We start from the raw sequence: 144,179 nt of genomic DNA, 5'->3' as shown, positions 1-144,179 counted from the left end.
CTATTGGGAAGTATGGCTTTGTTGGAGTAGGTATGGCCTTGTTGGAGGAAGTGCATCATTGTAGAAGTGTGCTTTGAGGTCTTATATATGCTCAAGCCATGCCTAGTATCTCCGTTCACTTCCTGTTATCTTCATATCAAGATGTAAAACTCTCAGCTCCTTCTCTGGCACCATGTCTGCCTTTATACTACCATGGCCCACCATGATGATAATAGACTAAACCATGATGATACCATCTAAATTGTAAGCCACCTAATTAAATGTTTTCCTTTATAAGAGTTGCCACAGTCTAGAAACACAAAGACAGAAGTTGGTACCAGGGACTTGGGGTATTGCTGTGATAGGCCTATCCATGTTTTTGTGTTGCAGAATATTTGCTTAACTATGAAAAGATGTATTGCATTTATTTAATTATGTAAAGACGTGTTGCTGTTTTACCTTACCTGCCTAAGGCACCTGATTAGTCTAATTAAAAACTGAATGGCCAATAGTGAGGGAGAAAGTATAGGCAGGACTTCCAGGTAGGCAGAGTAAGTAGGAGGAGGAATTTAGGCTTGGGGGAAGAAAGAAAAGAGATGCCAGGGAAGCAAGGGACCAGTCAGCCAGGGGCCAGTCAGCAGGGATCAGCCAGCCTATAGATTAATAGAAATGGGTTAATTAAAATTTTTTTAAAAAGCTAGCTAGAAACAAGCCTAATTTAAGGCTGAGCATTCATAATTAAAATAAGTCTCCACGTCATGACAAGGCTGGCAGTCCAAGGAAGTCTGCTACATTTGGCAGCCACCGTGGGATGCCAAGTGGTGTTCTATCCTCAGCATAATGACTGCATGCACCTTAATCTATTGCTATCTCAGCCAGAAGTTGCAACTCTGCAGTTACCAGCTTGCTTCTAGCAGCAGCCTGGCCACTCAGGCTACAGCCTGGTGAGAATTCTGCTCCTCCATGCACTGGCCCTGCCACTGCCCCTGAAGGTAGGTACTAATTATGAATAAGACTCAAGATTCCAAGACTGAATCTCATGAAAACCTGCAAGCTCAGAGAGGTCAAGTAGCAACTAGCTAAACTTCTCTACTTGCTAGCGCTCACATTCATGGAAGATCTCTGCTTTTGCTTCGCCAAACCAGAAAAACTTGTGCCATTCCAAACCCTACCCTACTACTTCCTGTGTCTCTGTATCTCTCCTGGATTTCCTCTGATATTTTATGATTACTTTCATCAACTACTTGCTAATGCAGCCTCCTGACCTGAGGTTAATTTTATTTAACTAATGCAAATGCAAATTCAGGGTTCAAGAGTGATCAAATGTACCCCATCATTTTTGTTTAAAGGAATATGTACCTTGGGACTGTGAATTAGAAAAGCAATTGAATGCTTAAAGTGCTATTGAATGGGCCATACCAGTAGGAGCATGGAAGACAGTGGTGCTGAGTGTGATTTGAACTGTGGATACCTGGAATAAGAGGTTTCAGAGGAGAAGAATATTAGTATGTGACCTAGATACCAGTCTTGTGATATTTTGGTGAAGAATGTGGCTTCATTTGTCCTTGTCCAAAAAGTCTGCCTGAGGCTAAAGTGAAGAGTTTTGGATTAAGTCCATTGGCAGAGGAAATTTCAAAACAGCCTAGTATAGATTTTGTCACATGGTTGTTAGTATTAACTCTAATGAATATTTATAATGAAAAGGAGCAAGCTGAGAAAGGAAAAATGCAAAATGTACAATTTGTGCAGAAAAAAATAGGACTAGGAAGTGGAATGGAACTTAGTCCTGTGTTCAAGGAGACAAACAGATTAAGAAATGTAATAAAGGGACCAGTAACCTCAGGAAAAGATCCCACTCAGCTAAGTGAACTTGTGAAAAAGAATTAAAGAAAAGCTTAGGCAGTCAGGTAGTGGTTCATATCTTTAATCCCAACACTCCAGAGGCAGAGTCTGATGGGTCTCTGAGTTTGAGGCCAGACTGGTCTACAGATCCAATTTCAGGACAGTCAATTTCAGGACACTATGTATGCAAATACTCAACAAGAAATGAGTTATAGAAGATGCTTCTTGTTGCTCATTATTTAGGGCAAGGTCCAATGAGGGCAAGAAAACATGAAAGAACCAGAAGGTCCATGGTGTCAGGAGCATGAGGCAGATTCTTGCTTAAAACTCAGAGGACCAGGAAACAAAGACCATATAAGAAGTGGGGGCAGTCTACAACCCTCAATCCACTTTCTACAGCTAGTCCCTTTCTCCCAAAGGTTCCACAACCCCACAAAACAGTTCCACAAGCTAGAAACTAGGTTTTTAACTGCATGTCTTGTGGGGCATCTTACAGACAAACCATAGCAACTATGCTATGATGATGCTGCCTGATGATTTCCTCAGAACATAGTACCATATACCAATGTCACACCTACATATACCTATGTCACACCTACTACTTTGTAGATCCATTGGGACAGTCCTGCTTCAAGCTCCAGGGTTGTGGATCAGCTTACCTGGCTATGTTCCACATATCTCTCATTCCTAGGGTACTAGCATCCTGCCAAGGACAAAAGATCAAAAGCCCAATGAAATAAAATCATTCAGGTCTCCAACTGAATTCCACCTATTAATATCATCCTTTCATGAAGCAGTCACAGGATCAAACTAGGCAGAGAGGAGTGAATATTTGTCTAATAACCAAACTATTATGCTTCCCCCCAAGGAAGTGTTAGACTAGAAGTTATTCTGTAAGTCCCACTTGCCCAAAGACCAGATAACTTCCTGTATTTGGGGACTATAGTTCTTGAAAAATAACACCTTGGGGTTGGGGATTTAGCTCAGTGGTAGAGTGCTTGCCTAGCAAGCACAAGGCCCTGGGTTTGATCCTCAGCTCCACATACCAAAAAAAAAAAAAAAAAAAAAAAAAGAAGAAGAAAAAGAAAAGAAAAGAAAGAAAGAAAAATAACACCTGACCAAGGACCAGGTAACTTCCTGGGATTCTGGAAGTTGTAGTTCTTGAAAAATAACAACAAAGCCTCATGGGAAGGTACAAAGAACTATGTTTTTTGTTCATATAAGCCCCACAGCTGAAAAGCTTCCAGATGGAGTCCTGGCCAAATTTCCATCTTGGTCAGTGTTTAAACTTTTAATAAAGGCTTGCTGTTTTGTTTTTTGTTTGTTTGTTTTTGTTTTTGTCTTTTGGCAGATTTCTAGATTACCAGAAGTCCCACCCCTGGCAAATAAATGGGTCTTCCCTGTCTGGCTGTTATGTGCACATCTATTGTCTGTTTTCTCTGCACTTGCCCTTTATTTAGACTGGGCGCTTCTGTTTTTGTGATAAAATTCACACTAATTTCAACAACAGATTCCATTGGATGGATCAGATTTTCACAAACCATGTAACACTCCAATTATAACAGATTGTTCCTCCCTCCAGATTTTTGTTTCAGCCTGGTACCAGCCCTGCCTGCGACTGGGGACCTGCAGCCACCACACATAGTTGAGACCTAGATAAATATAGCTCTCACCCTTCATGAAACAAGCAAGCTTCTTTTAGCAGTAGACAGAAACTATTACAGAAAGTCACAACTGGTCACAATTCAGAGAACATCTGGTGGTAATGTTATACATCTATTGGCAGACACCAGGTTTATGTCGAGACTCTGCCTAATATTTGACCACCTGCTATGCAAACCTAAGGTGTGGAAAGTAAACAAGATAATGTGTGCTTTAGGCTAAGAAAACGTTCCTGATGGAAGCATGATTTGAGGTTAGTGGCATGATTCACACTTTGAGGTGTTACATGACAGACAGACACACTAAGACTGGGTGTCAGTAAAGCTTTTCAAGTAGAAAAGCTTTTTGTGGAAAAATATACAAAATACAAAATTCATCACTTTAAGGAGCTAGCAGTGTGATTCAGTGATATAGTGCTTGCCCGTCATGCACAAGAGCCCAGGTTTGATTCCCCTGCCCCAGAACTATAGGAAAAACCATTTCAGCCGTTTTCATGTAATCCTGTGGCATTAAGTACACACACACACACACACACACACACACACACACACACACACACACCACAGCTGTGCAACCATCACCACCATCTCTTCCAGAGCATGCTATCATGCTAGTCTGAAATTCTGTGCCTATTAAATAAAAATCCACACACTGACTACACTGGTCCCCTGTACCCATGCTTCTGTTTTATGTTTCTGGGTTCAACTACTTCAGGTACTTCCCATACATGGAGTAATACAATACTCTCTCTTTGGTGTATTTCACCTACTATAATGTCTTCCAAGTTTATGTATCTTGTGGAATGTCTTTTTAAAAGCTGTGCCCTGGTACAGGTATACATTACATTCTGTCATCCATCCATCCATCTTTTTTGTTTGTTTGTTTGTTTGTTTGTTTGTTTGTTTGTTTTTCAAGACAGGGTTTCTCTGTGTAGTTTTGGAGCTTGTCCTGGATCTCACTCTGTAGACCAGGCTGGCCTCAAACCAACAAAGATCTGCCAAGTGCTGGGATTAAATGTGTGCACCCCCACCGCACGCCCATCTTCTTATGAATGCTTGGGTTGCCTCTACATTCTGACTGTTATAATTAGTGCTGATGCAAGTACTGGGTACATTTATGCCTGTATTTTCACTGGCAAGTGTGAGCCCAGGCATCCATCCTCAACTGTTTGATGTACAGCTTTTGATTCCTTTGAGCAGTTAGCACCTGAATTTTGGGATCACAGCCATTTGAATTTATGAAGGATGTTTCACTGGAAGGGAAGACTATCCTTCTGGAGAAGGGAGGAAACTATGACAGGATAGAAGGATATCTAGTTCCATAGATAACTCTTTTGTCTTTTTAAATAACTCAAGACAGGTGCCAGTGAGATGGCTCAGCAGGTAAGGGAGCTTTCAATGAGACTGACAACCTGATTTTAATCCCCAGGAGGGCCTGCACTTTAGAAGGGCAAACCTAACACCTGAAATTGCTCTCTGTCCTCCAGACATGTGCCATGGAACACATGGACCCATGTATCTATATGCACAAAATAAATAATGTTTTAACAAATTGGAAATAACTGAAAACATACTTTAGGGAGTTCTTCTGTCTGTCTGTCTCTCTCTCCTTCCCTCCCTCCCTCTTTCTCTCCCTTTCTCCCCACCTCCCTAGTACATAAAGCAATGGTTCTCAATTTATGGGTTACAACCCCTTTGGGGGGAATCAAACAACCCTTTTATGGGGGTTGCATATCAGATATCCTGCATATAAGATATTTAAATTTACTATTCATAACAGTAGCAAAATTACTGTTATGAAGTAGCAACAAAATAATTTTATGGTTGAGGTCACCACAACATGAGAAACTATATTAAAGAGTCACAGCATCAGGAAGGTTGAGAACCAATGACACAGAGAAAGATGTCCTCTGGTTTTGTACTAACTTTCTGTATCAAGGAATAGGAATTTCTGACTTGGAAATCCTTTGCCATTTGCCATTGACATTACTGGCGGACATGAGGTTTATATTAAGACTCTACCTGACTAATATTTGAACACCTGCTATGCAAACCTTAGGTATGAAAAGCAAACTGGATTAGACACACTGAATTTGTGAAGTGTCCTATGTATAGAAGTGGCTTGTGTGTTGATGTGTTGAGAGAAGTGCTTGCCTGGTATTCAGGAAGCCCTGGGTTTGATACCCAGCACTACATAATCTCCCCCTTCCTCCTCCTCCTCCTCCTCCTCCTCCTCCTCCTCTTCTCCTCCTTCCCCTTCTCCTCCTTCCCCTTCTTCTTCTTCTTCTTCTTCTTCTTCTTCTTCTTCTTCTTCTTCTTCTTCTTCTTCTTCTTCTTCTTCTTCTTCTTTTCTCTCTCTCTCTCTCTCTCTCTCTCTCACACACACACACACACACACACACACACACACACACACACACAAACAGATTAAGAGACAGACCTTGATCTGAGGGTATAATAGGGAATATGTGCTTTACTGACATCATTGAAACTATCTCAAAACCAACCCAGTGTGAAACGCGAGGTTGTTACGTTTCTGTGCACCTCTGGGAATGTGTAGTTAGAGTTTTCCTGCCTGGCCCAGTCAGGACAAATCTCTCTTACCCGCCAGTCCTACAGTCGCTCAGACCCAACCAAGAAAGCACACAGAAACTTACATTGTTTACAAACTGTATGGCTGTGGCAGGCTTCTTGTTATCTACTTTTTCTATCTTAAATTAACCCATTTCTGTTAGTCTATACTTTGCCACATGGCTTGTGGCTTACCAGTGTCTTTACATGTCGCTTCTCATGGCAGCAGCTGGAGGTGTCTCTCTCCAGTCTTCTACTTCCCAGAATTCTCTACTCTCTTGTCCCGCCTATACTTCCTGCCTGGCCACTGGCCAATCAGAACTTTATTTACACAGAGCGATATCCACAGCACTTCCCCTTTTCTTTTTTTTTTAAAGGAAGGTTTTAACTTTTACATAGTACAATTACATATAACAAAACAATTATCAAGCAAGAATTATAGTTACAATATTAAAGAAGATATCCTATCTATCTTATATTTGTGAGTCTAAGGTTTTATATCTAACTTATCTTGTATCATAACTGAGGAAATTATAACTATCTAGTCTTCAACCACATCAAAGACCTCAGAAGGATATAATATTACCTGAGAACCAGGAGAAGGATGCAAGCAACTTTCGGGAGTCTTGCAGGGTAGGCAGAGACAGCTGGCAGCCTGGACAGTCACCTAATGTTCCTTTGTAAAGTTGGGGCATTTGTCTTCAGCCCACAGGGCTAGAGTCTCTTGGTCACTTTTCTCAGTGTCCTGTAGAATGTCTGGCAGTTTCCTCTGCGAAGCAGGAACCTGAAGGACCATTTTGTCAAGCAAAGTTCAGTGGTCACCTTTCTATGGGTCCTGCACATACAGTCAATCAAGCAGTTCAGGCAAGAACAGTTTCTTGCCAAAATGTCTATTTTTGACAAGGTGAAGATAAGATATGAAGTGTCTTCAATGCCCATCGTTGTCTCTGAAGTAAATCGGTGTTGCCAGGAGCAGACATGTCTCACTGTCCAGAAAGTCTAAATTTTAAAAATATTTTAAATGCCATATTCTGAAGGTCTTTGAAGTATTTGAAGATTACCTATCTATCTGAAATATCTCTATGTATACCTAGAAGACTTAACTAACATGGCTATGAGTATGATTATCACAGATGATTAATTATTAATCTATTTTTAATTATCCATTACAATTTTAAATGAGCTATACAAACACAATACCTTAAACACGAGTAGAAATATATACATAGTATAACAAAATTAACTTTAAGTTTGTATCAATAGACTAAAATCTATACCAATGTAAAACATTTTAAACAAGTTGTTGCTCTTTAGAAGTAAGTTCCTTAATCTACCCTTTCATCCTATTATATCTATATCCTATCCCCTTTTCTTCTTTAGAAAGAGATCTCATTTATAATCAACCCAATTAAAATAAAATATTGGTTTTTCTCTGTCCCACACCAGAGGGCTCTTCTGATTTGGGACACAAGAAGCTCTTAACCTTTTCTTTTAGCAATATGTCTGGGTTTAGAGAAGGAGTGAGCCAATTCCATCTCCAAAGCCAGCTTGATAATTTTGGGAATGTGGGCGTAGTTTTTCTTACTACTTCCTGCTGAAGGGGGGCGCTGTATCTTATGGGACACAAAGAAAATTTTAGGATTATGAAGTAGTCCATTAGGGTGAACCTCTGAGCCAGTTGCCTTGAAACCATTCTGGATGTCGGATCATCTGGGCCATGGTGTCATTGGAGACCTTTCAGGTGGTCTTGGCTGATCAAACCTGATGTATCTTAATCTGGAACAAATCCATAGCCTCTGGCTTTCTGTGGAAACAAAAGCAGAGACTCCTTTCCAAAGCAACATATCCTTATATCCAAATTTTGAAGTCAAGGTACCTTTAAAATTTACATATGTGTTTAACTCAACAGCTTTTATGATCAAATCTTTTTCTGTAGTTAAAAGTCCCAAAGACAAGACAAACCAGATTCTCTGTGTAATATCCATCTTTGTAAGACTGAAACGCTGCTGTGGCTGCTAACTCCGCCCACCTCTGCTTCCCAACATGGCGGCGGTACAGTTTACCGCCAGCTCTGGGTCTGGAGCCATGTGTACCATCAGCTATCAGAAGCAGTTCTATCAAAGCAGTGCATAGCCCAGAAACTTTTTTTTTTCTTTTAAACTAGCAAAGGCTAAATCCACCACGCAGCAGAGTAAAGTGCTGCTTGTAGACTCCTCATTCCCGCCACAGTACAGGTCAGACGCACACGCCAGGAACCCGCCAGAGTAGCTCAAACCGGCAGGCTGCCGCTAACTTGAGAGAGACAATTAGGAAGCTGTTTTTAGCTCCGTCTTAGAATCTTTTTTCTCAGGTTTTAGGTGGAAACTCTTGCCAATACGTTGGGCGCCATTTGTAGTTAGAGTTTTCCTGCCTGGCCCAGTCAGGACAAATCTCTCTTACCCGCCAGTCCTACAGTCGCTCAGACCCAACCAAGAAAGCACACAGAAACTTACATTGTTTACAAACTGTATGGCTGTGGCAGGCTTCTTGTTATCTACTTTTTCTATCTTAAATTAACCCATTTCTGTTAGTCTATACTTTGCCACATGGCTTGTGGCTTACCAATGTCTTTACATGTCGCTTCTCATGGCAGCAGCTGGAGGTGTCTCTCTCCAGTCTTCTACTTCCCAGAATTCTCTACTCTCTTGTCCCGCCTATACTTCCTGCCTGGCCACTGGCCAATCAGAACTTTATTTACACAGAGCGATATCCACAGCAGGAATGAGTGTGGCATCCATGTTCCTTTGATTTTGCAGGTAGTCTGGTGGGTGACAAATATTTGTAACTTTGCTGACATCAGTCTTGACTACACAAGGGGAAACCCACAGCTGGTTTAATCAGGCCTCAAAGTAAGGATTAAATACTTGGTCACTACCAGACAGATTAAAAGAATCAAATTTGATTTTTAAATTGGAAGATGTTAATTTCATTTCTACAAAGCTGACATTAAAAGTCTATTCACTATATCACCTCCCCCCCCAATTTATATGCATGTGCATGTGTGCCACATGTGTATGGGTCCCTGAGGAGGCCAGAAGAGGATATCAGATCCCATGAAGCTGTAGTTATAGGGAGCTGTAAGCCATCTGACATGGGTACTAGGAACAAAACTCAGGTCCACTGGAAGAGAAGCAAGTTCTCTTCACTGCTGAGCTAACTCTCCAGCCCCTGAAATTTTTATTTTAAAGACTGTTACTTTACACACCATTGCTCATTTCTTTGTACTATCACGATATAATGATTGTGGATGTTGCTTAACAACAGGGTTTCATTGGAGACACACATCAATAGACATTCTGCTATGTGACTATCAGATGGTGCTCACACAATCTAATACAGTTGCCATGTCACAGGGTGACTGTTCAGCAAGGCACATGCTGCGTTCCTGACTGAAATGGTAGTACACAGCTCCTAGCTCTCCATCTCGATTGGAGAAGACAACTTCTCAAACTGTTGCTTCTTCTTGAACGAAGTTGAATTAGAGCAGAAGTGAATGTGCAGAGAAGGAGAGAAAGCAGGAGTCATGAGACTCAGAGCATGTGACTACTACTTTGCAGGACTCTGCCTCAAGTGAAAGGCCCTCACCACATGAAGTACCCAGGTGCTGGCCAGTCCATTGCTCACACTGCTGCCCAGGTAGATGGTGAGGGACTGGTTCACTCCAGAAGCCTGCAGACCCACACCTCTGAAATCTTCTGACCGGGCTCTGGCTGTATTACCTTCAGCCATCCCAGGAAAGTTGACCTGGCTCCACAGGGAACCTCCTGCTCCCTGCCCTGCCCAAAGTCACAGCAATGTCTCACTGACTGGGTCTCACCCATTAAAAAACTGCTGTGAGGGTTCTGTTTATTTGTTTGTTTTCCTCTTCAGGATAAGACTGCAAGAGATGCTTAGCATCCCAAGGCGACTGGGTTCCAGAAGGTGAGGAACTTAGTTGGGAAACTGTACCTTCCAAATGGGAAACAGGAAAGAGAAGACCCAGTGCTGAAAAACATATCCTATGACCTTAGATGTTAGTCCTGGCTTGGCAGCTGGCTTAAATCCTTTTTTCCTCCAGAATCATCCATAGGGCTAGAGGGATAGCTCAGCCATTATAAAGTGAGATTCACAACCAAAAACAGAATCATCCATTAGTAGTTCTGGTAATCACACCAGCCCCTCCTAGAGGATACAGTATCTAATAACTCGTGAACATGGAGATGGCTTTTGAACTATGGCTCTGGCTCTCTATGAACTGCTTCAGCATCTGATAAGTATTTCAGGAGCTTGCTGGTTCTTAGAATACTCTCCTTTCTGTTGAGAGTAAATTTTGCAGCTCGTAGGTGGCTCTTAGATGCCTTGGGCAGGAGAAGTCCAAAAACACGGAGCTGGTGGCCCTTCCTAGCACCAATGCAGTGACCTGAGAACACTGGCATAGGGCAGCTCCACATTTCCCCCAGCATTACTTCTTTGATGCTTCCTTTAGATTTCTGTCAGGGCTTTGCAGCCTCCTAAGTCAAGCATAGAGTTGCTTATGATCTAGAAAAAATACAAAAGATGTGAGAGAAAAGAAGAACGGGTCAAAATGTTGGCAGTTGATGAAGCAGAGTTGACACATGATTCTATTTTGAGTAGGTTATACTTTTTCCATGATAAAAGTCTTTTTTAAAAAAATCCCCAAAGACACAGAATCTTCTTTGAAATCAAATGTGTTTGGAGTCTTTGTTCTCCAGTGCCTTGGGTAAGCCTCCATCACCTAGTAACTGTCACTTGCAAGGGAAATCCCCTTCCTCTGTGATCACTGACATCCCTGCTCTGTCCTACTGACAACTTGAACACCAACACTATTCTAAATCTTGGCTTTAGAAGCTTCTTTCTACCTCACATTCTCAGACTCCTTGGGCGATCACATATACAGTAACAAACATCATTCAGGACACAGAAAATTCCAACTCTTGCCTTGCCAGGGACTGTAAGAGGCTTCCCACAGTGGGCAGAGCCTGATTTCCCAGACCCCCTAGTACACATGCACCCTCTTTCTTTCTCTATCTCCCCCTCTCTCCCTCCTCTCCTCCTTAATTTTCAGATAGTGGAACCCAAACTGTCCTTAAAGTGACCTCAAACAAACTTCTGACCCTCCTGTTTCTACTTCCTGAGTGAAGAAATTACAGGCATGCGCTACCATATCGATTTACATAGTGCTAGTTATCAAAACCAGGGCTTTTGGCACATCAGGCAAGTACTCTATGGACTAGTCTACATCCCTAAGCCTAGATTCTCCCATTCCATTAGGTGAATTATGATGTGCAAAGCACTTTTCATATACCAAGTGAAGCTCCTTGGGCACAATCCACACTGAAGAGACTCTGAGCAGATCTGCTGCTAAGCACCAGCAACTGTCTCTCATTTATGACTGTGGCTCCTATGTGACCTCTTGTTCCTGCTGACACCACTTCTCTGTCTTGATGAGCTGTACTCTGTGAGCAAAATAAGCCTTTCCTTCCTTAAGCTGCTTTTTTACAAGTATTTTGGCACAACACTGAGGAAAATAACTAGACAGCATCACTACAGGTTTTACCAGAGAGGTGTGTTAACTCTTTCCTTTCTTTTTTCTTTTTTTTTTTGGGGGGGGGGTTGTAGCCTTGGCTTTCTTGGAACTCTTTGTAGACCAGGCTAGCCTTGAACTGAGAGATCTACCTGCCTCTGTCTTCCAAGTGCTGGAACTATAAAGGTGTACACCACCATGCCAGTGTTTTGTTTTGTTTTGGTTTGGTTTTTCCTTTTTTTTCTTTTTTTCTTTTTTGTGAAGAACATTTTTATTTTGTTTTATTAAATAGCATTCACTTTTTGAGGGAAGCCGTGAACAAATAGCTATTCATTCCAAACAGGGCACCAACAACAGACCAAAGGAATGATTCCACTCAAGCCTAGCTTGAGCCAATGAGCTTAACTGGGGTTACTTACAGGGTGAGGGATTATCTACTGTAACAGAAACTATCCACCTGTGGTTCTATTGGTTTATGATTCCTCAGGCAGGGTCTTTTAAGACCTCCTTGTCCTCCACAAAGGGAGGTTAGTTGGTCCAATGTTTGGTGTCTACTGAGGCCATCGCTGTCCCAAATCTGGCATCAAATTTATAAAAACAAGCTGGAAGCAATGGTCTAACTCTGTATAATCAATATACTTAATTGAGAAAATGAAGAGAACAATGAACATAAAGTATAAGATTATAGAAACAATCTAAAATACAGATGAGACTCTGGTGTAGGTAATCACAGATGCTCTGCCATCAAGACTGCATCTAAGTAAGCATCTACGCCATGCTTAGAGAACAGCATTTCACACACACAGCACAGAGTTTCAGCTTTTAAACAAAAATATCCACTTAGACTTGAATAGCTCAGTTTTCCTTTGGCCCAGGAAGGGACAGAAAGTGAGTTTAGGGAGAGGGAAGGGAAGGTGTCAGAATAATATGCAGTTCCTTGTCATCTCTAACTACTTACATATAGGCCAATGGGGGGGGGGGCACTTTGTTCTAGGGCCAACCTAACAGCCCTCCACAGGTGCCATCTCCTGTTCCCGAATGGGGCTGCATTAGAGGAAGGAGCCTTTGTAGATGAGGTCTCTGGAACATTTGGGGTGAATTCCTGAATACCCCCATGGGAAGCGCTGCAGGCCCCAATACCTAATGATTATTAGCTGGGAACAAGAAAACACCTGCACCATGTGAGAAGGCTGTGCCTTCAACAAATGTCCTCCGCCTCCTAACGAACTCTTTCGCTGGAGTTTGGAGAGAGAAGGCACAGCCCTTGAATTACTCTAGTGTCTAGTGAGGGAGACAGGAAAATGTATGAAAACCCTATCCCTGGAGTGCCAAGTTAGCTGATAACCAGGAACACCGGACGAATTGGAAAGCTTCCCGGATGAGATTACGGGGAGATTACCGGGAGCTGACGCTTCAGCATGTGTAGGAGTTCGCCAGGCTGGAAGCCCGCACAGATTAAATGATCCAGGCGTACGGACGAGGGAGGAAAGCAAACAGAAGCTGGGAAAAACTGCCCTGTTTCAACTTGAGCCGAGTGTAATCAACAAGCACAGGAAGTGGGAGGGGCGGATGAGGGACAGGGGCAGGTCACTGGGCGTCATTCAGCTACACTCATTTGAACCTCAGCCTGAGGACACTGGGGCTTGAGGCAAGGCACTGTACTATACTTTAGAAAATAATGGTCTAACCTGGGTCGGCTCACTAGTGGCATATTTCGTTCGTTTTTGTTTATTTAATAAACTACCTCCTTTTCTTTTTTATTTTTATTATTGTTGTTGTTGTTTTGTTTTGTTTTTCGAGACAGGGTTTCTCTGTGTAACTACCTCCTTTTCTATTGGAAATAAAGAGGTAAAAGAAAAAGAAAGAAGAGGAAGAAGATGGAAGAAAAGGAGAGGGAGACAGATAGGGAGGAGGATGGGAACAGGGAGGAGTGAAAGGAAGGAGGGAGAATGGGAAATGAGGGAGAAAGGAATCCCCCACAGTAACCAGTGGCATGAGAAAGGGAAAACTCCGCAGTAATGAGGTGAGAGACACCGAGGCTCAGGTTAGAAACCCAAGAAAGGCATGTTAGATGCCAGGTAAACAGGAGAGGATCTTGCAGAGTTTGAGATGTATTCCAGGGAGGCAGTGCAGTGGAGCAGGAGCATGGGAGAGATTTGCTGCAGATAGGGAACCATGAGTGTATTTATGGCCCTGAAGTCTTGGAAGAGGTTGAACTCAGTCCCTGAGGATGGGAGACAGTAGACAGGCGAGTAAATGACATTGAACAGTCCTGTCAAATCCCAGATTTTGTCTTCAAACTTCTAGAAGTGGGCCCTTAATACCATGAAGAAGGACCAAGGAGGCTGGATTAAAAGCCAGGTGCAGCTGTAATCTATGCTTGTAAGGGCACTAAGACTTTCCGAAGAGACCCCCAGTGAACTCTAGAGGACCCCCACATAATTAACAGGTGTTGTCTTTCCTAAATGTGACTTGCCTGTGAAAGAGCCAGTGTGAGAAGAGCTCAGAGGGTAGTTTTCTTTTTCATGCTTTATTCCACATCCCTGCAGCTCACCGGCTTCCCTTGGTAGGGCAGAACTCTCTGGGTGCCTAATTAAGGACAGCTCAGTGTTGGAGCAGACACTGTGAACATCTCTAGGAACCAGTCAAATAAAGGTGATAATCATCAAAAGCGTTCTTTTGTCACTGTGTGAGGCTTTCAGGGTTTTGTTTTGGTTTTGGCACATCATCAATCAAATGGCATTTACACAACGAAACCTCCATTCCTGTTTCCTTATTTAGTTTAAAGTTTTTTTTTTCTCATTGCTTATCATAAAAAGAAAGAACATAAAATGAGAATTGATGCTGAACCCTAGCAAGAAAACTTCACCCGTGGACATACAAGTAGGTGGAATATTATTAACCTTTAATGTTCCACTGATCTCATGCAAAGATGCATTTCTATAGTAAGAATTAAAATAAATGTCTTTATGGCATTTTGTATGCTGAGAATAACTGCAATGAATCCAAAAGAAAATTGTTATTTATTGTGTGTTTGTGTGCCCACAAGTGCAAGCATATGAACACCACAGTGCACACACAGAGGTGAGAGTATAAACTGTGGGAGTTAGTTCTCTCCTTCCACCTTTATGTGAGTTCTGAGGATAGAATTCAGATCATCAGGCTTGCAAGGTGTTTTTACCTGCTGAGCCCACTTATTGCTGCCATCTCCCCTCCTAAAACAAAACAAAATTTAATACTTAGTGAATTGTTGTTACAGGAAATGTAGATGCCAAGTATTTCAAGGATTTACTTGTGAGCCCACACCCTCAGGGTATCAGACCAAACCTGAGGTGACTCAGCTGGGGGAAGAGGGCAAAAGAAGTTCTGAGAAGCCAGCTGCCTTTTGGCAGAGAAGCAGCACTGACCCGGAAGTGAATCAGTTATCTGAAAGCAGACAGTCTGTATGCAGCAGGTTGTTCCAACTTCCCTGCTCCACTCCCAAGCTGCCTCAGGACAGAGAGACACAACAGCAGTGAGTCAGCCACCCCCACAAGACAGGACCTGTGGATTCTGTCCCCGACACTGACTGCCACTCTCTCCTTATATCTCCACATCACTGAGGACAGGACTACTACCCCAGACAGACCGCCCTCTTCTTCCCAGCTCTTCACTAGCCTGACTGTTGAGAGTGCAGGTTTCTGCCTTTTTCCAGTTCCTCTTCCTGCCCCTATCTCTCCTGTCCTTAGCCTTGTAACTTCCTTCTCTTTTGATCACATTCATTCTCCATGGGCAACAGTAGATGAGCCCTTACTCAATTGCAGTTTGCCCCTGAGGGACACCCTAATATAAAACACTAGGCCAATTCTAGAGCCAGGACTATCGATGGGATCTCTATGGTAACCAACCTACCCTCTGCTGGGATGTTACTGGGCAGCCTTGTCATATTCAGGACTGCTGGTCTTTGAAAATGTGAAGCTGGGCATTGTCCAGCCACATCTACTCCCAAGCACTTTCTGGTTTTTGTTGTTGTTGTTGTTGTTGTTGTTTTGTTTTGTTTTGTTTTTAATTTTACTATTTTGGTCTCTTGAAACAGCCCAGCCTAGCCTTGAACTGGCTATGTAACTGAGAACGTCCTTGAACTCCTGATCCTCCTGCTTCCTGGGGTGATGACAGAACCAATGCAAGAGCAGTTTTGACCCTTTAAATGTTTTATTCCATTGTAAATCAGTGTTCGCCCACCTGGTTTTGCATCTGCCAAGTGAGCACTTTGCTGTGTCACCCCTGCCACTGTTGCACAAAGATCCATGTCCCAGAAACCATGTATCTTCTTATGGGCTTTTTTGAGACAAGGTCTCCCATACCTAGGCTGGCCTCCAACTGGCTGTGTAGCTGAGAATGGCCTTGAACTGATCCTCCCATCACCTCCACTTCCTGAGTTGTGGAATTACAGGAATGTACCACCTATTTTATGAGGTCCTGGGGATCAGGCCTGGAGCTTTGAGAACTTTCCTACCAACTGGGCTACATTCTCAGCCAGCATGGATTTGTTTTGTTTTCTTGTATTTTGCAATTTTTTTTCTATAATATTGCAAGGAATGTGAGCCTTTTTTCTGGGAGCACCAGGTAGTCCCCCAAACCAGACTTCTTCAGTATGTGCAGCGTTTCTGTCTGACCCCAACTAGAAAGCATGGAAAGGAAGACACCTCCAAACCTCTGCGGGCCTTCCAGCTGCCTGGTGCACTCTGTGCCTGGGAGGGCGCCTTAGGCACTACAGACTGCCTGGCTCCAGGTCTGCTTTTAGCACCATTACCAAGGCTGGGTCACGGCTGGCAAATGTCCCAGCAATTATGGTCATTAGCAAGATGATGTGATCTTACAGGTAAGGCAGGTTCCGGCTGCTTCAAAATATAGAAATGTCAGTCAAACAGTTTACAGAGGCTTCCCCCAGGCTCTGTGATGAGTGTCAAACAAGATGACACATGCCTCTGACAGGCCAGGTGGCTTTTCTTCGTCCCTCCTCCCACTCCACACCCTTGCTTCCTTACTCTTTACAACTCAGTTCTTGGACTGCCTGGCAATCTTGGAAAATCTCCACCTACTCAGTAAGAAGATGTCATTAGAACAAAATAAGGAAAACAAATACCACTCAAACAGGCTGCCAGGTGAGTTAATGCAGCGTAGCAGGAGGCTACAAGAAGTTCTACCACGGTGACCATTTGTCTTTGAGAGCATCCGGCCACAATGCTCCCCTCCCCTGTACTCCTTTCCTTTGATCATGGGTCTCTGACTCCAGTCTGCAAGTTTTTCTCCACCCTATGCTCCAGAACAAGGGTCAGGCAGGAACCTCAGTAACATGGCTGCCTGACTCTTGGTCCATAGGTTACAGAGACCAGGTTCCCTTGGTCTGGTTCTCTGACTCGATGGGCTGCCTGGATTTCTGGATAGAGTTAGTCTAACCTTCCCATTTCCTGTGTGCTTCACTGGTACAGAATTCCTGCTGTTTCTTATAGGCTCTCCTTGGCAAAAGATGATGCCCAGAACTTATCTCTGCTTTTAGTCTTCATTATGACTGAAGTCAAGAAAGAAATTGGGCAGGGACACTTTGTTCAGCCTGGGTGAAGAGAGGAGGGGACTGGACCTACCTCAAATGAATCTACCAGGTTGAGCTGAATCCCCAGGGGAGTCCTTACCCTGGAGGAGATGGGAATGGGGGATGGGTTAGGGGGAGGGGGCAGGAGGAGGGAGGACAGGGGAATCCGTAGCTGATGTGTAAAATTAAATCAAATTATAAAATTTTTAAAAATGAGAAAAAAGTTATAGAAAGAAAGAAAGAGAGAGAGAAAGAAAGAAAAGAGAGAAAGAGAGAGAGAAAGAGATTGGGAACCAGTGAGACGGCCCAGTGGATAAAGGTGTTTGGTGACCGAACACAGGTGCAAAGAGTCTGATGACTTCAGTTCAATCCTGGGAACATATCTGGTGGAAAGAGAGAATCAACATCAGCAAGGTGTACTCTGGCCTCCACATGCATAGTATGGTTCTCTCTGTCTCTCTCTGTCTCTGTCTCTCTCTCAAAACAAAATTGGGTCAATTACACTCTAGGTAACACCACCATCCAGCTGCATGCCGAGATTCCATATTCTATCATATTTTATGTCTGACCACATTCTTTGCCAATACCTTCCATCTCTGCTCTGGAAGTCAGGATATTGTTGTCACATGAGTAGACAGTAGATTAATCAGAAACATTGAGAAAGCCATGGTATCATGTGTATGAAGATGTGTGAAGTCTGTCCCTGCTATTACACTCATCCCAGAGGGCCATCACTCATCTGGAGCTACCCATGGACACACACTTGGAAACAACCTCTCAGGTTTCACAGCCAGGTGTCCAGTGAACCTGTCTAATTGCAGCCTCTCTGTGCTTTTGACCTGCTCCACTTAGTTGGAGTTAATTGCTCCCTACTCAATCATGTCACAAGAAAACCAGAGGTGGTTGTTACTGTAGCACAAAAGCTAGGCCTTCCTAATTTGATGCACTAATGCATTTTGTATAACACTGAGCAAAAAAATGACTCCTAAGTGGAACAAAATGAAACCCAGTCGAGTATAATCACTATGTAATGAAAAGAATATGATTCAAGGCCGGGCAGAGGTAGTGCACGCCTTTAGTCCCAGCACTCAGGAGGCAGAGCCAGGAGGATCTCTGTGAGTTTGAGGCCTGCCTGGTCTACAGATCGAGATCCAGGACAGGCACCAAAGCTACACAGAGAGACTTTGTCTCAAAAAAAAAAAAAAAAGAAAAGAATATGATTCAAAACTATTGAAATTTTAAACATTGACCATTTGAAAGTTAAGGATCTTCCATTTAAGAGAAATCCTCTTAAAACATATGGGTTACGGTGGCCTTTGGGGTCTTGTTCAAACCTCAGCAAAGGTGAGAGCCATTAAAAGTTCCACCGAGCTGTGTCAACTCTTTGTCTTACTAATACTTCCTATAGCTCATTGGCTCTCATTTAGAGCCCTTGAGGTTTAGGCCCAGTTAAAGCACTTTTTAACCTTAGATCTTTGAAGAGGACTTTTTAACGATATGCAGTAAGTTTCATCTCATCTCTGTTATCGTCAGCAGTATGTCTGCAAATGCTTAAACATTCCTGCTCTGAGATGAAGAAGCAGCCAGCTCCCCATCTTGACACACTGAAGGATGAATGAGCTCAGAAGGTACATGTTTTTCTCACAGCTTCAAGGCTAACAGAGTCCAGGGTACAGATCACTGGTATCTGCTTAACCTGCACGAGGTCCTGAGGTGGAGCCTTGGCCCCCTCACAAAAAGATAAAAAGAGTTTTGCTTCCTCCAGTGATCTTTTGAAATGTGTTCACTAGCCCCCACATTTTCAGTCTGCATAAAGAAAGGCTGGGGACTTAGCTCACTTGTTGAAGTGCTTACCTAAGAACTAAGTCCTGAGTTGGATTTCCAACTTCATAAAAACTGGCTCATTCTTGGCTGCCTATCGACTTGGAGGCCAACCTGGGCTACATGAGACCCAGTTTCAAAAACAAAAACTCTATAAAGAGCAGCCAGCAACTTACCATATTGAAATGGAAGTACAAGATCTATCTGGCATCCTCTGGCTCCTCCCAGCTCTCGTTCTCAGGCAGTGAGTAATTGGCTGAAAAGCCCCAAGGAGGTTTCCCAGAACTGGACAAAACAAAGGTCAGGATGTCTTTAAAGGGCTGAACGACGTGGAGCTGGAGGCAGGAGACACAGAGGTGCTATGTCCAGGATGGAGGGAATGCCCTAGCTGACATAGAAATATTCCTATCCAGAATTCTTCATTTCTGGAGAACAAACATACAGATTTCCAATTTTTATCTCACAAGAGCCTTGGAGTTCATAAAAGAGGAATGTGTTCACTCTACCAAAAAAAAAAAAAGTCAGCCCACTTCATAGACTAAATGAAAACAAAAGAACTGGGCTTCAGAAAAATTTAAATACTCACAGGAAACTGTCAAAAAACAAAACTAGATGAGACATGGATTGTGAGAAAAGAAAATTATAGCACATAAGACAAAGGATTTGTTGCTGAAATATATAATGGACTTTTAAAAATTCAGTAATGATATAAACCCAACTTTAACGAATGGGCAAAAAATGTAAATGTCATTTTAAATCTCATCATCAAATAAGTCAATTAACAAAGCTTTCCATCATGAACATGCAAGGAAACATGAATTAAGAACACCCCAGAGACTACCTCTCTGTGCCCTCCACAGTGGCAGAAGTTAAACCACTGACACTACCAAATGCAAAGAAGACAGAGAAACTGGAACTCTCACCTGTTCTGGCAGGAAGTGGAATGGCATGATGACTTAGAAGAATCCAGGGGTTCTCACAAGTACAAATATAAATGTAAAGGTCCCCACATAGTTCACAATCCTAGAATCAGCACTGTATTCAAGGTAAACACAGATAACCTCTCTAAGGAGGTGTACCCAAATTTCATAGCAGGTTCATTTACAATAACTCAAAGCTGAAAAGAACCCAAATGCCTGGTCAGAGGAGAATGGATAAACGCCCCAACATCCACAAGTGGAACCCTAATCTGTAGTGAAAGGAAGGAATTGTTAAGATAGTAAATAGCACAGGAAACTATAAAACATTACACCACGAAAAAGAGGCCAGACACAAAAACAGTCCCTACTAACCTGTTTATGTGAAATTCTTAAAAAGGCAAAGCCAGTCTTGAAAGGGGAGAAGAAAGGAATCAGTGGCTTCCAGGGCTGGAGTCTGGAGAGTGCTATACCAGGTGGGAGGGGTGTGCTCAGGGGGTAGGAATATTCTTTATCTTCAATGTGCTGGCTTGTGGTTACAGAGGGGTTTTCAACTGCAAAAACTCATTGAACTGAAAACAACCAAAAACTCCACATCAGATGGTGCATTTAAAATGGGCATAAACTTTACCCCAATAAAATTATTTTTAAAAACAACCAGCCCCCTTTGTTTTGCAATAGAAAAAATTAGTTATTTACTCTTTGAGGATGGGACAATTTGGTACCAAGAAAGGAACAGTGTGTTTGTGTAGCATGGGAAAAGCCCCCCAAAACAAGAAGAGGCTTTGAGGAGACTTAGCCATTTCATTTAAAAATAGACTTCATTCTTCAGAGTAGTTGTGGTTTCACTGAGCAGCTATTTCCAGTTTAATCTCTGTAGCCCACAAACATGCACCACCACTACCCCCCGCACTATCAGCACCCAACACCAAGTGCTCCACTTGTGAAAACTGATGAATCAGCACAGAAATGTCACTATCACCTGAAGTCCACAATCCACACCAAGTTCCCTGCTGGTATTGGACACTTTATAGGACTGGACAAACGTACAGTGACATGTACCTAGAACATTATGACATCACTCAGAGTAGTCACTGCTCTGAAATCCCTCTGTGCTTCACTCTCTCATCCTTCTCTATCCACCCCCTTACAACCTGGTCCCCAGCAGCCCACTGCTGCCTGCTTTCCCTTCTCAAGGTGTCCTACCGTTGAAATTGTACAGCCTGCACAGCACGAACACTGGATTCTTTCATTTAGCCATAGTTAAGGTGCCTCATCTTTTCATCAACTGGCAGATCCTTTGTTTAATTGCTGAAGTGTCAACTTGCCTAGATGTACTATAGTTACATCGTTGATGCATTTACTATTGCATTTACCTGCTCACTTTCTGTATTGCTTATTCTTGTTGCTGTGACAAAATACCTCAAAAAGCATTTTATAGAAGGGTTTATTTTGACTGTCTAGAGGTGACAAAGGTTTATTTGACTCTCCCACAAGAGGTGGGAAGACCTGATGGCAGGTGTATGAGGCAGCTGGTTGCGTTATGTCTGCAGTCTGGGAAAGCAGAGATGTAAATGCAGCTCTCCTGGTGTTTTCTCCCCTTAATTCAGTCTGGGGACTGAACCCATAAAACGTTGCTGCCCATATTCAGAGTGAGTGTTCCTCCCTTAATTAAAGCTTCCTGGAAACACATTTATGGAAATTCTCAAGGGTATGTCTCCTAGATGATTGTAAGTCCGACCAAGCAGACAATGACAGTAAACCATCACTTCTATTAAAAGTTATCTTGGTTGTTTCAAAGTTTTGGCAATATGAATAAAGCTGCAAATATTACTGTGCAGGTTTTTGTGGATTGTTTTTATATTGTTTGGGGCTTGTGTTTCCTTTTTCACAGTGATGGGTATCAAAGCCATATCCTCACAAATGATAGGCAAACACTCTACACCAGCCCAAATGTGAAGAGCTTTGTGTTGACATTTTCCATCAACTATCTAGGAATATAAGGAACCCTGTGATTGAATTCAACAGTGTTAGCCATTAGATCTATCTACTCAGAGTTTACAGAAATTCTCCAATTACAGTTCTGATTTTCTTACTCTTGTATCAACTCCTCTGAGAAGTACCCAATCTTTATGACAGTAAATGAAAGAGGCCAGGAAAGGAGGAAGTTGAAGATCTAGGTTCTAGATTAGTTGGGCTGTATTTACATAACTTTGAGAGGGTAGTTACTTCAAGTCCAGTAAAGCTTCAAGATGTCTAAGTATCAGAATATAGAAATCAAAAAACATGACTAGTAAGTACAAGGGGTGAGACCCGGTGTTTAATCTATAACATTTCCCAAAGTGCACACACGCACACACATTGTACTCAACTGTATTCAACCAAAGGGCTTGGAATCAGAGACAGCAGCCATTGGGTCAACAACGGTGAGAGAGATGTTCAAGCACGACTCTCCATTTTCCAGTTCTTCTCTCCTTTTTCCTTTCTTCTGGACCATTAGGAACAGTAACCACCTATAAGATCCAGTTAGCTCCCAGCAGCTGGAATTCTGCCTGTGTCAGAAAAGAGAGAATATGGCTCTAGCACCAGAATAGTGGTGTATCCTGATCCCAGTAGAGGACAGCAAGCCAACTTCAACACCATTTGAGTTATCAGGAAGAACCCAGCTACAGACTGGAGGTATTAGTCAGATTTCTCAGCTGTAGACCACAGGATCCACCCCAGCTAGTGTAAACAGAAAGGTATCAATTAAGGGTTAAAGAGGGTTCACAGAACCCCTGGAGGCACAAAGGAAACAAACACTGGAAGGAGCCTCCCCAAGGACTCTCAAAACCACAACAGAGAGCTATGCATTCAAGTCTTCCTGCTTCAGTGTGGTCAGGAAGCTTCAGAAGCAGGAAACAGCTACCCTGTCACCTCCAGGAAGACATCTCCCAAGTCAAGAAGCCACCAGCAACTTCCCCCTCCCCTCTCTCTACCAAATTCACTATGACATGAAAAATAAAATACACACACACACACACACACACACACACACACACACACACACAGATTTGTGGAAAGTAATTCACGTCTTCTCTAGTCACACAGGAATCTGGAAAATACCATTTGTAACTATCACCTCTTAGAACAGAAGGTTAAACATAGCAATTTTTTTTACTGGACCCCAGAAGACCAGAGAACATGGTTATGTAGTTTGAGACAAGCTCTCATTACATAGGTCTGGCTGGCCTGGAACTCATAGAGCTCTGCCTGCTTCTGCCTTCCGAGTGCTGGAGTTAAAGGTGTACACCACCATACCTAGCCTGTTTATTTATTTTTGTATGTTTGTTTTGATTTTTGAACATTGTGAATTGCTGAAATATTTTTTGTCTCCAAAACTCTATGGCTATCACAATAGCTTACAGGACCACAGCTGAGGGGCTTCGTAAGTATGTCTGCTTTTCTGTATTCCTCAGAAAAGTGTGGCTGGGCAGTGGTGGTGCACCTTTAACCCCAGCACTCGGGAGACCCAGGCAGGCCAATCTCTGTGAGTTCAAGGCCAGCCTGGTCTACAGAGCCAGTTCCAGGACAAGCTCCAAAGCTACACAGAGAAACTCTGACTTGGAAAACCAAAAAAAAAAAAAAAAAAAAAAAAAAGAAAGAAAAAAAGAAAAAGAAAAGAAAAGTGTGTTATTTCTTTTCTTCCATCTTTGTTCTAAGCATGCTTTCTTTGGTTTTGGGGGCTAACTGGTTCTCTGAAGCTCCCCTCCCTACCATATGATGCTTGTCTACCATGTGGCTCGCTGAATCTCCACGAGGCTTAACTCAGCATGGTTTTCACTTTTTCTTTGGCTTGTCTTCCTTAATGTATTTTATTAATTCTCTGAGACTTTCATACAGTATATTTTGATCATTTTCACCTTTAACTCCTCCCTCAACTCTTCTCATGAGGAGTTGTAGGCCATTTCCCCACCTCACCACTGAGAGACTAGACAGCAGACTCCCTAGGAGGCAGACAGATGGGAAGTGCCCCCCCCCCCTGGCTAGGTAATAAAGATGTCAATTTCCCAAGCTTCCCAGCTTCTTCCTCACCCTCCTGACTTGAGACAAAAGCCTACTAGTTTAACACAAAGGCTTTGTAGGCTTTAGTCTCCCACCAGCTGGCCCTCTGCTGATGGACTGGCTTAACAAGTTCAAGGCTGCTCAGGACAGGTCACGGGACATTCTTGGCTACACAACCAATCTAGCTTTCTTCACAATGACCAACCCTAAGTTAGGGGAGGAAAATTCTTCAGAGGATTTAAAACCCCTGGCCCTCAAGAAAAGACTAGGTTCTGAGGCTTTCTGAGGCCCACCAACCCACTCCCACCTTTGCAGAGGGTCTTTTTCCCTGAGTATCCACTGCATGCCGTGCTTCCTCACCAACAATAAACATCTTTCTTTAACTGTTAATTCTGTCTATGGTGTTTGAGATTTCTCTGTGGCCACCTGTTTTCCTCCATATTTTTTCCTGCCTTTTAACTCTTTAACTGGTGGGGAAAATGAACCCAATCAGGACCCCCTAGACTGTATCATCACACCTTCCAACTTCTTCTTTTTATGACTCACCAAGTTCAGTTTGTGCTGCCCATATATTCATGAGTGTGGGGCTACCCACTGGAGGACAAGTGGGCTATCACCATCTCCCTGTTTCCCCTTCCAAGATGGTCCCTGAGCCTTGGTGGGGAAGTGGGAGTTGGTATAAGATGTCCTATTTGCAGCTGAGCATAGGAATGATCTTGATTAAAACAAAAAACCCACAAAACTCCATGGCACTGCCTCCCATGGTCCAGCTTCTTAGAGGCTCAAGGCTCTTTGTAGGGATACTGAAAGGTCTCTGTGCCTAGTGCCCTATGGGCATGCACTCATGGCTTCTTGTGATACACAGATAAAGCTTGCCTGGAGATCAGAGCGTGGAGCTGGACACTAGAGGACAGGCAGTGATGGCACTCACCTTTAATCCCAGCACTTGGGATCTCATGCCTTTAATCCCAGCATTTGGGAAGAGGAAACAGGAAGGCTGGGCAGAGAGAGGAAGTGACAAGGTAGGGTAGAGACAGGAACTCAGCCCATTCAGTTTAACTCCTAGAGGTAAGAAGTGTTTCTAGTGGCTGACTGCTCTGCTTCTCTTATCTTTCAGCTTTCACCCTGTTACCTTTATCATTAAGACCAATTAGAATTCCCACTACTGCTTCTTAGGCTATAGCACAAAACATCTGTCCTACCTCCAATGACAGATTTCAAGGTGCACCTACATTACCTAGAGCACAACAATCCCCTTCTCAGACAGGCCAGCTCGGGAGCTTCAGTAACCACTCTGACTTCTGTTCCTGAAAATTCACTAAGTAGCTCTTGTAATCTCTAGGACACGTGGGTACAGAATATCTTACTGGCAGAGATAAAGATCTTGGATTCATCATCAAGAGGCCTGAGTTCAAGTCCTCTCTGATAATTTACTTATATAAGTAATTTTTATCAATTTATTCACTTAACTCCTTGAAGATATGAGTTTTCTCATCCCTAAAACAATCCTGCTATCAAACACTGTCAACCCTCATGCCTTTGGACTCTACATCTGCTGACTTAGTCAACCACATACTTAAACTAATAGGGGAAAAAATGTGTAAGTCTGGTATAGTGATATATGCCCATAATCCCAGCACTGAGGAAGCTGACATAAGAGGATTATTATGGCCAATCTGGTCTATGTAGCAAGGTCCTATCTCAAGTAACTAAAGGAAATAAGAGTGGTAAATATGTACAGGTTTTTTTACCTTGCCATTCTTCTCTAAATTACAACATAACTGAGAAGACAAGCAGACGCCATAACAGGCTGCTCAGTCTTCACTCAGAGATCAGGCCTCAATTTCAGTTTCCTAAGGCTGAACAAGTAGTTTCTGGGAGAGCCATGAACAAAGGACAATCAATCTCTAACACTTCCGACGGCAAGGACAAGGAGGCTATTACATGGAGTACCAACCAGGCCAGGCCAGGCCTGAGCCACAGCCAGCAAGCTCAAGGTGATAATCAAATAAAGACAAAGCCTAGGACTTGTCCATTCTAGCCCCCAAATAGAAAACTGTAGCCTCAGCCAATCCCTACTAGGCCTGGCCAATTAGAAGGTATTTATGATTGCCACTCGCTTAAGCCAATTAAATCTAAAGCGTCCTAACTACCTGGAACTCCCTTTGGCCGTGCTGAAAAGGAGTCTGGGAGCTCCTCTCGGGGTCATCGCCATTTTGCCTTTGTGTGGGATGGCCGTCGGAAGCTTTCCCAAGGTGAACACTCTTGCTGATTGCATGCATGGATGATGGTCTTTTGTGGCACTTCTCCAGGACCCTGACAATAACAAGTATTTACAAAGCATTTACATCATATCTCATACTAAAAGTAATCCAGAGAGATAATTTCTAGGATATAGGAGGATGTGCATAGGCCAAATACAAACATAATGCAATTTTATATAAGGGACTGAGAATCTACAGGTTTGGCCAACTTCTGGGGTCCCAAACCCAAGCCACTCATGATACTGAGGAAAGACTATATTTCATAAAATTACCAGAAAAAAGCAAAGGTAACACACTGAATTTTTGTATAAGCTGGACCTGGTGGCACAAGCCTGGAATCCTAGCTACCAAGCAAGCTGTTGTAGGAGGATTCTAAATTGTCATGGCTAATCTTTGTTGTCAACCTGACACACTTGGGAAGAAGAAATCTTAGTTGAAGGACTGTATCCATCACATTGACCTGTAGGGATAGCCATGGGGCATTTTCTTGAATGCTAATCGACATAGGGCCCAGGTCACTCTGGGGCATTATCATCCATAGGTGGGTGGGCCTAGCCTGTGTAAAAAAAGCAGCTGAACATAAGCCTGGGAGCAAGCCAGTGCTTTCTTCCATGGTTTCTGCCTCAAGTTCCTACCCTGCTGGCATTCCTTCCCTGACTTCCTTCAGTGATGGACTGTAACCTGTAGTACGAAATAAAGCCTTTCCTCCCAAAGTTGTTTTTCATTGTGGTATATACCGCAGAAATAAAAAGCAAACTAGGACACAAGTTAAGGTCTGCTGAGTGAGTGCAAGGCCAACCTGGGTATTTTAATAAAACTTTGATCAAATTAGGAAACAAACAAAAAAAAAAAAAAGGGAAGGGGAAAATAATATAATTGTATTTTAAATTTGAAGAAAAAACCAATTTTATAAAAAGTAGAAAGAAATCTGGAGATGTAAGTCAATGATAGATGCTTGTTTGAATGTGCAAGACCCTGAGTTCAATCATAATTATCACAAGCACAAAAACAAAAAGTTATGCAAACTGAAAACCATTGGCCTCAGCTAGTGCACAGGATACACTTCATGAGCTAACTTGAGATCTATTAAGACTGGGGCAACATCTCATGAGTTAATTGTCATGCATGAAGTTTATCAGGACTGCTTACAAACTGGGTTGAGAAGGATGCTGGGTTCACTGAGAAAAAACAATCATTGAGTAGAAATACCTGTTAATGTTGAAAGGTTGTTGGCATTAGAAGGGCATTGATTAGCAAGGAGGGTGCCACTGATGTCACATGTTTGTCAATACTCGTCTCGATAGGTAGGTGTTGTGATTATCATCATTACGTCAGGTGTCATCTGCACCAACCTTCAAAAGACCAGGACAGTTTATTGAGGAAGCAACAGGACAGCAGCCCAAGGAGAATGTGACTTGAAGAAGCAAGGGACTTACTTTGTTGGAGTAGGACTTTGTTTCCCAAACAGCAAAGCCCATACAGGACCTTCATTGGCTGGAACTAGAGGTCTCCACAGGGCACCCCTGCTCCACGGGGAGAGTTCCTCCCTCCCTCCCTTGCCTGCTGCCTTGCAGAACAGTCTTATCTACTGTGCTGGTGTCAGTGTTTTTCATGATCTCTGTAGCCTAGACCTCCTAAGCCCTGTTCCTGTCAATCCAAGCGGAACCTATAACTTGAAGTTTTATATGGGACCAAGTGCCTAGTTAAAAGCAGAAGATGGGGCTGAAGGGATGGCTCAGCGGTTAAGAGCACTATTTGTTCTTCCAGAGGTTCTGAGTTCAATTCCCAGCAACCACATGGTGGCTCACAACTACCTGTAATGAGATCTGTTGCCCTCTTCTGATCTGCAGGAGTACATGCAGATAGAGCACTGTATACATAATAAATAAATAAATATTTAAAAAAAAAAAAGCAGAAGATATCTCTGATGACTTTGTGTGCAGGAAAAAGAGACTGTTTTAAATATATATATAGTAGTTCGCAGAATCTGAGAGACAATCAAGAACAACTAAGAACAATGTCAACAGAGCTAGGACCAGTGGACAAAAGGGTAGAATCCTGGGCCATTGACACCACTGACATGATAGGCTGCTGCACCCATGTAGTTGTCACTCCAGTCTCTACTGGCTGTGGAGGACACTGCCACTGCTTCCCTCAGCTGATTGGATTCTCAGAGCCTATTGATACTTTGTCATTAGTTTCTAAGCCAAAGTCAGAAGGAAAAGCAACTAAAAGACACACATGTGAAGCCAGACATCCAAGCCTTGGAAATTTGAGAGTCTTAAATGTTTAGCCTTATGGTAGGATGTAGGCTCTGACACATCAGTTCAGGGGAGGGATTGAATGCTAGATCCATTTTTGGGTTACAGTGCTATAGTAATAACAACAGGTAGGAGTCAGATACCATCAAGTCATCTATGTGCTAATCCCACATACTGACAGTTAGACCATCATGTGGACCACAAAAAAAACCAAAAAAAAAAAAAAAAAAAAACCAAAAGAAAGTAAAACCAAAAACAATTTGAATTTCTACTTCTTTGCTCTAAGAGAGACTTCAAATTCACTGGGCGATCTTTTTTTTTTTTTTTTTTTTAATTCTACACCTTCAGATTATTTTCCCTTATTTTCAGTCTCCTATCCATCAGCCAGAACCCTGACTGTCATCTGTCACTCATTCCTTTCTCTGCTTCACTCCTGAAGCAGACCACATCCTGCAACCACAGACCAAACCAAGCAGACTGTCTCCAGCTAATCCTTCTTTGGCTTTCTCTCTTTCCCATTGTGGCCTATGCACCAATCCTCAACTAACTCTGCCTTGATACTAGATCAAGTCTTTTAACTGGCCTTCATTCTGCATCATCTCTATACACAGACACATCCATCATCTCTCCATCTACCCAGTCATCCATCCATGCATCCATCATTCATCTACACACAAGCAACTAGCTTTCTACTCAGCCAGTCAGCCAGTTAGCCAGCCAGTCGGCAAACCACCCACCCACCCACCCAGCAACACTATCCATCCATTCATCTACCATTCCAACTTATACTATTGAATGAATTGCTATGTGCTAGACATCATAACTACTATAATAAACAAGTCCCTGGAAGACATGATGGACACTAATAAAACAGTTCCCCCCTAATAAATATATAATCAAAGCTGCTATGAAAGAAAATTACAGGGTATAATGAGAGCATCACAATGGGGCCCTGCATTGGTGAAGAGGCCAGGGAAGCTATCCCTAAAGACATGACCTTTGAGGACCTTTGAGGAGGGTGAAATGATGGAGGAGATAACCTGACCTAGGCGGGTGGGGCTAAGATCTTCTAACCAAATGAAACAGTGAGTATGGATGCTGTCAGGGAGGAAAAAGCAGGGCAATTTGGGAAGTCAAAAGCTTGATATGACAGAGGAGTCTATCTTTTGTATTATAATTCCAGAACTGGGCAGTATGCCTGGCATACTATAGGGATTTCAATAGTTTGCTGAAGGAGAAAATGGGTGGAGAGGTGGATGGATGATAGAGATAAATGGACAAAGAGCTGAAGCTGTAATTCACAGCACAACCTACAACTGAGAGACCGAGCTGCTGCCTCCCTGCTAGTCTGCCACCTCTAATCTCTACCTTACCTTACAGCCACTTATGCCACCCAGGCACTTATCACATTGCATATAATTGACTGGTTATTGTCTCCTCTTCCCCCATAATGACTGTCACAGGCCTTTGCCTTGTTTACCAATAGAGTCCCAGCACCCAGCCCATTGCCTGCACAGAGGAAGTATTGCATATAAATATTTAATGAGTTGGTAGGCATCAAAGTCAGGAGGGCAGGAGAGGGTGGAGTTGCGAGTGAGTAACAGGAGTCAGCTGCCAGCACAGGAGGGGCTGAAAGCCAAGTGGAGCACACACATGCCAGTGGCATTCAGCATTCATGTCTGGAGACAAGCCCAGAGCCTGCAGGTGAGCAAGGAAGCAGGTGCAAAGGACTCAAGGAGGAGCCACAGGGTGGGCCCACGCCATCCAGGGTCTGGCATCCTTCTGGCTGCTCTACAGGGCCTGGTTTATAGCTTTGAGGTCATTCCATGGCCTCCAGGAAGCTTCACCCTCGACATTTAACCTTCTGCACAGACAAGGGGGAGGGAAGAGATTGTGTGTGTACACACACACATCCATGTGCAGGCCAAATTTCCCCCACACCCATGTATGAATGTCCTGTTCCTCTTAACCTGTGCTGCTTCTGCCCAGCCCAGTGACTGGTCTTTTAGAGGAGTCAACAAGAATGTACTAGAAGAGCTTGAGCTCTGGACCAGTGGCCAGTCCAGCTGGATGAGAGCCCCTAGACAAACTGAACCTTGCTGAGAAAGACAGTAACCCAAGGCCCTATGGATGGTTGTGACTTGTCTGAATGATTCTTGTTGGCTTGCTGGAAACCAGATTTCCTACACGGCCTATTTTGGTCCTCTTGTGACTTAATGCCCTTCAAAATTATCAGTCCCACACATTTCATTCTGCCCCTTCAGCTGCTTGTTTCTGCAAAGACTACACTGACTCTTCATGTGAGGGTTAGTAACTATCTACTGAGTCCCTAGTAAGTCCTAGATACTAAGTCACCACACAGAGTTCTATTATATTTATTTATTTATTTATTTGTTTGTTTGTTTATGCAGAGTCTCACTATTTGGCCCAGGCTGGCATGAAACTCGTAATCCTTCTGCCTTAGCTTCCCTTGAGGCTGGGGTTACAGGTATGATCCATGATACCCTGCCTGAACTATTGAATCTCAACATTTTCCTTAAATGTATTTCCTCGTAGATGAGAATGACTAACAAACAAGAATTGGAGGTATTTAGGTCAGAGATGCCACTAATTAATTGCTTCCGAAATGCACAGCCATGTGGTCCTTCCTAGGAGCTAGACACAAACACCAACTTGGCCCCATTTGCAGGGATGATGAAGCCCTAGGGTATCATGTTGGCACCACCACTTGCTCACTCTGCATATGGCCACTCCTCACTCTTGCCAAGGATCTCAATCCTTGGACCTCATCATTTTATACTACTGAGGTTTCCAAGGATAGTGATAAAACCAAGCCAGTCCTGGGCAAACCTGAGAGAGTTGGTCAAACTCAAGTCTGTGTTCTTTGGTGCAATACATTCTAGAACAGGCAGCTTGACCTGTCAGAGAGGGAGAGGCAGTACCTGCTACACAAAGAATACAGCTCTCAGATCAGGCACTCCGCCAACCCTAGTTCCCCAGATCCAGGCCATGCAAACCTTGGGGCCTGCTGACTCAGCCACACCTGGGGCTGCCAAGTCAGTCATCCTAGCAGCACCAGGAGCAGCAGCTTTGAGCTCCGGAGAGTGGAGACAGACCTGCCACTCTGGTTTATTGCTGAGTGCCTCACCATAGCACAGGCCACTGCTGAGACAAGCTCAGTAAGGAATATGTGAGCGGTAATCCAAGTCTTTCTCTCTAGTCCGGGGCTTAGAGTAAATCCTTGAACCCTGGCCTCATGTGCCACCCTCCTCAATTCTCCTCACCTGGCATTAAGCCTCATTAACAATCCTCTCCCATCCCTACCTCAAGAGTCAGCCTAGAAAATCCCTGTTGTCTAAACGCCAGGCCACCTTCATTGGCATACGCTATAGCGACTCTTCAAGGCTCTGCCCAGACCCTTTTTTGCCAGTATCCAACAATATCCCACTGCCCTGTACCTCGGAAGTAACCTTGCCTTGTGTCAGCCGAACCTCCTGTGGCCCAGGGCTGGGATTTTTCACATCCTGGTCAGACCTCTAACTGTGAGGCAGGCTTCCTTATTCTTAGTTTGAGGATCTGCTTTCCAGGCTAAGCAGCTCTAAGATCTGCATGTGGACTTTTCTGAACCCCTTAGGCTGTCTGTAGGTTCTATCCCAACCCCCACCCAGCTGCACCCTCAAGGTCAGTCACACTTAGCCAGGTGAAGAGGTGAAAATGAGGCACCAAGGAAAATGCTAATCTTTCCTCTTCCTAATCAACACATTTACCACCAGCTAGCTGGTTCCCACACCCTCACGCCCCACCCCCACCCTCCGTACGAGGGTGCAGTAGAAAGAGCAGGAGCTGTTGGTAGCCTCACAGCTTCAGAGGTGGGAGGAACTGGGTGGGGTCACTGAACCCTGCTTCTCATTTGTATGGGAATCTTGTACTATGCACACCAAGGGGCTTGGGCTTCTGCTCAGCTCTGCCTGATGGGTGTTCCTTTCTTTTCCTGTGGCCAACTGATAGTTAGGAAAGCGCCCCCTCCCCACACCCCATATTCATCTCTTTGAAGGAGACAGCCCCTTGTGGTATGTGTTTGTTGTAATCCAATGCTGGATTCCGGCAAGCCTACCCTATTGGAACTGTTGAGAGTTGGGGTGACATCTTCCTCCCACGGTGTTACTCCATCCCTAGCTGTACCAATCAGGACCCCAACATTGTTCACTCAAGTTGAGACGATGTGAGGCAGTGCCTTAGTTGATGTTCTAGTGCTGCGAAGAGACACCAGGGCCAAGGCAATTTAAACAGGAACACATTTACTTGGGGGCTTGCTTACAGTTCCAGATCTTACAGAGTCCACAATCATCATGGCTGGAAGCATGGCTGCAGGCAGGTAGGCATGGTGCTGGAGCCATAGCTGAGAGATTACACACTGATCCACAAGCACTCGGCAGAGAGAGATAGAGACAGAGAGAAACAGAGACAGATTCGGACTGGTGTAGGCTTTTGAAACCCCACGCCCACACAAACACCTTCAACAAGCCCATACCTCTTAATCCTTCCTAAAGAATCCACCAACTGTGAACCAAGTATTCAAATCTATGAGCCTATGGGGGCCATTCTCATTCACACCACCATAGGTAGATAGATTTCTTTTCAAAAGGACTATTGATCAAGTTGAGGGCAGAATATAATAAAAGCTCAGCGACCTGCCTGAAGTAGCAGGTCTAAAACTAGAGGAGAGGACCGGTTACAAAGCCTAGGAAGTGGGTTAGTGAACTGGAAATGGGCTATTACCTGGGTGGTCCTACCAACAACCCTACCACTCAGAGTCAGAAGCCAGTGCTAAGGTGGATGGAGGCAGGGGAAGGCTTTCCAGTAGTTTCCTAGACCAGTTCCCATGGGTGCAAGCTGGGCACCAGGGGCTGTAGAGCAGGGAGGCTGAGTTTCTGCCATCCGATCAGAAAGCTGAGTGGGATGAAGGAAGTGAAATTTTGAGGGTTTATGATTCAGAATGTGACTGGCTAAGGCAGGAAGCCTAGATGGAGTGCGCAGGAAGCCTAGGAGGGCCCCTACCTATGAGAGGAGTGCCTGGGGCTTACTACAGTTGGCTTGCAGCTGTTGTCTGGCCTTGTTACTCTCCAAGATTTCTTTATTGCTCCAGGCAGAGGACCCATTTTCTTACAGAGAGCACCCATGTGACTGGACTCTCTATGTCCTTGTCAGAGCAGATGGTGACTCTAAGCAGCTGAAGTTTCTTTGGGCCTGGAGCCTTTGTTCTAGAGGTCTGCTCAGCAATTCAAACCTCACAAGTCTCAAAGTAGAAGGTGCATAAAACTCCCCTGGGGGTCCTGTTATAATGACGTTACTAATCCAGCAGGTCCTGGTGGTGTGGGAGATCCTGTTTTCAACAAACTCCCCGATGGTACTGATTCTTCCTGGCCATGAGCCACACTCAAGTAGCAAGCCCTTACTGTAGCAGTCCTCTCTTTTTTTAAGATTTATTTATTTATTATGTATACAGAAGACGCCAGATCTCATTACAGATGGTTGTGAGCCACCATGTGGGTGCTGGGAATTGAACTCAGGACCTCTGGAAGAGCAGTCGGTGCACTTAACCTCTAAGCCATCTCTCTAGCCCCGCAGTTCTCCAACTAGATAGAATCTGAACCACTTGGAGCTTTGAGGGAATAAAATGCAATCAGTGTAGGATACCAGGCCAAGCTACAGCTAATGATGAACCTTTGGTAGCAATCCTTGCAGGAACCCTCCTTCTTGGGTGTCCATTTATGCCCTTTTGCCTCCTTTCTCCTAGTCTATTTTGATAGCATAGACAGAACTGGCCCCCAGGCTTGGAACACAATTGTTTTTCACATGAAATAGACAAACATTCTCTGCCTACCCACTGACATTAAAGGTTCTGAAGTCCTACTCTCTGATTGGCCCAAGTCAGTGAGAAGGGTAAAAATGAAATGAAGGAAGCCCAGAGGTGGGTGGCAAGGGCATCGAATATCCTCTTCCACATCACTGAACCCCAGGTGGGATGCAGAGGAAGACTTTTAAAGATCCTTTCAGGTCTCTGCTCAACAAGGCCAGAGCATCACCACTATCCTAACAACCTTCTGAAATTGGCTCTTTTTGGGTTTGGTTTAGTCCAAGGGTTTTGCTGGGTGACCCAACTTGATGTCATGGATCTCCCATGATACTTCTTGTCACCCTCTAACTCTGGTTTCTCTCCCTCACAGCTCCAGTTCAGTGATGACACTGGTAGTCCCCATAACCAAGAGCAGGGTTGACATACAACGGTCCACAGGCCAGATTCACTCAGCCACTACTAAAAGCATAGGGACGAGGTGTGCTTACACTTTGAAAAATTCCACATTCCATTATCTTTGAACCTCAAATGTTATCACTAATTATCCTTTATTATTATTATTATTATTATTATTACTACTACTACTACTATTACTATTGTTGTGGCATTTAAACGCTTGCTTTTTAGTTTACAACTTTAAAAATACCCAAAACTTATACTTGAGAAAAGGAAAGTTTAGCTTTATCAAATTTCTTTTCCTTCTTCTTTTTTTTTTTTTTTTTTGTTGTTGTTATTGTTGTTGTTGTTTTGAGACAGAGTTTCTCTGTGTTGCCCTTGATGTCCTGGATAACTTTGTAGACCAGGTTGTCTTCAAATTCACCAAGATCTGCCTGCCTCTGCCTCCCAAATGCTGGGATTAAAGGTTTGTACCACTACACCCTGCTTTATCAAGATAATTGTTATGGTGGAACAATTTGTGTGTGTGTGTGTGTGTGTCTGTGCAGGCCAGAGGTTGATGCTGGGTTCTTTCCCCATTGTTCTGCCTTATATTTTGAGATAGTGTTTCTCAAGAACTGGGAGCTTTCTGATTTTTTTAAAGATTTATTTATTATGTATACAGTGTTCTGCCTGCATGTATGCCTGCACACCAGAAGAGGGCACCAGATCTCATTACAGATGGTTGTGAGACACCATGTGGTTGCTGGAAATTGAACTCAGGACCTCTGGAAGAGCAGTCAGTGCTCTTAACCTCTGGACCATCTCTCCAGCTCCTTTCTGATTCTTCTAGCTTGGCTAGATACAAAATAAAATAAAATAAAATAAAAATAAAAATGCCAGGGACCCTCCTGTCCCCACCTCCCAGCACTACAATTTTAGTAGCGTGATGCTGAACTCTGAACTCTGATTAATTTTTTAAAAAATTGTGTGTGTGTGTGTGTGTGTGTGTGTGTGTGTGTGTGTGTGTGTTGGGTATTGAACTCAGGGCTTCATGTACACTAAGCAAATGATCTACCATTGATTTATACTCTCAGCAACTGTAAAATTTTCTCTCTCTTTACAAAAAGACATGGAGGGACTGGGGAGATAGGCTAAGCAGGTAAGAATGTTACTCTGTAAGCACGAGGACCTGAGTTTATCTCCAGCACTCAGATAAAAATCCGGGCATGCCAGGAGTAGTCACACACACCTTTAATCCCAGCACTTTGGAGGCAGAGGCAGGTGGACCTCTGTGAATTCAGGGCTAGGCTGGTCTACATCGCTAGTTCTAGGACAGCCAGTGCTACATAGAGAGACTCAGATCCTGTCTCAAAAAACAAAAAAACAAAAACAAAACCCCAAACAAAACAAAGGCTTGGTGTGATTTCCTGTATTTGTAACCCTAGCATTGGAGGGTGGAGAAACTTGGATCCTAAAAGCCTCCTGGCTAGTCAGCATAGCCCAAATAGTAGGCTTCCAGTTCTGTGAGAGCTCCTGACTCAAGACAATAAAGCAGAGGGTAATCGAGAGAGAAAGCTTGCATCATGCTTTGGCCTCCACATGAGCATGCATAGGTGTGGACACTTGTGTATATTCACACGTACCACACATACACAAGTAAATAAAAAAGTGTTCATTAAAAAAAAAAAAACCAGCATTGTTGCTAGCTGCCTCTTGAGAAGCCCACACGTACACTAGGGTGCACGCCATCCTTCCCTAAGCAAGTCTCTCTTACACTAATGCCCATGCTTAAAACTATGCTATGGGCTTTTAATAAACTCCAAGTCAGTTAATTAAAAAAAAAAAGAAAGGCAGTATTATAACAGCTTTAAGTACTACCAGGACAATCTTCTAGTTTTAGAGGGGAGACATGCACACTGTTCTATTCCAATTTCTTGGCTAACCACCTAGGTTGAGTAAGTTTATAACTTTCTTTGCCAACTGTCCCCCCACCCCCAACCCTGTGGTACTAGGATTGGACCAGGGCCTCACATACACTAAACCAATTGTTTTGGTTGCTCATCAACTATTTATTTATGTTATCTATTGCAAAAGACAAGCTAATTTTAGCTATGACTGAGCTGAATAAAACTGATAAGCACTGTTCACTTGTCCCACAGGTGCTAAGCACTTTGCATATACTGTTCACATTTAATCAACCAAGAGAGGAAGATATCCCTATCTTCACTTTAAAGATAAGGAACTAAGTCTCAGAGAACTAAAATCACTTAACCTCACCTGAGAAGTTGAAAGAAGTTGAGCCTAGTTCTGGCAGTCCACTGCTCTAACTACTGAGCAGCACGGTTACAAGGTTCTTATAATGTGAACTATCTGTAATTAACTGGCTGACTCACTCACTGAGCAAATATTGAAGGCCCATGGGGCAAGCACCTATCTGCCTGGTGCCCAGGGTACTGGTGGGTTGCTAGGAGATAGTGATAAACTCTCCCCATGGTGCTAAGCAGGGGCTGTGCTCCAGACTGATAAGGGACACCAGCCAACAGGACAGGAGTGAGTTGTTAGTGGAACCTGGAAGGAGCAGATGAATGGAAAGGACAGCTAACATGCTGTGGGGTGGGCAGGAAGATGTCCCCAACCTTCTGGGAGGCACCAGAGTTAGACATGAGAATAAACATGCCAACTTCACTTCCCCACCCCACCTCCTGGCTACTTTCCTATAGACCATGCACAACTAGGGGCAAAGGATATGGGGGCTCATCGGGGCTTACTGAGGGACTCTACGTGGCTCAGCCTCTCAGAGAAGTTTTGGGAAAAAACAAGATGAAAAAGTTACCGAAAGGGATGATGAAAATCGACAGGAAATCCTGTATTTTGCACATCAGCACTGGGTTTATGGCACTAGCTGGGTATCCATGTTGTTTAGTGTACAGCAGTATTCATTAACTTGAGATTTGGCCAAAGCAGGTCACCGGTACATATCTGTGGGAGAAGAAATGGGTTAGGGGAGAGGTTGTCTGAGGTGTCACTTGAATGAATAAGTGAAATAATGCATTCTTAAATGAAATTATTTTAGAATAGTTTATATATTCAAATGTATTTTAGAGTTCTAGATTTACCAAAAAAAAATATATGGAAAATTCTCATTTAACCTCTTGTGGCACATTTGTCACAATTAATGAACCAGTATTGGCACATTATATTATTATTATTGTTGTTGTTACTTGGTTTTTAGAGACAAGGTTTATCTGTGTATATTTCTGAATGTCCTGGAACTCTGGAGACCTGGCTGACCTTGAACTCACAGAGATCCACCTGCCTCTGCCTCTGCCTCCCAGTACTGGGATTTAAGGAGTGTACCACCACTACCACCCAGCCCATGACACATTATTAACTGAAATTACACATCATTCAGATTTCCTTCATCTGTTCCCAGGTCTACCCCAGGACTCCATGCTATAGTTCACTGGCAATGCATCTTCTGGGTCTCCCAGAGGGTGATGATTCTTGCTTTCTTTGTCTTGGATGACCTTGACAATTTTCAGTATCAGTCAACAATATAGTGGAACATTTCTGGTTGGAATTGATTTTAGTGTTTTTCAGTGATTAGAAGGAGGAGGAAGACTAAGGACATAAAGCAGTCTTATCATCACACCATCTCAAAGGATAGACCACCAACAGTGACTTTCCTGATGGACCTTGGTCCATGGGTTGACTAATGTTACTCAAAGCTGCCTAGGGTAGTTACTCTTTCCCCAAGTTCCATATACTTTGTGACATGGCACACATGAGGACTTGGAAATCCCACTCTTTCTTTCTTTCTTTCTTTCTCTTTTTTTTTTTTTTTTTTTGCTTTTATCGAGACAGGGTTTCTCTGTGGAGCTTTGTGCCTTTCCTGGATCTCACTTGGTAGCCCAGGCTGACCTCGAACTCACAAAGATCCACCTCCACCTGCCTCTGCCTCCCAAGTGCTGGGATTACAGGCATGTGCCACCACCACCCAGCTCCTTAATCTTCTTAATGGCCAAATATCTCTATAACTGGTTTGGAAGGTTTGGCATGGGAGATTTGTCTGTTTCCCCTCATTTATTTATTTGATCATTTTTTTAAATTAGTGTGGACCTGTGGATATTTTATTCTTTGGCTCTAATTGAATACCATGTTATTCACTTTGTTACTCAAATTATCCCAGTCTTTGCCATTGAGGACTCTTTCAGTCGGTCCTGTGTTTCTTTGACACTCCACTAACATAGGGCTTTTGTGTGTGGCTTTACTGTGTGATAATTCAAGATACTCTAGATGTAACCTGTATACTTCTGGCCTCAAGAGTGGAAGATCCTTATTTCCTATTCTCTTGCTTCCTTTCTTGGGAAAAGCACTCAATCCGAATTTCTGGGGCTAGCTGTCTGAGTGGTTATCAGGGAGTCATGACTCTTAGGTCTTCTCAGGTAAGAAAGAAAGAAAATATATGTGTATGCTAATGAATATATTCATATACACATATGTGTGCATGTAAAGATATATGCATATCCCTATATGTCCATCTGTATCTATATTAAATGTAAATACACACTGAACCTTGAATTTGAATCTAATCTAGTTCCCTATGGATCATTCTAGTCATTCTAACAGGTGCACAGCAGTAACTCACTATTATTTTATATTTATGTATGTGTTTCTATGTATATGTACATGTGTTTGATGTATACAGGATCTCCCTCTATATCCCAGGTTGGTCTCAAACCTGTGTCAGCCCAGGCATGAGCCACCATGCCATCTCAATTGTTGCTGTGGTAGTAGCCATGGCTCTTCTGGTTTTGTATTTATTTATTTTTATTTAAGTACATCTTTTATTACATTTACTTACTTATTTAGGAGGGCAAACACATGCTATGGCAAACATGGGAAGTTCCTAAGATAAACTTTTGGGAGTCAGTTCTCTCCTTCCACACCACGTAGGTCCCAAGGATCAGTCTCAGGTTGTCTGCTTGGTAGCCTCTTTACTCTCTTTACTCCATTACTTCAGCCTGGATGTTCTTGGTTTGATTGTAGTGGTTTTCTTTCTGAGTCAGTTCAGGTAGCCCACACCAGCCTCAAATGCAATATGTAACCAAGGCTGGTCTTGAACTCCTGATCTTCTCTGCCTCCCAAGTGCTGCAATGACAGGCATGTCCTTCGTTATCATTTTCATTGGCATTTCCATAATGAAAAAATAGTGTTGGAAATTCTTTTACATACTTACATGACACTTGTACACATTCTTTCATAAAGTTTCTGTTCCGATATTGGTCCCTTTGTGGGGAAAAGTAAAATCCAGTTGCATGTTTTCTTATCATTGAGTTATTTGTATATTTTGGCATGTCTTAGAGATTATATTGCTATGAAGAGATACCATGACCACAGCAACTCTTATAAAGGAAAACATTTAAATGGGGTGGCTCAATTACAGTTCAGAGGTTCAGTACATTATCATTATGGTGGGGCATGGTGTGTGCAGGCAGACATGGTGCTGGAGAAGTAGCCTAGTGTCCTACATCTTGATCTGTAGACAACAGGAAGTGAACTGTTTCACTGGGTATGGCTTGCACATATGAGACTTCAAGGCCCATCTCCACAGTGACACACTTCCTCCAACTAGGTCACACCTACTCTAACAAAGCCACACCTCCTAATAGTGCCACTCCCTTTGGGGGCGGCCATTTTCTTTCAAAACACCATATTCCACTCCCTGGCCCCCAAAGGCTGGAAGCCATATCATAATGCAAAACTGCATTCAGTCCCAACTTCAAAAGTCTCCATAGTATAAAATAGTCTCAAACTTGTTTCAAAGTCCAAAGCCTTTTCTGAGACTCTTGGCAATCTCTTAACTGTAATCCCCTGTAAAATCAAAATCAAAAAGCAGATCATATACTTCCAACAAATGGCACATTACCATTCCAAAATGTAGAGAAGGGAGCATAGTGAGGAAATATTGGAACAAAGCAAGACTAAAACCAGCTGTGCAAAGTCCAAATTCTCCATCTCCATCTCTGAGGTCAAATGCTCTTCAGATCTCCAACTCCTTTCAGCTTTGTTAACTGCAACACACTTCTTTCTCTTGGGCTGGTTCCACTCCCTATTAGCAGCTTTCTTCGGCAGGTTTCTCAGGACTCTGGCATATCTAACTTCTTGAGGTCTTTAAGGCAATCTGGACTTCAACTCAGTTTCACACAATGGCCTCTCTGGACTTCCATTCAGGACCACCCCTGACACATGCCTGGCCTCAGCAGCTTTCCTTATTCTCTGAGGAAGGTTCCATGATGTCTTTCTTCTATCCTTCACTCTAAAGCCAGAACCACATGGCTGAACCTGCCAAGTTTTCCTGTTTGCTGGGACTAGAACATGGCCCCCTCATTCAATTACATCTTCACCAGCTTTCTGTTTTCCTTCCCTCCCTATGCTTGGCTGGCCTTAAACTCAGAGATCTGCCAGTTTCTGCCTCTGGAGTGCTGGGATTAAAGGCATGCACCATGACACCTGCCTCTAAATTTTTCCTTAATTTATTTTCATGAGTTGAAGATAACTAGGTGGTGTCTTGCACTAAGGTCACCATTCCCTTTATTCCATTTCTTAATCTGTTTATCTTCTTGACCACAGGATTTAGCTCCATCCCACTTCCTGGTGCTCCTTTTCTCCTCAAATTCTACATTTTCTTGTCCCTTTTTATTATAAATATTTATGAGAGTGACCAGTAATAATGACACAACAGAGTCAATACTAGGTTGTTTTGAAATTTCTTCTGCCAACAGAATGAATATAAATCTCTTCACTTTCACCTAAGACAGACTCTTCAGACACAGGCAAAAAGCAGCCACTTTCTTCAGCAAAAAATCACAAGAATGATCTTCAGGCAACATACTAAACTTCTCTTCTGAAACCTCTTGAGCTAGCCCCTGATAGTTCAATTCATCATCAGTACCATTGTTTGTCATGCTCCTACCAGTATGGCCTACTGAGGAGTGCTTAAAGCATTCCACTGCTTTCCTAACCCAAAGTTACCAGAGTCCAAATTCCTCCAAACAAAAATCATGGTCAGGCCTATCACAGCAATAGTCCATTCCTGGTACCAACTTCTGTCTTAGTTAGGGCTTTTATTGCTGTGAAGAGACACCATGACCACAGCGGCCCTTATAAAACATTTAAATTAGTGGCTTGCTTACAGTTCAGAGGTTCAGTCCATTATCATTATGGTGGGATATGGTGGCATACAAGCAGACAAGGTGCTGGAGAAGTAGCCAAGTGTCCTACATCTTGCAGACAACAGGAAGTGCTTTACTCACTGGTCATGGCTTGAGCAAATATGAGACTTCAAGGCCCATCTCTACAGTGACACACCTCCTCCAACAAGGCCACACCTACTCCAACAAAGCCACATCTCCTACAATGCCACTCCTTTTGGGGGCCATTTTCTTTCAAACCACCATAGGGTACAAGTACTTTATCAATGTGTTTTGCCAATCTTTTCTCCAAATCTGTGGCTTATTTCTTCATTCACACAGCAAAAATTAATCTTAAATAAGTTGAACTTATCCATTTTTACATATAGATTTTTGCTTTGTGTATTATATCCAAGTCTACCAGCAAGTTGTATGTATTGGGTTTTACACATAGGTCTATGATCCATTGTAAGCAAATTTTTGTGAAAGGCATCAGGTACATGTCTACGCCCCCACCCCCAACCCCCAATTGCATCTCCATTATTCCATCAACATCTGTTGGAAAACTCTTCTACCTACACTTTAATTACCTTTGCACATCTGTCAAAACTAGTGGGTTATATTTGTGTAGGCATTGAGATGGCTTTGTCAAATAATATAATGAATACAATAAAATATTTACAATACAAACACAAGAATATAATTAGGCCTAGGGCTTTAGACTAATCAATTAGTATAGTGTTGGTTTTTATTACTCAATGAGTCTATCTTTCTGGCAGTGTTTTCAAATTACAATAGAACAATAAAATAAATCATGATATATGTTGGTGATATTTGGCCAAATCCCATTTTGGACATCCTAAAAAAGTACTTTTAAAAAATCAAGGACTAGCCAGGTGGTGGTGGCACATGTCTGTAATCCCAGCACTTGGGAGGCAGAGGCAGGTGGATCTCTGTGAGTTCGAGGCTAGCCTGGTCTACAGAGTTAGTCCAGGACAGGCTCCAAAGTTACAGAGAAACCCTGTCTCAAAAAACCAAAACCAAAAAAAACCAAAGAATAAAAAAAAAAAAAAAATCAAGGACTAGGCTAGGAAGATGGCTCAGTCAGTTAAGGTGTCTACCATGCTGGAGTTTAGATCCCCAAAGTTGGACACACATATCTGTAACCCCTGAGCTAGGAGTCGAGGTAGAGGAGTGGTAACAGGTAAATTCTTCAGAGCTCATTGTCCATCCAGTACAGCTAACTGGTGAGTGCTGGGTTCCATGGTAGATCTTGTCTCAAAAGATAAGTTGGAGAGCAATAGTAGAGGAGACTCAGGTCAACATCTGGCCTCCACACACTTATGAGCACACATGTACATGTACACTTGCATGCACACAGACACCACACACACATGCACACACACACACACATGCACACACAGTCAGGGGAAATTTTTTTTCTTCTGAATAGTCCTTTGAAGGATGAAAGTGTTGTGATTATAGAAATCATAAGTTTAATGCCTTTAATCCCAGCACTCTGGAGGCTGAGGCAGGGGGATTTCTGTGAGTTTGAAGCCAGTCTGGTCTACAAAGTGAGATCCAGGGCAGCCAGAGCTGTTACACAAGAAACAGTGTCTCAAAAAACCAAAAAAAAAAAAAAAGAAGAAGAAGAAGAAGAAAAGAAATAGAAATGAACAAACAAATAAAAATCACAAGAGCCTCTTATACTCTGGACTATGTTTTAATTCAGTAGCAAAGCACACTTTTATCTGGGAAAATGGTTCACCTAGTGTGATGGTTAAGTTTAATTGTCATCTTGATGAGATCTAGAATCACCTGGAAGCTAGGCAAGCCAAATGGCTTCTCTGGTTTTCATGCAGTTGAGTGCTACAGAGATGGTAATACCTCAGGTCACCCCTACTGTCTGTAACTATCCTTATGAGGCACACGGCGCTAGGTATTTTGAAGGTTTCTGTCTAGTGAGATTTGACTTAGGAAGGTACATGCTAAAAGAAATACAAGGTGAAAATACAGATGACAGGAAGTTAGTAAAGGAGGGAAAAAAGCCACCAGGAAAATCAAAGGAGTAGCCTGGGGTCTTCACACAGAAGAGACACATTCACCCTCTGAAAGGCTTTAGAGATGAGGCTGTAGGAAAAATTTTCACTTCACCATCTCAAGAGAAGCAATCAGTGGGACACACCTTTTTCCTAGCAGTAGGAGGGCCAAGGCAGGTAGATCTCTATGAGTTCAAGACCATCTTGGTCTGCACAAGCTCCAGGCCAGCAAATGCTACCTAGTAAGACCCTGTCCTCAAAACATGGGGAGTTGTTGTGGGTAGGGAGGTACAGTCTGGTGAAACTTTTAAGAAGAAAGTAAGATTAAGTAGTACAAAAATCAATCAGAAGATATAAGAAAGTAGAGCAGATCAATACACAAGGAGATAACAGAAACTGGTTATCGCTAAACCCAGATCAAGACTGGGAATGGTCATACCTGGAGTGGAGAACACGCTTGCACGGTAGAGGAGAGCCATGTTGGGTTTGAGGATGATTAACCTGACCCTTGGCTGGACTTGGATAGGGACGACAGAATGCCTCTAGAGGCTCCATGGAGCAGAATTTCCTGCTCTTATGTAAATACATCAGACTACTGGCCTTGTTATTAGATCCATTTCTCATCAGCAGACTCATTTAAGCCAAGTTCATAAAACTGATGTATAAATCCAAGTTCCAATTTATAAATTAAAAATGAGAAATATAACTAAGACCAGGACAGGGCCCAATCATATTAACTCACAACGATAAAAGTCTGTTAAATAAATTAGGCATTTAATAACCAGGAGAGCCTGAGAAAATGAAAACTGGACAGTCTCTTTATTTCTTTTTGTTTGAGACATAGTTTCTCTGTGTAGCCTTGGCTAGCCTGGTACTTGTTCTGTAGACTATGATGGCCTCAAACTCACAGATATCCTCCTGTCTCTGCCTCCCAAGTGCTAGGATTAAAGGCATGCACCACCACTAGCCAGCTGGACACTCTTAACAGGACAGCCTGCTAGGAAGTCTAACCCATATAACGGTCAGTCTAGCATTGACCCTGCCCACTCTGAGATGATACTAATTGGTTACAACCCTCTCTTTCTTCCAATTGACACATGCTGGCTTCAGATATATTGGTGTATTCAAAATGATACATTAAGCCAGGCAGGGTGATGCATGCTTATAAATTCCACAATCTAGAGGAGTTGTGGGTCGCAACACCTTTGGGGTATCCAAACAACCGTTCCAAAGGGGTTGCCTTAGACCACTGGAAAACAGATATTTACATTACAATTCATAACAGTAGCAAAATTACAGTTATGAAGTACAATGTAAATAATTTTATGGTTGGGGTCACCACAATGTGAGAAACTAACTGTATTAAAGGATCACAGCATCAGAAAAGTTGGGAACCACTGCCCGAGAGGCTGAGGCAAGGGGATTGCCACAATTTCAAGGTCAACCCGGGCTACACAGAAACACCTTATCTCAGGAAAAAAAGCGTCTGACAAGGCTAGCAGCCACTCTACTTCCTAGTTACAGAGTCCAGAGTCCACAGACAAGCTCTAGGGGATCCGGGAATTTCTAAACTAGATGTAAAATTATACTTGTGATTCTTGCTTTATCTGTTGGGTTTGAAGCCAAATTCTTTTTGTTTTGTTTTTGTTTTTTTTTTGAGACAGGATTTCTCTGTGTAGCTTTGGAGCCTGTCCTGGAACTCACTCTGTAGACCAGGCTGGCCTTGAACTCACAGAGATCCGCCTGCCTCTGCCTCTGCCTTCCAAGTGCTGGGATTAAAGGTCCGTGACACCATCGCCCAGCATGAAGCCAAATTCTTAGCAGACACGTTCAAATCTTAGAATTCAGAGACAACTCACACTAGTCCTGTACTGCTGAGAATACAAAACTATATTAACATACACATTTTTTTTATATATTTTTTGGAGATGAGGACTGAACCCAGGGCCTTGTGCTTGCTAGGTAAGCGCTATACCACTGAACTAAATCTCCAACCCCAACATACACATTTTTATAAAATAAACTATCCATGCCGAAGAATGGAGGTTTACTTTATGATATCTCAGTGATATCAGTAATGTTTTAATATATATCCAAATTATCAAAATTGATTGCCAGGTGAGGTGGTACATAACTACAATCATAACACTAGGGAGACTGATGTTATATTTTAAAAACAGCACAAAGGGGTCGGTCACACTATACAATAGGACCCATGTAGGAGGTGTATTGAGGGAAGGGCAGGTAAGGGGGCAGAGATGTCCCTGCAGACAAGAGTGAAGGAAGAGAAAGAGACGGGAGGGGGACAAGGCCTGTCTTTTATTTTATTTATTTATTTTTTAATATTTATTTACTTATTATGTATGCAGTGTTCCACCTGCATCCCTGCAGGGCAGAAGAGGGCACCAGATCTCATTACAGATGGTTATAAACCATCATGTGGGTGCTGGGAATTGAACTCAGGACCTCTGGAAGAGCAGCCAGTGCTCTTAACCTCTGAGCCATCTCTCCAGCCCCAAGGCCTGCTTTTTAGAAGGAAACGTAGCAAGTGTGCACAGGAGGTGCTCTTAGTGGCTGCAGTTGAGGTAGACCCTGTCAGGACCCTAAGGTCAAGCCAGTACAGATGCCTAAATGCTAACAATTGAGCCAAGAGGATTGTAAGTTCAAAGCCGGCCTGGTATAAGAAGACTCTGTCTTAACAACAACAAAAACACTGATAAACAGAGTGAAGTTATACAGTATGTTTTAGGCAGGCCTATATGAAACTCTGACTCCCAAACCCTAAACCAGCCAAACAGAAAAACACAGCATACTACAAACAAAAGAAAACAAAAGTACGGAGTGAAAACTTCTGAGCAGACCTAAATCAAATAGAGATTGACAAACTTATCAAGAATGAATTTGGAAACCAAGTTTAGATGGCTGAAAACAAATTAGGGAACAAAGTAAGTATGAAAGTGACTGTCGGTGTACTGGGAAAGATAAAAATAATAAACACACTAATTTTAAAAAGTATCTATGGGTACCTGCGCCAGACCATACTCATTCCTGGAAGTACCCTCGAAAGCCTCCCTAGCCACCCCCAAATTAAAAGGGGGCCAGCAAGGTAGCTCAGTGGGTGCAGGTGCTTGTTGTGCAAGGCTGATGATCTGAGTTCAATCATATTAGCCCACACAAAGTGGAAGGGGACAGACAACCCCATAAAACTGTCCGCTGCCCTCCTCTTGTACATGGCAGCACGCGTAACAATAATACATTATTTTTAAAAGAGGGCTCCAGATGTAGCTCAGTAGCAAGAACGTTTGCCTAACAAGTTTAAAGTCCTACTTAAATCCTAGTACTAAAACAAAACATATTAAGTATAATGTAAGTGAATTATTAATAAGAAATACAATGTTCACAAATTGTTCTCTTTAATATTTCACTGAATTATTGTCAAGGCAACAAAAATGCCTCTCCTGTTCTTATGGACTCTCCCTCTAGAAAAGGAAGCCAAAACAAACTCTTGGTTCCATAAGTTGCCTTTGGATGTGGTGTTTTATCACCAAACAGTAACAAAAAAAGTATGGGGTTGGGGATTTAGCTCAGTGGTAGAGTGCTTGCCTAGCAAGCACAAGGCCTGGGGTTCAATCCTCAGCTCCAAAACAAAAAAAGTAATTAATATTCATCCCCTCCAAGAATCAGGGAATACCCTGAAAGGAGGAGTGAATGAAAGAAAGAGCTGGAGGAAAAGGAGAAGCTTGGTGGAAGGCTTCTCAGTACAATATGGCTGTGGTACTCAAACTCACCACAGCTGTGATCACCTAGACACAAACTGGCCTGTCAGCATCCTGTCGTGGAGTGGGTAAGGGGCTCATGGGGCCACAGCTCTCTCTACCTGAGGGTTTTTACATCATTAATAATTGATGGCAGAAGGAAAGACTTCTATTGGAAATTGGTTATAGTTTATTATTATTATTGTATGTGAGTGCAGGTACTAGATTGGTGTGGGCACACGTGTCACTGTGCATACATGGAAATGATCAGAGCACAACCCTGTGAATTTGCTTCTCTTCCTCCACCTTTATGTGGGCTCCAGGGATTGAATTCATGTCACCAACCTAGGAACAGTAGGAGTACTTCTTCCCACCGAGACCTTTGACTGGCCCCGTCTTGAAGAAACCTTTTCTTCTATGGCATTGCCACTGGCAAGGTGCCCATGCTTCTGTAACCAACCCTAATGAAGCTCATTAGATTACAGAAAAAAATAAAGACAGACATAGCCTGAGAGTAGCAAGGGGGGTGGTTGGTGAAATAAGGAAGGAAATCAGTAAGAGTGGAAGGGAGATAACAGAGGGTAATGGGAGAGGGTGATTATGGCTGAAATATAGTACGTACACGTATGCAAATGTCACAATAAAAACCATTACTATCTATGATCGACATAATGACAAAAAAGAAAGACAAATAAAGATACAATGTGTGAAAACAGGTGAGGAGCTTTAACTTTGTCCACAAAAGTCAAGAAAGTTGTCACCAAGGAGCATGATTTAACCTGGGTTTAGAGGGGAGCACAAGAGTTTAGTAAGAATAATGACATGCAAAGGAGTAAAGTCATAAAAAGGAGCGCCATCTAGAATACGATGAGCAGCAAAGGGTAAGTATAAGCATCTAATTTGAGCATATTAATTACTCTTCATGTATTTCAAAGCACTATGTCAACATGGCAGCAATTGAAAACAGTGGTCCTCAAAGTGTGAGCTCTGAATACTTGGGGGAGGTGGGTCTCTGAAAGATAAAAATTAGCTGGGTGTGGTGGTTCATACTTAATTGCAAAACTTGGGAGGCAAAAGCATGAGGATCAACTGTTAAAGGTTTACTGGGGCTGAAGTCTGTATTATTTTCTTTTTAAGATTATTTATTTTGTGTAAGTATTTTGCTCCTATGTATGGCTGTGCACCATGTGCATGCCTGGTATCCTCGGAGGTCAGAAGAGGGCATTCGATGCCCTGGAACTGGACTTTTGGACAGTTGTGAACTGCCATATAGATGCTGGGAATCAAATCAAGGCCCTCTGCAAGAGCAACAGGATGGCTCTTAATGGTGGAGCCATCTCTTAACCCCAGAGAAGTCTATTAAAAATAAGAAAGTTCTCAGCCATTTTCATTATAATGCCAAATCATACTTTGTCTTTTCCATCTTTCCTTCTCCAGCTTTGTAGTGGTGATTCCCAGAGGCTACATGCTGTGTGATACCTTAAGAAAAGAACACCAGAAAGTGCTGGCTAGAGAAAAGCAGGATGGCCACTAGAGCCCAAGAGTTCCAGACCAGACTGGGTAGCAAACAGAAATGGCAGCTCCAAGTTCATTAATTAATAATTAATATAAGAACCAGGCTGTCATGTATTAAGCTGAATATAGAAGACAGGTATAAACAATATAACACAACGCCATTCCTCTTCTTAACACAGTCTAGCAAAATCATAGTTATTTTTCATTTAAAAATGTTCCTTATGTGAGCTTTAAATAGGCTATTCTTACTTTTAAATTAATTAATATTTAAAGTAGAATTGAGAGATAGCCATACAGAGTGGTTTTTTTTTTTTTCTTTTTCAGTCTAAATAATGTTTAAGAACATGAGGGGATCCTGAGTCCAGACAGTTTGGGACCTGTGGCAGAAAGCATTAGAGGAAGCTTTTCTCAAGGACAGCACAGCTGAGGCTGTGATCGGGCCATACTCTTCTTTCCAGCTTCATTTACATTAACAATGGCCATGACCTTGCAGACGACTAGACCTGCAAATTAGCAAGAACAGATTAACATGTCCACAATTCTGCAAGTCTTGGCTTCAAAAGAAAGGGTTCATCTCCCTGCCTCTTGAATCTGGGTCAGTCTTGTGCGGTTGATTTGCAGAATGGCACAGAACTATCATGAAATGACTTCTAACACAGACCAAGCCCATGTCCCTGTATCCCTAAGGCTCCAGGCTGGGAGAAATCACAGGGGAAGAGACCAGATAGTCAGCTATCAAAACTCTACAGGACCTAGGCAAAACAACCACCAGAAGTGCCCCATCCACTCATAGCATCATGAAATTAATAAATAGAGGGTTGTTTATTTTGTTTTGTTTGAGACAGGGTCTACCTAGGTAACTTAGACTGGCCTCAAATCCTCCTGTCTTCAATTCCTGAGTGCTGGAATTGTAGGCCTACACAACACTGATAGGTTTAATTCTTGTTTTAAGCGATGAGGTTGGGAGTGTTTCTTGCAAAACAGTAGACACTGGATTGTGTTGAAGCCTAAATGGCAGAGCTCCAATGCAGAAGGTTGTACCTATCTTTTAGGTCAAGCTTTCTTAATTGGACAGGACTGACATGTGAGGCTAGTGATTCCTTTTTGGAGGTGGGTGGGAGGGTTGCCCAATGCATTGTGGGATGTTTTGTAGCCTCCCTCTGACACTGAGTGACAGAATTCTTCCTTCCCCAACCAACTCAAACTATTTCTATATATAGCCAAATGTTTCATGGGGACATAATCATCCTTAGTTCAGAACTATTGTCCTAGGCCAACCTATTTTGAGAAGAATAATACCCTGGGGTCCGGGAGGTTAACTAGAAACAGATCTGCTGACTTCCAGGAGAGACTCCTTCTGGACCCAGACTGTGGATGTGGAATTTAAAGCTTTAAAAAAAAAATCCTAGATATTATTACTTTTGGAACAATATAAGGGATAGCAGAGATTTGACCTGCTAGGATGTGGTTCTGTATTTCCTTCTGGAAGGAACTGAAGTAGCTGTGTGGATGTGGGGGTCAGGGATAGAAAATAGGAGTCAGAGGCTACGTTACCTCCGGTGAGAAATAGCAAGGTTTACAGGGTGGTGGTGGTGGTAGTGGTGGTGAGGGTATACTTCTGACACTTTAAAGGAGAACCAGCCAATCTGTGACTAACTGGATGTTGGACAGTGAAGGCCCTAAGAGAAGGATGAGTCGAGGTTTACTTAAACTTGAAATGATCCAATTAAGCAAGTGTGATAAGGCAACCCACAAAATAAGGAACATATCTGAAAATTGTATTTTTGAAAAGGAATCTGTGTTCAGAACATGTAAAAACTCTTACAATCAATAACCAAAGAAACATAACCCCAAGGACTAGGGATTTAACTTCACTGCTTACCTAGCATGCACAGAGCCCTAGGTTTAACCTCCAGCATCATATAAATTGGACATGAGTACCAAGGCTCTTCCAGGATCACAATCAGAAGTTCAAGATTACCCTTAGCTGCAAGGTCAGCCTGGAATACAAGATGCCTTGTCTCAAAATAAAACAAAACAAAACAACCCGACATAATCTAATGTAAAAGGCGGCAAGATCTGAAAAGACATTTCTTCAAAGGCATTATACAGGTAGTCCATAACTATGTGAAAGAAAATGCCTAACATGATTGCTCACTAGAGAAAGGCAAAGCAAAGCTACAATGATATGAAATCACTTCATATCCACCAGGATGGCTAAAAAAATGAGTGTTGGTGAGTTATGTGGAGAAACTGGAATTGTTTTACTGATAGAAAGTGTAAGATCCTTATGGAAATCATCCTGGTAGTTCTTAAAATGGTTAAAAAAAGATCTTACCAAGGGAAGCAGGTAGGTTAATTACAGATCTTCATTCTCCTTCAGCTCTGTAGCAGACCACCTGTGGCCGTCTCTCCTTATTCTGCCCCATGCCTTGGGAACTAAGCAGATCCTAGTGGAATACACTACTTCCCTGCCTCCTGTGGACCCACTCAGTCGCACCCCCTCCCCCAGTCCATCCCCAGTCCTCAGTGTCACCTCCCAATACCTTGAAACGTATTTAACCTGACTCCCCTAGTGGCCACTCCACTCAGGATCCAGAAAGAATTTTCTACCAGACAGCACACAGCTGCCACACTCTCCTAAAAAAGAGGGCAACAGAAACCAAGAAACAAAACACTCACCAACAGAGACAAGAAGACAAGGTATCAGCACCTAGAATTACAATCTTCCCCCACTCAGATGCCCAGATGCCAGCATAAAAAAATAAAATAACAACTAGGACGATATGTCTCCACTAGAGCCCAGCAATCCTACCACAGAGGCCTTGAATATTGCAAAATAGCTGAAGCACAAGGCGAAGACCTTAAAATAGCCTTTATGAATAAGATAGATGTCCTTAAAGAGGAAATGAATAAAATCCCTTAATCTATGAAAACACAAACAAAATAGTGAAAGGAAATGAATGAAACACTTCAAGACCTTAAAGAGGAAACAGATAAAGAAAACCCAAACTGTGGGAAATTCAGAGATGAAAAAATTAGGAATGTGAGGCTGAGTTTAGTGGTGTACACCTTTACTCCCCAGCCCTCAGGAGGCAGAGGCAGACAGATCTCTGTGAGTTTGAAGCCAGCCTGTGACACAAATTGCTAAACAGTCTTATTAAAAAACAACAACAACAAAACAAAAACAAACAAACAAAAAAACAGAGCCAGATATTGGGGTGAATGCTGAAAGATCAGAGAAACAGAAATAAGCCAGCCACATGCTTTTTTTAAAATATATTTATTTATTAAAATTTTTTCCATTTTACATACCAACCCCAGTTCCCCCTCCCTCCCCTTCTCCCGCCTCCTCACCTCCCTCCCACTCTGCCGCCATCCACTCCTCAGAGTGGGTAAGGCCTCCCATGGTAGTCAACAAAGTCTGGCACACCAAGTTGAAGGAGAGCCTAGCCCCTCCCCATTGTATCAAGGCTGAGCAAGGTATCCCACCACAGGGAATGGGCTCCAAAAAGCCAGTTCATGCACCTGGGATAAGTCCTGGCCCTGCCAGCCACATTCTTACCATGAGAAAATCCTCAGCCCAAGAGAGGGCTACTTCCTGTATACTCAGGTCTACATACCTTTCTGTGCCCTGCCATCTTACATCCTCTCTCCACCCAGCTATATCACTTCCTGTCTGTCTGTACAGACCTCCAGACCTCTATGGTTAACTAGTGCTGGGATTATAGAGGTGTAAGTCACCATCCTTGGCTCTGTTCCCAGTGTAGCCTTGAATTTACAGAGATCCGGATGAATCTCTGCCACCTAAATGCTAGGATTAAAGGTGTGTGCTACCACTGCCTGACCACTATATTAAATGGCTGGCTTTTTCCTCTGATCTCCAGGCAAGCTTTATTTGTTAGAGCACAAATAAACTATCACCACACCAGCCTGGTCTACTGAGTGAGTTCCAGGACAACCAGAGCTACATAGTGAGACCCTGCTTTAGAAAAAGAAAAATTTAGGAATCTGAAAGGGAAACTCATTAAAGATATAATTGAGAAAATAGATACCTCAGTCAAAGAAAATGTCAAATCTAAAAACTCCTGACACAAAACATCCAGGAAATAAGCAACACTACAAAAAGACCAAATCTAAGAATAATAGTGTTAAGTCTCCAAAGAAACCCAGGACAAATAGCTAACTGAGGTGCCTATTTAATGTATCAAAGTGGATGCTGGCCACCAGGTTCTCCCAGCATCTCTCAATATTGCCAAGTACCTGTTACAGAGTCACCCTGGCTAGCATACCCTGCCCCCTATCCTGAGCCTCTCCAGCCCCTGAGCATTGCTTCCCTTCCCCTAGTTTCTCTTTTCCTTATATAACAGCCATTTTTGGCTACATGCTTTCTTGGCCTTTTGGTTCTCCTCTTGGACACTTGGTCCCTGGCTCCTCTCTTAGCTTCACCCCCTCCTCTTTCTTCTCTTCCTCTCTCCCTCTCCTCCTTCTCTCTCCTCTCATAGCCTGGTTCAATCTGCTGGCCCTGTTTAGTCTGGATGCTTCCAGATGCCTCAAGTTGTTTTGTCTTTCATAGCTACAGTAAACCTCCGCCAACCTTACCTGAGAGCATCATATTCTCATTTTTTTTTCATTCAAATAAGAATACAGGAAGGAGAAGATACCCAGGTTAAAGGCACAGAAAATATTTTTTAACAAAAGCATAGAAGAACATTTCTCTTACTTAAATAAGATGCCCACCAAAGTTCAAGAAGCATACAAGAATACCAAATAGATTGGACTGAAAAAGAAAGTCCTCTCAGCATATAATAATCAAAACACTAAATGTACAGAACAAAAAAAAAAAAAAGGAAGAGTATTAAAAGCTGCAAGGGGAAAAGACCAAGTAACATATAAATCTATTAATAATAACACCTGATGTCTCAATGGAGACCCAAAAAACCAGGAGGGCCTGAACAGATGTTCTACAGACTCTAGAACACCACAGATGCCAGCCCAGGCTACTATCCCAGCAAAGTTTGCCCAATACTATGCCTAATCACAATACATGGAGAAAATAGGACATTCCATGATATAACCAAATTTAAGCAATGTCTATCTACAAATCCAGCGATACAGAAGACACTAGAAAGAAACCTCCAACCTAAAGAGGTTAACAACACCCAAGCAAACACAATGAATAAACTGCAGAGGGAACCAGGCCACAGCAGGTCAGGTACTAAAGAGGAGGCGTGGAATTGGCGAACTGCTGGACAGACACACAGACACACACGGGAACTTTATCTGCGGGGCAAAGCTTCATTCTTCTTTTCCCTCTGTCTGCTGTTCTGTTCTTCTACCCTGTTGTCTTTCTTCTTTTTCTTTCCAGTTTTTCTCCTTCAATCTCTTCCCAAATGTTTTCCTTCCTCTCTTATTTCTCCTAAGAAAAAATTTCTATGCAAGAAAAGATTACCTTACAACCACAAGTTACGTTTTCCAAAAATAAATTAAGATCTTTAAATGTAAAGAAATCACATTATGATTACAACTTACATGTTTTCCTGAGAAGCCCACAAGCAGTTAAACATTTTAATTATACTAATTTTCCCACCATAACATCTTCATCCCAAAGCAATGATTCTTTTTTTTTTTTTTTGGCAGCAGAGGAGGGGGGGTGTCACAGGGACACGGGATGGGACAGGATTTCTCTGTGTAACAGCCCTGGCTGTCCTGGAACTCACTCTGTAGACCAGGCTGGCCTTGAACTCAGAGATTCACCTGCCTCTGCCTCCTGAGTGCTGGGATTAAAGATATATGCCACCACCACCTAGCTGCAATGATTCTTTTGTAATGGATTATAGCAAAGTTTGAAGCAAGCCAAGTTTATTTCAGCCAGTTTCTTTTTTACTATCAGACAGCTGTTTGTGGTTACAAAGAAAAGATCAATTACTTTATTATTTATCACAAAAAGTAATTTTACAAAAGATCTTAAAAGAATCATAAATCTAAACTTTTATATATATAAAACATCGGTCATTTATACTTTAAGTCCTCAGAGTACATACTTACTCATCAACAATTTTTTTTTTTTTATTAAATCATATCAGGAAGCCAAGAGCAAAACTGGGTACAAGAAATGAATCATGGCCTTTGGTCACCAACCCATCTTGAGCATTTACGTCAGCTAGTAACAGCCAGGCTGCTATTGATCTTGTTCCCTAACCTCAACGAGTCCCTATTAAAAGTGCCATGGTCCTGCTGCAGCCCAGGTTCGGGTCCTGAGATGGAAAAGGGGCATCAGTGGGAAGAAATGAACTGTCAACCACCAGCTGAGTGTCACACAAGTTGACAGCCACAAATAGCTTGAGCCATCTTTATTTATACTTCAAAAACAAGCACGTTTTTTCCATACTAACAAACATGTTTTCCCACCCTTCAACCTTAACCTCTGGAAAAACAAATACGTCTAATACGTTTTTTCCCCAACTTTTACATTAAAACATCTTTAAACCAAAACAACACATCATTTCTCTAGCTTGGACAAATATTGAGCCAGGTACATCTGTCTTTACAAAACTAAAAGGTGATAACATAGGCACGCATTTTTAAGAACAACAATATTCCTCAAAACTTAACAAAACATATTAACAGAAATGGGGGGGGGGGGTCTGCCTCCGATCCTGTCAGCACTGAATCAGAACAGTTCTCAGGGTCTGGAGTGACAGCTGGCTTCCCCAGTCAAGAAACCTGAGAAGCATCAGCTCCCAAAGTATTTTCGAGGAAAATATTTGAGAAAAAAAATGGGGTTTAGGGGAATGATCACATCTATCCCATGCAAGACTGACAATGTGACACTAAAAATCACCAAGGGAATCATCAATATTATGAGAGAAAAGAGAGTGTGCAGGCCACATGGTCCCAGCAGTATTCTGCATTGTCCCAAAGTCATTGGTGCTTGCCAAGTAAGACTGTCCCCATGGTCTTTGTCTCATCTGCAGATCTTTTGGACAAGTACTCTGTACTGGTCTGAAACTAGGCCACACAGCTCCCAACATAAAAGTGTGCCTTTCTAAACTTTAAATTATTCCTCAAAAATTTCTACATCAAAGTCATTAACAAAAACATCTTAACCTAACTTTACTAATAATCTACATGTCTAAGCGTGGTGGTTGAATCATTAATCTGCTCCAGCAGCAATGCTGTGAAAAAGTCAATCACTATTATTGTAAGTACCAGTAACACTGCCCAGAGAGGGGTTAAAAACCCCCTGAGTTTTCATACATCCCATGGATTATGAGGGATGTGGTGACCTCAAGGGCAATAAGCAGAGCTATGCTCAGTAACAGCATGAGGTCCTCAGGAAATGCAGTCCTTAGGGCCCTGATTTTCTAAGGCTCACCCACCATGGTTATGCTATTCCATGAGTTGTTTTCCATGAGTTCCAAAGTTGTTTCTTGTTTCCCAGAATGGCACCTGACAATAAATAATCCCAGACCAGCAAATCAAAAGAGGGGAAACACACACACACACACACACACACACACACACACTCACACACACAATATATATATAACAGGAATTAACAAACAATGCTCATTGATATCTCCCAATATCAGTGGTAACAACTGCCCAGTAAAAAAAACCCAGAATGGATGCAAAAACAAGATCCATCCTTCTGCTGCATCCAAGAAACACATCTATCTATATCAAGGAGAGACATCACCTCGGGGTAAAGGATGAAAAAAATGTTCCAAACAAATGGATCTAAGAAGCAAGCTACTGTAGCCATTTAATATCTGACAAAGCAGACTTCAAATCAAAATTAATCAGAAGAGATAGAGAAGGACACTCCATACTTATCAAAGGAAAAATTCAAGAGAACACTTGAATTCTTAATATCTAGGCACCAAACACAAGGACACCCATGTTGTGTCATATCTTGTTTATAATAAAGCTTGGCTGGAGATCAGAGGGTGGAGCTAGCCACTAGTTAACCATAGAGGCCAGGCAGTGGTGGCTCATACCTTTAATCCCAGCACTAGGGAGGTGGAGACAGGAATATAGAGCTGGAGGAGACAGGACGTGCCCCATTCAGTCTGAGGATTCTTAGAGACAGGATGCCCTCTTTGGTCTGAGATTTCATAGAGGTAAAAAGTCTCTGGTGACTGGCTACTCTGCTTCTCTGATCTTTCAGCTTTCACCCTGGATAAATGATTCCGGGTTTTTATTGTTAAGACTAATTAGGATCTCGATATACACCCATGTTCCTAAAAGTAACACTTAAATAACATAGTGACCCTCACACAGTGATGATGGGTGATTTCAATGTCCATTCTCATCAATAGACAGGTCATTCAGACAAAAACTAAACAGAGAAAAGCTGAAGCTAATTGACATTATAAACCAAATAGACCTAACAGATGTTTGAAGAACATTCCACCCAAACCACAAAAGAATATACCTTCTTCTCATCAGCTCAAGGAACTTTCTCCAAAGCTGACCACATATTTGGACACAAAGCAAGTCTCAACAGATACTAGAAAACTGAAGTAACACTGTGCATCCAATCTGACAGCCATGGATTAAAGCTGGATATCAATAACAAAAATTAAAGCTCACAAACTCATGGAAACTGAACAAATTACTAATGAATGAAAAATGGATCAAGAAAGAAATTAAAGGCTTCCTAAAATTCAATGAAAATAAATACACAGTGTACCCAAACAGATGGGACACAATGAGGCCTACATAAAAAATGGAGAGATTTCATACTAATAAATCTCACACAAATAAAATACCACACAAATAGATTTTGTGAACGTCATCCTGAAAGTATCCATGTATCATGTTACGATTCAGTTAGTAGTTGCCTAGGGCTGGAGTATGGAAAAGATTTGGAAAGAAGGAAGATTCTATTAGTTACTTTTCATTGCTGTGGCCAAACACTTGACACAAACAGTTCAAGGAAGGATTTAATTTGACTCACGGTTTCAGAGGGTTCAGTTCATGATGTCTTGGACCTGTGCACCAGGACCAAATGATGTGGTGGTGGGAACATGTGGTGGAGGAGCTTCCGCTCAGTGTAAACGCAAATCAGAGAAAGACATGAAGGGGGGCTAGAGGTCAGGGTATCCTCGAGGACCTCCTACCTCTTCCAGCTGGGTCCCTTCATCTACAGGTTCCAGATGAAACATGTCAGACAGCTTCCTACAAGCTTCTGCCTGGATGTGCTGTAGTCTCCAATCTCTCTTGCTCTACCTCTCAGCTGCACAAGCCAAAACGCAATCTCACCCGACTCATTTCCCTTTCACTCCACATTCGACGTGAGTGAAAATGTAGCATCGTACCAGGAAACTCCATTGGCTCTACTTGTCCAATCTACCCAGAATTTGGTCTCTTCCTGTGGCCTCCCTTGTTTCTCTGGTGTAAGTCCCCATCATCTCTTAAATGGAGTCAGACAGAATTTCCCATATGAGGTTCCCGCTGCTAACATTGGTGCTTTGGGGACTACTTTTAACATAGAATTATCTTTTTAAATCTAAAAGTGTTCCTTGTTCCTTTTCTGTTCAAAGCCCTGGGCTAGTCCATTTAACTTACAGTAAGAGCCACAGTATATACAAAACCTCACAGGTTCACCTGATTCACAACTTCCTCATCCTCCCCAACAGAAGCCCTTTTGATGTTCCTGGCTTGAGAATAGTGCTCATGGTTCCTCACACACTGGAATCCTCCCCAGGACTCTCTCACCATTTATACTTTTGATCAAACTTCCTCTTCCCAACGGGTCCTGTCCTGACTACTGTGCTTGGTGCCACAGCCTTCAAGCCTCCAGGTAGATGGTTACCTTCTCCATCTAGGTCAGCTTATAATTCACAACACACAGATGTCTGCTCTCAGGTTTATTTGCATGTCCTCCATTAGAATTAACTCTGCAGAGGTGGAGAATCTTTGTGTCTACTCACTCAGTGGGTAGAAAACTGAGGACCTGGTAAGATTAGACATGGCTCAACATAGTAAGTGAAAATGTGCCTGAGCAACAACTGAAGCCCCAGACAAAATTCTACATTCTTCTCATACAGTTTTTCTACCCAATGGCCAGAAATTAGTGAACCCTGGAAGAATTCCAGGCTGCAAAATGACTCTTGCCACTTGCATCTTTCAGCTGTGAGGATCTCCCCTTTCCTTTCCTTCTCAGTTCTAAGAGGTTTTCATTTTTCATTTCCCACTAAAGAAACTATTCACTTTGACCTTTTAAGAACACCATAATTGAACCCAAAACAGCCACCTACCCCAGTCTGCCTTATTGCCTTATCTCCACCATTAAAGATCATCCCCTTGGGCAAAATCTCTGGGTGGTTTAGTCTACTGTTTCTAAGACTTGGGGGGTGGTGGTGGAGAGGGGAGACAGAAGAGACAGAGATGGAGAGAGAGAGAGAGAGAGAGAGAGAGAGAGAGAGAGAGAGAGAGAGAGAGTGAGTTTTGTTGTTTTGGGACTAGGTCTCTCTACACAGCCCTGGCTGTCTGGGAACTCACTCTGTAGACCAGATTGGCCTTGAAATCACTGAGATACACCTGCCTCTGACTCCCTAGTCTAGTGCTGGGATTCAAGGCATGAGTCACCACACCTGGTTTAAAGATTTTGTTTGTTTGTTTTTGTTTTTCGAGACATGGTTTCTCTGTGTAGCTTTGCGCCTTTCCTGGAACTCGCTTTGGAGACCAGGCTGGCCTTGAACTCACAGAGATCCGCCTGCCTCTGCTTCCCAAGTGCTGGGATTACAGGCATACGCCACCACCGCCCAGCATAAAGATTTATTTTCAAGTGTATTCGTGTTTTGAAGGTTGTGAGCCACCATAAGGACGCTGGGAACCCAAACTAGGTCCTTCACAAGAGCAGTAAGTGCTCTTAACCGCTGGGCCATTGCTCCAGCCCTAAATATAAATTTTGAATGGAAGTTGAATGCTTCTCAAAAACACCCCTAGAATACACTTAGGAGCTGGGTAAGGTCCTTCTGCTTGATTTCTTGCAGTAGGTTTAGCTTTATATTTATTTGGGGCTGGGTTTCACTAAGTAGCCCTGGCCATCCTGGAACTTGCTAGGTACTCCAGGCTGACCTCGAACTCAGAGATATGCCTGCCCCAATGCTGTAATTATAAAGGCATGGGCCACCATGGCGGGGCCAGGCTTAGCTTTAGCGGTTTATTTTAGAATACCCTGGCCCAGAAGCTTGTCTATCACCTCACCGTGTTTCTCTCACGCTCTCTTCAGGGAGTGTGTCCTTTGGTTTTCCAAGAAGTCGTCCGAATCTTTCAAAGGTTACCTCTTCGTCTTAGAATTCTTCCTGACCTCCATTGTGTCCTCTACTCCAACTATCCTCTCTTTCTACAAGCCCATAGAAAGCAGCCCAAACCACAAAAGGTCAGCTGTATCCCAATCATGCGCCCGTGAGCCCCACTAACTGTAAGAGTAGAGCAGAAACTTCAGGAAAATAGGTAAGGGGGCAGTGACCAAAATAAACATTTTAGAACGTCAAAATTAAAGCACAACCCCACCACTAACAAAATAACAGAATTGCATGTAAAGACAGGGCTTTGGCACTTCTGCTTGGGCAGGGAAGTCAACATCACACTTGCTTTCCCGAGCCCCCCCTCCCCCAAGACCGCACGACTTGTGCAGGGGTAGCTGAGACTGGAACCCACGCTTCCGCAAAAGATAATGGTCCAGGGGACTTCTAGAGTCCGTGCGTGCGGGTGTGCTTTACACACACGCCCCCAGTCTGGCTCTGGGTAAGTCCTGGCTCAGGGGAGGGCAGGGCTCAGACCTTGGACTTTGTTCTGGCCCACCAGGTCTCCTGGGGACCGGGTCAATAGAAGCTCAAGATTTCCGCTCACACTACGCAGGTGAAGACCAGTTACCGACGTGGGCAGCCACTCCCGAGCTACGTTCTCAGACCCCAAAGACTGCGCGGCACCCTCCCGCCCCCGCGGCGGCAAATGAGAAAGCAAACGCAGCCCGCAGACCTCCAGGAGGCAGGGGTGTGGACGAAGAAAGAGCAGCGTCGTCGCCCGCCCCCCGAGCCACGCCCCTCCAACGCCTTGGCCAATAGTCGCACTCTCCGAGCCTCAGCCCCGCCCCCACGCCGCCGCCGGCCCGCGGCCCCGCCCGGGCCGGTCATAATTAGGCAGCGGGCTGGGACTGCCGCGTCAGCGCGCGTAGCGAACCAATCGCGGACGCTCCCCGGAGGCCGCGTCACAGGCCGAGCAGCCAAACAGAAAAGTTTAATAAACAGCGGACGGAGGGCCGGCGGCGGCGGGCCGGAGCGAGTGGGGGGTTCGGAGGCCTCACCTGTCCTCACTCAGCGGCGGCGAGAGGCGGCGGCGGCGGCAGCGCGTCGGGCGGAGAGGGCCGCCGCCAGGTGAGGAGCGCGGGCAGCGGCGGCCGCAGCCTCCGGGCGGCCTGGGAGCCGGAAGCGGCGGGCGGCGCAGCAGGTGGCCTCGCGGTGGCGAGCGGAGGGCGCGGTCCCGGCGGGGCGCGGTCCCGGGCTCCCCGGGCGCGCGCTGGGGGTCGTGGTGGGCGCGCCTGGGGCCGGTTTGGAGCAGCGGAGGCCAGCCGAGCTGTGACCCCCCCCGCCCCCCACGTCCCTTTTGTGGGCTGAGGCTGCGGAAGACTCCGAGGGAGTCTCCTAGATTCCAATCTCTCTGCTCCTCCCGAGAGCGTTTTCAAGTTTCTCGCGGTTTGAGGCGTAAACAAGCTCCGCGGTTGTGTGGCGTCTGAAGTCAATTTAACTCTATCAAAGCTCTGTGATTTGCCGGCATCGTCCGGAGTTGTCACCCGGGTGCGGGAGCTGGGGCCTTGGGGTCACCTCCAAGCCGTTCGTGCTCTGCCGTCAGCACCTAGTGGCTCCGGAAAAAACGAAATTAAACGCCACTTTGAAACCAGATTCGAAATTTCTCCCCCCCCCCAATGTAAAATGCCACGTAGGCTTTTGAGATTATTTATGTAGTATTTAGTGGCAATTGCTGTTTTATGTATTGTCTCCAGGCCTACGCGGGCAATTTTTAGGTAAACCGTGAATATTTAAATGTACAAAACAGGTTGTCTTAATTTTCTTATTTTTCTTTTAAAAACATGTTAGAGGGGGTAAGACGCACAGACAGTTAAAGTTCGGGTTTGACTGGTGTATTATTTTGACTGCAGCCATAGTTTGCTGTGTTAATTAACGTCAGAACTCATTGGATTTTAAATCTGTACAGTAGATTATGTGAGTTATATCACGAAGTTTTAAAAGTAATGGTTAATGGCTAGCGCAATACATAACACGATGTACTATAAAAAAGGAAACCATGAAAATTCCAGACTCCTCACCCCAAAGGAAGAAATAGAGCATTACCCAAACTTGTATTTGCTCATGAGTTTCTTATCTGGCCTACTGCAGTTTACCGTTTCTGAGGTAAACATTCTAGACTTGCGGATTTTGTTTATCAATCACTGGCCTTTTTTAAAAAAATAGTTTTGTCACATACTCATCTCTTCAAACCATGTCATTTTAGGGTCCTTCCCCTTGAACTTTGGACAGATAGTATGTGGTTGTGGTCCATCCTGTTTCATGGCTTTTGAATGTTGTGTTCCTCTCCCAACCCCAGTGTTGCGATAGTGCTTCTTGTTTTGGCTTCTAACAACTGTACTCTGTGGACTTTTCTTCTTGCAGCTGCAGTTGCACAAGTTGTCTGTCTAAAGGAAACACTGTAGATCCTGGGAGAAAGTTTTAGGCACTCAGGAGCAAAAGAGAAGTAAAGTGAAGGAAAACGTTAAGATTCTGCTTCCTTTAATCAGGAAGAGTCATTGTCCTGGTGATTGGTTCCTAGTTGTTACATTTGCGTGAGGAACTAAGATTCCCATTACTGTCCTTACACTGAATCCCTTCAGATTGTGGGGAGTCTGGCACTGTTTGGTACCCTCTCAGTGCAAACTAGCGAGTTGGAGAAAACACCCTTTCTGTTCTCCACACTCCTCCCCTTCTAGCAGCCTTTGGCAGATGCTTGAGGAGTCCTCCTTGCCTTAAAGCACTCTTGCAAAAGAAACGTGTTCTAAGCTTTCTCTGCCTAGTTGGCACAGGCTTTGGTGGAGGGGAGCATCTGTCAGAAGGCCCAACCTTTAAGGGAAATATTAGGACCCTCTTGTCACTCTGCAGCTTTTGAGACGGATATGTGCATGTGCAGTAGGAATTTCAATATTTGTCAACCATACACTAAAGTGTTTTTTAGTTTTAAGAATGTCCCAGGATATGCTCCAGACAAATTACGGAGTAGTTAGTAAGTCCTTAATTTCTGGGGGGAGGGAGGTGTAGCTTTAAATGACTTGTTTTGTTGAAGGCATGAAAGAAGAGCCTTTTTTATGTTTTAGACAGGGTATGTAGCCTAGAACTCTTTATGTAGACTAGGCTGACCTGGAACTCAGGGAGAGTGCCCCAGTCACTGCCTCCAGTGCTAAGATTAAAGGCATATGCCACCACATCTTGTTGAGAGGAGCATTTTTAATGTTTGTAGCTTGCACATATTTTGTTTTTATAGGGTAATAGATTCTGCTTTTAAAATATAGTTTTGTATTTTATTATAATGGTAGTGGCAGAGAGTTTGGGGATTTCCCCCACAGCTTGAAAATGAATAGGAAGACAGAAAAACCACACAACAGTATTACCACAGATAAGCATTGTTAATTAACATTTCGGCAAGCATATCTTTGGCCTTTGTGTGTATATCTCCTAAATTGTTTGTTTGTTTTGTTTTTTGTTTTTTGAGACAGGGTTTCTCTGTGAAGCTTTGCACCTTTTTCCTGGAACTCACTTGGTAGCCCAGGCTAGCCTTGAACTCACAGAGATCTGGCTGGCTCTGCCTCCCGAGTGCTGGGATTAAAGGCATGTGCCACCACCGCCCCAGCTATATCTCCTAAATTATTACATGTTTCTTTTTGTTTGTTTGTTTCTCAAGACAGGGTTTCTCTGTGTAGCTTTGGAGCCTGTCCTGGACTAGCTCTGTAGACCAGGCTGGCCTCGAACTCACAGAGATCCTCACCTGCCTCTGCCTCCTGAGTGCTGGAATTACAGGCGTGCGCCACCACCGCCCGGCTACATGTTTCTTTAGAGTTCCATCTTGGTATAGATGCTATCAAAGCATGTGAACATTTTAAAGTGTTTTTTTAACTATTGATTGCCGAATCTTTCTTAAAAATTTTACCAAAGCATGTGAATGTGTATTATTATGCCACTGTAGTACCAGCTACTCTAGGCACCGAGGCAGGATTGAGAATTTCAAGAGTTCTAAATGTGGATAGGCTGGCTCCATTTTCAAAACTTACTCCAAATGTGATGTCTCAACTCCTTTGTTTTATAGAAGATGATAACAGTAGTCATCTAATTGCTACCCTTCCTTAAGGTTCTTGTCCTTATAGTCTGCTCTGGCTGCTCCAGTGGCAAGAGGACATTTAAATGTGTTTATTGTATTCAAAACAAAACAAAACAAACTGTGTGTGTGGAGGGGGGTGAGGTGCATGTGAGTGGGAGCATGTGTATGTGGCGGTCAGAGGACAGATTTGTAGAGTCAGTTCTCCCTTTTCATGTTTACATGGGTTCTTGGGATCAAACTCAGGTCATCATGCTTGCACAGCAAAAACTTTTACCCACTTGAGCCATCTTGCCAGCCCTGAATGTGTTTATAGATTATGGTACTCTCAGGTTCAAAGTCCTTCAGTGACTTTTCAATCCATGAGATAAAATTCAGACACAGTTTTACTATGGTTTATATAACTACAGTGGTTGTGCCCATGGAAATACAATGCAAATTGCAAATCAGAGCCATGTTAAGTAATTTAAAATGTTCTCATAGCCATATAGGAGGAAGACTGTAATATATATTGTATGTTAGGTTAAATAAAAATGTGTTTCACAAGCTAGGCAGTGTTGGCACATGCCTTTAATCCCAGCACTTGAGAGCCAGAAGCTGGCGGATCTCTGTGACTTCAAGGCCAGCCTGGTCTACAATGCCAGGGCTGGTACACAGAGAAACCCTGTCTCCAAAAACAAAACAAAACAAAAATGCAGCGCTTTCATTCAGTATGTGATGAATGTGAATGTGAGAGATTATTTGTAGGATATTTTGTACTTTTGAAGATGATGTACACCATCCACTTGCAGTGTGTCTTAATTCAAGTTGGCCTTGATTCAGTGTTTATACTTCTAAGATCTTTCTTATTGAGCCTTTTATCTATCTAGGATAGCAGCCTTTTGCAAATATTTTTCCTGGCTCTTCATTTGCCTTGTATTTGCTGACGGGCCTTCCTCCTTTCTCTTCCTTCCTAACCCCTATTTCCTTCCTTGATTTTTAAAAATATTTTGACTAATACTTATTTTTTAAAGATCTATTTTGTTTGAAAAGTGTGTGTGTGTGTGTGTGTATGTCACTGAACACTGATCCCTTGGGAGTCCAGGAATGGGTGTTAGATACCCTGGAGCTGGAGTTAACAGTGAGTTGTAAGCTGTCTGCTGTGGGTGTTGGGATCCTAACTCAGGTCCTCTGAAAGAGCAGTAAACATTCTTAGCCACTGATCCATCTCTCTAGCCCAATACTTAACATAAAAAAATATATATTATTGTGTGTATGATATGGGTGGTAGGTCCAGGCATGCATGCAAGGAACAAACATGTATGGAAGTCAGAAAATGATTTTGGATCTGTGGGATCAAACTCAGGCTGTCAGGCGTATATAGCAAACACTTTTCCCACTGAGCCAACTTGCCATCATGACAGTTACATTTTTATGACTTGACTTTGCTTTTATATTTAAAGTAGTCTCCTTCCAAGATAACTTTTAATTCTTTTCTATTATTTATTTTTATTATTGTTTTTAATAAACAATGTGTGTGTGTGTGGGGGGGGGGGACAGTGTGTGCATGAGTGTGCAGGTGTCTTTGGAGACCAGAGGCATTGCATTCCCCTGGAGATGGAGTTACAGGTGGTTATGAGCTGCCTGGTGTGGGTGTGGATGCTGGAAACGGAACTCAGATCATGTCTAAGAGCAGTACTGACTCTTAATTTCTCAGCTATCTCTCTAGTATCTCTTTTAGTTCTTTAAAGCTTCATTTTTTTCATATCCATATTTTTGTGTCTCTCTGAAATGTATTTTAACGTAAATGTAAATTGAAATAAATAGATGGTTGACCAGTTATTAAAATTATATCAAAAATATGACTGTGGAGTCAGGCCTTAGAAGTCTGGTGACCTGAGTTCATCATTAGTTCCTATGTAGAAGTAGAAGGAAAGAACTAATGCCAGAGTTGTCTTCAGACTTCCAGACATACCCTCTGGCACATGTACCCACTACCCTCACCTCATTATGCACACTTGCATTTGCATATAAACACTAACTTTAAATTTAGCTACAAGTCTTGTGTTTCTCTATAATAAAAACACCTTTATGTACATGATAAAATGAATATGTACTTGATTCTGTTTATCCAGGACCACTGGTTTGGTACTAGTACTCCCTTCACTCAAAATTTGGTTGCTATGTCTCAGACCCAGTAGGCAAATGCTTTTTCCCTGGGCTTGCATTGGGTCATGCTACATGCGTGTTCAGAAAGTACCTGCTGTTGTGTTTTTTTCTTCCTTTCAACACTCTGAGCACCTGATTCACACCAGCCTTTGTGTTAAGTGTTGAGGGTACAGCTATAACCCAGCTGTGGTCCTTTCTTTTATAGAGTCTGTAAGTGTAAGAAAGGGAAGCAGTTAAAGCAATAGATAGGACCTTTCAGATTTTAAAGTGTTTGGAAATAAATGATAGGCGCCAACGGGATACTTTTAGTATGTATCTTTCTATCTCTAAGGAGGTGACAGTTGGTCAGTCAGTGGTCCCAACCTTGGTTTGGTAGTTTCTTAGTTTCATTAACCTGGTGGATCTTTTTTTTTTTCTTCCTTCCCCTTTTAAGACGTGCTTCCTGCTGTAGAACCCAGGCTGCCCTCCAGTTTACAATCCCTGGCCTCAGCCTCTTGAGCACTGAGTGTGCCATTGTACCTGACAAAACTTTAAAAACTAGTGACAGACTTACTTTTTAAAGCCACTCTCATCCTCCCATGCCCTAAGACTTGTCCTGTCATTCTGGTCTGAGATTGAGGAGTTAGAGGAATACCCAGGGGGAGAAATGGCTAGTGCAAACAGATACAAAGTATTTGCCTGCCTGGGCTCTGCTGAGTGAGGGGGAGTGGGACAAGCTCAGCTCTTACCTTGGAGACCTCTGTTAACTAACAAGGGTGTTCTTTGTCCCTGGGACCATTTCTAATGCATTGTCTGTGTTTTTGGTTGGTTGGTTGGTTTTTGTTTTTGTTTTCCTCCAGACAGACCTATTTACAATGTCTTTGCTTCATTGTGATTTCCTCAAGACCTCTTTCCTGTTACTACAAAATAGGCCTTATCTCTGTGTTGGTTGTATAGCTTATTCAGAGTAGGCATTTCTTTTGTAATCAGCATTTGGAGTCCATTAATTAAGCATAATTCTACTGTCTGTTTCTTCTACCAGTGCTGTGACTGATGGTCTGCTAACTACCAACCTCTCCTGTCTAAGCGGTTAAAGTGACATAATATAAAACTGCAGTTCCTCGTTTATATCAGTCACATTTTAGGTACTCAGTAGCCATGTGTGGTTATTGACTTGTATTGGACAGGAGAGATAGGAGGTCTTTTGCAGTAATAAAAATTAATCATGATTATCATAATTTATAATCATGTGGCAAATGGCTACATTATTTTAATTAAAATAGCCATGCCTAGCTATTGAAATTAAAATAGCCATACCTAACAAGTGAAAATTGAAATACAAACTTGACATTTGTTTTAAAACAATTCTTAAACTTAAAAGTTTAAAAATAGTGTGTAGCCAGGTGTAGTGGCACATGACTTTAATCACAGCACTAAAGGCACAGGCAGGCAAGGCCAGACTGATCTATATAGCAAGTTCCAGGACAGCCAGGACTACATAGAAAGACCTTGTCAAAAACAAACAAAAAAAGGTATATATGGAAAAATGATATTTTGTGTGTATTATATAGTTATAATTTTAATACTTTAGTGTTTTACTCTGACTTAAAATTGGAGACAATGCTCTAGTTATTTTTATTTGGACTGTTCTCACTCTTGACACAGTTGCTAAAGAGGTAGAGACTGTGCTCATTTTGTCGACCTCAGTATCCTCTGTGGTACCCAGATGGTGTTCAGAAGGTGTGGTGAGGCAGTGTTGGCCCTGCCAACTTAAATGATAAGACTTTTTTTGAAGACTTATTGTGTTGTCTAACTATGTGTGCGAGGGATGGGTTGGGCGTGGTTGTGTTTGAGTGCAGGTGTCCATGGAGTCCTGAAGAGAGGATATCAGATTCCCTGAAGCTGGAGTTATAGGCAGTTGTGAACCACCCAATTGTGGGTACTGGGAACTGAATTTGAGTCCTCTCCAGGAGGAGGACATGTGACAAGAGACTTTTCTGTTCAGTTTCTGCTTTCAAAAATTGTAAGGTTGCTTTGTTTGCAGCAGTGATTAAAAAAAAAAACAAAGCCAGACACGGTGGAGCAGGCCTTTAATCCCAGCAGTCCAGGAGGCAGAGGCAGGTGGATCTCTCTGAATTCAAGGCCACCCTGATCTAAAGAGCAAAATCTAGGACAGACAGGACTATTACACAGAGAAATCCTGTCTGGAAAAAACCAAACCAAAACAAAAACTCAAGATAGTCATCATTTAATAGCTATCTAATAACTAGTCTTGGTCTTTTGATCTTTTATTTATTTGTTTATTTATTTATTTTCTGACTTAGGCAACAAAGTAGGGAGAAAACAAAAACCTACCAATCTGTAGTATATTTTTTTTCCATCTAGTAGTTCGTCTAGACCCATGGAATATTTGTTGTGTTCACACTCCTGCTCTTATTAAGCAATATTGTTTGCCTATAGACCAGGACAACACATCCTAATACATGAGGATTATGAGTGCTTTCTTTTCCTTACATTTTGTTTTGATCCCCATTTAATTTGTGCTATTTGGTGACCTTGTTTAATCTCTTAACACACCTAAAACAAAGCAGCTTACTGACTCTTGAATAAAGAGTTCATTCCTATCAGCTTGGTTTATTCTTTCCTATCTGTAGTTTGCTTTAATTTTCTTAATGTTTCCTTTGTGTTCAGTGTGTGGTTGAATGGGCCATGGCCAACCTCTGAGCATATACGTTTTGTGCTTTCCTCCACCCCCAGTAAGAAGATAAACCACACCAGGGGTTGCAAACTAGAGCACATCCCTCGCTGTTGGAGGTTATGTGTGTCTGCCAGGGAAATCTGTTTTGAAAATTGTTTTCCTTATCCCATAGATAGTTGATTTCAGGCTCTATTCTCACTGATTCCAGCTTGTTATGCTGAAGTCAGGGTGGTCTTTTCATTGGTGACTTTGCACATCACCAGTTCTGTCCAGGGAGAGTGCCAGGATGAATGGCTTTTGTAAGATCAACAATAGATGCCATTCTTTTTAGGGTTTGTTTGTTTGTTTTTTGTTTTGTTTTGTGACAGTGTCTCCTGTAGTGTGGGCAGGCCTAACACTATATAGGGATAGCCAAGGATGACCTTGAACTTCTGATTTGCCTGCTTCTGCCTTCTGATTGCTAGGCTTTTTGGCATGCATGATGAATCCCAGGGCTTTATGCATAGTGGACAGGCGTTCTCAACTGTGCTATCCCCCACCCCATTCCACCCCCCAGCCCTGTGTAGGATTTTTTAAAAATCAAATCTGGTCTGACCAAGTTGTTCAGTGGCTTACTCTCTTATGAATTGTTTTTGAGCTGGTAAAGTCTGGGGGAACCTCTAGGCTCCCATAAAGAATATACAGTGTATCCTCTGACTACTTGATGTTTAGAAAGTGGCCTTGTCACACACACAGCTTCTCAGAGCTTCATGTAGGTTCCTTGTTCTTACCACATAGTATTGTTGTCACATAATTTGGGTACATACTTTCTGGATTTGATATTGCTTCTTTGTTGTTCTCTTCTGCTGTAAGAAATAGAATAAAATACCTTAGTTTTAATGTGTGCCACCTAAAATGATTATCACCTGGAAGTTCTTTCACTTTTATTAAGTCCACAACTCTCTTGTTTTTGTGTTTTTGAGATTCTATCTGTGTAGTCAAGGCCCGTCTTACACTTGTCATCCTCTTGCCTCAGCCTCCCTAGTGTTGGGATTGCAGGCATGTACCAACACAGATGGCTCACTTCTCCCCTCTTTTGTCTTGGTAGTAGTATTAGTGTTAGTGCTGTGCTAACATATGATTAGTGTCTATTCCTGACAAATTATTCACTTTGAAGTGAAAATTGCCCTCAGAGCAGCAGTTTCTTTGGTACTCACAACTGTCTACTATTTCTATTATCGCCAGTTTTTTTAAATTAAATTAAATTAAATTTTTTATTTCTTTTGTGTGCATGTCTCACTTTTGTATTCTTTTTGTTGATTGCTCTGGTACTTCTCTTCCAATGTTGTTTTGTGCAAGTATCCCACTCTAGTAAGAAAACCAGAACTTGACTCAAGAAGTGCTGGGCATTCAAAGCAGTGAGTTGTTGCAAAGGATCTTGGGACTAGGCCTCTGTGAATTGGCTCTTTCAGTTTGTCCACTTAAAGGGCATAATAGAATATGCAGCTGTTTGGGCTTCCACAGGGTATTGCTCCATATTCATGTCTAGTTGCAATTATGTGAATTTTCAGTTTGTTAAAAAGACTTCTCTTTGTATTCAACACAATTTCGTTGGCTTTCTCTTCTAACATACAATTTTTCTCTGAGAAAAAAATTGTTGGAAGATTTTGGACTTGAAAACTGTAACTTAGATTTAAAATTCTTTAATGCATAAACGTATTGAAAACATTTTGAGAACCCACTGTAAATAGCGGCCATGGTGTCACTTACTTTGTAGTCTTGGAACTCGGGAGTAGAGGTGGGAGGAAGGCCTGCTTCACTTTGTCTTATTAAACAAACAAATCAGAAGAACCGATTCTAATATGCCTTAATTTTATAATTTTTTTTTTATCAGTTTAAAGTATTGGTAGAAGTAAAACGTATTTTACTAAATATCTTAAATACCAGTCAATCAGGTAATGCTAAAATGTCGAAATAAAGTTTAGGGTAAGCTACTCAAATGTAAGCAGTTCTAATTAAAGCGTCAAATACAGCAAATGTAGCTATGTATAAGAGACTGCGGATCCTTTTTCTTCAAAAGTCAGAGTCCTCTGTAGTGTCTCTTTAGAGTCTAGTAAAAATACCACTATGCATAGTTTCTTGGATAGTTTAAAGGGAATATACTTTTCATCTACATTTGGTAACAATAATTTCCTTCCTTCCCAGCACTTGGGAGTATGAGGCAGCCTCCTTCTTAGAAGACAACATAGTGTGTTCTAGGCCAGCCTGAGCTATATACAATAAGGACTCTGTTTCAAACAAACAAAAAACAGCATGGGAAAAAATGATGTAAACCTCCCTGAACTTTCTACCTGGGATGCATGGCAGGGTGCTTGTCTAGTATGGTTGAGGCTCTGGGTTAGATCTCTTTGCACGGTGAAATAAACAAATCAGCTTTGTTCCTGAATGTGTCATTAGACAGATTGCCTTGTGTGTTTAGATCTCCTTTTGCAGTGAATAAGCAGTTTTAACTGGAAATAGCAATCTTTGGTTCACTGAGGATTTTAGTGTGTTGTGATACCAAGACTATGTCAGTGAATTTGATAGATAGCTTAGAAGTGGCTCTTTGGCATTTAGGGTTTTGTTTTTAAATGCTGATTTTTTTTTTTGTTTTGTTTTGTGTTCGTGTTTGTTTTTCTTGAGTTAATGGTCCTCTCAGTAAATCACTGTTTTGTTCTTGGCAAAATTTTATATGGATTTTGTGTATTTTCAGATAAAATATGAACTCTGTTAAAAGAGGAAATCTGTTTAAAGCATAAGTACATTCGTGGCTTTGTGAATGCCACATTATTTATGTTAAAAGCATGTATCTTACATAGCTTATCACCGAGTAAATGAAAGTTGTTTCTGTGAATTATCATTGTACTTTAACACAGACAAAAGAAAGCAAATCGCTTATAATGGGAAAACTGAAACATTACAGCCTGTTTCTTTAAGAAACCAGCTTATCCAGGGGTTTAGTGCGTTTAACCTAACCTGCTAGCGAGGAAAAGTTCTTTAAAATAATGGATATTAGTCGTATCCAATCACAGTTATCAGTCTCACTAACAGGGAGGAGATTTGAGTCTTCGGCCACTAGAATTGCGGGAGGTGGAGCTTTGTATTCAGGTTCGGTTGCTTTGGAGTACAGCTTCAAGTGAAGTTAATCTGAGGTGAAGCAAACAGAATTGTGGAGGTTTTGTTGGTAGGATTTGTTCTAATCTTTTAATGATCTTATATTTTATACTTTTGCTTCTTTATGCTTTTGTGTATACTAGGCTTTGTAATTGTTTCTATTTTCTGATGCAAAATGAGCATTAAAATTAAGCAGGGAAGCAGAACAAAAGGGCTGTTTGAACAGGAAATAGGTGCTCAAAGAATCAAACTTGCCTTTATTATTATTTTTAGTTTAGAATGTGAGTAAAAAACCTTTGAATCAAAATCACCTTCACTAACAGGCTTTTCTCTTGAATTGGATATTGAAGCAATCATTTGTCAGTTTTTATATATGACATCTTGAGGAGGTCTGTTTGATATAATTTTCCTTAAATATAAGCTGTTAACTTGCTAAAAAAAAAAAAGAGAGAGAGAAATTTGTTCTTATTTAAGAAATGGAAATGCCAACTGTTTGACTTTTTTTCCCTCTTAGTGTACCACTCCCCCTTTGACTCAAGTATATTTTAAATTTAGGCTATGTTGACATTTTTAGTATCTCAGTACAAAGGTCATTGATAGATATTACATATCACAATATAAAACTGCTTTCTTCAGAATTCATTTTTTGAAAGGTGAAGATAATGGTTATCGTCCCTTTAAAATAGAGAAACATATTTTTAATAGCTATAGGTGGGCTTCCAAAACTTGAAAATAGTATCTATGGATCTGTTAACATTTTTTACTTAAATAATTGTAATTATGCCTCAGGATTCTTTTTTTCTTTTCTCTTGTGCCTTTTGCTTCAGAAATCAGGGTTTAAAAGTTCCTTTCAATATCAGCACAGGTGCCAGCCCAACCCTCCCAGTCAGTGTGTGTATTTGCTGTCTGCTTGTTCCAGAATACTCGAAGCATTTAAAATCAATGCTTTTCTCCTGTGGCTATTGCTTAAACAATACTGTAGTACAATCAAGAAGTCACATGTGTGCTCACAGGACAGTTTCATGGCCTCATTTTCCCTCTACCTTTGTAGCTTATATTTCTGCATTTTACAATAATTGTAATTGTGTACTGGATGTCTCATGTTACAACTGTTTTAGTTCTGGTAGTTGTGTAGTCCTCTGAAGTTAATCTAGTTTTTCATCTTTTCCTTTAGATTGTTTTTAATTTTTCATTATTTTAAATGGTATTGCAACGACTATATATCTTTACTATATATAATTTACAACATTTTACTTTTTGTAAAACACTGATTTATTCAAGAAAAAATGTCTCCTTTGGAATAGGCTTACCTAGATAAAAGGATGTCAACACTCACTGGCCCAATTGCTTTCCAGGAAGATTTTTCCCTTTTCTATTGCTGTCCACAGGACAGCTTCAGAGTTCTATAAGAGTAACCCCTTAATTTTCTTACATTGTGCCTTTAGAGCTCTGAGTTGTTGGCTAATTTTTATCTAAACAAATAGTCTGCTTTAAACTCTATTTTCCAAGATATAGATGGATCTAAATCCATTTTCTGTATATTAAAATTAGCTAAAGGAAATTGGGAACATTTTTACCCACTTTAGTAAGCAATTGTGTATCTCTGTTGGCTATTTATTTATTATGCGTTTTGCTCTCAGCATGTCCAGGGCATAATATCTTACACTGGCTTTGTTGATGCCAGCCCTCCGGAGTATGTGCTGCTTCTGTAAGTTTATGCCATAACGAGCATTTTTTTCCTAAGAACCATAACGAACATTTTTTTTTTCTAAGAAAATATATCAGGAACATTTTTAGAAAGTCCCAATGAGAGCAACCGTTACCTGTTTCTGAACATGTAATAAATAAATAGCCTTTGTTAACTGTGTTTCTGTACTTGGAGACTTTAAAATATACTTTAAAGACAAAATCTGTATAGTTATATGTTTTAAAATATCAAGACTTTCCCAGTAATTATAGGTTTTCAGTGAAAGGTAAAGATCATTGTACACATACAGTGTTTCCAGACATGTCTGTGCTTAGGGACAGGCTTTGTTTTCGAAGACTGCTGATCCATGCTGTCAGGAGCTGGTCTTTAGGTGTGATAGGCTATATGAGTTGATGGACTAATATTGCAGAATAAATTTGAAAGTTGTTTGAAGGCAAAATTCAAAATTACTAACTTAACAGGGATAATGATAAGCATGGATTATTCTGTTACTCATGATGAGCACCTATCACGACTTAGTCGACTTCATTTTGCGTTGCAAATGAACTTATTTTCTGTAATTTTTTTCTTACAATTTACTAATGACTTGCTATCATTATTTTCACAGCTGCTAGCGCTGTGCTTGTCTTGATGTTTGTTTCCAGGACGGTAGAGGTTTGGGGGTAGGGGTGAGGTGTCTGATGCCACCTTTTTTGTTATGGTAGATGAAATATTTTCTTTTCCAGACATTTTTATTTCTTCATGTTTGGAAAAGAAGACACTTAAAATTTTTTTTTTTATATTTCCATCATAAATAATTTTCTTATTCTGAGTTAGGGAAAATGTTTGATTTTTCCTAAAATTTAACCTTTACCACATCAAGTAGAGATGAAGATAATTAATTATTTACATAATAGTTTTAGAAGCAGCCACTTAAGTGATGCTTGTTGATTACATTTTAATAGTTACTAAGGTAAGGATTGACCTATTCATGTGCTCTGGGGAGCACTGAAACCTTGAGAAATGAATACCCTGACCAGTTTCTCCCCTGCATCTCTGCTCTGTTGGTCTCTGGTTGACAAGTAGGGGCTACCCTTTTATTTAGTTCAGTGGCTTCAGGGGAAGAATAAATGTTTGTGAGTGACTACAGGGAGAAGAGAATTTGTAAATATGCTTAGATGTTGGGGAAAGTTGTGAAAGGTGACTAAAAATGCAGTCGAAGTCCCTACTGTTAGGCAGTTCATTGGGTGTAATGATTTTCCCCCCCTCAATTGTATGAGGAAAAACTTGAAGTTGATAAAACTTGAGACAAACTAGAAGCTTCTTACTTATGAGGATTCTTTGTTCTGGATGACAACAGATTTTAGAGTTCTGAATGACTTTCCTGTGTACCTTCTAAGTGTTTTAGGAGGTTAACTCCTTTTGGTAACATAGGAAGTGCTTATGTATGAGCTGATCTCTGAATCTGTTGGATGAACTTGGTTTTCTTGGTTTGGGTGTGATTAGTGTTCACTCGAAGCAGTTTTGTGTTTAGTAGTGTTTGGTAGATGAGAGCAGATCTGTCTGTTCCTCTGTGTACATTTCCCTTCTGCCCTGTGCAGGCACCTGAATCTCTCTTGTCCTATACTGATTTCTTCAGTAACATTTAGCACTTTTTTTTTTAGCTGAGGATCGAACCCAGGGCCTTGTGCTTGCTAGGCAAGCGCTCTACCACTGAGCTAAATCCCCAACACCGACATTTAGTACTCTTGACAGCCTTGAAAAACTTCCCATGAACTATCTGTGCTTCTATTTGTGAACTTCTGTGTCCTTTGAAAATGTGTCTCCTTGTAACCATCAAGTAAGTCATGGAGCTTCATAGGATTCTTAACACTCTCATTCCAGACACAACAGAATCATAAACCCAGATGTGTGTGTGTGTGTGTGTGTGTGTGTGTGTGTGTGTGTGTGTGTGTTTGAGACCCTTAAGTCATCCAGCTCACCAAGTGTACCACCTATGCTAGATAGAACCTGGGTGTCATTCTGATAATTTCTGTTACCCCAGGTAGCCACGAAGTTTTAACTATAAGTCAGTAGTTAACTCTAAGATCTGTTCACTTCTTTCCCTCAACTCCTTAGCACAAGCCACACTGAGTTTTCTCTTAAAATTACTAGAACAGCCACCCAGCTGACCTCTGCACCATTCTTTGCAGATAAAATGCACTGTTGATGTGCCATCTTGTCTAGCTAGGGATTCCTGCCTTTGGAGCTGTAACTACCTAGGAATAATAATAATGCCAGCTAATTGTGGGCTAAACATTCTCTCTGGTAGTCTCTAAACAGCCTCTAAAAGTTATGGGACATTGAGAAAGGCTAACTAATTTGTCCAGAATTGCCTTTGAGTAGCTAACACAGTGGGATTAAAACCAAAATCCTTTCTCACCACTAGGCTGTGTTCTAGTTTTGAGATAGAGTCTCATTGTAGCCCAGGGTATCTTTGAACTTGCAGCAGGGGTTAGAGATGCAACACCATGCCTTGCTGAGTATGTCTTTCTCGACTTGAGCGTAAGTGTACTTGTCCAGATTTTTATTATTTTTTTTTCCTCACACTACTCCACTCTATTCTTTAACTAGCTATTTACAGTTCTTCCCTTTAGGGAAGGCTCAAAACTTGATGACATTTTTGGAGGAACATTAAAAAAAAAAAGACATGACACTTTAGCACCCCCATGATGGAAGAAGAAGAAAGAATGAGATATAGAAATAGTGTAAAGGTAGTTTCCATATGTGGCCTGTTCTGAATTTCTAAACTGTTGAATTCCTCACATTTTATAAAAGCTTGAGATCAAACTGTGTTAGAAGATTAGGCAGAGTGTGAAAGCACTTTATCTGAGCTGTGGAAATGCTAATGACTGCTTCTGTAGCTGATAGACTGGGCCTTGTGTAAAGGTCTAGCCTGCATCCAGGTGTATAAAGTGTCTGCTTGGGAGCACAAGGCAAACAGCCTTACTAGATAACATACTGCATGCTAGATGAGGCTGCCTACCAGTTCTTCTGTACAAATAAGACTTTGGCACAGACAGTATCACTAAAAAGAATGAAGGTGAACTAAATAATCATTGATTTGGAATAATTTTCATTTCAAATATTTCTTTTCCTTTTACAATCCTCTGTCAGCGACTCTACAATGTATGTACTTAAAACAGAAGGTCCTTCATTGAAGAACAACAAAAAATAGCTTTTCCATCTTAGTTTTCGAAGAAGTGGTAATTGGCTAGTACTTTTTTTTTTTTTTTTTAAGGGAGTGGATTCTTAATCACCACTGAAAATAAAAAGTTGTTACAGTAAATACCCATAGGTTGTTTGATAGAAGCCAAAGGGTTTTTGTTTTTAACTCTTAAATTTTTTTGAAACAGAAACTACCATACTGCTGTCCAAAATTTTAAGATGCCATAGTTACTATCCAAAATAATGTTTAGCTAGTTTTTAATAGTAAAAAAATGAAAAATAACCATGTGTTATAACAATGTGACAGAATTTATGTTGTAATAGATTATTATGTTATATAATAATGTATGTAATTTGAATAGAATTTTATGTAGATAAATAGAATGAAGAACCTTATTAGCCAGTTGCTTGAAGTATATAGCATATATTCAGGAGCTGTAGCATTGTATAAGATATATATTTTATTAGGAAAGTTATTCTCAGAATCTTATTTAAAAGGAAAATTTAACTCTCTAGCCTCATTTTCCTCTTGAGTGCCAGGATTGCAGGCTGCCCCACAATGCACATCATTTAGTAGTGGATTGACTGAGGTGTTTGCAGAGATCTTAGGTTGTCACACTACTTACCTGATCAGATAAGCTTGTAAATTGCTGAGATTTCCAAAGGACTCTCATCCTGTTTGATAACTTTGGAGGATTACTGTTTTCTATTCTGTTAGTATTGTATATACTGTCTTATCTATATGCCAAGGTTATTGATATATATACATATATACACATGTATATATGCCAAATTGTGTGTGGTTTTAAGTTACTGCTGTAGCATCTCAACAGAGAAGACCAGGAAATTAGAAAAGGGGGAAATCGACATGCCTTGATGATTTGTTATATATATTTGCTACTGTCTAGTAGCAGGGAACCGCCTCCTTTTTACAATTTTAATTATAAATCAAAAGCTTTATTCACCTGAAAAGGAGTGACCCTTAAAGTAGTCATATGGAGAAAAAAGATAGTGTATTGGGGAAAAAGGCCTGTTTTAGCTTATTGCAACCAAAGTTTTGCTGGTTAGCAGATGCCATCTATATTATACTTGTTCAGTACCTTATCCTCACTCAAGCAGTTCTTGGCACAGGGAAGAGGCTCCCAGGGAACTAGAGTGACAGAATGATGTGAGGGTGAGCCATACTGAGCTGTGAAAGCTTCTATGCAGAGTAGTGAAAACAGATTAGGAGGATTGGTTCAATGATAGCAACTCCTCTATTGAACACTAAAGCACATTTGTGCTATTTTTGCAGCGCTGAGAATCTAACTAGAGGGCTTTAAGCCTTCTAGGAATGTTCCTTACCACTAGCAGTATAACCAGCCAGCCCTGGGATCTCTTTCTAATTTGATTTGGTTTGATGTGTGTTTTGCCTGCATGTATGTATGTGCACCAGCTTGTGTGCCTGTTGCATGAGTAAGTCAGAAGAGGGCATCAGATTCCCTGAAACTGGAGTTGACATAGTTGTGAGTCACAGTGTGGGTGCTGGGAGCCCAACCCAGACCCCTTTCAAGGATTAACAGCACTTAGTTGTTAACCGTGAAGCCTTCCCTCTAGCTACTTGTATTAAACCTATATGTATGTGGCTTGTTCTTTGTTTTTTACAAGTGGAATTGCCTGGTCATACGTGTGATAACTCAGAAACTATTAAACTGTCTTTCACTTGCATTAGTAATGAATTGAAATTATTTCCCCTCATCAGCACTTGGTATGATCAGATTTAAAATTTTAATCATCCTAATGGATATAGAGCAGATACCTCACTGTGATGCTAATTCACATTTCTTAACTATTACTAATGTTTTTAGTTGTTCATTAGTGAATCTTAATACCCTAATACTAAGACTCAAATTTTCTTGCCTTGTTTTTTCCTTTAAACTGATTCCCTCTTGAATCATGTTTCTTCCCACTACTCAAGGCTTATAAAACTTGTGACCAGGGTTGGGGATTTAGCTCAGTGCTAGAGTGCTAAGGCCCTGGCCCTGGGTTCCTGGGTTCGGTCCTGGGGGGTGAGAGTAGGGGGGGGGGCTGGAGGGTGTGTGGGGGGGAAAGACTTGTGACCAGTTCTGCCATCCACTCTGCTTCTAAACCTCAGCTACTAGAGGAAAATCACATGTATTTATGTTTGTTGACACAGCTATCATTTTTTTCTGTAATTTTAAAATATTTCACTATAGGTAAAATTTTGTTTTGATTTTATTTTAAAAATTTTTTTTTTTTTTTTTCCGAGACAGGGTTTCTCTGTTTAACAGCCCTGGCTGTCCAGGAACTGGCTCTCTAGAGCAGACTAGCCTCATTCACATAGGTCCAACTGCTTCTGCCTCCCCAGTGTGAGTGCTGGGACTAAAGGTGTGCACCACCACCACCACCACCGAGCTTTAGTTCAGGCTTTTCTGCAGAAGTGGGAAACACTTAGGAGTTCTGCTGGCTCTACTCTGTCTGCCATTTCATTCTGTCCTCTGTTCCAGTTTGTCTTGCTGTGGCAGACTCAGTGTGTGTACATGGCGATTGTTTCTCATCAAGCTGGAGACGTGGATCCCAAGTACTTTGTACTTCCTTGGGACAGAATATTCTTTTAGTGAGATTAAACTATAAAAAATCATGAGTTGATGTTTGTGAATAGTATTACATAATTCTTCTGTTTGTATTCAGCTATGTCAAGTATCCCAACAATATCTTTTATAATTTAATTTTTTTAACTGCAGATATGAAAGTAGTAGGGAGATACATTGGGAATAAGAAAGGATGTAAATAGGGGAACAAAACAGGGACCAGAGAGAGAAATGGGAACGTTCTAACCAAATATATACATGTATGAAAAGAATAACTGTGAGGAGTTATAATATAAACTCATTCACTATGAGTTTTATAGTTTACAACTCATTCTTGGTCTTGGCTGTCCTTTTAGATCATAGCCTTTTCCCATCTTACCGTGTGGTTGGTTTAAACCGTTGTTGCTTTATATGATTTTGACTTCCATAATATTCTATCGCATTTCATAGTTGTCATAGATTGTCATGGGACTTTTCTCAATTTCCTGTCCCTGCCTCCTAATTCACCAATACCTGTACTTTCATCTTCATCCCTCTCATAATGGGAAATACACATCCCTCCTGGGTAAGGAAATTCTCTTTACATGTACAGTAGGCCAGTGGTGTTTAACATGGTAGGTAATGGTAGATTTTAAATTTTAATTAAATGAAATTAAAAGGCTTGGAAACTCTGTGTGGCTCATTTATACTGTATTGGACAACACATGTCTAGATTCCTTTATTTCCTAGCACTTGAATGATTTTGTAAGAGACCCACCTTGGTCTTGGGCATTTTCATTTATGTGTCTTCATGTGTCAAACAATTGTGTGTATATTATGTTTTGGTCAGTGAATTAAGTACATTCTGTCTAAATACCCTATGTCCTGCCTTAATCAACTTTACATAGTTCTGCTTGGTATTTTTGACTTTTCATATATTCTTGACAGGATACTCAGATTTTAAAACTTTTTTCACTCATCATACAAGTTGGCAGTAATTCAGTAATTTGCTTTTATGTTAAAGCACAGCACAGTAGGGACCATGCAGTACTTACTTTTGTCTCCTCATAGTTCATATTCAACTAAACATTGAGTTGAAATTTCGACTCCACCTCTAGATGTTTCCTGTGGCTTAATACACTCTTACGTAGTTTCTCATGTCTGAAAGTGACTAGCCTCCCCTGTAGCTGCCTGAGCTCTGCTTTCTACTTGCTTCCTTTAGACTAGTTTGAGCTCTAGTCCTTGACATCTGTGTAAATGCTGGAACTGTACTTTATTTTATTATTCTTTTGCCCACCTAGAATCCAGCCTGTAGGTATTTATATGTCAGGGATAGTAGAGCACTGTGGCTCTGCTCACACTAGTTTAAATCTGTACTTTCTTTAATCTGAGAATGCCTATCCTGGTTTAAAATACTAACCAAGCAACATCCTTCATAAACAAAACATTTCTCTTCTGTGACATAGCAAGTCACTGTTCTGCAGCCTCCCTTCCTTGGTTAGGTTTATGTAGGTTTGTTTGGTCTGTTTTTGTTTTTCATATTGTATTGTGATTTGCCAAATTTCTTATCTTTCTGGTAATAGTAACCATTCCTTATTCAAATTATACAGCTCTGGAACTTTTTCAGGTTATGTATCTATTAGTCTTAGAACAAGAATTAGAATCAGGTGCTTGTGCACGTGAGTGTGTGTGTGTGTGTGTGTGTGTGTGTGTGTGTGTGTGTGTATGGTGTACATTCAACCCATATACACTTAATACTTGATCTTCAGGGAAATGCTTCTTGAAATGAATTAGTGACCATGAGTATCAGAATCTGTCTCATTTTGTAGTTGCTTGGTCTTTTGGATGAAATATCTGGGTTCAGATGATTGCTTTACTATTGGTGAAATTATTAAGACCACTCCACATAGTTAAAAGGGAGGTTTATTTTGTGGGGTAACTTACAAATGAAGGGGTAGGTTGTAGGGTCTGGCAAAGGTATGGCGCAGTCTGGCGGTGTTCTCTGGAGAACTCTGCTCGGTCTACCTCCAGTGTCCAGCGTCCAGGGTCCCAGAACCAACAGACCTCTCCTGGATCCTGGGTCTTCAGCTTCCTCCCTCAGCCCCGCCTTGTGGGCGTGACCATTACCGAAGCCTCAGTGGGGGTTGGAACTTCCAGGCCAAGGCTGGGATGGCTACCCACTACACTTTACCCCTGCAGTGGTTTGGCTATTGCTTGAATCCTACAGAGGTGAGAAGCTTAAGTGTACCAATACTGAGAAGTGTTAACATTCTTTAAGAAGGGAGGAGTTTGTACAAAATAATTGGGTCACTGAGGTCATAATTAGGTCAGAAGGAAGTGAATTGGTCTATGGGAGTGAATTCCTGAAACGGTATTTATAAATGAGCAAGCATGGCTTCATAATCTGGCTTCCTGTCTCATCATATGATCTGCATGGCTCCTGCCAATTGCTATGCCGTCTGCAATGAGGCCTTCATCAGAGATCAGACCTCTGGGGCCACCCAGTCTTGGTTGTCAGACTCAAATCAACAAGCTAAGTAGCCTCTTTATAAAGTGTGATGTATTTTGTTACAGGGACAGAAAGCAGACTGATACAGTGACTTGCCAGCAATGTGTCTTGAGCCAGTTCTATGATTTCTCTAATTTCCTCACCTGTTTCTGCCTCCAAAGGACATTGTGAAGATTAGAGGGGACAATGCAGACAAAGCATTTGTCATGAAATTCTACTGTTCTTTTTATTTTATTTTATTTTTTATTTTCTGGAGCTGAGGACTGAACCCAGGGCCTTGTGCTTGCTAGGCAAGTACTCTACCACTGAGCTAAATCTCCAACCCCCAGGTCTACTGTTCTTATCCTCTCCTGCTGTGAGCTCACTGGCAGCTTTAGTAGGTTCTTCCCTTGTCTTTTTGCTGGCAGAGGCAGGAAGATACCTAAGTAAATTTCCAGTAGACAGTTTAGCAGAGAGAACCCAGACAGCCAGGCATGGAGACACACCTGTAATTCTAGTATTGATGTTGTGTAGTGGGAGGTCCTCTCTCAATCCCCCTGCCCCCACCATAAAAGCAGAACCAGGAGAAAGGTCTTAAATAGAGTTGTGTTGGAGAGATATTTGTTCCCTGCTGCTAATTAGAACCCTGAAACTGGAGCTTAGGAACATAAAGTGTGACAAGTAGTAGGTGAATGGAGTATTGTGTGTTTTAGTTCTAGGAACTGTATCTCTTTGGGCAGTAGACTCTTGTTTATGTGTATGAATGTTTTACTTGAACATATGTCTGTGCAGCATGTGCAAACATGGGTTTGAGGTCAGAAGCGGGCATTGGATCCCCTAGATCCAATGGGTCCCCCTGCCATGTGAGTGCTGAGAATTGAACTTGGTCCTTCTGCAAGAGCAACATATGCTCTTAACCTCTGAGCCACCTCTCCAGTCCCAGGCAGTACAGTCTTAATTTTCCTTTGTATTTTTTAATTTTTTTAGAACATTTAGAAATACTTTTTTTGAGGGGGGACATTAATAAAATATAAGGTTGTGTACCTGAAGCAGCACCAAAATTGCGACGCTCCATTGTTAGACCAGTCAGTGGGGGCAGGCAGGGGTGGAGACAGCTCCAAGCTGCTGCCTGTAGCAGTCTGAATTCTTTTCATACACCTCCATTCAGGTAAAGCTGGATCCTCGACTTGACCGCAGTAAAATTTCAGGATGGACTAATATGAACTCAATGTGGAGTTTATTAAAAGGCTATTTTTTTTAAACGTGGTTTTAAGTGCAGGAGTTAAAAAGAGGCACTCAGGGAAAGGAGAAGGCACACTCAGGTGCAGGTATGAGCGCCTCAAGATAGAGCTGTGCTTCATTGTGTTCACAGTAGTCATGTGTGTGACTTGGTGGGTTTCAGAGCCATGATCTTCAAAGGATTGCTGAGAAATGTAAATGAGGGGCCACATGGTGAAGGTGCTTCCCGCCAAGGCTGATGATCTGGGTTTGCTTCCTAGGACCCACAAGGTAGAGTGAACTGATGCCCTCCTCTGACTTCCGTAAGAATGATGGGAAGTGTGTGTCTACACACCAAATAAATCAAATGATACCAGAAAATTCCTGAGGTAAATGATAGGATTACAGTGGATAAGATCAAACTCTAGATCACAGGGACGCTAGAAGTTCAGGTATCTTCACTATAAACAAAAGTTAATAGTCTTTGTGTGTGTCCCAGAAAATATCCAAGAATGGAATAAGACCACACCCAAAACCCTGAATTCTCAGGCTTTAAGCCAAGCTCATTGATTACTGTTTTAACATTATTTGAACGTAACCTCTATGTAAAACAAATGTTGTCTTTACAGCAAATTTTGTAATTTGTGCCGGAATTCGATTCCCAGCTGGCTTCACACAGTCTCTTGAGCGAGGGACTCCTTTTCTTTTCCATATCCCCATAACTTCCCCTCCTTCTGCCCTGCCTCAAACCCATCACCAAGTTTTTGGGTTTCCACTAAAATATCCCTTGATGTTAGGTCACACCTCAGTAGGTTTTGATTTAGAAGGTGTTCTCATCATAGCTCTGACTCGATTTGGCAAACAGCAGTCACCAAAGGAAATACTGCAAAAAAGAATTTCATCAGGGAGTCAGGATGGTTCTTTAGGCCCAGTGACTTGGGAGGTGAAGCAGGGGGATTGACTTGAGCCCAGGAGTTCAAGGCTGAGCTGGAGAGTGTAATGAGACTCTGTTTCAGGGGTCGAGAGTGGATTCAGAAAATTTCGGTAATGTTCTGTTGTCTTTATAGTCTGTCCTCAGTAAGTGTCAGATGATTTTATGTCAGAAGGGTGAAGAAAGATGCTACATAAGACTAGGGAAAGAAGGCACCACAGGGTGCTGAAGGACTGGCATGCATGTGATGAGTCTCCTAGCCACATCTTACTCTCACAATCTGAGTTGTTTTCTTAGAGCAATCAGATGTCCCTTAAAAGGAATAGGTTACCAGTATCTTTTTGTCCATTTGTTTTCACAAAGTCCCACTGGGGTAAAACAGTCTATTTAATAATGGCAGTGTTACTGTGAAAATCAAGTAAAGTATTTTAGATTAAAAAACAACACTTAAGGTTACTGAGGTGTCCTCAATATCCTTGATTCATTCTTCTCTTTTAATTTTCATTTTAATACATACTTAATTACATCCTTAGTATAACCATTAGTCTTAGCAACTGATTACATTTCTGAGTTTGAACCTTTGCTCCTGATAGTGCAGAAATCTTACTTCTCAGACTTACAAACAAATCATTTGCAATGACTATTTAGTTGACAGAGCAGGAGCTATTTTGCATTTTCAGAGAGAGCACTGAATTAGTTAGAGAACTTGTCACTACAGAGAGAATGATAATCCAGCTCACTATTGTGTGGTCATTTGATCTAGACTTATCAAATGCCTTAAAATAATGAGTAACAGGAGGAAGAATAATTCATTCTGGCCAGAACTTTGCATGTTTCTGCTGAAAAAAGGGGTAATATTGATTGATAGAAGGAAGAAAGATGATCTTGTATTTCAAGTAAATACATTGTTGTTTGTTAGAACCTTAAGCAGAGTAAAAGAAATGAAAGATGATTAAATAATGTTCCAGGTAAACAGAAAGTAGATAAGATACTCACACCACTGGGTAAGGTTATTATACACAGCACAGCATTTTTATTCCACTTTTTTGGATATTTGTGGATGGAACCCATGGACTTGTGCATGCTGAGGAAATACTGTGCCACTGATTCACTTCTCCGGCTGAACTGAGAATTTTTCTAAAAGCATAATCTCAATAAATCTGGTTATTTTATCATGTGCTGGCTAGTTTTTTATGTCAGTACCACACATCTAGAGTCATCTGACAGGAGGGAGCCTCAATTGAGAAAATGAAATAAATTCATTCTGTAGAAAAGCCTGTTGGACGTTTTCTTAATTAGTGATTGATGTGGGAGGGCCCCACCTTTTGTGGGTGATGCTACCACTGGCTGAGTGCTATAAGAAGGCAGGTTGAACAAGCCATGAGGAGCAAGCCAGTAAGCAGTAACCCTCAATAGCCTCTGACTACGCTCCTGCCAGGTTCCTACCGTGTTTGAGTCCCTGCCCTGACTTTCTTCAGTGATGAACTGTGATGTGGAATCATAAGCCAAATAAGTCCTCCCTCGGCCCCACAACTTGCTTTTGGTCATGTTGTTACATCGTAGCAATAGAACGCCTAACTGAGACATGTCATTTATTTGATCTGAAGGTGTTTTCTGACTCTGCAATCCACCCTTCTTTCATAGGAGTTGGTTTTATAGTTGAGAAAGAGAAAAGACAGGAAAAGAACTGACTTAAAGATAGAAGTTATCATTCCTGCAATGTGTGAATATCTTGAAATAATCCAAACACAGGCCCTTTGTGACTTTGTTCTGTGAAATTCTCATGCATTATGCCATCCAAAGAAAAAGAGCTGGGAGAGCAGAGCGCCCATGGAGCACCCAGGCCTCTGGCTGCCCTCTTGGTATAGCAGACCTTTCTGGGCTCTTCTCCCACTGTGAGAGAGAAGCATGGGCGGTATTCTCATGTGGATCAGGTTCTCACTCTGGAAATAATTAGGGCAGAGAAAGTAAATGAAGCTAGGAGTTTTTTTTCTCCCCAAGAGAGTTTTCCTGTATACCACAGCTTTTCCAGCTTAACCTCAGCTGGAGTACTCAAACTGGAGTAAAGCCAGAGAGTACTGGCTTTGCCAGTTAGGTTACAAAACAGACATTTTTTATAAGTGCAATGGACTAATTATGGACCATATGTGACATGCTGAAAATTCTGATTCCTCAAATGGAAAGTGATTTTGAGAGATTTGCCAGGTGTCTAGCCGATGGTGGCTTTACAGAGGAGGCTCTCAGAGAGGGGCTTTTGTATATTCCCACCAAAAACACCACCTACCTTCTGGGCAGCTGGTTTCATAATGGTGCTGTTTGCAGGAGACCAACCATCTCTTCTGTAGTCTGTAGCAGTTTCGTAGAAATCTGTTTCCTTGCTCCATCTATTTTGCTCAAGAAACTTAACTTTCGTTTGTTCTTTAAGTCCTTTCATGTGAGGGGAGTATGGTGGGCAGAGAGGATGCCTCGGTTGTCTACAAAAACTTTGGTCTTCCTTGATTGGAGGAATCAGGAGAACTAGAATTCTGATGCCCAAGCACCACATAAAATTACAGGGTGCAGAGTTGGGGATTAGCTCAGTGGTAGAGCGCTTGCCTAGCAAGCGCAAGGCCCTGGGTTCCATCCTCAGCTCTGGGGGAAGAAAAAAAAAGAGCCCAGACTATGGGCTGGAGAGATGGCTCAGTGGTTAAGAGCACTGGCTGTTCTTCCAGAGGTCCTGAGTTCAATTCCCAGCAACCACATGGTGGCTCCCAACCATCTGTAATGAGATCTGGCACCCTCTTCTGGTATGTAGGTAGAACACTGTATACATAATAAATAAGTAAATCTTCAAAAAAAAAAAAATTACAGGGTGCAGCAGCCCACCTGTAACCCCAATGCTTTAGAGACAGAGATGGAATCCCTGTGGTAAGCTGACTAGCCAGGCTACCCAAATGGGCAAGCCTTGACTTTTGCCTTAATAATAAGATGGCAAATGATCAAGGAGAGCATTCAGTGTCAGCCTCTGGCCTCCATGTGAGTACACAGATGCACCCTTGTGTATGTATACTCAAACATGCACATGTCCATATACCGTGTAGTTAGAGTTTTCCTGCCTGGCCCAGTCAGGACAAATCTCTCTTACCTGCCAGTCCCACAGTCGCTCAGACCCAACCAAGAAAGCACACAGAAACTTAACATTGTTTACAAAATGTATGGCTATGGCAGGCTTCTTGTTATCTACTTTTTCTACCTTAAATTAACCCATTTCTGTTTATCTATACTTTGCCACATGGCTTGTGGCTTACCAGTGTCTTTACATGTTGCTTCTCATGGCGGCGGCTGGTGGTGTCTCTTTCCAGCCTTCTACTTCCCAGAATTCTCTTCTCTCTTGTCCCGCCTATACTTCCTGCCTGGCCACTGGCAAATCAGAACTTTATTTACACAGAGCGATATCCACAGCAATACCGTATACATACACATGCAAAAGGAAAAAAAGTTGACTTTTTTGACAACTTCTGGACATCTATAAACATGGCTCACACTGTTATAGGCACTTTTCTTCTTATCTATTGGCTTGAATTTGGCTTTTCCTTTTACCATGTCATTTACCATTGTTCTCCATCATCATGTCCATGAATATATATGTTTAATTGAAGACAGAGCTTGTGCTATTATTTTGTGTAGCATGTGTATTGAGGTCAAAGGACAACTTTGTGGAATGGATTCTGTCCTTCCGTCTTTACTTGGGTTTTGGGGATCAAAGTCAGGCTGCCAGGCTGTTTACTTGCTGAGTGATCGCTGGCTCTCATGCTTTTTAAATTTTTTTCTTGTTGCATGAGAATAAAACTTTTTTTTTTTTTTGGTTTTTTTGGTTTTTCGAGACAAGGTTTCTCTGTAGCTTTGGAGCCTGTCCTGGACTAACTCTGTAGACCAGGTGGCCTCGAACTCACAGAGATTCACCTGCCTCTGCCTCCTGAGTGCTGGGATTATAGGCGTGCGCCACCATGAGAATAAAACATTTTAGTGTCACATAGTTGTACAAATTAGGTTTTATATGAAATTATTTACTATCACAATGTCTGCCCAGTAGTTCAAAACAAAGCATATGAAATGGACCATATCATCCTAGCAGGAGACTTCTGTATTAGTTCAAGACAGACCACCTAAATAACTTCCCCATATATGCTTTAATCTCCACCTCCTTAAATTTTTACCTAATTTCCCATAAAATTTGAGTATTAGTTTGAGTATTCACATAAAGATTTAGTTACCCTTCTAAATAGTAAGATGGTGATAAATACAACTTGGCCCCTACCAGCTATTTATAATTAGTAATAGCCACATTACTTTTTAAGGAAGGGTCTTAGGTGAGCGCCCTCAAACTTGCTGTCTAGACCAAGAATGACCTTGAGCTTCTGGTCCTGACAGGTACTGGAATTTCAAGTGTGTGCCACTGTGCCCAGTTTATGTTGTGCTTGGGGTTTAGCTCAGGATTTCAGATCTGTGACGGTAAGACACATTACCAATTGAGCTGCATCCTAGCCCCAGCACACTTTATTTTTAACTAACCCAAAGCATTTAGAAATACTACAATCGCAAATACTGTTTCTCTAAAGTTTATAGTGGAGGTTTTGTTTTGTTTTGTTTGTTTACCCTTACGAATTCTTTTGGGAATGCAGTAACTCAAAACAAGAGACAAGTTTTAAGACCTGGCATTAGCTAAGCATGGTGATTGCATGCCTGTCTCAGCACTCCAGAGACTTAGGCAGATGGTTTAGTAGTTAAAGGGCCACCCTATGCTACTTAGTGAGACATGTCAAAAAACAAATTCTGACAAATGAAAAAATTGGACTTTTCCTGAATCATTAAATGTGGATACTTTCCTTCCACTCTTTGTTCCTTCTTGTGGTTTGTTGTTGTTGTTTGTTTTTTGTTTTAAGACAGAATTTCACTATGTAGCACTATTTGGCCGTAAACTTCTGACAGCTTTCCTGCCCTACCCAGGCTCCCTGATAATGTGAGCCAGCATCCAGTAAACACCAGTTTTTGGATTAACAAGGCTGAAGGATATCTTTCAGGTGATGTATAGTTTGACCTTTACAATAATTTAAAACCATTTTCATTTCTACTACAAATGTGTACTTAACTGTGCTAAACTTTTCCCTTTCCCTTTATGATTCGTGAAGAGTCTTAAGAATCCCTGAGAACTAGCTAGGAAGTGCTAGCTTTGAATGGTTTTCAGAAGCCAGTTCTTTAGAAATAGAATAGTAGGTCAAGGGATTTACATCTCTGATGCTTTTGATTCTGGCTTTGAGACAACCATCTCAAGGTCACAGCAAAAAATGTTCAATGACCATTTCAGGAAATTCCCAGTATCTTAAATTTTATCCCTTGAAACTTTGATTTCCATTCTCCTTTATTTTACAAAATAATAATAGAATAACTTTGTTTTGACTTTTGTTTTTAATTTATTTATTGGTGGACGTTGTATGTAGAGGTCAGGATACCTTTTGGGAGTTGGTTCTTGAAGCTTATTTCTTCCGCTCTGTGCCCCAGGCTAGCTGGCCCGTGAACTTTCATAGGAATGCTGGGATTATAGTTGTAAGCTATCACATCTAGCTTTTTAAACATGGGTTTCAAATTGAACTCAGGTCTTGAGGCTTGCACAGCAAACACTTTTACCTACTAAGCCATCTCTTTAATCTTTGGTTCTAGCCAATTTAAAGGTAGGCCTTGGATACACTGACTTCCTTGTATTGATGCCAGTGATGGAGTATAGTGGATTTCAAGCTTAAGAACAATAAAGAGCTATTACTGAGCCCTGTGCTAGAGAAGTGGGAATTGGGTGCTAGCTGACATCAGAGAGCCTAGAACTTAGCAGTTTATTTTGTGTTCAACCTATCAGGTCTTCGTTCACCAGCAACTTGAGTTGTCAAGGTTATGGCCATACAGTGTTGAGTCCAGGTCAGGTCAGATGAGTCTCATTGACTGTTCAGTAGCTTCAGAGTTAAAGTGTTTCTACTTTTTTCCCTGGTTAAAGAAACCTTTGAAATTGGTAAAGGTGGTAATGATTTTTTTTTTGTTGTTGTTAATTTTTTTTTTTTTTTTTTTTTTTTTTCCCCGAGACAGGGTTTCTCTGTGTAGCTTTGTCCCTTTCCTGGATCTCACTCTGTAGCCCAGGCTGGCCTCGAACTCACAGAGATCCGCCTGGCTCTGCCTCCCGAGTGCTGGGATTCCAGGCGTGGCCCCCCCCCCCCCCCCCCCCCCCCCCCCGGCTGACTTTGTTTTGATCATTGGAAACAGTGAGAGTGCAGCACACATTGTGAGTCGTAATGGGGTGCGAAGAAGACCACTTATCCACCTTGGTAATTTTTGTTGATTTTTCCCCTAATGGCTTTTGGGTACTATTAAATTCTTTTTTTTTTTTTTTTTTTTATGTGGAGCAGAGGATGGAACCCAGGGCTTTGTGCTTGCTAGGCGAGCGTTCTACCACTGAGCTAAATCCCCAACCCCCCATTAAATTCTTGAAGAGAGAAAATATAGTATAGATCCAAAAATCTTGCCAACAAGGACTTATCATCTACTGTACTATGTTTAGGCTGTAATAGTTTAAAAGTTTAGCTTTCTGCTGGTTATATAATGATCCAGAAGAAACAAAGGAGCTAATTTAGACCAAGGTAGTATATGCCATACTATTAGAGCACTCTGTTATTGGCTCTACAAAAATTAATGGTGGAATAGACATTAGTAACTTGAATTTTGTGAGAGTGATTGTATTTGGTGTACTTGCTGTGTAGGGGATCAAAGTTTTTGTGGTGTGGAAAAATGCAAGTCAGATATTAGCCTATCACACACACCCTCCAATGTGTCTGTTACAACCTCTGCTTTAAACAGGTAGGCTAGAAACTAGAAGTGTAATGGGTTGGATGGCATAGAATAGAATACAACTTACTGATTGAGAAATGCTGATGATTCTGTATTTAGTTTTCTCCACACAAATGTTTCCCACTACCAGCACATAGCATTTGTTAGATAACTACCAGCCAGGATGAATGCTCAGAGGACTTAGAGGAGAAAAAAGTTTGGTAATTATTTAAGAAATCTAATCATGGTGTTTAAGAGCTCTGTTACTGTATTTTGTTGCTGTTAGGTGAGTGGTGGAATTTAAAATTTACATAGAGTTCTAACTGGTTAAGACTTGGGGAGGGCTTGTTGTCTACACAGCTGTATTGGTCTTACAATTCATTAGTTTCTGTAGATATTTGGCTTTTGGAACAGGCCATGAAAGAAGGCTAAATATCTCAGTCATTTGGCTAGAGAAGAGTTTTCTTGAGATTGGAGGATGACATTCTTTTGTGTGAGTTTAAAGGCATTTCTCAACAGGTTTTTTTCTGTGCAGTCTTCAGAGTAAAGTCAGGATCTGGGCTTGGGAAGGGCCTTGTTTCTAGCTAGAAGCCCTACTAGCAGGGCCTCCTTGTAGCCGTTCTGCATGCTGCACTCTAAGCTCTGTACCTCCCTGAGAGACCTCAGTTCTCTCCAGGGTGTAGTTGGAGTTTTTTTGCCTGGCCCAGTCAGGACAAATCTCTCTTACCTGCCAGTCCCACAGTCGCTCAGACCCAACCAAGAAAGCACACAGAAACTTATTTTGCTTATAAACTGTATGGCCGTGGCAGCCTGCTTGTTATCTACTTCTTCTATCTTAAATTAACCCATTTCTGTTAGTCTATACTTTGCCACATGGCTTGTGGCTTACCAGTGTCTTTACATGTTTCTTTTCATGGCGGCGGCTGGTGGTGTCTCTTTCCAGCCTTCTACTTCCCAGAATTCTCTTTTCTCTTGTCCCGCCTATACTTCCTGCCTGGCCACTGGCCAATCAGAACTTTATTTACACAGAGCGATATCTACAGCACTTCCCCTTTTCTTTTTTTTTTTTAAGGAAGGTTTTAACTTTTACATAGTACAATTACATATAACAAAACAATTATCAAGCAAGAATTACAATTACAATATTAAAGAAGATATCCTATCTATCTTATATTTATGAATCTAAGGTTTTATATCTAACGTATCTTTTATCATAACTGAAGAAATTATAACTATCTAGTCTTCAACCACATCAAAGACCTCAGAAGGATATAATATTACCTGAGAACCGGGAGAAGGATGTAAGCATTTTTTAGGAGTCTTGCAAGAGTAGACAGAGACAGCTGGCAGCCTGGACAGTCACCTAATGTTCCTTTGTAAAGTTGGGGCATCTGTTTTTAGCCCACAGGGCTAGAGTCTCTTGGTCACTTCTCTCAGTGTCCTGTAGAATGTCTGGCAGTTTCCTCTGCGAAGCAGGAACCTGAAGGACCATTTTGTCAAACAAAGTTTAGTGGTCACCTTTCTATGGGTCCTGCATGTCCAGTTGATCAAGCAGTCCAGGCAAGAACAGTTTCTTGTCCAAATGGCTATTTTTGCCGAGTTGAAGATAAGATATGAAGTGTTTTTAATGCCCATTCTCCTCTCTGAAGTAAATCCAGTGCTGCCAGGAGCAGACATGTCTCACTGTCCAGAAAGTCTAAATTTTAAAAGTATTTTAAATGCCATATTTTGTAGGTCTTTGAAGTATTTGAAGATTACCTATCTATCTGAAATATCTCTGTGTATACCTAGAAGACTTAACTAACATGGCTATGAGTATGATTATCATAGATGACCAGTTATTAATCTATTTTTAATTATCCATTACAATTTTAAATGAGCTATATAAACATAATACCTTAAACAAGAGTAGAAATATACACACAATATAACAAAATTAATTAAGTTTGTATCAATAGACTAAAATCTAAACCAATGTAAAACATTTTAAACAAGTTGTTGCTCTTTAGAAGTAAGTTCCTTAATCTACCCTTTTATCCTATTATATCTATATCATATCCCCTTTTTATCTTTAGAAAGAGATCTCATTTATAATCAGACTGTTTTAAAGAAAAATATTGGTTTTTTTCTGTCCCACACCAGAGGGCTCTTTTGATTTGGGACACAAGAATATTTTAACCTTTTCTTTTAACAGTGCTTGGGTTTAGAGAAGGAGTGAGCCAATTTCATTTCCAAAGCCAGCTTGATAATTTTGGGAATGTGGGCGTAGTTTTTTTTACTACTTTCTGTTGGAGGGGGGCGCTGTATCTTATGGGGACACAAAATTTTAGGATTATGGAGTAGTCCATTAGGGTGAACCTCTGAGTCAGTTGTCTTGAAACCATTCTGGATGTCGGATCATCTGGGCCACTGTGTCATTGGAGACCTTTCAGGTGGTCTTGGCTGATCAAACCTGATGTATCTTAATCTGGAACAAATCCACAGCCTCTGGCTTTCTGTGGAAACAAAAGCAGAGACTCTTTTTCAAAGCAACATATCCTTATATCCAAATTTTGAAGTCAAGGTACCTTTAAAATTTACATATTTGTTTAACTCAACAGCTTTTACGATCAAATCTTTTTCTACAGTTAAAAATCCCAAAGACAACATAAACCAGATTCTCTGTGTAATATCCATCTTTGTAAGACTGAAACGCTGCTGTGGCTGCTGACTCCGCCCACCTCTGCTTCCCAACATGGCGGCGGTACAGTTTACTGCCAGCTCTGAGTCTGGAGCCATGTGTACCATCAACTATCAGAAGCAGTTCTATCAAAGCAGTGCATAGCCTAGAAACCCTTTTTTGTTTTTTTGTTTTGTTTTTTTTAACTCGCAATGGCTAAATCCACCATGCAGCAGAGCAAAGTGTTGCTTGTAGACTCCTCATTCCCGCCACACTACAGGTCAGACGCACAAGCCAGGAACCCGCCATAGTAGCTCAAACCGGCAGGCTGCCACTAACTTGAGAGAGACAACTAGGAAGCTGTTTTTAGTTCCGTCTTAGAATCTTTTTTTTCAGGTTTTAGGTGGAAATTCTTGCCCCACATTGGGCGCCATTTGTAGTTGGAGTTTTTTTTGCCTGGCCCAGTCAGGACAAATCTCTCTTACCCGCCAGTCCCACAGTCGCTCAGACCCAACCAAGAAAGCACACAGAAACTTACATTGTTTAGAAACTGTATGGCTGTGGCAGGCTTCTTGTTATCTACTTCTTCTATCTTAAATTAACCCATTTCTGTTAGTCTATACTTTGCCACATGGCTTGTGGCTTACCAGTGTCTTTACATGTTTCTTTTCATGGCGGCGGCTGGTGGTGTCTCTTTCCAGCCTTCTACTTCCCAGAATTCTCTTTTCTCTTGTTCCGCCTATACTTCCTGCCTGGCCACTGGCCAATCAGAACTTTATTTACACAGAGCGATATCCACAGCGCCAGGGTGGCTCCCAGCCTGAGCTGCTCCGCAGATGTACAGGCCACTCATGTTGGCCCCAGACAACATAGTGGCTGAGCTGGCATGGGCTGAACCACTGGGCCCTACTTCTGTTTTATTTCAAGATAGAACATCTCTATGTACCAGGCCATCTTGAAACTCACTGTTAATCTGAACCTGCCTGGAATTTGCCATCCTCTTTCTTGCCTTAGACTCTTGGTGCTGTGGTTACAGGTATTGGTCTTCATACCTGGAGAGGACTTAAAAAAAAAAAAATCTGTGTGTATGTATGCACACACACACATACGTATACATACCTGTAATTCTTAAATATGGTCTTTCAGGTTTAAATTAGCTTAAATTTTTGATTTGAATTGGTCCGATTTTGTTCATAGTGTATGTTATTCTGATTCTTTTATGACATTACCATCTGCCCGTAGATGTTATTCTAAATGGTCTTATTAAATAAGAAAACACAGAGCCAAATGCAGAGTTAAAAGCCCAGAGATTAGAGAGCAGTAGCCAAGAGCTAAGACCACCTTCTTCTTCTTCTTCTTTTTTTTTTTTTTTAAAGATTATTTATTATGTATACAGTGTTCTGTCTGCATGCATGCCTGCAGGCCAGAAGAGGGTGCCAGATCTCATTACAGATGGTTGGGAGCCACCATGTGGTTGCTGGGAATTGAACTCAGGACCTTTGGAAGAGCAGCCAGTGCTCTTAACCTCTGAGCCATCATCTTTCTAGCCCAAGACCACCTTCTTAGCACTCCTGCCACTGCTATCCTTCCCCTGAGAAAGAGAGCTACTTCCTGTGTGTCTGTATTTTTATTGTCTTTCTGTTCTGCCTTCTCTCTCATTGGCTCTAAACCCAACCACATGACTTCCTCATCACTGCCTGTCTATACAGACCTCCAGGTCTCCGGTTGGTATTGAGATTAAAGATGTGTCTCCAAACTGGCTATGTCCTTGAACACACAGACTTTGCCTGCCATGTGATAGGATTAAGGGCGTGTGCTACCACTGCCAGACTTCTGCTTAATGGCTATCACCTCTGATCCCCAGGCAACTTTATTTATTAACATACAAATAAAATCACATTTTAGCACAAATAAAATATCACCATATCTACCTGTAGCATTCAAGGAAGTGATCGTTAAATTTAGATCTTAGGGTGAAAAGCTAATAGGTCTGGCAGAGAGAGAGAGAGAGGATTTCACCTGCTTTTACTGCCTAGGGTAGGATTGGGATGGATTGAGAAAGTTTTAATATGAGTGTTCTGTAAGAGCTGAGCTGTTAATGTGTGCCGTGGGACTTCCAGAGATCAGACCAGAGCCCACTTGAAAGAAGGCATAGCAGAGCTGTAGAAGCAAGGCCCAAAAGCAGCTGAGTTACTGGTAGAGATGTTCTGTCCTAGATGGCCGCTACCTGGTAAAAGCTGAATCTAGCTTAGAACAGGAAGCTGACTGCCTTCCTGTTGGTGTTAGCCCACAGGCTCCAATTCTTGCCTCTCCTCTTCTGAGACAGAGCAAACTACACATTTTACCACTCTCCTTTCTACTGCGTTTGCTATGAGAATCTCCTAGTACAGAGACTGCTTGCTGTTTTAGGCCTCAGCAAGTTTTAAAGAAAAGGAATTAGGAGCAGTGTGCTTATAATGTCTTTGTCAAGGATTGAATCCGCAAACTGCAAAGTAGTGCTCTACCACTGGGCCACACCACCCACCTACCCTCCCTCTTTACTTTCACTTTAAAAAAAAAAAAATGTCACTTATGATTGTGACCAGTCTCTGGTGTTTGGAAGTCAATGATTTACATTCTGTGTCCTTCTTCTCCAGGTGCAGGATGTTCTGTAGTGAATGTGTGTGTTCCTCAGCTCTTGTTGGCATCACAGAACATTGTTAGGTTGAAGGTGTGTCTTGATATTTTCAGTTGATGTTCTTGGTTGCTCATTAGCTGTTGCTTTGGTTCTGCCTTGCTACCTGGCATAACCCAGAAATTAGCTGAATTTGGAGTTTTTTAGCAAGGAGACAGACATGCTTGCAGATTAAGAACGGCAGTGTTCTGGTAGAAAGGTTTGCCTCTTCATCTGTGGTGAAGTATGGGGAAGGTTGTACTAGTACAATAGGGAAGGAGGAGAGGAAATTTCAAATCTGTGCCTCACAGCTTGTCATCATTGCATGGCATGTGTCAGTGAGCACTCGTCTGTGGTGTTCTGTCAGACCTTGTTTCCTGTAAGTCATTGTGGGTGCTGACCATAAATCAGACTAACTTAGACTGCCTCGTGAGTACAGCTGTAAGGTAGGAAATCTGCTTTTGTTTTACTAGATGCTTGGGATCATTAGAATAGCAGCTTTCGAGTAGTTTTTAAATGCTCTGAAATTTAAGCTTATAGAAAGTACAGCAACTGTATAAATAATCTCCTGTGTGCTTCTTAGCAGGGTCTGACTTCCTTTCCTATTTTGCATAAAGTATTACTGTATTATTCTAGTCAGAATGTTCTTTTGTGTATACGTATGTGGAAACCAGGGGACAAGTTCAGGTGTCATTCCTTAGGAGATAGCGACCTTGTATTTTGAGGCCGGGTTGATTTCCCTGACTTGGGGCCAGCCATTAGTTAAGGCTGCCTGCCCAGTGAATCCCAGAGAGCCTCCTGTCTGACGACTCCTCAGAACTGCGGTCCACTGTGTCCTGTTTGTTGGTTTACATGGGTTCTGGGGGTCTAACTCAAGCCTGCCCTTGCACAAGTTTTGTTTTGTTTTGCTTTGCTTTTTTACCTACAATTAGTGTTTTTCCTGACTCTTGAAAATTGACTTATGTGCAACATATGGTGTTACCATGTCTTCTTTTAGTATGTGGACATTAGCATATGTTCTTCCAAAGGACAAGGCATCCTTAAGATAATGTAATCAATATTGTCTAATTGTCTGCTGTCCTCTAAATTAAATTTTCACTAGTTTTCTCAATAATGTTTGCTTGGGGTATTTTGGTTGGTTTTTCATTTTGTTTTTTGAGACCAGGTCTCACTCTGGAACCCTTCAAACTCATGGCAGCCCTCCTACTTCAGTCTCCTAGGTATTAGGTGTATAGGTATGGACACCATAGCCCAGTTCCAGTAATGTTGATTAACTCATTTCTCCTTCCTTCCTTCCTTCCTTCCTTTCCTTTTTCCCTTTTCCCTTCCTTTCTTCCTTTCTCTCTTTCTCCTTCCTTCCTTCCTTCCTTCCTTCCTTCCTTCCTTCCTTCCTTCCTTCCTTCCTTCCTTCCTTCCTTTTTTGCCTGCATGTATGTCTCTGTGGAACTGGAGTTACAGACAGTTATGAGTGTCATATGGGTGCTGGGAATTGAATTGGGATCATCTGAAGCAGCTAATGCTCTTAACCCTTGAGCCATCTCCACACACACACACACACTTTTTTTTTTTTTCTTTTTTTTAGACAGGGCTTCTCTGTGTAACAGTCCTGGCTGTCCTAGAACTCACTTTTTAGACCAGGCTAGCCTCAATCTTACAGAGATCACCTGCCTCTGCCTCCCAAGTGCTGGGATTAGAGGCATGCACCACCAACACCCGCTCATTTATTTCATTTCAGGAAATACAATATGGACCCCTCATTGCCATTTGCTGCCGCATCTTTTTGTCCTTATTCAATTAGGGACTTCTCTTAATTTTTCTTTGTTTTTACAGACATTGCTGCTTTTGAAGTGGATGGCACACTGTTTTGTAGAATGTCTGTCAGATAGGCTCATTCCTGTGTTCATGACTGAGGTTAGGAAATGTAGTTGTATCAGGAATGTCTGTGGTTGGAGCTTCTCAGTGTACCACATCAGGAGGCATGCATGTGTTCACCTGTGTCTTTGTCAGGGATACATTTTGATTATCTGATTAGTATGAGATCTGCTGAGGTCCTCCTTGTCAGTTCATTTCTGGTTGTGCATAGTCACCTGTAGGGTGGTGGCACCTTGGGACTTGTACCGCAGCCCTCCTGTAACCTTCACCCACCACCTTTAACCTCTCTGATAATTTCGTCATTTGCTACAGTGGAAGTGACTCAGGTGATTAGTCTCAGGGCTTTAATTGTATGAGCTCAACACTGCAAGAGGAAACTTGTCCCAGCTGCTGTATCCCTTAGCTTTAAACAGTGTCTAGTGTTGGACAGGAACTTGTACTTTTGCACAATGTGAGGCGTCTGCTCCTTTCCTATTTATTTAACAGCATTTCAATTGTGTTTCTTTTTTCCCCCTTGGAGGCTGCTCCCTCCAGTTTCCCATAATTAATTCCTCCAAAGAGATGGCTTCATGATCCCATCATGTTCCTGATATAGCTAATTTACTAGTGTTGTATTTGACTATATGATACTCAATTCCAGACATGTCTTGGCTGTAAATACAGTGGATCACTGTGGCCTGTCATCTAATCTAGCCTGAGGCTAAAGAGCACTGAGTTGAGGAGAGAGAGCCTCAGTTCCATAGTCTGTGAAGAGTATGTAATGTAGTCTTATTGGAAGGAGGGTAGAGCAAGTCTGTAAAACTCCTGTGTGGAAGGTTTTTCAGGAATTACAAACTTTGTGAATTGTTGAGTTATTTCTTAGATCTTCTGTGTTTCTATAAGTAGGTTATAAAGAAGTATTTGTTTTGAATAAACTCATTTAGTCATCTTTATAGCATAGCATATGTGCAGTATTTCAGCATTAGGTAATATAATACTTGTAAAGTTGGTGGCTTTCGAAGTTATTTCTTGTACTTTTAAAAGTCATGCTGCACAACTGTTAAGTATTTATCCTATATTCATGAAATAGTAAAACTTGTCCTAAACTTTACTATAATAATGAGAACAGTATAGATATATTATATTGAAGCCAGTGTGCATATAGAAGGGAAGTAGTTATCTGGATTGTCAAGAATTTTATTGAAATTTATTTTGCCTGAAGTTTATTGCCAATAAGAAAGAAAAACATTGAGCCGTCTAAGCCTAAAATTTGTCCCTTTATGTAGCTCTGTCATAGCAGTGAGGCCAGAATTTTAAAAGTAGATTGGATAAATATATGGGCAGTAATACTGTTTAAAGAGAACTCTGCATCAGTTTTTTTACATTCATTTATTTATTGTGGGGGCATGGGTGGGAGAGGGGTACATATGTGCCCTGCCATGCATTCGGGAGTCCAAGAACAACTTGAGGCAGTTCTCTTTCCACCAGTGGGTGGGTTCTAGGAATCAGACTCTTCTTCAGGCTTGGCTGTAAGAGCCCTTACCAGCTGACTCATCTTACTAGTCCCTGCATCAATTTTTAAATAATACAAACATCATTTTTATCTAGGAGTGTAATTTTTATATAAGATCTTTATTGACATTCACATAGTATACAATTTTCCTGTTTGCACAACTTGATAGACTTTAGTCCAGCGTCCTCGTAGGCCTGTGACACCATCACCACTTCCTGTTTTAGAACATTGCTGTCTTCAGTTTCTTTCTTTCCTTTTTTTAAATTTTGAATGCCGAATGCCGTTTATTGAAGGAGGGAGGAGGTCTTAAATACAGGCTTACAGAACAATGGGAGAACCCCAGAGGGCAGAAGTTTGTTTCAGATGTTTTACAATCTTGGATCTAAGCTGTTAACACCCAATATACTGGATATACAGACAAGGAGCTTCCCTTAAGCATTCAGGAGGGTGAAATCTCGCAGGGAATTAGCATAGGGAAGATATCAAGGTCAGCAAGCAAGGCAACAGTTACCCAAAATGGGGGCCAGGGCCCTACAGGTCCCCCCCCCCTTACTAAAAAATGAGCTTCTGACTTAGGTTGGTGAGCACACCCCCCACACACACACACACGCTTTACCTGTCTCTGAATACTCATTATCATACAGGCTCAGTTGTGTGAGAGCTGCAGAGTTAACTGTTGCCAAAGATCTCTAAGTGGTGCTGGGCTTGTAATCTGTGTGTTTGACATAGAAAAGACCAACAGAAGTCTTAACCCACCCATAGCTGGTAGGCTAAAGGCAACTGAGCCATTCCCTTCCTTAATGAACCTTACTGAAAATTGGAGTCCTATCCCAAAAGCAAATGGAACTTGAGTTTGGAAATTTATAGCTTTCAAAGCCAATCGAATTGTATATAACTATTGATTTAAATTTGTCATGCCCAATAGAATGAAAGATTAATTAACTGTGGTAGCTACTTTTGCTGCCGTGGTCTCCACTCTTCTAGCTGTAGTAACCAATTACGAAATGGCAATCCCAGAAACAGTAGTAGCGGTGGTCTTTACTGTTATAACAGCAACAGTGGCAGCAGTGATGTCAAATTCTCTTCTGGAGCGTGTGGGCATCCACTGGCATAGACACAACTCCAGAAACATGAACCGCTGAGGCCCAACTTAAGCTGGCAGCTCTGCAAAAGAACAACTAAGATCATTTTTATCTAGGAGTATAATTTTTTTAAGTGGAATCTTTAAACTAAAATATTTCTATTTGTTTCTGCAGTATAAAATGTCATCATGGCTGCCTATGTATATACATTAATGAAATGCAGATGAGTTTATCTTAACTGTAATTACTTCCTAATTTCTAAACATTTTGGTTTTGTGTTTTGCTTTAAAAGTTCAGTTTGAGTAGGATCTGATTAATCTGCAGCAGTGGTGGTACTGTAGAGACAGAAGCTGGGGACCTGTGCTGCAGGTCCCTACAGCAGATGTCAGCTAGCACTTTCTGCTGTCACAACAGGACTAGGACCTCTTTCTCTAATAGCTGGGTTAAAGCTGTCCTTGGAGAACTGAAGGCCTTCCATCCACCACTTGTAAAGTTGTGGCAGGTATTCTAAATAAATTGCTAAGCTTCAGAAAAATTGAAGAATACCTAGTTTAACTAACTTTTGGTCAAATGATTATAAAAAGTAACTCTGGTTCACATAGTCTATGGCCCTGTGTAGAAAAATTGGTAGGTTATGGTTGTTACTACTCTTTTTGTGTCACTGAGATAGTGAAAGCATTCCTTTAACTTTTAGATGATTAAAATGTGATAAATTTACATGATAAGTTTTAATTGTCTCAACTCTGTTTCATGTTAAATGTGTTACAGGAATGAATCTGAAGTCTGCTGCAGTAAAACACTGAAGGCTTTAAAATGTTTTCTTGCATAAAACTCAAACTTTAAGTAGCTGCTTATGAGGATAGGAAAGGCAGGAAGCTAATGTCTATCTCAAGACACAGGACAGCTGTTTGCTCATCAACCTCAACTGTGTGAGTAGAGACCTAAGCCTGTAACCTTATGTAAGTGGACATAGAACTTAATTTTTAAAAAAAATCTAAAGTACATGAGGATACACCTAAGTCAGCATGATAAGACTTTAAAGCCTTATTTTTCTGGTGGGTAGGATTTGAGGGGTGGAATGGGTAGTAGATATTTAGTCATAAGATTGTTCGCAGTAGCACAGTACTGGTGACCACACATCTTTAAGATTATCCTAAGAGTTAGAATCTGCATGACTAATTCTCTTATAAAGAAAAAGATTATTTTTTAGATTGCTGTTTATTTTAGAGTTAATCTCAGCCAACCATAAAATTTCTTTTAGGAATTTGTGAAATTGGTGTGGAAAATTGTTCCTGATAATTTAATAATTTAGAGAAAGCATTACCTGAAATTAAAGGAATGCTTACTTCTTAAATGCAGTTTGAAGTGTTGTAATGTACTCTATTATTACACTACTTGGACAAGATAAATTCATAGTGACAGGGAAAGAGATTTTTCTTGCTTTTCCTAAAGTTATCACCTCAAGAATCCTCTTAGGAAGTCACCTTTTTTTCTCTGCTTCAATTTGTTGTTGTTGATGGATTTTCAGAATGAGGATCTAATTTGGATTCCCTTCTCTTATGGATGACTTGTTGGAAGTACGAGGGATGGAGCAGGGTGGTTAGCCTGTGGGTGCGGCATAGAGACACAGAGGCTGTTTGCTTGGTGTATTTGCATTTAAAATGAGTTACTTTCTCTTTAATATCACAAGTGGACTGTACTTTAAAGCAGTGATCAAAAAGACACCGTAAGTAGTGAAGAATACACATTGAATGTAGATACTCCTTTGAAGGTGAAGACTTCTGTTTGCCCACTCTGTGGTCAGGTGATACACAGATGTGATCTGAGAAGCTCAGAGGTGCGATACTGTGATCCTTTAAGAATGACAAGTCTCTCTTTACTGGTGCTCTGGGTTATTGAACAGGCAGTTTCACTCGCTAGCCAGTTGTTTGGCACTTCACTTATAAAGCCAAGATCAATTTGGTGCTGCTCTTTAAAGACAGACAGACAGACACACACACACACACACACACACACACACACACACGGGAATCAGAATACACTTTCCTCTCAGAGTCAAAAATAAAATTCAAAGTGAAAGAAGCCTTTGGGACCAACTTATGGAACTTTTGGTCGGATTAGGCAGAAAGGAGACTGTAGGAAAGGGAAGCCTGATAGCTAGACGGCTTGTGGTAGTCAGGTATCTGGGTAAATGGGTGGCAGGTTCTCTCCAGCTTCTCTCACTCTGAAGTGAGTCTCTGCTCTTTAGTACTCTTGTCAAGGGTGTTCAGGGCAGTGCTAAGGAGTCTAGCAGTCTACTTCAACAGAAGGTCTGTGTGAAAGATGTGCCTGTTCTCTGCCTCTCTGTTTGTCCTACCCTACTCTTGCCTTTTACTTTACTGGGAAGGTGTGTAGGCTTGTTGATCCATGTCCCTCTTACCTAGATTTATACATTAATTTTGGCTTCTTTTGCTTCTGCATTTATTATTCAGCATGATTAAGATGGAGTTCTGGCTACATGAGAGCCAGGGGCTGTGGTTAAGTGCCAACACTATAGAGTCAGGCTGTCCTGGTTTCACATCCTAGGTATTACTAATAATAACCAGGTGACAGTGAGGAATCATTTAACCCTTCTGTGCCTCTGTAAAATGCAGCGATAACTTTCTGTCTGACACAATGGTAAGGTTCAGTGATACACAGCACTTGCAAAGGATTATCATTACTACTATTAATCTCTGTTTCTTCTTTAAGAGGAATGATACTAGGAAATATAAATCCTCAAAGTAATAGTTGAGTTTTCTTAGTTTTTGTTGTGCTGGGGATTGAACCTGGGGTCTCATTCATGCTAGGCAAGTATCCTTATCACAGCTACATTCTCAGTACCCAAATAATAGACTTTAAAGTTACATTATTTGTGTGTGTGTGTTTGCATTATGCACGTGCACACTCACCCCAATGTGAGTGTGGAGCTCAGAGGACAACTGAGGGACCCCGCTGTCTCCTTTCCACCATGTGGGTCCTGGAGATCTAACTCAGGTTGGCTGCAAGCTCCTTTATCCACTGAGCTATCTCTCAACCCAAGCTTAAAAATTCAGAAATCATGAACATATTCAACTAAAGTACCGTAAGAAACATCCCAAGCACAGTAGGGTGATGACCTTCACACACCTGTCCTCTCATTCTTAACCTGCTGCCAACATCCACCCATTTCACACACTTTTTGTTGTTGTTTTTGTTTTTGAGACAGGGTAGCACTGGCTGTCCTGAACTCTCTTTGTAGGCCAGGCTGGCCTCAAACTCACAGAGACCCACCTGCCTCCCAAGTGCTGGGCTTAAAAGCATTCGCCACCACTGCCTGGGTCCTCTGCAAGAGGAGTACATTAGTGTTTTTAACTTCTGAGCCGTTTCTCCAGCCATGAAATAATTGTTTTTAGGTATGAAATTGGTAGGTGAGCAAGCAGTCAGTCGTACAGGTACTGAGGTTTGTCAGTGACTACATTTTGGATTAAAGTTCACCATCTGACCTCTTCATGCTATGCAGATGAAGGGGCTAGCCACATCCAGATGCTGGTATAGTATTTCCTAATCCAAAACACCTTGCAAGTTCAGAAAGGAGCGGGTCAGATAATATTTTTTTTAAGATAGTTTGTTTGTGATGATCCCACTGAAGGCTCAGAGTATTTGATTTCCACACTGAGAATCACACTTACTGTGTATTTGTAAATGCTGTAGGTATTGGGGAAGATACCAAGAGTAGAAATGTGGTCCTTCATTCTCAAGGAGATCATTATTTACTGTCTGTTAATCAGGACTAGAAAACATGGGAACAGGAATCTGTTTACCATGAAGAAGCCACACACACACAAAAAAAATTATCAACTTGACTTAGAGGTTGTATGTGTCTGATGTCCTGTCTCCTATGCCTGGATTTTAGGTAGGTGCACAGGTCTAACTAGCATGCTGAAGGCATTTTCCCTGTTACCAGAAGTTTGGCAGTAGCTAAGCACTGTGGGTGATAGAGTGTGTCAGACAAGAACATTAGTAAGAACACAATGAGTAGCACATTTAACTTATTGTTACATGATTAAGAAAAGGATATGTGATGTTGTTGTTGTGTCCTACAATATTTGGTTGGTGATGTAGTTTTGATTTTTGGTACCCCCAAACTTCCCCCACAGAACACACACACAAAGGATTTGAACCTTGGACCTTTTAGGCAAGAGTTACATGTCTCTGGCCATTTTTTTCCCTTCAAGGGGTGGCAGGTTTCATGAGCCCACGCTGCCCTTGAACTCCTGACCTTCCTAGCCTATTATATTAGCCTCCTAAATGCTAGGATCATAGGCTTGAACAACCAAGCCTGGCTCCAGTTTTTAATCTAGTGGTAAAGTCTGGAAAACTTCAGGAGAATTGATGAACTGGTATATGAAAAACATCTCAATTGAGAAACTTAGGGTGGCTATCTATTTGGTCTGATGATGCTGTTATGCTCTAAGGTGTTGATGACTGTTGACCATCCCTTAGCTTGGCCTGCTGGTGTTCTGGGTTGGCTCTTAGGGACATAGACTAGTGCTGCCAAATGCATTGTAGCCATTTGAACTCCTTTGTTCAAATAGGATCTTTTATAGAAATCGGGCATTTTAAAAATACCAAAAGGAACGGTTGAACTTCCAGCTGTCTTCTGGTGCACTCTGCCCCACTGTTCAGTATTCTTTTTCTGCCTAACCCCCACTCCTGCTGCATACCTGATAGAACTAAACATATTGACCACATAAACCTGATGAATAATTACCTAAGTGATACAATTTACAAAAACTGTGCACATTGTTGTATTTTTAAATTTTTTAGTTTGTAATTCTGGCTCCTGATAGATGGGCTGTTTTCTGAAGTTAATTGTGATACTATAGATGTATAGGTGGGAAAATAACACCAGAAAACAAGAGTTACATGTTTTATTTAATAGGTATTGTTGATCATAGCATATTCTTTTCTACTTATAAGCAGTATGAAGTGCTCTTGTGTTATGTGGATGAAGGTTAAAGTGTATTTCTCCTGAGTAATTTGTTTTTCTTTAGAATATCATGCCTCTTAAGTACTCATTTTTATACTAAATGGTGGGAAGAATAACATCAACTGGTTTCAAATTAGCAAGTAGATCCTATAGGCTTACTGCATTTTATTTAGTGAACAGTATATTAGTTAGTTGCTTTTCTCACTTCTGGGGTGGGGGGGTACGGAATCCTTGGACAATTGTGATTGCTCAGCAAGTAAAGGCACTTGCTGCCAAGCCTGACAACCTAAGTTTGGTCCCAAGGACCCACATGGTGCAAGGAGAAAACTGATTCCTATGAATTGTCCTCTGATTTCCACACATGTACTATGGCACACATTCTTTCCTCTCCCCACCCTTCCACCCCCACTCCCAGTCGCTCGACAAATACAAATAAAGGTAATACAGTCTTACAGTTACTGTTGCTGTGATAAAATACCATGACCACAGCAAACTCTAATAAAAGAAAGCATTTAATTGGAGGCTTGCTTACATTCAGAGGAGTAGCCCATTATCATGGCAGGAAGCATGGTAGCATTCAAGGAGACACAGTCCTGGAGAGGTAGCTGAGAGTTCTGCATTGGGATTGGCAGACAGCAGCAGGAAGATAAATACACAGGGCCTGGCTTATGCATTTGAAACCCTAAAGCCCACTTCCACTTCCTCCAACAAGGCCACACCTACTCCATCAAGGTCACACTTCCTAATAGTGCTACTCCCGATGATCCTATAGGGGCCATTTTCATTCAAACTACTACAGATACAAATTTAAATTTTTATTTAATTTTAATATTTGAAGAAAGTAAATTATCAAATCTATCAATACTCCCTCCCTTCCAACTGCTTCCATTCTCCACAACTATTCCTTCCCAATTTCATGTGCCCCAGTGTTTGCTTTTTAAGTATGTGTTGTGTGTCTGTGTATGGGTGTGTGCACGGGCTCACAGGTCCCCACAGAGACCAGAAGAGCGCATTGAAGTCCCTGGAACTGGAGTTACAGGCAGTTATGAGCTATCTGATGTGGCTGCTGGGAACCAAACTGTAGAACAATACATGCTTTTAGTGATGAACCATCTCTCCCATGTTCCTTTTAGTTTTTATAAACCTACTCAGTCCGCTTAGTACTGCCAGGATGTACATGGGTATAGGGCCATCTACTGGAGCAGGGGTAGTCTCTCGGGTTACATACACTGAATGAATGAAGGAATGAATGAATGCTTTGTTTTATGTTCTATAAAAATTGGCTTGGGGATTTAGCTCAGTGGTAGAGCGCTGCTTGCCTAGCAAGCACAAGGTCCTGGGTTTGATCCTCAGCTCAAAAAAAAAAAAAAAAATTGATAAAAGCAACTTAAGGAGAGTTCATTTTGACTGACAGTTCAAGGGTACATTTATGATGTCAGGAGTGTGGAGCATTTGTCACATTGTATCTGTAGGCAGGAAGCAGAGAGCCTTGTGAGCTGTGCTCTGTTTGCTTTTTCTTTTTTATGTAGTCAGTCCGTCCGAGCTCATGCAGTGGCTCTACCCACCTTCAGGTGGGTCTTCCTTCCACTGAAAACACCCACATAATAGATACACTGAGAGGTAGACGTCCATGTGATTCTAAATGCAGTCAAGGTGACAGTGAAGATTAGTCATCACAGACACCATCTCTGACTTGTTTATTTTCCCTCCTGTTTTCCCCTTGGTAGCCATTTTTACCTACTTTGATGCCGTGCAGCATCTACCTTTATTTCTCTCAATTCTCTTCAAAGCAGTGTGAGATATGTAAGAGAAATGGTAGTATGTTGTGAGCAGCACTTGTTAAGGCTTCTTCTAATTGTTAAGTTGGGATAATTCCCTGTTGCCTAATCATCAAACTTCAAACTCCTCCTTGGCATAGATAATAAACTTTTCACAGCGTTTCCTTATTCTGTTTCAAAGGTGATTTCCACCATCTGAAGCATATAACTAACATTACTTCACCATTCCAAGCACACAGAATTCTTTCCCAGGTAGAATTGAGTCACATTTGTTATCCATGGACACACATGAGCATCTACGAGTGGAAACTGAGACAGCAGTGGGGTCACCAGGCAGTATAGCCTGTGGAACCACTAGTCATTTATGAATGCCATTATGTGGAGTGTGACTGTGCTTGTTTTCATCCTTCTGCAGTGGTGGATACTCACTATAAGCAATTAGAAAGTCTGTGCTAGCAAAATAATCGGTACACCATTTTATGAACCATTGCCTGACATGTCTGACTAAGGAAGTGGCATCATCTCAGGTAGAAGTCAGGCATTTTCAACTAATTCCTCACAAGTGATCTATTATGTGGCAAGCAGGCCTTTTATGCAGTATCTTTGCAGAACCTTGGGATTTGGACAAATGAATCTTGGATTAGTAAGTGCACCCTTCCCTCTCGTTATGTACTCAGATGTTGACTTAAAAGTCTCTCAAAGCTGATGCGAGTTTTGCACTACTTTATGTTGTGGTGTGGTTTTCATATTCATCATCTGATGGGCTCTTCCTGAGAATCCCATGAGGTAGAAAAGTCAGGTATCACACCTACCTCCATGTGAGGGGCCTAGGTTCAGCAGCAGACAGTGCCATAATCAAAGCTGGCATTAAAATTAAGCCAGTCTGTTCTTTTCACTGTGTTGCCCTGCATATAAAGTTGTCCCTGCATATATAATTTTTCTGTAGTAAATTGTAGTCAGGCCTCTTGTCAGGGTATTTGTTAGCCCTTACTTCAAGTGACTGCATCTTCACTGAAAGAAAAATCAGCCTCTGGCATGCCATGCACTTAGTTATTTGCTTGTTTCTAAATTTTTTTGGGTACTTGTTAGCACTTTGTGGGTTTTGTTGTTTTGATTTTGAAGGTCGATGTTGTGTCTCTTTAGGTACATGAAAATCAGACACTGATAGCTGTGCCCTTGTTGATTGATCCCATGCTAGCCAGTGATCTACCACAGAGTCACACTCTCTTATTTCTACATTGATCCTTGCAAGCAGAAGCTATGGCTTAAAACTTCTATTATAATAACCAGAAGAACAGTAGGCAGCACAGGTCAGCATATTATCCTTGAATAAAGCTGTAACAAAACAAACAAACAAACAAAAAAACTGATTTGCTGTCAAGAAGTCTTGCTATGTCTTTTCTAATAACATTTTTAACCAAACAAGTTTTTGAAAGCATTCATATATTCATCAGGCTTTACTTCAGTACCTGCTAGATACACTGAGCCTGGGACAGGAATTGGCAGACCCTGGCCCACTAACCAAATACTTCTCAGTCACCTTTTATTGTAAACACACTCATTAACATTTGAGTGTGGCTTCTTTTCATTACCAAGGTAGAACAGAAAAGATGCAATAGAGACTGTATGGCCCACAAAGCCCCATATTTATTATTAGTGCTTAGAGGAAACGTTTGCCAACATCAGTCTAGTGTACTTGCAAATAGAACTCTAGGGGGAAAGTGCTTTGTGTATTGAATTTGATTTTTCCCTTTTCTGTCCCATTCTTTCCCTCTGTCCTCACAGATAGGTTATTTGTCCATCATTTATCTGTCAGTGATCCTGAAAGGCACTGCTGCTGATTATACATAGGCATCTGTAGCTGTAACAGTCTACCTCTGGGTTTGTAGTGTCTGTTTTCCCAACAGGCATGTTCTCTGAAAAGGGAGCCATGAAACTTAACTCTGTCCAAAGGTGACTTCTGTCAGTGTCATATGGACAGGAAACTATCATGAGGAAGGGTTTATTCCTGGGTGCCAGTACTCCAGAACTCTTATAAAAGAGGATCAAAGAGAAATAAACTAAAGCAGAATCTGCACCAAGATTTAATAAAGTCAACAAATTTTATTGTTTCATTAGGAACTGCTGTTTGAGGATGGAGTGTAGATGAACTTCTAAACAGTCTTATTAAATAAGAAAAACAGAGCCAAATACAGAGGTAACAGCCAAAGAGATCAGAGCAACAGCCACAACTAGCTTTAGCTTACCATCAGCAGTAGCTTTCCCAGAGAGAGCTTCTTCCTGTCTGACTTGTGTTTTTATTGCCTTCCTATTCTGCCTTCTCATTGGCTCTTAAGCCGAGCCACATGACTTCCTCATCACTGCCTGTCTGTACAGACCTCCGGGTCTTCTATGGTTGGTACTGGGATTAGAAGCTCTGTCCACACTTGACTGTATCCTTGACCACACTGAGACTACCTGCCTTGTTATCGGATTAAGGGTGTGGGCTACCACACCTCCTGACATTTGTTCCTGGCTCGCTGTGACCTCTGCTCTCCAGGCAAACTTTATTTATTAACATACAAATAAAATCATGGTTCAGCACAATTCAAATATCACCACAATGGAGAGATAGTTGAATGGTTAAGAGCGCTTGCTGCTCTTGCAAAAGACTTAGATTCAGTTTCTAGCACCCACACAGTGGTTAGTCTAGTCACATGGTGACGAGATACCATGACCAAGGCAACTTTTATAAAAGAAAGCATTTAAGTAGGGACTTGCTTACAGTTTCTGAGGTTTAGTGCATTAACATGATGGTGGGGAGCATGGAAGCATAGTGGCACCCATTGTGCTAGAGCAGTAGCTGATCCAAAGGCCAAGAAAGAGAGTCAGAGACAAACAGACTGGGCCTGGCATGGGCTTTTTAAGCCCCAAAGCCCATCCCCAATGACACACTTCTCCCAACAAGGCCACACCTCTTAATCCTCCTAATTCTTTCAAATAGTGCCACTCCCTGGTGACCAAGCATTCAGATATGAACCTATGGGGCCATTCTCACTCACACCACCACAGTGACTCACAGCCATCCTGAACTCTAGTTACAGGAGATCCAACACCTCTTCTGCTCACTACTAGCACTAAGCATGCAAGTGTGGTATACAGACATACTTGAAGTATGTCTTATATACATATATACCCTTATATACATAAAGCAAGTATCTTTAGAAAAAGAACAGCACACTTGTGAGACTGCAACATAAAACATAATTACATCATTTCTCCTTTCCCTTTCCTTCCTCTAAATTAAACCCTCTCATATTACTCCCCACCTTGCTTTTTCAAATTTATGGCTTCTTCGTTACATGCACATGCGCATGCACGTGCACATGCAACACTCGTAGACGTTCATTCCTAAATAAAACCTCCTTGGTGTGTATGATATTACTTGTGTGTATGGTTTCCGAGCTGGCATATAGTATCCAATAACCAGTTGGTGTGTTTTTTCTTGGGGAAGACTCTTTGTCTTGCTCTCACCATTTCTTAGTTGCCTGTAGTTCTTTGTGTAGGGTTGAGGCATTGTGGGCTATCCTCCATCCACTTTGGCATGTCCATTGGTGTCATCCTTATTCAACTCACGTCTGGGCAGTCATGTTGGTGAGACTTCATGGGTATAGCTTTTGACATTATTTGACAAAGTCTCTGATCTTCTAATTCAGTGGTTCTCAACCTTCCTAATGCTGCAACCCTTTAGTATAGTTCCTCATGTTGTGGTGACCCTCCCAGCCATAAAATTATCTCATTGCTATTTCATAACTATAATTGCTATTTCATAACTATAATTCTGCTGTTACGAATTGTAATGTAAATATCTGATGTGCAACCCCCCACCCACCCAAGGTTGAGAACTGCTGCTCTAGAGTCTTTCTGCTCGGTCTTCTGCAATGTTCCTTGAGCTTTAGGTGCAGGAATGTATTGTAGATATACCCACTGGGACTCCATGACTTTGCATTTTGATTGATTATAGTTTTCTGTAATGGTTTCCATCTGAGCAACATGCCAAACAGCTAAGCCATCTCTCTAGACCAACTTTTAAGAAGAGATAAAGACCTTCTCAGGGGCTTGGGGTATATCGAAGTTGGTAGTGATTGCCCAGTATGTATGAAGCCCAGGGTTCCACCTCCAGCAACAGTTTTAGAGTAGTAGCACATGCCTGAAATCCTAGCACTTGGGAGGTGGAGGGTAGCAAGATTAAAATTTAGCTAAATAGCTAATGGGCCTACCTGGACTATATGAGAGCCTTAAAAACATAAAATGAATAATTTTTTAAAAGAACTGCTGGGTTTTTTTTTCATGTTAAGAGTATAGGGATAAAGTGTTTTATAACTTCTGGCACAGGTCAGTATCACCACTAAGGTGTCAGCTGTTTTATCCTCTCTTTTATACTGCCAATGTAGTTGCCAATGAATTGAAAAAGACAAGCTCTTTGTTGTTTTATTTTTTGAGACAAGGTCCCACTGTGTAGCCTGGCTGTCCTGGAATTGGCTGTCTGATCTTCTTGTCTTGGTCCTCCTAATACTGTCACTTTGTCTGTGTGCTACCACACTTGGTGTTTCTTTGAAATGGGGTTTCCTCTGTATTGTGTAGGCTGCCTTTGAATTTGAGTGAAAGTGATCTCATTGCTTCAGTTTCCAGTACCTAGAGGTACAGGTACATGATACCACATAGGGATATAAATTGTTGTAGATGTTATTATCATTTCGACCTCCTTAAACTCAGAAAAGGTCTCAGGGATTCCAGGTAGGCTTTGCATGCTTGGTTTAGAAGGTAGACTGTAGCCAGTAGCCAGACTGATTAGGATGAATCCTAAAGTATCTATGGCTATGATAAAAGTCAGTTACATAAAAAGCATTGTACAAGATTTTGAGAGGTTTAGAGAAAGGTGTTACTGAACTGAACTGAAGAACTTAAGCAAGACAGTCATTCACAAAGGCTATAAGTAAGTTGGAGATTTACTTAAAAGGGTGTGGGAGATGAAGGAGGTGAAGATATTTCCTTAAAGGAATGTGGAAGGAGATGAAGCCACTCTTTGCTATCGGGCTGCTTGGAAGTGGTAGCTGGGATGGCTTAGAAACTTTAAGGTCAAATAGGAAGAAATGAGAGTGCTTATAGATATGGATCGTGTGTATTACAGATCATATTTTATATTTGGGGTTAGGTGTGTGTGTGTTTTGTTTTGAGAAACATGGAAGTTCATAAATGAAGCAGCCCCTGGGGAGCTCTGAATGGATTTCTCGCCTTTTGTATAAGTCAGGATATTGAGTGACTTTATGTAAGTACTGACTTACTTTTGAAAAAAAGTGGTACAAAATCAAGATCAGAAAGACAGATTTGAGGGACTTTAGGAGTTTATATTGTAACAGTAATTCATAGTTTAATTGGTATCTTTATTTAACTTGCTATATTATGTGTGCACACACATACACACCCAACTTCTTTTGAAAGGTTCCAAATTCTGGTCAGGGGCTGGCAGGATGATTCAGTGGTTCAAAAGCCTCAGATTTGGTTCCTAGCACCCATGTGGCAGCTCACAGCCTTCTGTAATCCTAGTTCCAGGAGATCCAGTGCCGTCTTTTGGCCTTTGCAAGCCCCAGACACACATGTAGTACATATACATATATTCAGGCAAACACGTACACGCACACAGACACACAAAATGTTTATTTATTTTTTTTAACTACTAGATGAAGGGCCCAAAGAGTATATAGCCTCTGATAAGTTGACCTGCTCAGTGGAAGGCCACACATCCCAGAATATTTGGCCTTGATGGGGTTGAGGGACTGACACAAAGGTGAGTAGGGTGAACATCAGAAGATGGGGAAGGAGGGTGGATATGTTCAAAACACTGTACAAAATTCTCAAAGAACTAATAAAAATATATTTTAATCTGAAAAAGAAGAAGACTGATGTACCAAGTGGGCAGACACAGGCCACCCTGGAGGCCTGCCTAGCTCAGCTTCAGGTTTGAGAAAATGAACTCACTTTGTGAGGTCTTATTTTTTTGAAAACCTGAAACTTTCATGTGAAATTTCCCAATTTTTGAAGACTAACAGCTAGGTAATTTTAATATGTGCTAGCCAACCAAACATGGCTGTGTAAGATTAAGTTGGCATTTTACATCTTCTCTGAGTGACTCTGTAAACTATTTCTATCTTGTTTCTTTTAGATCAAGGCAGAAAGACAATGTTGGGGGTGGGGGCGGGTACATGCATCTTATAACTGCTTTAAGCTGTAGTCATCTGTTCTGAATAACATTTCCATATTACTTTCAACAACAGTGAGATGTGGTTAGTCAACAAATATTTTGTAAGATTCACGTGGGCATAAAAGGGATTTGAAGACTTCGTGTAGATGGAAAGTGAGTTACTGGGTTGCCTGCCCTATGGTTAAGACTTAAGCATCCTAAAGAGTGCCACAAGCAGCTTTCTGAGGAATTCGAGAGAGACTGACTTCCTGAAATAGATAGGACTGTTTGGGCAGAGTGCCACAGCAGAGCGCATCTACAGAGCAAGGGCAGCAATGAGCAGTCTGCATGGAGCAAGAGGTGCTCTTGCTCCACTTTCAGGCAGAGCAAAGGTGGGCAATGGTTGAGCGTTAGCTGTATGGTGGGCACTATATGCATGATTTAATCTGTTGGATAGGTAATGTACGTATTCTTAAAGTATCACCCCTAGGATATGTTAGTGACTTGTCCAGGTTCTTCCAAACAAGAAAATGGCAAAGTTGGGGAACTGCCCTGTTGCTGACTATCTCCAAGGCTGTTCTCTTTTCACTCAGTATACTTTGCGTGGGAAGTAGGCTGCCAACTAGGTACATTTCGTAGAACATGAATGCTTGGTTGAGTACTTTTCAAGGGCAGTTACTATACAGTAACTCAGACTAACTAGGTGTTCAAGGAGCACTGAAGTCAGTGGAACTGGAGGCAGGGTAGTAAAACATAAAAATTAAAAGTAGTGCAGCTATTGTGCACATGGAACTCAGTCTCAAGGCTTCTAAAAACACCCCTCACCCCTGCTCCCCAGTGTGAAGGGAAGAGAATGGCCATTGGGATGGGAAGTAAAAGAGCACGAGATACTCCAGATGAAATCACTAGAACTGGTAACTTGGCTATAGAAAATGAAACAAAGGCGTGACCTTATAATTGCTTCTCTTGCCTACAGTCATTGCTGATGTTTGTAGGCATTTTAATGGTAATGAATTTTTTTGCATTCTCAGATTATATAATCTTGAACTTTTATATCGACTTTGTTAGGGAAAAGACATAAAAGAAACAATTGATTTTTTTTTTTTTTTGAGTACAGTTGGTTTCAGCTAGTTAAAGTTGCATATTATCTTAAGCCTGAACAATTGCATAAATTTTAAGCTAGTCTTTAAGTGCAAATAATAAAAATTCATGAATGTTTCAAAACAGACTGCCATTCTTCTCTTTTTTTTTTAATATAAAAAGGCTGATTTGTGTGTTTACCAAATGTGTGATTTGAGGCCAGTTATTAAGTTTTTTGAGTATTATTTTCCTCATTGTTAAACTGGGTCTCATAGCACCATCTTGGAGAGTTGTTTAGAAATAAATGGCGTAAGGATAAAACAATAGTCCCACAGTAAATTTTGTGGGAGTGATAGGTTGTGTTTGACTGTGAAGAGTGAGTTCAACACTTTGAATTCAATGCATGAGCTGTTTTGTTACTACACTGTGCTAGGCAGTGCTGGAGCCTATGCCTGGCATTTCCACTTCCTTGGATTTGTAGCTCTGGAGCCCCACAGTGCAGCATGAAGAATTGATCTGCCTTCTTCTCTGCCTTCTTCTTTTCCCTTACTTGTTCTGCTTCCTGATCGTTTCAATGCCAGATTGATGTCCTGCAAGTTGTTCACCTACCAAAAAAAAGCGCAGTGGTGGGGGCGGGGTTTCCCATGGCACCCATACCTTTGAATAAATTGTCACCTTTTGTGATTTTTTTTTTTTGTGTGTGTATGTGATCATCTTGAATCCTTACAGAAGGTACTTTTTCAGTGTTTTGAAAATGAATAAATAAGATTGAATGTGTAATCAATCCCTTGTGTCACTTGAATTCTGAAAAATTACTGTCAGTTTCCTCCTGTGCAGGACAGTTTGGCTTAGGAAATACCTAGAGTTAGATGATACTGAATTTTAAAGTTAGTTTTGAAGTTAAACGTGGTAGCAAAGCTTGATGGTCATATTTTGCTTTTATTTATGTTTGTTTACCTGAGTGTTCATAGAAATACATCCCTCTCTGGGGGCTTTGTGATTTTCAGTTATACTGAAATGCTTATCTGTGTTGGGGGGGGGGGAAGCTTTTTTTATCTTATCTTACTTTAATCTGTTGCTTAGTATCATGGTATAGTAACATATGAACCTGTGTTTCTATGTTGTCTTTTCCCTATTACCTATCCCAAGGAGCCTTGTTAGGTATCCCTGATACCCCATGTAGTCTCCACTTATATAAAATTTTAAGTCCAGAGATAATGCTGTGTATCTGTGGTTTGTTTGTTTGTTTGTTTGTTTGAGCTGAGGATCGAACCCAGGGCCTTGTGCTTGCCAGGCAAGTGCTCTACCACTGAGCTAAATCCCCAACCCGTGTATCTGTTTTTTTTGTGCAGAAAGATTAAGTCAGTTTTGTTCCTCTTTTCCCAAAAGAATCTGTTTTAGCCCTCTTGAAGTGTGGTGGCCTTTGTTGAGAAATGTACATTTTGTAGCAATAAATTCTCATTATTGGTTCCAGAATCTTATGCTTTCTAAAATTAATGAGTACCATGAAAAGCTTTTCTCATGAATATTATATTTTGTGCTATTTATCATATGACAAGTAAAACTTAGGGGAAATTTTGATACTAACTCATTTAAAATGTTTTAATGGAAATTGCATCTGCCCCCCCCCTCCACACACATATTTTTTTTAGTGATAAGAAGCTTAATAAAACAAGGTTCTCGTGGTTGCTTAGGATTTAACGTATATATCGCTGTAAAGAAAAGCTGGGTTCTTTTTTGTTTTTGTTGTTTGTTTGTTTTTGGGACAGGGTTTCTCTGTGTAATTTTGGTGCCTGTCCTGACCATGCTGGCCTCGAACTCACAGAGATCTGCCTGCCTCTGCCTCCTGAGTGCTGGGATTAAAGCTGTGCACCACCACCGCCCAAAGCTGGGTTCTTGTAGTTGAAAAAAGAATGTCTTAATAAGCTTTCTTGATGGTAAAAGGTGGTGTTCTTTAATATTACGTCAGAGTTTCTTCAGGGATGGTTGCAGCTTAGACCCTGACACCATATAAAACCTCTTTGTCTTCTGTTGGCCTCTATTTCAGTTTGAATGGATCTTTTGTTCATGAGTGGTTTTGTACTTTCATACATTGAATACTTAGTTCACTGGTTTAAAGAGGTCTTTAAAGGTTGGTTCAGTATCATTTAATCACATTTTATTAATAACATCACTAATTTCAGTAAAACACTCAAAATATTGGAGACTTGTTAAGCCCTTTTCTGTCTGAATGCTTGAATGTTATCTTTGGTATTGACTAATTTTTGTTGGTTGGTTTAAGTGACAGGTGCACTTCCTTCATTTTTAAGAAAATGTCTACCATATAATCAAGTCTGAATATCCAGTTTATCAGTCATTCTTTCAAATAAAATTGTTCATTAAAAGGATAATTCAATCACCTCATAATTCAGATAGTTGCACAACCATTTATATTTCTCCAGAATGTAGAAATGCTTCATAGGTGACCACCACCCAGTTGGTCACACAAAATATTAAAAAGATGTGGTGACACATGCCTATGACTTCAGAAAACCCAGTCTCAAAGAAAATAAGATATGTGTGCTTGGACAAAATTTAATGAATAAATTGCTTTTTGCGTGGGTGTAGCATGATTATGTCTGCTAGTGCAGTTTGTTCCACTTCCTGTTTGACTCATTGAAAGGCTTTGGATGTTTCTACACCACTGCTTTTGCACCACTAAGGATCATTGACATTATGTTTTGTTGGTTTCTTTCTTTTGTTTTGTTTTTTAAAGACAGATAACTTGTTAATGTTGTTCTGAGGATAGTGTTGGTCTCCATAGGGGCTCATGGACCATACTTTTAAAACTACTAGCTTCAAACCTGGACTTTGGTATAGCTAGGTTACTGGGATGAATCCCAAGTCCATTACTTAATTAGCTTTATAATGAGTAGTCATCCTGATAACAGAACTGAGCAGACATGGAAAAGAGCACAGGGCTAGGGCAGTGGTTCAGTGGATAAAGTGTTTGATTCATAAACATAAGGATCAGAGTTCTGATCCCCCACAGTCACATAAAAAGCCAAGCACTGTAACATACTTCTGTAATTCCAGCACTGAGAAGGTGGAGACAGAAGGATCCTTGGCACTGGGCAGACAGACAGACAATCTAGCTGTATTAGTGAACTCCAGGTTCAATGAGACAACCGTTTCTAAGTGCAAGGTAGAAAGTGACTGAGGAAGACACCCAGTTTTAGTTTTAACCTTTGGCCTCAGCACAGATGTGCACACAAAATGAGTGAGCCCCTGCACACATACATTAACAGAAACACAAAAAGAGAATGCGATAGACTAGTGTCCCTCAGGAACATATTGCCATCAAACTTTCATTTATGTTAGCTTCTCTATATTATAATTGTCTTTTAATTTGACATATGATTCTACAGAGCTGCAGGAGAGAGATGACTGATATATCACATGCTTCACACATACACTCTGTCAAAGATGAGATTCTAGAAGAACTTGTCATGGAAAGAAGCTTGTCAGAACTTCAGATTGTATTCCTAGCTAAAGGTCTAAATACTAACCTTAACAGTCTGAGACGTTTTCTGTTGTTTGGGGTTTTTGTTTTTCTGTTTTTAGGCTAAGTTGCTCTAGTTAGCCCAGGCTGGCCTAGAACTCTATGTAGTTCAGATTGGTGACTAGGGATCCTCTTGACTCAACCTTCAAGTGCTATAATTACAGGTATGCATTACCATACACAGCTAGGACATGTCTTTTTTATTTCATTTGTTTGTTTATTTTGAGACAGGGTCTCACAGTGTAACACTGGCTGACCTAGAACTTGCTATATAGACCAGGCTGGACTGGATCTCACAAAGATGTGCCTCCTCTGCCTCCAAGTGATAGGATTAAAGGAGTACTCCAGCCTGTGGGCTGGTACAGTACTTTTAATATACTAAGATATATACTGTATATATACTGTAGATACTAAGCCTACAGCTTTCTTTTGTTGTCCAGACAAAGGGCCTTATGGTTCTTGGTTCTTAAATTAGGCACATCTGCACCCTCAATAATCTTCAAACTATTCAGATGGAGAAAACTCTGGTTCCTGTGAACAGTGAATGTTTCCTTAGGTGTTTACCAAATCAAAGCAATCTCAGTGACAAATTTCTATTTTGTGTATCTTATTTTTTCTTGGTCTGTAATATCCCCTTTAGAAGGGGTTCTTTTTTATAAGCCTACTATTACTGTTTGCTCTCATGGGTTGTTTGTGCCAAATAACTAGTTGCTTTCTGGGAGAAAGAGCATGTGAAGTTCTTCCATCTGCTGTGATTGACCCTCCTGTGGTTCCCAAAGAGTTCTGAGTCCCAGCATACTGTAACTAATGTCTCTGTCCCCATTAGATTTTAATTTCACTCTTTAAAATTATAAATGCTTTAAAAAGTAAAAGTTTTCTCTAATTAGACAAGTAGTATCTTCATTTGAAAAAAAATTTAAGTCTACTAAAAAGGAACATATCAGAAAAAATTTAGCATTGCCATTCTTGAATATGTTTTCTATTGCTCTTTTATAATTAATAACTGCTCCTTTAGCACCAGTTAACACCATATTATGTATACAGTTCACCATGTACATTTTCACTAGCAACATTTTTTTTTTTTTCTGTGAGAAAGTCATTTAAAATGTTACTGATTCTGGAAATTTTTTTTGTCATTAATATTATTTGTCATTAGTACTTCATTCTAATGTTGGACATTCGGGTGATTTTCAGTTTATCAACATCATAAATACCCCATGAAGCACATCTTTGTGTATCCTTTGTTCTTTTTGGGATTATACCGTAGATGTTGTTCTGCAGATGACCCTTAAGGAAAAATAATGGCTGATTCAGAGAGCAGTTCAACAGGGCTCTTGAGGTGAATTAATAAATTGCCTTCCACAATGATTGAATCCATAGTTCACCAGCATTCTCCCTAGTTCTCCAAGTTGTCACCAGAATGAATTTTACATTCACTGGTAATTTTTAAACAGAATCACAAATTAATGTGGACTTGGGACAAAACTTTAAGTAGCTAGAAATTAAATAGTATAACTTATAGCAAAACTCAGTTATTGCTCATTATTCTAAGAATCCAAACTGAAGTTAATCTTTGAATGGTGCAGTCTCTTCAGAAAGAGGCCTGTTGCTCTGGGGAAGTTTTATACTTTCTGAGCCAGCACAGACCTGCTTACATAGGGTAGCTTGAAGTAGGAGTTAACAAATGTCCTTTGTTCTTGACTTTTGCACTGTTTCTAGGGACAGCCATGGAGTATTCAGGGAAAGGGCACATATGTGGCTTCCCTTTCATTATAAAAAGCAGATTTGGATAATGTAAGGCTGAAGTCTTGTGGTTGAGTTCTTTATTCTTTGTAAATTTCAGGTGTGCAACAGAAGAACATGGCTCAAGAAACTAACCACAGCCAAGCACCTATGCTTTGCTCCACTGGCTGCGGATTTTATGGAAACCCTCGTACAAATGGCATGTGTTCAGTATGCTATAAAGAACATCTTCAAAGACAGAACAGTAGCAGTGGTAGAATAAGCCCACCTGGTAAGTAATCCATTTAAAGCACAGCAGTGTTTATGACAAGCACATGGGGTATATGTAATAACTCCTTTCACTTTCTGTCATATTTACAGTGCTACATTCATATCACTAAAGCAGATTTAAAAAAAAGAGGTAGGGGATATAGTATTGCTCAGTGGTAGAGCACATCCTTAGCATGCACAAGGCCCTGAGTTTAACTCCTAGCACCCCCACACACAAGGTTTTCTCCCATCAGCAAATGATAACAAAGTTGTAAATTGAGGAAGGAAACCCTATATACTGTGTTCTGTGGGAATTTGACCTTGCATTGCTATAAGAACCACTAACAAGCGATGTGGTGCTTGTGTTACAGCAGCTTCTGTCAGCAGTCTGTCTGAATCGTTACCAGTACAGTGCACAGACGGCAGCGGCCCAGACGCACAGTCAGCACTAGAGTCCACGTCTTCATCTCTGCAACCAGGGTAACTCTAAAACAAATGAAAACTAAAGAGGATTGATCTTGTTTGCTTTTGATCACTTCATTGAGGAACACTTTAAAGCCACTCCAGGATCTATTGGCCTAAGACTATATCTGGCTGCTTGCTACTCACTAGTTACAAGATGCTTTTTACTGTTTTTATGTCGAGGGAGAGCTCTTTCAAGCCTTTAGTTCCCTGTTGAGACATCTTTTCCTTTAGTTTTCACACTGCATCCTGACCTGATGCTGAAGTCCTTTTAAACTGACCCGTGTTGGGTTAGTGCTTCACATTGCAGCCCTTGGTCTACATGTATTAGTGCCTTGAATCAGAAGAACCTTGTCTCTCATTGTTTTTGTTTCTATCATGAGGTAATACTCATTTTTTTTTATAATATATTTTTTTGTTTTTAGCTCTGAAGTCAGAGTTAGAGGAATGCATACAGAAGTACGTATTTTAATCTCTGAAAGACATGGTGCATGCCTATAATCTCAGACTTAAGAAATGGAGGCAAGAGGATCAGGAGTTCAAGGCCAGACTCAACTACACAGCTGATTTGAGGCTCTTCTAGACAAGAGAAAGAAAGAGAGGGGAGGGAAGGAAAGACTGTTTCCATCTTACTCTGTTACAAAGTGGGCTATTGAATGTTTGCACTGTGGTTCCTTTTGAAAAATCCATAGTAGATGATCACTTAACAACTCTGTTTAACTCTGTTTGAGAGTTTCTGAAGCAAGGCTGCATCTTCCTAGTTTTCATTTAGTACATTCATGTGGTGCTTGGGATGTACTCAAAAAAAAAAAAAAAAATGCTGTTGCTTTGGTTTCCAAAGCATAAACTTCAAGCCCAAATTAGCCTTTGGTTTCCAAGCCCCTGTGATTATGTTAGGTTACCAGTGTCTCTGTGTACTATAGTAAGTGGTACTTACTGTGAACCTTCAGTTTATATGGATATTTGGAAGATGACCTTTTCAAACTGAACTATTATTGGGTATGGTGGCACTCACCTGAAGGAGACAAGAGTTCTCTTGAGCCCAGGAGTTTTAAACCATCCTAGGAAACAGAATTCACCCCTATCTTAAAACCAAAGAAGAAAGTTAATTTTAAAAATGTTATGTTAAAAAAATAATATTTTTTGCTTTTCTAGCCCTGTATCAAATCAGTCACTTTTATCAGAATCTGTAGCACCTTCCCAAGTGGACAGTACATCTGTGGACAAAGCAGTATCCGAGACAGAAGACCTGCAAGGTTTGCATATGATAGAGCATGTATTTGTTGTTTATTAACACTTGAATTCTGTAGGCCAGATGCTAGCATAGACTTAGGTATTAGAAAAATACCTGCTTATAAGTACATGCTTTGATAGTTTTATTTTGTGAATAGTATTTCTCATATTCTCAAATATTTAATTGATTAGAATGTTGGGATCCATTTCCCACTTACATAATGAGATCAGCATAAAGAGAAGATTCAAATCTGTGTGAAAAACATAAATAGAATGGCCAGTAGAGGCACCAAACTATTATGTTCTGTTACTTTGGCCAAGCACTGGGATTACTGGCTTGCTGGAATCTTGCTGTCTTTGGTTTTGACTCATTGTCTGAGGCTTTTATTAGTTGCCAGGCACTCCTCTCCCCATGTGACCTACAGTACAGTAGTCATATCCAGCTGCTTGCATTCATAGTGTGGCACCCCATGCTCTCTGTCACTCTGGTTCAATGGATTCAAGTGACCCAAGAACCCTTAAAAATTTATCTGCAGGCATTCTCAGTGAGGAGGCATTTAGGAGGCTCTTAATCTCTTCTAGGCTGTTTTATCCTGCCATCCAAGAGAGTGTACTGTGCAAAGATAAGTTCAGGGATGTGTGACACCATGACAGGGTTTAAGGGGAGAGCATACTGACTTCTGCATCATGTATGATGTAGGCATGCTAGTGACAGATGATCTGGAATGTTCATTTGAACTTTGTTGAATTTTATATTAAATAATATAATTATCCTTGGTTTATTTCTTGTCTAGTCAGTACTTAACCAGATTTACCTATTTGTGCAGATTTTGCTACAGGAAGTGACTTTTGCTGTGTGGCCAATATAAATATTTTAACCTACCCCACATAGCACTATAAATTCATAAAGTGTAATAGTAAATTGAAAACTAAAATGAAAAGTAGGCATGTATGGGGTATTTTAAATGCATAACAGGGAAAATGTTGATTAAGTTATCCACTAGTTAATAAACTAGAATAGTTGATATCAAAGCTAACTTTATGATAGTGACAGTGATGTGATTGCTTAGGCTGGGAAGCTGAGACAGGTATTGGTTACAGAAGAGTGTTTTAGTTATGTGTGTGGTCTTGTGCATGTGAGGGCAGGTGCCAGAGGCATCTGATGGAGTGAGGCTGCAGGTAATTGTGAGTTGCTCATTGTGGGTCCTGGGAATTGAACTTGAGTCCTCTGCAATGGCAATATGTACTCTCAGATGTCGAGCTCTCTCTCCAGCCTGTTACAGAAAATATTAATGAATGAGGAAGAAGTGATAAATTTAACCATTTAGAGAGCTTATTTGGAAGATGTAGGCAGGTAGAGAAGAGTGATAACGAGTGTGCCTGAAATTTGGAGGGTCTGGTATAGGCTGCTAAAGTAAGAATTTGAAAGTAAAGCGGGAAGGTGAGCCAGCAGTGGAACAGAAAACAGGGTCATCTGTCTGGATCCTGATTAGTTTCAGGCCATAGACACTACCAATGGGGAGCTCCCAAGAGAAATGGTTTTGGGAAGGAGGTTAGCACAGAAGGAAGAGAGTAAGACGCCACTCACCCAGGAGTTAGTTATGTATGTCTTAGAACACAACACCTTTTAGATTGTTGTCTGTGAAAAGAATTCATAAAGATTAAAGATGCAGCTGGATGTGATGGCACATGCCTTTAGTCCCAGAAGAGGCAGGCAGATTTCTGAGTTCAAGGCCAGCCTGGTCTACAAGGCAAGTTCCAGGACAGCTAGGGCCACATAGTAAGACCTTCTCTCAAAAAAAGAACCAAAACAAACAATATTAAAGATGCAGTAAGAGTTGAGCAGTTTGTCAAAAGGTAAAGATTATAGGTAGATGAATTGATAGTACAGTAATGTTGTAGGTACTTTATAGTATTCTGATATATGGAGAAGATCATAATTTTCTCCAGCCCACCCTGAATGAATTAACTGAGAAAGTGGTTGTGACGTCATATTAGGAGATTGTAGAATGTTTTTATAAGTGAGTTTCTTTTTTACAAGTATGCTTTAATTGACATTTAGGTCAGTTTTAACTTTTCAGTTCCTTAAAGACTCAGCATTTGTAACTTCAGCATAACAGAATCTTTGGCAAGTCAAATATAAGCTTCACTTTTACCTAAGTTAAGGAAGTTCAACTTGTAAAGTTGTGTGTGAGTTTGTGTGCATGTGGAGGCTAGTGCATAAGGTGTCTGTCCTCTGTTGCCATCTGCTTTTCTTATTTTCAGACCGTCTCTTACTGGCCAGAATTGACCAAGTTGTGTCAAGTGAATGGAGTGATATGAGCACATGCCACTGGACCCAGCTGTTGTTTTACAAGCATAGGTTCTAGGGGAACCAGTACTTTACAGACAGAGCTATCTGCTCATCTGAAAACCTCCTTTAAATTTTTTTACTTATTTTAAAATTTAAAATATTTTCTTTTTTGTCAACACAAATATAATGTGCTTCTTTGTATACACATATATACACACACTTCCTCTACACATAGTTTCCTTGCTAACCAAATCAGAGAATGATGTTTTGATCTACCGAATGAGTACAAAGAGACAGAAAAGGCACATGATATGGGGAGCTGGAACCCCAGCATCCACTGTGGCTCTGTTTCTTCCGCTAGACAGTGTGGTGTTTATGGTCTGGGATGCGCTGTGTACATCTAGCTGGCGTGTCCAGCTCCCTTTGTCCCCCAAGCAGGTAGGATCAGCTTGATAGCAAAGCTGCCTGGTATTCTTGTGTATTCCAGTGTCACTGGGCTTTCAGAATCGCATTTCCTCTGCAAGTATTCTGTTTATAATTAGAGTAGGATACCACCAAGTAGGTGTTGCTTTGATTTTGGCATCATGGCTCTAAAGAACTTTTCTTATGCTTAAATGAAAATGTAGCCTATTGCTGTATGTTTGTTGTTTAATTATCCTTTTTAATTAAAAGAGATAGCAATATCTCAAGCTCTTAAAAATCTAAGTCATACAGTTCATAAAAACTAGCTTACAGACAAAATACATATGCATTTTGGTGTATTCCTCACTACTGTACCAGATTGGCTGCCTTGTTGAAGATAAAGCAGAATTCCGGTTACCCTCACAGCCCTCCGGGTCGTGGGTGCTGCAGGCTGAAAGGAAGATGGGGTTTAGATGTAGAGCTTCTGGTTTCAGTCTTTCCCTGACAACATTTCTGCACTGTGTTTTCATTGTTTTTAATCATGTCCACCTTACAGGGAATTTAAAATCACTCAGACTGCAGCTGCAGAATGAGCTGCACAAACAGTGAGGGATATTCTTGTTTTGTATATTGCCCAAATGATTTGAGAGTTATCGGAGGCTTAGAATAAAAGGTGACTGACTGTAAAGCTGTCCAGTATAGAATGAATCAGCTTTTTGGAGGCTGAGCTGTCAAAGACAAAGCAGAGGGAACAAGGATTCTTAGAGTTGTTAAATCAGTAGTTCACAGCTGTAGCATGAATCTTAAAGGTTCTTAGTAATAAAATCAAACCTGAGGCCAGTTATTGGGGTGAACGCTGGAAGATCAGAGAAGCAGAACAAGCCACAGTTTTCTCACCTTGCCAGTTCCTCAGCTGGTCTTGTTTCCTCAGACTGCAAGCTTCTGAGTCCTTATCCCAATGGGTCTCAGCTGAACTGTTGCTCCAAAGCCTAAAAGTCTAACCAGCCAAAATGTTTCTAGTTTCTGGTTTTCACTCCTTATATAATCTCTCTCTTTTTGCCTCCACTCCCTGGGATTAAAGGGAGTGTCACCATGCCTAGCTGTTTCAAATATGGTCTTGAACTCAGAGGTCCAGAGGTATTTCTGTCTCTGAAATGCTAGGATTAAAGTCGTGTGCTACTACTGCCTATCCTCATGTTTAATATTGTGGCCGTCCTGACCCCAGATAAGTTTATTTCAGGGAACACACAGTACATAGCAGTCAGAGGAACTGTTGGGCTGACTGGGGGCTGTTATTTAGAAAAGCTTACATAGTGTAGAAATCAGGGATTTCATCACATTTTGAAGAATGGGTGAAAACGGCCAAGACAGTCTTGAAAAAATTATAATGCTTAACAGTTCCAAATTTCAAAATTTATTAAAAGATACAGTGATCCAAACTGAAGTGCTGTCATGAAGCTACTCACGCAGATCAGTGGAATAGTGTTGATAGTCCAGAAATACACTCAGAAGCTTAAGGGCTGTTGATATTAAACAGAGGTCTGAGGTCATCCAGTAGGGAAATGAAAGTCTGATCAAAAGAATGAATTGGATCCCTGTTTCATTAAATATGTAAAAATTCACCCACAACATAACCAAAACTACATGAATATAAGAGCTGAGACTAAAGAAACTCTTAAAGAAAGTGAAATTTTTGTGGTTTTGGATTAGAAGTTTCTTAAATAAGACACCTAAATCCATAGCAACCAAAGAGGATAGATGAGTACCCTCTCATGTTCTATTTTCATAAAAAGAGTAGAAAAGCAGCACAGAAGATGTTCTACATCATCTGTCTAATAAGAGTACATAAAGAAGTAAAATTTCCTGCTGGGAGATGTAGCTCAGAGGTAGAGCACTTAGGCAGCATGCATGGGATCCTAGTTTAAATCTCTGGTAGCTGTAAAAATTAGAGAAGAGCCGGGCAGTGGTGGCACATGCCTTCGAGGCCAGCCTGGTCTCCAAAGCAAGATCCGGGAAAGGAGCAAACTATACAGAGAAACCCTGTCTCAAAATAAAATAAAATAATAATAATAATAGAGAAGAAAGAGTGAAAGAAAGCAGAATGTGACAATCCATGGAAAGTAGGTAGAATGGTGCTCAGTAGCTGAGCATTTGATGCTCTTGCAAAGGACTAGGTTCAATTCCCAGGACCCACATGGTTCTTTGCAACCATCCATAACTACGGTTCTAGATCCAAGGGCATAAACATGCACGTGGTGCACATACATACGTGCAAGCAAAGCACTCACATAGAATACATAAATCTAATAAATTAAATACAGTGTAGGGAGTACTCAGAGGATTAATAAAATGTTTTTAAAGGAAATAAAAATAGGCAAAGGGTCTGGTAGATATTTTTCAGAAACTGACAGTCAGCAAGTGAAAGGATGCTCTGCATCTGTAGTCACCAGGGAATTGCAAAAGCATACTCATAATGAATTCACACGTGACCCCCACAGAGTACTGCAAGCAGTAGCAATAAGTAACAAGTCTTGTTTTGGTGTGTGTAAAGTGGAACCCTTGCACATTATGGGAATTCAGAATAGTGTTGATGCTTTGGAAAACAATGTGGAGTTTCTCAAAAAGTTAAGGATAATTAACAGGTGAACTAGCATCTTCACTCTTAATTCTGAAAAGAATAAAAGCATGTCCTTGCTTGGTACTAGAGCTCACTGGAGTTGTTCTTGGTGGGTGTCGGGTGTGGCAGCAAGCAGCCTTACCTGCTGAGCCATCTTGCCAGACCTGTTTCTACTTAATGTGATTCCTAGAAAATAATAAAAATAGGACTTATTTATTTTGGATGCTAGTACCAGAGCTAAACTGATTTTCTCTTGGAAGTTAAATTTTTTTCTTATTTTACATAGAATTTTTAAATTGGGAAGAACGTAAATTATATTCAATTTAAACACACATATAAGAAAATGAGGTTCTTTTTTAAAGGCAAATTAAAATTATCCCCATTGGTGGTTTTAACCCTCTGCATTGAGTCCCTAAGTAGTATCTAGAGAGCATTTGTTCTGTGTCAGCACTGGGTTCAGAGCAGAAGTAAGCAGAACAATTGAGCCCCTCAGTTCTGATCCTTCACTGGACTAGAACTCTGTGGTAGTGTGCTTTGCTTGTCTTATATGCTTGGGCTCTACAAATGCTGCACACCAAAACAAAACAAAACAAATGTCTGATTCTTGAGAATTGTCAAGACTGTCTGAGGAAAAAAATTATGTATTATATTATATAGAGATACTATGTCCACCACCAAGAGAAAGTGGGTCTATTAAGAGAGTGTTAAGTGTTAAGATAAGTTTTATGTTACCTATTAATATTGTCCTTAGTTCAGTTTGTTTTTTCCACTGTGTTTATGAATATGACCCAAACAAGTATTTAGTGTTGAAATCATATTGTATAACTTACTATTACATTTGTATTCTTTTTCTGTTTGTTTACAGGACCCAGAGCAGAGGGCCTTGTTCCTCTTGAATGTGATCCTCCATGTGGGTAGTTAAACCACTCTTACCTGTCCAGTGCTTTTTGAAATCTCTTAACAACAATGGCCAGTAGACCATGTCTAGTCAGGGTTCCAGTTAGCAATTCAGCTGGCAAGCATAGTACTGTTGATTTTGCTGCCTTTATGTTGTTACAGTGGCCTCACCACAGACCTGTGTGACCAGTGGGTATGATAAAGAAAAGTCACCAGTTCTTAATTACTAACAATACGCAGTGTATTTCTGATTTTCGTTTTTCTGTATGAAAACCTATCCTGTTATAAAGAAACTGTCCTTAACTTTAAACTCAGTAACACTATGGTTCTTTGGCTTCTTTGCTGCTAGATAGCTCTATTTGAGATTGAATAGTTCCTTTTCTATAAACAGAATTGGTTAAGGCATTCTGTGTTCTTAAATCTCACATATAACCCAAGGAAACAGTAATTGCTTAGAGTCAGTCTTTCACAGAGTACTCACACATTGCTTGTGAATTAAGGTTGTGCTGATGGTTTGCGATGAGCAGCTATCATCTCTCAGCTGTATCTGATACTCAGCAGTCCACATGCAAGTTCTGGCTTATGGGCTTTTCAGACAGCTGAGCAGTCTTTAACTTCAAAGTTGCACCTGCCATCAGTAATTTGTCTTAGGTCTTCAGGGCTAATCAGCAAGTTTCACTGTTGAGTTGTGTGAAATCACTTGTGTTCAGAGGAAGGATGTAAATTTTCACTCTTTTCCATTTCTAGTTACTTCCCAAAATTTCTCAGTAGTTAAACTAATCTTGTTTAGAAAAGCAATCTGTGATAGTGTTACTGACATTTTAAGCATTAATTTGTTTGACTACCATATTTTTTAGACAACAGGTTAGATATCATGACTTACAAATTTTAAAGAAAATAAATATACATGTTCATTTCTGATTACAGTTTAAATTATTTTTGAGTTCTGTTTACAGAGCCAAACCTTACCTAATTTTGTTCTAGAGACAAAGACTAAAACAAGACATTCACCCCTTGTCTACAGTGAGCTCATATTCTAAGGGTACTTTTTTGTAGAAAATAAAGTTTGTCTCCCTATTTTGTTTGAAAAGTACAATGTGGCTAGATGTGTCATGGCAGCTCCTACCTGTAATCTTAGCACTAAGCAGAAAGACCATGAGTTTGAGGCCAGCCTGGGCTAGAGTTAAGACTCTGTCTCAAAAGCCATAAGAAATAAGGGTATATATTAGTAGAAGTTTCTCTGGCCTGGGTTTAGCTTGTCTAGTGGAGAAGTTGTGCTGTAGAATTCATTACCATATACTCAGTTCTAATGTATGGTATTTTGTCTGGTGTCATATCTTTTTAATACTAGATGAGTTAACATAAGCAAGTTATAGTCCACTAAGAAGTATTTGAGTATCTGCTATAAGTAGATAGTTGTAAGAGGTGCAATGCCCTAGATGTAGAAATGTCTTCCATAGTTACAGTGGGTAAGTGACTTAATGCAGATCCACAGACATTTATTCCTTGAGTGACAGAGGAATCATGATAGGCTCTGATAACAGGGATAATGGGACAGGTTCCTGCCCTCAAAGAATTCACTTAAGCCAGGTGAAGTAGACAGTTATAGGAGCTTAGAAAGTACCGTGGGAACATAGGATAAGGGAGGGTTTCCTGCTCTGAGATGTTAGGAGTGGGTTCCATCAGTGTAAACAGAAAAGACAAGATGGAGTTAGTTGCTAAAGATCAGGCATGGCAAGGACCTCACGAGAGCCCACAGGTGAGAGAGATGTGTTAAAGGAAGTCAGGCAGTGCTGGATCAGATATATGGCAGCTAAGAAATGATATAATATGGCCAGGGAGAAGGTGACAGGAATAGTGAAGATCCTGGACCTTACCCTGTAGAGTAGTGGGGAACCATCAAAATGTTTAAACTATACAACTATTCACCTACACAACAGGTGAAGCATGGGAAATAGGGTGGAAAACTACAGAGTGTTGACTAGGGAAGGGTATTGGATCATGACTCTAAAGAACACCATGGTTGGAATGGGAAAGCCTTTTGGGGTAGCTTGTAGAAATGAGCCAGAATAGTCAAGAATGGTGACTCCTTGGAACGGCCCTGGTTGTGACGAAATGGTTAAGTTGGAACTTGAACCATGATAGGCCACTCACTGTTTTCAAGCTAGATGTCATGTATACCAACAAGCAAGGTTGCAGACTCTGGGGCACTCAGGAGAGCCAGGATGACAAGTAACAGGGCACATTAACAGGGTTTAGTAATGGTGACTCAAACTGAGTTGCGATGCATCCACTCTTGATTTTAGTGTGAAAATGCATTGTTTGTTAGTTTTAATCTTAATTACATCATTTAAAGTTTGCTTGTGTCTGATTCTTTTTCCTAGCATCTTAAGTGCTTTAGGAGTAGGGATAAGTTTGAGAAAGAGTCTCATTTTGTTCTTTTGGGTGGTTTTTACTTATTCTATAAACTAGGCTCAAACAATAATCTTCTGGATACTGGATTATAAGCATGTGCCTCAACTCTTGGCTTAAGTGGTTTTATGTGGAACATTCTGAGAACATTGGTATTCCTGTTTTCTGAGAAGTCTCTGTAGACCAGACTGCACAGTGTTAATTTTCATATGGCTATTCTTCTTATACATTCCTTTAGACTTCTAGGTAGTCAGTGTCTGTCTCTGTCTCTCTATCTCCCCCTCCCCCTCCCCACTTAAGATATCAAAAGAAGAATATCTGTAAACTACTGTTTAGAATCACTATTAGTATATTATAGATTACCTTCTATACCTGCATTTGTATATACATTCATTTAATGAAAATAGGGTCATGTTTTATGCATAGCCCAAATTTATGAATCTCTTTCCTGGTCTATAAACCAGTTCCTTGGCTAGTTTTGAATTACAGATCTATGAGATAGTATGGGGTGTGGATCAACTACCACCCAAACACCACATCTTACTGAATAATTAAATTTGTTGCCCTCCTGTTTTTGTCAGCTTCAGTATCAGATACAACACAGCAGCCATCTGAAGAGCAAAGCAAGTCTCTTGAAAAACCAAAACAAAAAAAGAATCGCTGTTTCATGTGCAGGAAGAAAGTGGGACTTACTGGTAAGGGCTTCCTTGGATGGTTTAAAGTTAAGGTCATGTTTTGAATAACTTAAGCTCATCACTGTTATTGGCCAGTTAAGATTGCTGCTGCCTCTGTGAGCATGGGGGTTGGCTACATACATGTCAACTTCTGTATTGTCTTTTTTTTTTTTTTTTTAAGCATTTAAAAATTCATGTCAGGGCTGGAGAGATGGCTCAGAGGTTAAGAGCACTGCTTTCCCAGAGGTCCTGAGTCAATTCCTAGCAACCACATGGTGGCTCACACCATCTGTAATGAGATCTGGTACCCTCTTCTGTATGCATAATAAATAAATAAAATCTTAAAAAAATTTCATGTCAGCTGGGTTTGAGAGTATTTGACAAGTAAGTGAATGCTGGTGAAGGGCAAAGGTGTCTCCTGCCTTCAAGGAGATGGTATTTTGGAGGGACTTTGGTAAGCTGTGAAGTGCTTTATGTAAAATGCTGATGATTGACCATGCATGGTCAGTGAGCTAAAAGCAAAGCAGCTTGGTGCAGTGTAGAAGACAATCCTGGTATATGCTTGGTGCTGTAACTCAGTTGTCAAAATTGTTAAAGGGGAACTATTCAAAAATATTTAGCAAAGAACTTATGTTAAGTGCAGTCGGACTGCTCTGGCCATTCAGTGACAGGAGTTCTGTGATAAGTTTATATAAATAAAAGAGTGGAGGCCTGTCAAGGAAAGTGCAGCCTCTTCTCTGACAAGGGAGCTATGGGTTAAGGCCAGGCAAGCTTTGTACTGGGCTTGCTTCACTAGAAAGTGATGCAGCTACAAATAGTTTTGCTAATTGTTTACTTGGGCATTGTGCCAAATACTTAATATAAAAATCAGAAATATGAACAGAAAACAGTAAGACTTTGAATGAAAATTATGCTTCAGAGGTGGGCATGGTAGCACATGCCATAATTCCAGCACTTGGGACAGGAAGCCAGAATGATCATGAGTGCAAGGCCTGCATATGCTATATCAGATCCCACTTCACAAAAAACAGAAAAGAAAATGATACCTTAGGATCACTTCATGCTAAAGACTGGGTTGTCACTAAAGAAGGAGATTAAAATATGATGTTAAAGTTAATCTAAACTGTCCCACTCCTCCAATATATATTTAAAACATACATATTTAATATCCAACACATCCTTTTAAAGTTTCATAGAGTTTTAGACTTCCTGACCACAGGTCTAGGACTTAATTTTAATCTAATTTGGCTAATTTTCTATTACATAAAGTTTCAGAATATGTTTTTAAAGTTAAAATGTAGTAAAGAAGGTGAATGTCAATGTTGATTAAAATATTGATTATTCCTGAGCTCCATTTCCCCAAATCCGTAACAATATAAATGCCTGATTTGGAGGAGCAACACTGTCACTCTCACTGCAGCTGTGTTTGGGTTTGAACCCATAGAGCATATCCCTAAAGTTAAGTAGCTTTTTGGTTTTTTATTTTGTTTGTTGTTGTTGGTTTGGTTTTTCCAGACAGGGTTTTACTGTAGTCCTGAATGTCCTGGAACTCACTGTGTAGATCAGGCTGGCCTCAAACTCACAGAGATCCATCTGCCTCTGCCTCTCAAGTGCTGGGATTAAAAGTGTGCACCACCACTGCCTGGATAGCTTTTATTGGGTGTTTATTGTATATGGACACTCACTTGATCCTTAGAGTAATTCACAATTCCATTAAAAGCTCATGTGAGGCTCAAGGAAGCTTAGTGATTTGCCTCTGATAGTGACAACATTGATGCACAAGAACCTGACCCTCGATTCCACCTTCTTGATCTTCCCCCACAGAACAGTTCACATCTCAGAGCTTAGCAGAGGGGAAAGTTAAAAGAGCTACATTGTCATTCAGAAGTAGTTCTGCAAGACTCATTGGTCTGGTTTTAATTAAATGTTACAGTTGTCTCCTGACAATAGGACTTGCTTTTACATTATGCTTTTTCAGTTTAAAAAGAAATGATCCATTTTTATTTTAGCAGCCTTCTTTTCATAGGAAGAAATTGTGTCTTTATCACAGGTGAAACCAGCTCAGAGAAGCAATCAGGGCTTGTCCTAGTGCAAACATGTATTTGTAGATAGGTGCAAGAAAGGAAGCTCTCTGCTAGTGAGCTCAGAATGTAGCTCTGGAACCTTACAGTGATTCTTCATAGACTTGAAGACAGTGTTACTTAGCACTAACTGTGGGAAGAACTTACTGTCTCACCATCCTGTCTAACCCATGCTGTGCACATATTCATCCATTTCCAGGGTTTGAATGCCGGTGTGGAAATGTTTACTGTGGTGTGCACCGTTACTCAGATGTACACAATTGCTCTTACAATTACAAAGCTGATGCTGCTGAGAAAATCAGAAAAGAAAATCCAGTAGTTGTTGGAGAAAAGATCCAGAAGATTTGAACTCCTGCTGGAATACAAAATCCTTTGACCATCTGCAAACTAAAAATTGACTTGAGGTTTTTTTTCCTAGTCCTTGGGAATGTAGAGCACCGTATCTTGCATAGACCTTTGAATCATGCATGTCATCAGAAGAATAGATTTTTGTTTTTGTTTTGAAAATGACTCTGAACATTTATTTCCATTGCAGTTTCTGTGGCTGAAAAGAAGTATTATCCTTTTAAGATCATTTTAATTTTAGTTGAGTGCAGAGGGCTTTTATAACAAATGTGGAGAAATTCTGGAGGGCTGTGATTTTTCCAGTATTAAACATGCATGTGTTGATCTTGCAGTTTATTTCTCATTGTGTATGTATATAGCTTTTCTCTGCAGCACGATTCCCTTTTGATAATGCCCTTCTGGGCACAACTAGTTATCAGTAACTGAATGTACCTTAATCATTATGGCTGCTTGTGTTTGTTTTGTTGTCATTAACAAAGGTTATACATATGTTAGCATATAGTTTCTTTGCACCCACTATTTATGTCAGAATCATTTGTCACAGGAGAATATGTGCTGAGGAGATTCTAAATTTGTGTTTTGTTTTTGTTTTTGTTTTTTTTTTTTCTTTTTTCTTTTTTTTAGTAAGGGAAAGAAAGGCTAAATGCATTTCACTGCTGACTGCAAGTTTCTTTCAGATTACTGTTCATTGGTCTGTGTGTGCACAATATAAAGAGTGATCTGAAGTCATTGTGCTGTATTTATGTTTATTCACCAGTCTTTGATTAAATAAAAAGGAAAACCAGAAAAAAAAAATGCTGCTTTTTCTTTCTTTCTGGTAATTTTCTCTTAAATCTTCTGCAGTTTTGCTTTCCTGATTTGTTAAGAGTACCACTGTTTATCTTACATCTATTCATGCTCATTTGCTATGGCAAATTCTCTTCCTGAGTTTTTTCAAAACCAGGTTACTGAGCCTTCATCTGACTGTCCTGCACTCTGACACACCAAATTAACATCTAATGGAGGCTTCTTTACTCTGTGGGATTAAAGAAATTCAAACTGTGTATCAGTAGAAGAATTATAAACTCGAAATTATAAACCCTCCAAAGACCTATTTGTCCTCTGGTTTCTAAACTTCTGGAAATAAGTCTGTTTAAAAAAACAGACAATGGCTGTACTTTACAGTACAAATTTCTTGATGTAAAATTTCTTAATTTTAATTACTGACTATATAAGATAGTTTAATATTAAAATTATATATTTAAATGAGGATTAACCACTGTGACTGTCTTCAGTAGATTTGGATAAAGTAAGCCTGGCATGGTTGTGTGTGCCTGTAATTCCAGCACTCACCAGACAGATCACTGCAAGTCCAAGGCTAATCTGGTCTATATAATAAACTTCAGACCTGGATAATATAGTGAGAAAGAGTTTGTCTTGAAAAGAAAAGGAAAGAAAAAAAAAAGCCCTTTCATAATTAACAAAATAGCAGGGGGAAAGGGATTAGTTGATTGGTTAAGAGTCTGTTGTACCCAGCTAATATGTAGCTGAGGACATCCTCCACCATGCTATTTTATGCAGGGAATGCTAGAGATGGGGTCCAGACTACATGCTAGGCAGGGATTTCTTGGGGCCAGTGAAATAGCTAAGTGGATGAAAGTGCTTGCCCCAAAAGCCTGGAACCAAATTCCAGAGATCTTCATCACACTCATGGGCGCATGCATACGCAAACAAAATAGTACATTTATAAAATAAAACTAGACCAGGTAGTGATGGTGCACGCCTTTAGTCCTAGCACTCAAGAGGAAGAAGCAGGTGGATCTCTGTGAGTTCGAGGCCAGCCTGGTCTACAGAGTGAGTTCCAGGACAACCAGAGCTACACAAAGAAACCCTGTCTTGGGAAACAAAAGCAACAAAAAAACCATAGAAAGAATTTTCTTTAAGATGATAATGTCTATGTAAAAACCTATCAATCAAAGAAAAACTAAGATCTACCAAAAAGTACAGACTGTTTCAAAGTGAGAGACAGTGTGCCCATTTTACTGTGTATTTAGAATGGTGCTATTGCATATCTTAGCCACTGGCACAAGACACCCATGAGCCAGAAGCAGCACTCAAGATTTGAACATTTTATGATTTTTTTTAATGGCACACCTTCATAAATCCAGAAAGAAATCACCAGATACAATAAGGTTTAGTTAGGTTGCAAGATAGAATGCCAGTTTCTACAGTTTAACACCAGTTAACTGAAAAGCCAGAAGACATCCTTCCACAGTAGTGTCTGAACAGTACCAGTTTCCTTGAGATTGCAATGGGAGACACTAGATTGCCTACCAAAGGACCAAAGTGAACTCTGGTGTCAGGTAAAGATAGCCTGATGCTTCAGGAAAAGGAGACATAGAGCTGGAAAGAGGAAATTAATCCTTCAATACTTAGCTTTAGAGAACATGGGTGTAGCTGGAGATTTTCTGTGTCGCAGCCTGCCAGCAGTCAGGGCAAATCTCTCCCACCAGTGTCCCCCAAGTAAACACACAGAGAGTTATATTACTTATAAACTGTATGGCCGTGGCCGTCTTCTTGCTGTCTGTTCTTATATCTTAAATTAACCCATTTCCATCCATCTATACCTTGCCTCATGGCTCATTGGTGTCTGACATCATGTTTCTCCTCACGGTGGCTGACCGCACATCTCTCTGACTCCACCTTTTTGTTCCTCCAATTCTCTCTGTTAGTCCTGCCTATACTTTTTGCCTGGCTACTGGCCAGTCAGCGTTTAATTTATCAAACAGTCATAGCAATACATTCACAGCATAGAGAACATCCCACAGCACTCCCCCCCCCCCTTTTTTTTCCAAAAAGGAAGGTTTTAACTTTCACATAGTAAAATTACATATAACAAAACAATTATCAAGCAAGAATTATAGTTACAATATCTAGTCTTTGTATTTGGCAAAATTAAAGAAGATATTCTATCTTACATTTGTGAGTCTAAGACTTTATATCTAACTTGTCTTTTATCATAACTAAGGAAAATTATAACTATCTAGTCTTTAACTACATCAAAGACCTCAGAAGGATATAATATTACCTGAGAAATGGTAGAAGGACACAAGCAACTTTCGGATGTCTTACGTGAGTAGACAGAGACAGCTGGCAGCCTGGATAGTCATCCAAAGTTCCTTTGTAAACTTGGGGCATCTGTCTTCAGCCCACAGGGCCAGAGTCTCTCAGTCACTTTTCTCTGTCCTGTAGAATGTCTGGCAGTTTCTTCTGTGAAGCAGGAACCTGAAGGACCATTTTGTCAAGCAAAGTTCAGTGGTCACCTTCCTATGGGTCCTGTATGTCTAGTCGATCAAGCAGTTCAGGCAAGAACAGTTTCTTGCCCAAATGCCTATTTTTGCTAAGAAGAAGATAAACTCTATATATAGTGTCTTTGATGTCCATCCTCCTCTCTGAAGTAAATCCAGTGCTGCCAGGAGCAGACATGTCTCGCTGTCCAGAAAGTCTAAATTTTTTAAACATTTTAAATGCCATATTTTGTAGGTCTTTGAAGTGTTTGAAGACTACCCATTTATCTGAAATATATCTATATATACCTAGAAAACTAACGTGACTATAAGTTTGATTATCATAAAAGACTATTAATGTGTATTTTGTAATTATTACAGTCTAAATGAGTTACATAAACATAATACCTCAAATAAGATTAAAAATTTATATATATACAGTATAACAAAATTAATTTCAAATTTGTATCCATAAACTAAAATCCATAACAATGTAAAACATTTCTAAACAAGTTGTTACTATTTATCCTATCATATCCACACATAGGGAGACAGGTTACTTAGTGGAAGTAAGCTGCAATGCAAATCAAGACCACAGGAGTTAAGAATTTTACACCTATCCACTTGCCAAAAAATTTGAAGCCTTGCAGTAGCGGTGTTAGAGGGTTTCCATGCTGCTGTTAGTGAACAGTGGTTTGACCCTTCAGAGTTAGTTGGTGCTTTTAAAAGTTGGGCTTTTAATACACTCTGTCCTCCAGAAGTTTCACTACACATACAAGAAAAACTTATATAGGTTATACCAAACTTAAAAACCTAGAAGTAACCCAAGTCCTCACTGAAGAGGAGTGGTGGGTAGAATGTGAGGTCAATACAAAGTACAAGGTGTAAAATGAGCCAGGGTGCAGCTCAATGGAGAACACACCCAGAGCTCTGGTGTTCAGTATTCTGCCATGCAGAGAAGAGAGGTCTGAAAATGGACCTCTTAAAAACTAGTGTTTCTATGAAGAGACGGGTAATGATGTAAAACTTTGTCCTTAGATGAGAGGCAGCATAAGCTGGTACGTGACAGTTGATAGCTTTTGGGGTAGCAGATTCAAGATACTCCAGTAAGCAAAAGAAGGCTTTCTGAACCAGTGCTCAGTATCTTGAGCCAAGGATTATGATTAATCTTGTTTCGTTTACCTCAAGCTGAATATTAAAGAGGAAAGTGTCAATTCTAAAGCTGTTTGATGACGTCACTTTGAGATTGGGACTGATGCATGAAAGTACTCCTGAACCAACATGTTACATTGTTTGTTTTTATTTTGAGACAGGGTTTCTCTGTGTAGCCCTGGCTGTCCAGGAACTCTGTAGATCAGTCTGGCCTCAAACTTGGAAATCCACCTGCCTCTGATTGCCACCACGATCAGCATTTAAGTGTTACTTGTATTTTCAATAAAATTTTAGTCCTCCAGCCTCACTGTGCCTTGATTGTAAAAACATAAATCACAGCCTCTGTTACCTTTGTCCCTTATGTGTTGATGTGGAATTTCTAGTCCTTTAAATTTTTTGAGACATTGACTTGGATTGCATGAAATGATTACTCCAAGCATGCCATGCAAGAGCCCTGTTTGCCTGATGTCTAGACTACTTATACAGCACTGATAATGGCTAGAATTCCTTTTCCTCACAGAATTTCTAGAACATTTAGCTGAATATTCTTGGGAATCTAGGAAAGGATCTATAAAGTTTGTTGCTTCTTTTTCATACTGGCTTCTTAGCTTTTTGGCTTTCCTTTTTTTAGTATGTAATCATTAAGATTAATTCAGAGGGGCTTGGAGAGATGACCCAATAGTTTAAGAGTACTTGTTGCTCTTACCAATCTGGGTTCAATTCCAAGATCCCATATGGTGGCTCTGTGATTCCTGGGCCCCCTGTGTGTATGGTACACATTCATACACACAAATCTTGTTTTAAAAATTGTTTTAAAAAGATTAGGAGGGCAAGGGGAATAAGCGAGGAATGTGGAGAAGAGTGAACAGAATATAACCAATGAAAGACCTTTACAACTAGAAACCCGAGGGCCCCCCATGTTCACTAACATCTGTAATGTTAAAAGGGGGAAGTGATCAGGAGGGAAGAAGGGCCATCAGTATAGATCCCAGGAACATAGATATTTTAAAAAATACTTAAGATCATTCTATTCCCACAATCGATAAATTAGATGACTGGCCAGTTTCTCAAAAGACCATGTTCTAGTCTTCCTATTGTGATAAACACCATGACCAAAGGCAACTTGGGGAGGAAAGGGTTTATTTGGCTTGTAAGTCCCAGGTCATAGCCCATCAATAATTGAGGGAAGAAAGTGCAAGGCCTGAAGCAGGAACGATGGAGATGTTGCTTACTGCCTTGTTCCTTTTTCTTATACAGCCCAGGACCACCTGCCCAAGGATGGCACTGCCCACAATTGGATAGGTCCTGGGCTCACCTACATCATTAAGAAAATGTCACCCAAACTTTCCTACTGCATAACCTGATGTAAGCATTTTCTTAACTGAGATTCCCTCTACCCAGATGATACAAGTATGTGTCACGTTGATGAAAAATTAGCCACAGGAACAGGCTTCTAAATTTCACAAAGGTTTTTATGCATTAAAGAATGTATAATCACCATCCAGTGGGGAGGAGGGGAGGGAAAACCCCTGGTAGGTAAACTAGTGAATCTAAACACTTAAGACAAATTCTCTGCAATCTCACGTAGAATGCACTGGCAGAGGATATGCTTTTTTTTTCTTTTTTTTTTTTCTTTTTTTTTTTTGTGCGAACTGAGGACTGAACCCAGGGCCTTGCTAGGCAAGCACTCTACCACTGAGCTAAATCCTCAACCCTCACTTTTTTTTAATTTCTAAATTTTATGTGTATGAGTATTTGGCCTGCACATATGTATATGTATCCTGTGTCTGCCTGGTTCCTGCAAAGGTCAGAGGAGGGTATCAGGTCTTCTGGAGCTAGAATTACAGGTGGTTGTGAGCCACTGTATGGGTGCTGGGAACTGAATTTGGATTCTATGCAAAAGCAGCAAGTGTTCTTAACCACTGTACTGTCTCTCCAGCCCTGAGGGAATGCTTTCTAATGTATTCTATCAAATACATTATGAGATAATAGACCAGTGCTTCCCATAAATGTCAATGCAAAAGGCCCTTAACAAAAATTTGGCAAGTAGAACCTAAAGATGTATTTTAAAAACTATACACCACAATCAGGCAGTATTTATTTTTGGTCTACAGGGCTAGTTGTACATCTGGTCTTACATCAGTCTAAGGGAAGAAAATTATGGTCCTACTGATAGATCCAGGAAAAATACAACAAAATCCAACACCTATTCATGATAAAAATGAAACAAACTAGGAATGTAGAAAAATTTTATAGATTAAAAGAAAAGGCAAAATATACCCCAAACCTATCTAGTATATTAAGAGGTGATAAAATTGATACTTTCCCTCTGAGATAGAACGAGGCAAAAATGTTTCCCCCTTTACATCCTGTTGATCCACTAATGTAATAGGAAAAGCTACTCAGATTGGGAAGGGAGAAAAAACCTGTATTCATTTGTAAATGGCATGTCTTGATAGAAAACCTGAAAGAATTAGCAAAACTCTGGTAACTAGAAGCAACTATGTGGATTGCAATATATAAACAAGTCAGTGTTCATACCAGCAAGAATGTTTTGATTAAAGAAATTAACAGTTTGATTACCTTCAAAAAAGATACTTAGTTGTAAGACTAGTAAAGTGAGTATAACATTTATGTCAGGAAAAACTAAAACTAACGAGAAAGCAAAGATAGATGGAACAGAAGAGCTTAGTCCATAGTCATTGATGGGAAGACTCAATCTGTTCTCCACTCTGGTAAATTCAGTGCAATTCCAATAATCTCAGCAAATTATATTTTGGACATCAACATGATTAAAAAGGTCCAGAACAGTCAATTATTTTTTTAAAACCACAAGGTGAAAGTTGATACAGACTCCAAAATGTAACTACAGTGCTCCTATAATGAAGACTGATACTGGCAGAATAATGTATGTGCAACAGAACAGTTCAGAAATAATCCAACATAACATACATACAGTTAACCGATCTCACAGAGATGAGAAAGACCCTTTGATGAACCCTCTTAACTAGCAGTGGGAGATGACGGAAGGGAGGGGAGGAGAAAGGAGGAAAGGAGAGGTGATGTGTGGAGAGGAAAGAACAGGTAAAAAGAATTGGAAGGCTTATATGTAAAAAATTATAAATGTCTTCAAAGAATATACAGATAACCAGATGAAGGAAGGAAATCCATTCAGGACCCAGAGAAGAGTCAACAACACAGATGAGAAAGTTATGCAAAATGGATGAGAAATTCAGCAAGAGAATTGGGGGTTGTCTGTTTGAGATAGGACCTCACTATGTAGCCATGGCTAACCTGGAATTCATTATGTAGACCAAACTGGTTTCAAACTCACAGAGATCCACCTGCCTCTGCCTCTGAAGTGCTAGGGTTAAAGACAATCTTTGGGGAAAAAAAAGAATAGAAAAAGTAAAAGCATGATGCAACTTTCAAGATTTAGTCAAGAGACCAATTTAGGAATCCATGGGGTAGAAGTATCTGAAATAACTAAAAACACAGAGAATGCACTTAATGAAATTAGAGGAGAAAATTTTTCGGTGCTACAGAAAGAATCCAAATGCAAGGGGCATCTAGAACCCCGAATCCACGTGACCAGAAAACTTCTTCAGTATGTAGTGTACAAAAGTACAAAAGAACACTAAAAGAAGTAAAAGGAAAGTGTCAAGTCACAAGACCTCTCAACAGAAACCTGAACATCTGGAAAGCATGGGATGATAGACTTCATGTTCTGGAGGTAAATAACTACCAACCTATCAAAATGATCTTTTAAAACTCATGGAGAAATAAGGCCATTTTAAACAAGCACACATTATTGCAATTCCTGATCACAAACCAGCACTACAGAGTACACTTGGAGAATCCTAGACACAGAGAGGAGGATAGGCTGAGCCAAGAGAGCACAGACAGTAAAGAGTACATTTCATGAGAGAAATACATGAGCAAGGGAGAATTAAGGAACAATCCACTGAGCCCAACACAAACTCCTAATCCAAACAGGGAAGAAAAGAAGGAACATTCCAACAAATCAGAAAAACCACCAACAAAAACTGTAAGAATCAAAAGCCTCCCTCAATAATAGCCTGAATTGCTGGGCATGATGATGATGTAGTCTGGGTACTCAAGAGACTCAGGTAGCTGCAACTTTGAGTAGCTGGACTACTTAGTGAGTTCCAGACCAGCATTAGCACCAGAATGAGAACGTTGATTCAAAAAAAAAAAAAAAAATGGTAATCATAAAAACAATGACCTAAAGTAAATTATCTTTAACTCTCAATTCAAAGAGGCAGACTGTTGATTGGATTAAAAAACAAGATCCAACTGTCTCTTGTCTCCAAGAACATACCTGTCTGGCATCAATCAATTTATCAAGTGGCTAGAAGCTCGCATGGCTATTCTGATAACTGAAAAAATAGACGTGAAACCAAAACTAGAAGAGACTAAGTCACTACATATTAGCAAAAAGAATCCTCTGCACAGATATAACAATCATAAACACACACTAAAGTTTGAATGGAGCTCTCAGTTTCATAAAACAAACACCAATGGACTTAAAAGAACGTTAGATTCTGATATAATAATCTTAGGTGACTTTACTACCTCTCATCAGTAGGTAGATCATACAGACTAAAAATCGATAAACTTCAGAGGTCAATTTAGATGTAGCTGACTTAACAGATATCTACAGAATATTCCATCTGTATGAATTAATTTCTCATTGCTTTGACCAGATACTTGACAGGAGGTACTTATGGGTGGAAGGCTTTATTTAGATTTGCAATTTGAGGAGATGCAGCCCACCATAGCAGGGAAGGAACCTGGGAAGGCATAGCAAAGAGTGAAGGAAGAGGCTGATCACATTGCATCCACAGCCAGGAAGCAGAGAAAGATGAACGCTGGTGTCTAGATCCATTTCTCCTTTCACTTATCCAAGGCCTCTAGCCGAAGGAGTGGTGCTGCCCACGTTCAGTTAACCTTTTTGAAACACACAGACACGTGTCGGTGTGTTTCCATTGTGATTCTAAATCCAATAGTCAAGTTGACAGTGTTAAACATTACACGCTCCAACAGCTAGAGAGTACAAATTCTCAGCAGCTCATAGAACTTTCTTAGAGATCACAGTTTAGGCCATAAAGCAGGTCTCCGCAAATACAAAATAACTCAAATAATCCTTTGTATTTTTTACCAGATTGCGTTCCTGAAGTATTTCCACCAACACAGGCATAGTCTGAGGGGTACTCCCATAGACCTCATCTGAACTATCCTGCACACCCAAGTTTCTAGGCAGTGATTAGGCATACTTCTAATATTTCTGGACCCAGAGTCTATAGTCTTTCCTCCCTCCCTCCCATTTTACACACAAGCACATATGCGTGCGCGCACGCGCGCGCACACACACACACACACACACACACACACACACACACAGAGCTGGGCGCATGCAGCGTGTATGCCAGGTACTATTCTAGGCAGTCAACC

At 41.0% G+C, this 144,179-nt stretch overlaps 1 protein-coding gene and 1 non-coding gene across 5 annotated transcripts; one reads left to right on the top strand and one right to left on the bottom strand.

The window, feature by feature from the left end:
• The first annotated feature begins 61,416 nt into the window (after nucleotides 1-61,416).
• Nucleotides 61,417-135,066, top strand: Zfand6 (zinc finger AN1-type containing 6). Of its 4 annotated transcripts, XM_036194419.1 has the most exons (8): nucleotides 72,551-72,634; nucleotides 102,038-102,198; nucleotides 120,722-120,892; nucleotides 121,242-121,350; nucleotides 122,488-122,588; nucleotides 128,743-128,787; nucleotides 131,768-131,881; nucleotides 134,141-135,066. In XM_036194419.1, the coding sequence occupies exons 3-8, from the start codon at nucleotides 120,739-120,741 to the stop codon at nucleotides 134,287-134,289; spliced, it is 672 nt and encodes a 223-aa protein (XP_036050312.1). In that variant the 5' UTR covers nucleotides 72,551-72,634; nucleotides 102,038-102,198; nucleotides 120,722-120,738; the 3' UTR covers nucleotides 134,290-135,066. The 4 variants fall into 4 exon arrangements, with proteins under 4 accessions (XP_036050331.1, XP_036050317.1, XP_036050312.1 ...); XM_036194438.1 differs by lacking the exons at nucleotides 72,551-72,634; nucleotides 102,038-102,198 and adding an exon at nucleotides 61,417-61,624 and having other exon boundaries at nucleotides 121,245-121,350; XM_036194424.1 differs by lacking the exons at nucleotides 72,551-72,634; nucleotides 102,038-102,198 and adding an exon at nucleotides 61,417-61,624.
• Nucleotides 116,590-116,664, bottom strand: Trnaa-ggc. Its single transcript has one exon. It is a non-coding gene; the product is annotated as a tRNA-Ala (tRNA).
• Nucleotides 135,067-144,179: the final 9,113 nt, after the last annotated feature.

Source organism: Onychomys torridus, chromosome 1, assembly GCF_903995425.1.
Source record: "Onychomys torridus chromosome 1, mOncTor1.1, whole genome shotgun sequence".
Lineage (NCBI taxonomy): Eukaryota > Metazoa > Chordata > Mammalia > Rodentia > Cricetidae > Onychomys > Onychomys torridus.
The sequence above is the reverse complement of the archived record's forward strand: the minus strand, read 5'-3'. Positions and strand labels throughout refer to the sequence as shown.

Coding starts and splice junctions, on each gene's coding strand:
- Zfand6 (XM_036194424.1), top strand. CDS start 120,739: ATGGCTCAAGAAACTAACCACAGCCAAGCACCTATGCTTTGCTCCACT. Junction 121,351..122,487: donor TCTTCATCTCTGCAACCAGG/GTAACTCTAAAA, acceptor TTGCTTTTCTAG/CCCTGTATCAAATCAGTCAC. Junction 128,788..131,767: donor TCTTGAATGTGATCCTCCAT/GTGGGTAGTTAA, acceptor TGTTTTTGTCAG/CTTCAGTATCAGATACAACA.